This window comes from Macaca mulatta, chromosome 13 (assembly GCF_049350105.2).
Source record: "Macaca mulatta isolate MMU2019108-1 chromosome 13, T2T-MMU8v2.0, whole genome shotgun sequence".
Lineage (NCBI taxonomy): Eukaryota > Metazoa > Chordata > Mammalia > Primates > Cercopithecidae > Macaca > Macaca mulatta.
This window is the reverse complement of record NC_133418.1, coordinates 54144146-54288324: the sequence shown is the minus strand read 5'-3', so window position 1 is coordinate 54288324 and position 144179 is coordinate 54144146. Positions and strand designations below refer to the sequence as shown.

The 144179-nt window shown below is 43.6% G+C and overlaps 1 protein-coding gene and 1 long non-coding RNA gene across 3 annotated transcripts; both read right to left on the bottom strand.

Moving 5' to 3' along the window:
• Window positions 1–35188: 35188 nt before the first annotated feature.
• TGFA (transforming growth factor alpha) lies at window positions 35189–142941 on the bottom strand. 2 transcript variants are annotated; one of them, XM_015112609.3, is made up of 6 exons: window positions 142843–142941; window positions 104343–104396; window positions 53407–53527; window positions 44256–44405; window positions 41163–41272; window positions 35189–38787 (listed from the first exon to the last, which is right to left on the bottom strand). In XM_015112609.3, exons 1-6 carry the CDS (start codon window positions 142880–142882, stop codon window positions 38780–38782), a joined length of 483 nt encoding a protein of 160 aa, XP_014968095.1. In that variant the 5' UTR covers window positions 142883–142941; the 3' UTR covers window positions 35189–38779. The 2 variants fall into 2 exon arrangements, with proteins under 2 accessions (XP_014968095.1, XP_002799317.1); XM_002799271.4 differs by having other exon boundaries at window positions 53407–53524.
• Window positions 54871–69079, bottom strand: LOC144333755 (uncharacterized). The gene is made up of 3 exons (XR_013402724.1): window positions 69024–69079; window positions 55865–55988; window positions 54871–55186 (listed from the first exon to the last, which is right to left on the bottom strand). It is a non-coding gene; the product is annotated as an uncharacterized LOC144333755 (long non-coding RNA).
• Window positions 142942–144179: the final 1238 nt, after the last annotated feature.

Here is a 144179-nt window from a genome sequence, read left to right as displayed (position 1 = left end):
CTTAAATGTAAGACCTGAACTATAAAACTCCTATAAGAAAACATAGGAGAGATTCCAAGATGGCTGAATAGCAACAGCTCCAGACTACTGCTCCCAGCATGAGCGACTCAGAAGAAAAAAGCAAACAACCCCATCAAAAAGTGGGCAAAGGATATAAACAGACACTTCTCAAAAGAAGACATTTATGCAGTCAACAGACACAGGAAAAAATGCTCATCATCACTCGCCATCAGAGAAATGCAAATCAAAACCACAATGAGATACCATCTCACACCAGTTAAAATGGCAATCATTAAAAAGTCAGGAAACAACAGATGCTGGAGGGCATCTGGAGAAATAGGAATACTTTTACACTGTTGGTGGGACTGTAAACTAGTTCAACCATTGTGGAAGACAGTGTGGCAATTCCTCAAGGATCTAGAACTAGAAATGCCATTTGACCCAGCCATCCCATTACTGGGTATATACCCAAAGGATTATAAACCATGCTGCTATAAAGACACATACATGTGTATGTTTATTGTGGCACTATTCACAATAGCAAAGACTTGGAACCAACCCAAATGTCCATCAATGATAGACTGGATTAAGAAAATGTGGCACATATACACCATAGAATACTATGCAGCCAGCTGGAAACCAACATTCTCAGCAAACTATTGCAAGAACAGAAAACCAAACACCGCATGTTCTCATAGGTGGGAACTGAACAATGAGAACACTTGGACATAGGAAGGGGAACAGCACAAAATGGGGCCTGTCGTGGAGTGGGGGGAGGGGGGAGGGGGGAGGGATAGCATTAGGAGATATACCTAATGTAAATGATGAGTTAATGGGTGCAGCACACCAATATGGCAATGTATACATATGTAACAAACCTGCACCTTGTGCACATGTACCCTAGAACTTAAAGTATAATTTAAAAAAAAGATTAAATGGGAAAAAAAAAAAAAGAAAACATAGGATAAATCTTCATGCATTGGTCTGGATCATGATTTTCTGGATATACCCCAAAAGCACAGGCAACAAAGGCAAAAATATAACAATGGGACAGCCTTGAACTAAAATGCACATCAAAAGAAGCAATTAATAGAGTGAAAAGGCAGCCTATCAAATGGGAGAAAATGTTTGTAAACCACATATCAAATAAGGGGTTAATTTCCAAAATATATAAGGAAAACAGTTAATAACCAATTTCAAAATGGGCCAAATACTCGAATAGACATTTCTTCAAAGATGACACACAAATAGCCAACAGCTATATGAAAAGATGCTGAATGTCACTAGTTATCAGGGAAACAAATCAAAACCACACTGTTAGGATGGCTATTATGAAAAACACAAAAGATAACAAGTGTTGGAAAAGATGTGGAGAAATTGGAGTACTTGACACTGTTGGTGGGAATGCAAAACATTACAGCCTCTATGGAAAACAGTATGAAGATTCTCCCTAAAACTAAAAATAGAACCACCATATGATTCAGCAGTCCCATTTCTGGATATATATACACACAAAGGAATTCAAATTAGGATCTCAAAAATGTATTTGCACTCCCAACGTCACTGCAGCATTATTCACAATAACCAAGATGTGGAAACAACCTAAATGCCCAATGTTGAATAGAAAGGAAATATGGTTTATAGATACAATGGTATATTATTCAGCTTTAAAAAAGGAAATCTTTCAATTTTCAACAATGCAGAAGAACCCAGAGGACATTATGCTAAGTGAAATAAGCCAGGCACAGAAAGACAAATAGTGCATGATCTTACATATATATGGAATCTAAAATAGTCACGTTTATAGAATCAGAATTGTGGTTATCAGGAGGAAATGAGGAGTTGCTAATTGCAACAGGTATAGTCTTAATTACATAAGTTAAATAAGTTCTAGAGATCTGTACAACACTGTTCCTATAGTTAACAATACTGTATTGTACTCTGAAACATTTAACACAGTAGATCTGTTAAGTGCTTACAATTATGTGTGTGTATGTATATATGTATGTGTATATATATGTGTGTGTGTGTATATATATATGTATTTGGCTAGGACTTAATGCCACTAACCCTGAGATGGAGGTTAGTGGTACTAAGTCCTAGCCAAATACTTTCTCATGGTAAGTAACAAATACAATTAGGGTTGATGAAGGATCTTGGAGTTCAGCTAGCTGAGTGCTGACTAAAGTACCTGGGGATACCTCTCCTGATGAAGAGATAATTTAGGAAGGACATACAAGCTGTCTTTAAATGTTAAGAAGTATTATGTCAAAGAGGGATTAGTTTCATTCATTATCACTCTAAAGCTCTACTCTCCACTTTAAAAAAATTGTTCACCCATAACAGTAAAATATTTTCAGCACTCTTCCGGCAAGCATATAAGTTGCATGCACATTAATTGTTAGCAAAGTTGAAGTTCTTTTTTGTTTTTAAGATGGAATATAAACAGTCTTTGTATTTTCCCCCCAACTCTGGAGGGTGACTTGTGCTGCCCCTGGAATGTGCACACCCTCATATGGAGACCATGGTTTTGTGGGGACAGCTAGTGTCAGCAGGAGAATTTTAAGGAAGTTGATTCTGGCCTTACTGGATTGTCTTATCTAGAGCCCTCTCCTACGGTAGAGCCCCAGGAATTAATTTTTCAAAGAGCAGTTATTTCTGGGGTTGTGTGATCCCCTGACACCTGCTTAGACCAAGGTTGGTGCCCAGGCCAAAGCAAGCATGGATATAGAGGATGAACATAAAAGAAGCTGTTGCATATTAGGTGTGCGAGTTCGGGCCTTCAGGAAGCAGATGCCAAGATGGGATTAAAAGAGCAACAGATGGCCGGGCGCGGTGGCTCAAGCCTGTAATCCCAGCACTTTGGGAGGCCGAGACGGGTGGATCACGAGGTCAGGAGATCGAGACCATCCTGGCTAACACAGTGAAACCCCGTCTCTACTAAAAAATACAAAAAAACTAGCCGGGCGAGGTGGCGGGCGCCTGTAGTCCCAGCTACTCGGGAGGCTGAGGCAGGAGAATGGCCTGAACCTGGGAGGTGGAGCTTGCAGTGAGCTGAGATCCGGCCACTGCACTCCAGCAAGGGGGACAGAGTGAGACTCCGTCTCAAAAAAAAAAAAAAAAAAAAAAAAAAGAGCAACAGATGTATTGGGGAGAAATGTTTGGGAAGAATACAGGGGAGAGGAAGCAGGAGTAGACAGAAAGATCCTGTAGACCATGAAGCTCGTCTGACACCAGAGAAAGGAGAGAGGGAAAGGAGGATTGTGTAGGAAGAGCCTCAGGCTGCAGGGCGTCTGAGAAAAATCTCAGCCCAACCGATGGGGAGTCTTCAGATGAGGTTGCCTGCTGGAAGAGGTCTCTGTCAGGAAACAGCGCCCTATCTCTGCTTCCCTTGCTGTGTTCCGTGACTGAGTGGGAGCAGCTCATTTGGTGTGGGGCTTCTGAAGGCTGTGGTGGGTCCTGAGGTATAGCAACTAGAAGCTGTCCACTGACTACACCCTCCCAGCAGGGAAGCCTGGAAAGAGCATTTCCATGGGGTTCTGAGTTGCATGCTGACAAATTGACCCAACCAGATTTGCTCCCTTGGGAAGAACAAATGCCTGCTGCTAAGGATAGACAACTCACCCGGTCCTTGGGAAGGCTTACAGGTCCTCAGTGCCACTTGGCTTTTGTTTCAGTTCCCTGTGAGTGACCCCTGCCATCCAGGCACAGAGTCCTGTCTTGGAAGTCCTGCCTCCTCCCTTCTGCATGTGACCTTACCCTACTCCCTCATCACCTAGGTTCACCTGAGCACATGCCTTCCCAGGACCCAGAAGAGCCTCCCTGAAACACTGTTAACTCTAAGGAAGAACTTTCTAATGCCAACAGCTATGCAGCAGTGGAATGTGCCGGCCCCTTAGGGAGTACAGATTGTCCTATCACTACACTTGCTTTTGCTCAGGTGGCAGTTTACTGAAAATGTGGCATTAACTGGAAATTTGGACTAGACCAATGCTTCTCAAAGAGCGTGCCACCTGCAGCAGAATCAGGTATGTGTGGGAAGCGGGGTGGTGTGCGGGGAGGAGTGGTTAAAATACAGATCTCTGGGCCTTACCCAGACCTCTCAATCAGCATATCTTGGGGAAAGATTCGGGTATCAGCAAACTTATGTTGAAGTTGGCCGGGGAAAACATTCTCTGAGGTCCCTCCCCACTCAGAGAGTCTACGATTCAATTTCTAAAGCTGTTTATTAACTGGGACTGGCTGGAAGCCTTGGGAAATTTAGTTAACCTTTGGGCCTCAGTTGTCACCTTTGAAACAGAAGTTCAATTATAGTCTCTCTAACTCTGGAGTCCATGCCTCTTATCTACCTTGTCTCTCTTGATTTGAAGCTTTGCTTGTGCCTGGGTACAAGTGAGCATGTGGGGAAAAAACAAAACAAAACAAAACAAAAAAAACTGTTGCAATGAAATAAAACAGTAAGTACTCAATAAATTTTTGTTGACTGATACCTTGGTTTAGGGTTAGTCAAAGGAGACCATTCAAAACAGGAGGAAAGCCACATCTTAAAAACTAGGAGCTTCCCAAACCTTGGCTCACTACAGAGTCTAACATGAAAGCCGTTATTTAAGTTGTGCTTCTGAAGTGGGCTGGAGGCCAAGGCAGTGGCTTACACATCACAGGACTGCTGCAGGCCAATACATGCTCTGCTAGCGATGCTCACTGCTTGAAAGAGGTTTCCCCTGTGTGGCTTTATCAAAGGTCACAGGCTGGCAGCCCGACACGCAGAACTGTTCCTGTGTGGATACAGAGGCTCTCTGTCAGGCTGTCCCTTGCAGGAACCACAGGATTGGTTTTCATCCCCTCTGTAGGGAGAAGGATGGAGGAGGAAGTGGGGGTGAGGAGGAGATCTGTGGGGTTTATCCAGATCCCAGAAGTAGCAGGCAAGACACGCAATTACATATAGGGATACAGAAGCCTCAGACTGGTGGCTTTGGTTGCAGTGTCTCCATCTACTTTTTTTTTTTTTTTTTTTTTTTTAAATAACTCAGATGGGGTCTTGCTATGTTGCCCAGGCTGGTCTCAAACTCCTAGGCTCAAGCAATCCTCCCTCCTCAGTCTCCCAAAGTGCTGGGATTACAGGCATGAGCCACTGCACCTGGCCACCGTCTGCTTTGGTTTTAGGAGAACACTTAGGAAAAAGGAGAGCTGTATTTCTGAGTCAAAGACGTTGGGTGCTGCTGGGAATCAGATAGGTGCCCCTGCCTGCATGGGGCCTGTATGGCTCCTGTCAGCTAAAGGTAGTTATTATTTGGGTCAGGCTGCCTGGGCTGGGGGAGCCTGGGCTCTCTCATCAGAGTCCTCTCCCCTCCTTTTCTGGAGAATCTGTCTTCAGAAACATCTGGGTGAGCCATTTCTGCTGACAGTCATCCCCATGTTTATGACCTTGTGAGATACCCAATGACTCTCATCTTTTGGTCCCCAGGCTCTGATCTAACACAAGCCTTGTCCAGCCTCATCTTGAGTTTTCAGGTAAGACCCCTTGGTTTAGTCCCTTACTTGTTCTTCCCTAATTCTCCTGCCTATAGAGATAAACCTCCGAGATTCCCCAGAGAGCTGAGGACTGGATGACATTCCCAGTGTTTTTTTCTATACATGTTCCCCTGAGGGAAGAGAATTTGCAGTAATTCAGACCCACTGTGTGTGAAGCACCCCCTATGTGTCTTACACGAATGCTAAGGTGGACCGTGAGATCCCCAAGGATGACCCACTGGGGAGCACAAAGAACATGCCAGTATTCCTAATCATATTTATTTTCCATCCAAGACACAAGAAAGAGATGAAGTTTACTCACATTTAATGGAAGCTAGCACCTTCATGCCTGGCATGTAAGGTATCTTTAGGGCAGAATGAGGGTTCCAACCACACAGAAGGCTAACAGTGGCATTCTTGGGCTTTTATTTTTTTAGCATACTGAGAAACTGCAAAGAGCATTAGATTTATAAATTATAAAATAATACTCACAAAGTGGACAAGTGGCTTATAAAGAAGGCATGGGTTGAAAATCATACTAAAACATAAATCCAGGCAAATCTCACACACACATACACAGAGAAAAAGTAGGGGACATTTCTATTCCCACAGTGAGCTGTGTCAGGCTCATTGTCTTACAAAGCAAAAACAATGACAATCCAATCAGATCTGAGAAGTTGAAGAAAGCTGGTAAAGAAGGAAATTTGGGATGTGGATTTAAATCCACAATCTTTAAGGTGAGCTTCCTCTAAGTTTATATCATGCTTCAGGAGACTAAAAATGGTGATATAAAACCATCACATTGGCTGGGCATGGTGGCTCACGCCCATAATCCTCACACTTTGGGAGGCTGAGGCAGGTGAATCATGAGGTCAGGAGATTGAGACCGGTCTGGCAAACATAGTGAAACCCTGTCTCTACTAAAAATACAAAAAATTAGCCAGGTGTGGTGGTGTGCACCTGTAATCCCAGCTACTCGTGAGGCTGAGGCAAGAGAATTGCATGAACCCAGAAGGTGGAGGTTGCAGTGAGCCAAGATCGCGCCATTACACTCCAGCCCAGGCAACAGTGCAAGACACTGTCTCAAAACAAACAAACAACAAAAAACCCCATCACACTTAGCAGCGTGTTTAAAAACTAAGCAACCAAAACATGAAGACATGTCTCTACAGCAATATTTAAATATTTAAATATTCAGCAATATTATATTCAGCAATATTTAAAGTCAGGAAAAAAAATCTTGTTAGAAAATTTTATTAAACACAGATGGTTCCATGGTGAGCACTCTGGACTCTGAATCCAGAAAATTTTATTAAACATAATAATATATGTTTAAAGTGTCTTTTTTTTTTGGAGACAGGATTTCTCTTGTCCCCCAGGCTAGACTGCGTTGGTGCGATCATAGCTCACTGAATGCAGCCTGTGTTACCTTCCCAGGCCCAATCAATCCTCCCACCTCAGCCTCCTGAGAAGCATGGAATTCAGGCACACACCACTATGACTGGCTAATTTTTAGTTTTTTTTTTTTTTTTTTTTGTAGAGATGGGAGTCTTATTATGTTACCCAGCCTGGTCTTGAACTCCTGAGCTCAAATGACCCTCCCTCCGTGCCCTCCCAAAATGTTGGGATTACAGGTGTGAGCCATCGCTCCCAGCTTAAAGTCTCTTTAGAGGTTTCTTAGGCGATGGCAAAAAGTTGTACACTGCTACAGGAATACTTCCTGATGCTGGAAAACACTCCAAGTTCCTGGCTGAAATACATAGAACGCACTATGGCAAAAAAACTATGACGCATTCATTTGTTAGAAAAACAACACTGGAAATTGTTGAATAATGCTTAGAAAACAGTGCTTAAAATTTGGAGCAAGAAGTATTAAAATGGATTGCTCAGCATGAGAAGTGTTTTATATTATACTGTTGGATGGAAGTATAGGTGTGTCAGCTTATGGTCATTCTAAAATTCTATTTCAATAAAGAAATACCACAAAAAATTCCTTTTTAAAAAAAAAATAATAAAGTCACACAAGCTCCTTGCATCCACCGTAGATAATGAGAAAAAGCTGGCTAAAGATAAGTCATTAAATGTTTTTCAGCTCATTAGAGAGCTGAGGTCTCAAATCAACCAGGTTAACTAAATTCCAGGGGGTGAGGCCCTTGAGATAAGATAGAGCACATGAACAATTTCACCTTTGCCAAAACAAACATGTAAGAAGAAATTTTAATGAATTCTTAAGGGCCAAGTATGCCTCTAGTATCTCCATTTAGAATCTCTAGAAACCCCAGACCCAGGGGGAACCCACGCTTACTTGCCAGCTCTTTTGTATGAGCCGCCACCAGGTACTCATGAAGAAGATTGGGGGTGAGACAGGAGACCTGAGAGAGCTCTTCCCTCCATGGTGCACGGGCATGGACCCTACTTACTTTCCAGATACTACTTTCATATGAAAAGCCATACACTTTAGAGGGAGACTGAAGGGAAGGAAACTCTCTCATCCCCTGTCCTAGACAAAGAGCTACGATCTCTGGGCTAGGGGTAGAAGTAAAAGCCAGCTGCTGCTGGGGGAGGAGAAGGAAACCTGCTTGTGTGTGGGTGTGTTATAATATACGTAGAAGTAAAATGTATAACAACAATAGCCCCAGAGGATGGGAGTGAGGATGTGGAAGTGTGCTGTTGTAAGGTTTTGTCAGTGTACTTGAAGAGGTATTATATTGACTATGTATTATAAACACTAGAGCAATCACTAAAAAGTAGAACAAAGAGGTGTAATTATTAAGCCAGTAGTAGAGATAAATAATTATTTAAAAACTCTGTTAATCCAAAAAAGGCAGGAAGAGAGAGAAAAAGAACAAAGAACAGATAGGACAAGTTGTCAGGTGGTAGATTTAGTCCAACCATATTTATATTAAATGCAAATATCTAAATATTCCAAATAAAAAACAGAGGTGGTCAGATTGGGGAAAAAAAGCAAGACTGATTGTATGCTGTCCACAAAAAACCTACTTTAAATATAAAAACATATGTGAAAAATACCATGCAAGTAATAATTTAATAAGAGTGGCTATATCAATATCAAAGTAGACTTCAGAACAAGGGGGACATTACATATGTTAAAGGGGTCAATGCATTAAGAGGACATAACAATCATAAATATCTATGTACCCAATAAAAAGCTTCAAAAAACAAAACAAATACTGATGGAATGAGGACTAGACAAATACATAATTATAGCAGGAAACAAGAACCTGAAAGACAATTTTTTAGTTACTAAAGGAATATCATACAAAGTATATTTTTTCAACAGTGAGTGGTTTTGTAATACACTTAATTTTAGGAAAAACTGTGTAAATGTAATCATTAATGGAATGTTTGCTTTGAACGACATACAAAAGAGGATTCAGAAGTAAGGTTATAAAGGTAACACCTTAGATGAAATTAATTCACTAGATTGTTAAAAATCAAGCTTTCCAATAATGCAGTTGAAGCCATATGTACCCTAGGGGCTAGATCATCAATTTGGTAATAATGAAAAAAACAAGACTATAAAAATATAGTGGAATCTTAATATTCTGAATGAGATGGGTAGTGACTACAAGCATCTTTTATACCACATAGAGATTAGCTGATTATCTTGTGGCAGGATGCTTAAAAACAAGTCAAGAAATTTCCTTTTATAAAGAGAAGGGCTATGAATATGCTGCTCATTTATCAGTGATGACTAGTGACCCTTAGAAGTGTGCTTTCTAAAAGCTATTTTTAAAACAATAAACACAGGTATTTTGTTCTTTTGAGGTAATGGTGACCCTCTAGCAATGAGGGAGAAAATAGTTGCTTTGCAATCATGGGAACTTGTGCTATGGAGAGAGAATTGAGGATGAGTATTTGGTAATGTAGTCATATAATTTTATAGTAAAAAGTGAAGTCAGTGGGCCTCCAAAAATAATGCCCAGATCTGCCTTCTTAAAAAACTTAGGAACATGCTTTTCTCACTATTTACAAATTTTTAAATGAAGAGTTTCAGTGAGTTTTGAACCTACTTGTTAACGTAAAAATGTGACACCTTCCAATTAGTTTGTGGAACAATTGGCGTCAGGAATATATAAATTCACCAGCTGCATTTCAACAAAAGCCTTTGTATAATTGGTGTCAGTTTGAACAGTGAGTATCACAATTCATTTCTCCCATTTGGATGTACTGCAGGTGTCTTTGGGAAGTATCTTTTCCAGTAATGATAGCCAATCAATACGAGTATTGAAAAAAGCTCACTTTAGAACAGATCTTGGAAATGCTGCATCAAAATGAATTAAACAAGATTTCAAACTGTAACAAAGCATACCCAAGCACATTTCTCATTAAAAACATTAATAGAATTTTTTAGTGAAAGCCCAAATAATTTTTTTATGTAGCTTAGTAAATAAAAAAAAGTTAAAGCTTGGTTCAACTTACTAGAAGTGTGGTAACTCATCACTTCTTTCACACACAGCATGCTTTCTCCCCCCACCCCAGCCTGGTTTTCAGCACAGCAACGATTTTCCTAAAGGAGCTCAAGTGGTAGAGGCGCTGTTCAAATGGAGTTCCTCTAACCCAAGCAGGACACACCCACACCCAAGGCCCTTCGACCCTCCTCTCTGTCCACCCCTTAAATTTAGAAGAATGGTTGGAAATGAATTAAGGATGCTGTTTATATTAGCCCGTTCTTGCATTGCTATGAAGCACTGCCTGAGACTAGGTAATTTGTAAGAAAAGAGGTTGGACTCACAGTTTACAGGTTGTACAGGAAGCATGGCTGCGGAGGCCTCAGGAAACTTAAGATCATGGCGGAAAGTGAAGGCGAGGCACGCACATCCTCGCATAGCAAAGCAGGCGAGAGAGCGTGAAGGGGGAAGGGCTACACACTTTTAAACCACCAGATCTCGCGAGAACTTACTCACTGTCACCAGAACTGCAAGGAGGAAGTCCGTCCCCATGATCCAATCATCTCCCACCAGGCCCCTCCTCCAGCATAGTGGATTACAATTTGACTTGAGATTTGGGTGGGGACACAGAGTCAAACCATATCACTGGTCATTGTGGTGTCTCTAAAAGGCCAGGAACCAGTGTGAGGCCCACCCACTGGGAGGAGAGCTCTGAACCAACACCTGTGAATAATGATTATCGCCTTTGCCGATGCTGTACACATGCGTAGTGCTTTCCCACACCTGGGTCCTTTCAACCTAGTTAACCTAGGCAATAATTATTATTTTCATCTTACAGTTGAGGAAACGGAGGCTCAAATGCTCAAGTCAATTTCCCAGGGACATAGGCTGGTAAGTAGCAAAGCTTGGAGTTGGACCCAGTTGATCCAACCTCTACTTATTTTTGAGGGGTGAGAGATATGTGTAAGGGGGTAATAGATTTCATATGTGTATGGGCCCCTTAGGGGGCCTGTGTGAAGAGCCCAGGGAAGGCCAAGGTGGGTGACTAGACCAGTTCTGCTAAGGAGAGCCAGAGTTTCAAAGAAGGGGAAATGTTTTAGATGCCTCTAAAACATGTTTGTAAATTCAGCCACCCATCAGCATCATCCAGAGAGGTTAAACGAAAAAAAAAAAAAAAAAAAAAAAGAAAAAAAGAAAAGAGGCTAGTTCCTGGGCTCCTCCTCAAACCCTATCAAATTAGTATTGTGAGGAAAACAGAATCCACCTGAATTTTTTCCAACAGCTTTCCTGAAACCAGATGGAGACTTCTAGAGGGCGGGTGGGATAGGTCTGGGAGCTAGGGACAGCCCCAGGTGGTGTCTTTGCACTTCTATTTCCTAGGAAAGCAGGGTTTGAGGCCTTCTGGATGGAAGGCAAGGGTTCTGCCAGCTACTCTGAGCGCCTAGCTGGGTGTCTTTGCACCTCTATTCCCTAGGGAAGGGGGGGTTTGAGGCCTTCTGGATGGAAGGCAAGGGTTCTGCCTGCTACTCTGGGCACCTAGCTGGGTGTCTTTGCACCTCTATCCCCTAAGGAAGGGGGTTTGAGGCCTTCTGGATGGAAGGCAAGCATTCTGCCAGCTACTCTGGGCACCTAGCTGGGTCCAGAGACCAGACTGGCATTGACAGAGCAAGAGCCTCCCAGTAATATGATGTGAGCCACACCGTCTTGTTTACTGCCATCTGCCTGAAGACTGTGCTTAAGGAACAATTTCTTTGTCAAAACACACAGGACAGAGAGCCTGCTTTGGCCCCAGGCTTCTGTTTCATAACTCTTTTTTATTGGAGCAGAAAGAAGCAGCACATTATTGTTCTTTTGCTCCCCGTTTTCTCATGGATCAAGAAAGCAACAAGCACTTTGTGCAAATAGAAAAGCCTGCTTTGTTGTCTGAAGACAGGGAGGTGAGGTTGCAAGAAGAAGGGCTTTCACAGATCATAAAAGGGACACTCCACACAAAGCAGGCTTGAGGCCGACTGGCAGGAGGGCCTGGGAATGAGTGCAAATAAATCGTTTGCACTTATTCACTGGCTTCATCAACGTTTTACATGTTTCACTAGTAAAAGCAATCTTAGAAGGTGTGTGTCAAAGGCTCTCTGGCAGAGCTGTTTCTCCTAGAAGGATCATTCTAGGCTGACGTTATGCAATAATGGTGTTTCTGAAAAATGGAGTCAGTTGATCATGTTGTTGAGAGCACTGTTTTAAGAAACCTTGGTACTAAGAACATGACAATTAGCAGTGAGATTTCCTGTGTGTCACCTCCTCCACGTGACCTCTGAGGAGACAAGGTACTGTTGCTATCCTCAGTCACAGACGATGCAACCACAGCTCAGGGACCATGAACTCCCTTCCCTCAGCTCACACAGCAGACCCAGGTTCAATTCCTGATGTGTGTGTGTTCATTTTCCTTTATTCTGGTGATGTCATAAATCATTCAGTAATATAAGTATCTCCCTCAAACGCTGGAGGTTTTGAAGGTTGGATTTTCCTCGAGCAGAGTGCAGAAGTCAGTTCTTCTGATAAGAAGTCAGTTCAGGGATGGATGCCCCATTCTCCGTGATTATTACATATTGCATGTCTGTATCAAAGCATCTTATGTGGGGAGGGTGGGGGGATGGTGGGAAGAGCATTAGGGAAAAGAGCTAATACATGCTGGGCTTAACACCTAGGTGATGGATTGATGGGTGCAGCAAACCACCATGGCACACATTTACCTATGTAACAAACCTGCACATCCTGCACATGTACCCTGGAACTTAAAAAATAATAAAATAAAAACACAAACTCAGGCATCCCATAAATATATACATCTACCATGCACCCACAAAAAATTAAAAAAGAATTTAAAAGCCAATTTAATTGATAAGTTGCCACAACCTAATAAGATGTGTACATGACTTTGAGAAACAGCCCTCATTCAAAGAGTTAACTTTTTTCCAACAGTATAAAAGGGAATAAACAATTAGAAATATTCTTGTAAGCTACATGTCTTCTCTCCCCACCTTTAGATAAATGCTTTTTCTAGAACAGTGATTCTCAAATTTTTAGTGAGCATTGGGACCACCTGGAGGGCTTGTTAAAACAGATTGCTGGGCCCCACCCCTAGGGATTCTGATTCTACAGGTCTAGGGTGGAGCCGGAAAATTTGCATTTCTAATACATTTCCAGGTGATGCTGATGTTGCTGGTATAGGAACCTCAGTTAAGAAGCCAGTTCTGTAGTGTTCTTTGTGTGCCTACACAGACGTGTATGTCTCTCTATCTCTACATGTATACACAACAGATTATTAAAAATGAACCCATGCTTTACTAATAATTTTGAAATGTTTATTTTCATTTAACAAAATAACCTAGACAACATTTCTCTGCTGTTCTCCTACATTGTATCCTAGATTAGGGATTTCTATCATTCTTTTTAATGGCTGCATAGCATTCCATTGTATTTTTGCACCATTTATTTAACCAGTCTCTATTGTTGGAAGTTTAGATTGTTTCCATTTTCTCCCCATTACAAACAATGCTGCAACCCTTTTGCTTATATCTTACACACTTGTGCTAATATTTCTGCAGGACAAATCACAAAAATGGAATAGATGGGTGATAATGTATATGTCTTAAAATTGTATAGAACTATCAAGTTCTCCCCACCCCCATGAAGTTTGTTCCAATATTCCTACCAATAGTTTGAAAAACCCCTAACTATCACTGGACATTAAGAATCTTTTTTTAAATCTATGCTTATCTGGTGGGTGAAAAATATTATATTGTTATTTTAATTTGGATGTCTTTAATTATTAGTGAAGTTGAGTATATGTTATTGACCACTTATAATAATATTTATTCTTAGGTGATATGCCTGCTCATATCCTCTGCCTGTTTTTAGAGAAAAGGAGTCCAAAATGGCAGAAAGATGCACGGCAATGTCCTCATTGTGTCAGGCATGGCTTGGGTCCCTGTACTCCACTGAAGAAATTAGGAGGTGCCACAGAAGAGAACCCAAAACGAGCCACAGAAATGTGTCAAAGTAATTAAAGGTGAGGGTATAGGAAAGCGAAATGAATAAAGATTGTTTAGGCCAGAGAATAGAAGACTAAGGGGGAGGGGAGAGAAGGGAAACCTTACAATTCTGAATGATTGGTGTCATGGTTTGTGTGGCTATAACAGAATGCCATGGACTGGGTGATTTATTAATATAATAAAGAGAAATTTATTGGCTCATAGTTCGGGAGGCTAGAAAGTCCAAGGTCAAGATGCTGGCAGGTTTGGTGTGTGGTGAGGGCTTGGTCTCTACTTCTAAGATGGCGCCTTGAATGCTGCATCCTCTGGAGGGGAGGAGCACTGTTCCTCATATGACAGATGAATGGAAGAGCAAAGAGAAGGCAAGAGAGAGTCAGGGGCTGAACTCACCCTTTCATAAGGAGCCCACTCCTGAGCTAACAAACCCACTCCCACAATAATGTCATTAATTCATTCATGAGGCAGAGCCCTCAGGACCTAATAATCTCTTATTAGGCCCACTTCCCAACATGGATGCACTGGGGATTAAGTTTCCAACAAATGAATTTTGGGGAACACATTCAAACCATAGCATTGAGTCTTTTGAGAAGGACAGCTGATGTGTGCTCTTTCTGCCAGGAACATGGACCAACTCAAATTCCCATAGTGGGCTTTATTCAAAGTAAGTTCCAGTTATGATCTACATTTCCATTCTTAGAGATATTTCAACTCAATTGGAGATAATTTTGGTGCGGACTCCTGCACTTTAAATCATGGAGCACAATCTTCCAAATACCTTTGTGTTCCTTTTTTAGGCTAGAGAATTTTAAAATACAGTGAATGGTCAAATCAGATTAATTTCATTTAATTAAATATTGGGGCTCTTTCCAATGATTTTGGGCTGCAGTGTTTGGAACTGCCCCAATTCTTCCCCAAGTAGCATGAGACTCAGTGCTCTGTGGTGCTCATTTATGGAGGTTTGTCCTGTGCTTGGATGTTGACTCTGGCACTAGAGTTAATATGACAGCAGCCTAGCCCAGCATTTGAGAGGTCCCCTGTCTCTTTGGGACCTGATCAAGTGTCTTGCATTTAGGGAGTTCCCAATTATAGGACATAACTGAAATATCAGCTCTTTTGGCATGCACTCTCTTCCCCTACAACAATCCTGACTCCAGGCTGATCACTGGGCCCCTTTTACCCCAAAAGTATCTTCTCATACCTGAGGCATTAGTTAGCAATGCCATAAGAAGAAGGTACTGCCAAGCTCCCTGGACCCTGCAGCTTTCTTATTCTATGAATAGAATTACAGAATCTAGGCCAGAGAACCATGGCATTTTCAACTCCTCCCAAACCCTCCCCACCCCCACATCCCAGTAGTAGGCTAGATAGATCTTACCAAATATCTCTGAAATATTATCCGTTTTTATCTTCATTATCACTGCTTCAATCTATCCTTTTCCCTTTTCTTGAATGAATGCATTGGCCTGCTGGCTTCCTCCAGTCAAGTCCTTTTCCAGTCCATTTTATCATATAACTATTTGTTCATTCATTCATTAATTCTTTCATCCATCCATTCATTCTATGAGAATTGACTTTATCTTTGTGCCAAACACACTCAAGAAATGCCACAAGACTGTGGGCTATTAATTATAAGAAGATACCCAGGAAGTCGGCCCTCTTGGTTGAAAGGAATTGGAGGAATCCAAGGTGGAGTTCCAAAGAAAGATGAACTTAAGGTGAGCCTTGAAGTGTGCGTAGATAATATGGAAAATGCTGTGAGTCAGCCATCCAGCTGTCATTCCCCACTGTCTTGCTCAGTGATGATATTGTTCACCCTCTCATATGCTCGGGGAAGTAGCTTACAACTCCAGCCGGAGGGGGTCAATCCCGATTGAGTCGAACAAATTAAGACTATTCTCCTTGCAGTGATTAGCTTAGGCAACAAAATCTTAAAGGGAATGACTGTTGGGAGACAGAAAAAGAATGGCCCCTCTAAAAGGTATGGTTGTGTAGACTGTTAGTTGCCATGTGGGATTCCTGGAGCACTATGACAGGTCTTCTGATTTTTCATGAAAAGCTTGAAGTCTGATTAAAAGTATTTTTTTGATAAATCCCTTTGCTTGCTGAGCATGTGCTGGTCACTGGGATACACATCTGGAAGCAGAATCCAGGGACAGAGGCATTTGGGCTTAGAGGTGCAGAGTGGGTGAATGAAAATGCAAGGAGATAGAGATGGGAGCTGGCTTTTGATGGACAGGTATGGAATTCTGGTCTGGGTGACAAACAGGATAATGACATTAATGAGCACACTTTAAGGAAAATGCAGAAAAATGCCGGGCACGGTGGCTCCCGCCTGTAATCCCAGCACTTTGGGAGGCTGAGACGGGCAGATCGCTTGAGGTCAGGAGCTCGAGACCAGCCTGGCCAACATGGGGAAACTCCGTCTCTACTAAAAACTATAAATATTAGCCAGGTGTGGTGGTGGGTGCCTGTAATTCCAGCTACTTGGGAGGTGGAGGCAGGAGAATTGCTTGAACCCGGGAGGCGGAGGTTGCAGTAAGCTGAGATCGCACCACTGCACTCCAGCCTGGGTGATGGAGTGAGACTCTGTCTCAAAAAAAAAAAAAAAAAAAAAAAAAAAAAAAAAAAAAAAACCAAAAACAAACAAACAGAAAAAACACGAAGAAAATGAAAGCCATTCCCAATCCTGCTATACAGAAAAAGCACTGTTTTTAAATATTTTCCCATATAGTTTTTTTTTTCCTCTCCTGATGTTAGATTGTGAACATTTTCTTCTCATCATTAAAAGGCTCTCTGAAAACTTACTTTTGAATGGTGATATCTAAGTCCAATACAAAGGCCATGTCTCATTTAATTCTAAATATTCTAATTCTGTTGGAATACTCCTTCTTGAATCTTGGCTGGTTGTTCTGTTTGATGCATGTATGTTAAGGTGAAATGTCACCTGTGGTAAAATGCCAGTATTCCATTCTGAGGGTGGGGTAGGGGGTGATAAGAAAATATAAACCCAGTGGAGAGAAAAATCTAGGGAGAAGAACAAGGCCAAACCAATAATGCAGATCTTTAAGTGGAACTTAAGCCATCAGTCCAGCCGTGCCCTTAGTCTGATTCCTCTTAGGAAAGCGTAATTAAATGTGTTGAGCCCTTCCTAGGTGTAAACCATGCAAGCTCTGGGGAGTCTTACAGGGTCTGGGAGTGAGTAGGAAGCTTCTTCACTCTCCTGCTGCTAATTTCACTCTCAGGTGGCCCGGCTAGGCATGGAAGAAGGATCCAGGCAAATGCAAGTCCAACCTGTGTGGTTGGTTCAAAATGCCAGCTGAGCAGCAATTTCCAATGGCTCATCGGTCGGCACTCCTGAAGCCTTCTAGCTGGCTGCAATAGGGGCCAGCAGGAAGGGGTGTGAGGAGGGCCTGCTGGAGTCCCTCAGGAGTAAGGTTGTCATACTGCCTTCTGAGCCCCATTTTTGTGTTTGTCACCTCTCACTGCCCTTTGGTTTGGGGGTGGGGGACCCTGGCAAACACACTATACCTGCTTTGTGACTAGGTGCGTCTCCCTGAGGGTGTGTTCCTGTGCCTTGTGCAATGACTGCCGAGTCGCTGGGCACAGATCTGAAATGTGTTTCTCAGGCAGCTGGCATGATGAAACCTGGCTGGCCCAGCTCCCCTGCAAACATTTGGCTCCCCTTGTCTCTACTGTATTCCCTTAACAGACACTCAACATGGTAGTGGGAACTGGCTTCAAAGATCTTTCACAACACACCTGTGTTGAGTGAGATCTTGCTTTGTGTATACGTAACATGATTCCCAGGTTATCAATGAGGCTGAAACCAACAAAGCAAACAGACGAATAATTCAGGTGGTTTGTATTGTTAATAACAGTTAATGCAATAGCTATTTATTGAGCATTTGCTATGTGCCGGTCTTTGGGCTGAGAGCATTAACTCATGTAAGTCTCACAAAACCTCTTTGCATTACATATGATTAATACCCTCATTTCACCATGAGGAAACGGGCCCAGAGAAGTTAAGTAACCTTCCCAAGGTCCATGGTGGTAGAGTGAGGACTTAATCACAGCCTATGCACGTGACCACGACTTGTTATATCTGTGATGTGTTTTTTATCTGCCCCTCATCCTTGTAGTTCTGGGATAAGCCCTGTTGGTTGTAATGCCTTTTCTATAATACACTTCAAATTAAAAACCTAAAATTTTATTTAGGATTTTAAAAATCTCCATTTATCAATGAGATTGAACTGTATAGTTCCCCCCTCCCAATGTTTAGACATCTAGTCATATTTGCTTCAAATTTGAAATGAGTAGCTTTATGAGCTCTGGAATAATTTTTAGTTCGTTAGGGGACGAGGAGAATATTTTCTTAAGCAAGACAGGAAACCCAGAACCGATTAAAAAAATAGACAAAATTGACTGCATATGTAACAAAAAATTCCATAAATGAAGTCAAAAGACAGCAAGATTGGCATTAGAAAGAATGAATAAAACCTAGCATTTGGTAGCACAACAAGGTGACAATAGTCAATAATAATTGTACATTTAAAAATAACTAAAAGAGTATAATTAGATTGTTTGTAACACAAAGGATAAATGCTTGAGGGGATGGATACCCCATTTTCCATGATGTGATTATTATGCATTGCATGTCTGTTTCAAAACATCCCAAGTATCCCATAAATATATACACCTAATATATACCCACAAAATTAAAAAATTATTTATACGTATCTATGACAACAAGATTGGGAATACAAATGACAGATGAATAGTTAATATCACACAAAAAGATTCTACAAGTTATAAGGAAAAGAAAAATAAGCCAATTAAAAATAAATAAAGAATATGAATAGCAGCAATTCAGAGAAGAGGAAATCCAAATGGCTAATTATTATATTACAAGATTCTCAACCTCATTAATTGTCAGGAAAATACAAATTAAAACAACTTTGATATACTTTTAACATATCAGACCAGTAAAAATAAAGAAGGTTTATTATATCTAGGGTAGACAAGGATTCAAAAAATGGCTACTATCTCTGTGGTAGAAATGTGAATTACCACAATTGATTTAAGCCAACTTGACAATTTCCAGTTACTAAATTTTCCGGGCCCCCTTGCAACTATCAGCGGTCATATAACCCAGTTAGTTCTGGTCAATGAAATGTAAGGGGCCAGGCATGGTGGCTCACATGTGTAATCCTGGCAGTTTGGGAGGCTGAGGTGGTGAATTGCTTGAGCTCAGGAGTTTGAGACCGGCCTGGACAACATGGCAAAACCCTGTCTCTACAAAAAATACAAAATTAGCCAGATGTGGTGGTGTGCACCTGTAGTCCCATCTCCTGGGGAGGCTGAAGTGGGAGGATCGCTTGAGCTTGGGAGGTCAAGCCTGCAGTCTGCGGAGTCAGCTGAGATCATCACTGCACTTTAGCCTGGGTGACAGAGAGAGACCTTGTGTCAAAAAAAAAAAAAAAAAAAAGACAAATGTAAGGGAAAGATTGCTGTTGCAGGATCTCTAGGAAGGCCTTTGCTTTGCTGATGTAAGGTAAAAATGAGGCTGTTGCTACTTTTCAACTTTACCTTGAATTTGAACACGATTGATGCCTGCAGCTGCAGCAGCCATGTAACCATGAGGAAACAAGCATGAGAACAACATGCTAGTATAACAGAGCAGAAAAAATATAAGGGCCTGGGTGTCCTAAGAAATGAAAGTACAAGTATGTAAACATTTATGTACAATTTATGTATAACATTGATTTTGGAAACAAAGAACTCAAATAGCCATATGGTGAAATAAAATGTCATATATTCATACAATAAAACATTATATAGTTATTAAAAAGAATGATTTAGACTGATATCTATTGACCTGGAGGGATGCTCATGATGTATTATTATGTGAAAAAAACAGAAATCTGAGTAGTTAACACTTATAGTTAATCCCTTATTTGTGGAAAAATCTTTTTTTTTTGTTTCGTTTTGTTTTAGTTTAGACAGGGTCTCACTCATTGCACAGGCTGGAGTGCAATGGCACGATTTCGGCTCACTGCAACCTCTACCTCCTGGGTTCAAGCGATTCTCCTGCCTCAGCCTCCAGAGTAACTGAGACTACAGGCATGTGCCACCATGTCCTCGGCTAATTTTGTGTTTTTAGTAGAGATAGGGTTTCACCATGTTGGCCAGGCTGGTCTTGAAATCCTGACCTCAGGTGATCCACTGGCCTCGGCCTCCCAAAGTGCTGGGATTACAGGTGTGAGCCACTGCACCCGGCTGGAAAAATCTTTATATGTGTATAGATGTTTGTATATGTCTCCACCAGCATAGAAAAAAGGGTCAAAATGCCTGCAGGGGTGAGGGAAGTAACGTAACTGAGTGAAACAAGCCTGGTAGGAAAGATAAGCTGTTCTAAGTATTGTAAAACTTTATTTTTATTAGACTATTAAGAGAAGCATCCAATATGATATAAATATGCATGATATTGTTGATTATATTTTCAATATGGAGTTGAGTAAAAGAAAAATTGTACAATAATATGTTTTTGCTTTCTCATAATTTTTTGTTACATCTTTGTAGAACATGGATTCCATTATTCTGTTTGTACTGACAATTCAAAGACAGGTCTTATTTTCCTTTTTAATGATGCAAAGGCGGAATTCAGCCTTGAATCCTTTACTTGGAGGTAATGCTTGGTTTTCAAATAAAAATGTCTAATTAAAAGTGTGGCACTTCTAAACAGGTATAGTGTTTTCACGGTGTTTTTACAAATATATATAATTATGGTAACCATCACAGGAACATTTACAGGATTCTGGTACACCCATGTCTTTTTGTTTAGTTTTCAGTACTGGGTTTTAAAAACTCTTCATAGTTCTTCATCCACATCACTAATATATTAATTGGGAAAGACAACTGAGCTACATTAATTCATTTTTATAACTTTAATAACAGGGACCCATTTATGGAATTCAGCCTTCACCTCCTCAATTTAAGAATAAACTTCAGAGCGTCACTTTCATTACTAGAAAACTGATTTGTGTGCAGGAAAGTCAACCAGGTTACTTCTTGCCAAATAAGTTTCCCAAAGACACAATTTCTCTAGAATGAACAAATGAAAACATATGTTTGAGGAACTATGTGTGAATGCCCTTCAAAGGGATTTTGGAGGTGTTGTCTTGACAAAGAAAAGTACCAAGAATCGATCCAATTTTATTTGGTGAGCTGAGAGGTGGGGACTTTTCCTCAGATGACATGAATGATGCAATTTTCCTATCCATAGTTGAAAAATTTCTTTTGTATGAGGACACTAGTTAGCCAAATAACCTCTGTGCATTGCAGCAGATTGCCATACTGTGTAGACAATTCATTGTGCATTGAACTGTCTGGGTCAAGCCAGAGTGGGAATCTTGTGTACAGAGTTAATTACTACAGTCATCATGCATTATCTTTTTAATGTTTTACCGACAAAGAGATTCCTGGTGAATGACACAATGAATTTAAATCCTATTTTCTTGCTGGATGATGCCACCATGGAAAAGTTTCATAAGAGGTCCCATGTTAGCACCAACATCACAGCAGCACTGTTTATATTTATATTGACTAATTTTGACCTGTCTACATTTAACTTCTCAAGAATGTTCTCTATGCAAAATAATTTATTCCCTAATGTTGTGTCTGACATGGGCACATGTACAAAAGTTCTTTGCTCATGTTAAAAAAACCAAAAAACCAAAACCAACAACACATATTGGGTTCCATGAATAAGTATAGTAGCTGCATGATATTATTTATATCAATGGTCTCATCAGTGATAAGAAAAAAATCACAATCGCCTAATGATTTCCTACTTTGTCCTGTATATTTTGAATCCTGTCTTCATCATGCTGAACAACTGCATTTCCAGCAAATACATACCCATGTTGAGACAAAAACAATGAAAATTTCAGTCCATTTCTTCAGTTCAGTGATAGTTTCATTTTCATTTAACTGATTATTTTTCCTTTTTTCCATAATGGGATCTATAGTTGTCTTTTTTTGTGTGTTAGGAATAGTTTTATTGAGATACATTTTACATACCAAAAAATTCATTCTTTATGCAATTCTTTAAGCATACAATTCTTTAAGTATACATTCAGGCATTTTTAGTTAACTCAAAATGTTGCATAACCATCACTACTACTTAATTTTCGAACATGTTCAACATCTTCAAAAGAAACTCTACTCATTAGCAGATTCCTGCTGTCCTTCTCCCCCAGCTCCTAGCAACAAATAATCTATAGATTTGCCTATTTTAGATAACTCATATAAATAGTCATACAACATGTGGTCTATTGTGATTGGCTTCTTTCACATAGTATAATGTTTTCCAGATTCATCCACATTGTAGAACGTAACAGTATTTCATTTTTTTGGCCAAATAATATTGCACAGTCTGTGCCACATTTAAAAAATCATTCAATTGATAGACATGTAGATTGTTTCTATTTTTTCGCTATTATAAATAATGCTCCTGTGAACATTTATGTGCAAGTTTTTGTGTAGACATATATTTTCTTTTTTTGTGTGTGTGTATATATATACCCAGGAGTAGAATTTCTGAGTCATATGGTAACTCTATGTTTAATCATTTGAGGAACCACTAAACTATTTCCAAAGTGGTGGCATCATTTGACATTCCCACCGGCAATGAATGAGGATTCTAATATTCCTCCACATCCTTGTCAATATTTGCTATTATCTGACTTTTTGATTCTAGCCACCCTAGTGGGTGTAAAGTGGTATCTCATTGTGGTTTTGATTTGCTTTTCCCTGTTAACTAATGATGCTGAACATGCTTGCTGACTATTCGTATATCTTTGGACAGATGTTTATTCAAATCCTTTGTCCATTTTTAAATTGGGTTATTTGCCTTTTTATTGTTAAGTTATGAATTCTTTATTTATTTTAGATACTTATCTCTTGGATACATAATTTGAAAATATTTTCTCCCATTCTGTAGATTGTCTTTTCACTTTCTTGATGGTATTCCTTGGAGCACAAAATAATTTCAATGAAATTCAACTTATCTATTTTTCTTTGGTGTTGTATTTAAGAACCATTGCTTAACCCAATGTCATGAAGATTTATGCCTGTTTTCTTCTAAGATTTTTATATTTTTACCTTTTATATTTAGGTATATTATCCATTTTGAGTTGTCTATGATTTGATACAGGGGTCCAACTTTATTCTTTTACATGTTATTATCTAGTTATCTCAGCACCATTTGTTGGGAAAGAATATTCCTTCCCCATTGGCTTGTCTTGGTACCTTTGTCAAAGATTGGTTAGCCACAGAGGTATGGTTTTATTTCCAGACATTCTATTCTATTCTGTTGATCTATTTTTTAGGTCCGTTTTGTCTGTTCTTGCACCAATTTCACACTGCTTTGATTCTCATTGTTTTATTGTAGTTTTGAAGTCAGGAACTGTGAGTCCTCCTACTTTTTCTTTTTTTAATATTTGGCTATTCTGGATTCCTGGCAATTCCATATGAATTTTAGAATCACCTTGTTAGTTTCTGCAAAGAAGTCAGCTGAGATTCAGATAGGGATTGCCTGAGTTTGTAGATCAATTTGGGGAGTATTGCCATCTTAACAATGTTAAGTCTTCCAATCCATGAACACGGAGTATAATTTCATTCATTTACATCTTCCTTAGTTTTTTTCAAAAGTTTTTTGTAGTTTTCTGAGGATAAGTTTTGCACTTCTTTTGTTAAGTTTATTTCTAAGTATTTTATTTGCTGCTGTTGTGAGTTGTTTTCTTAATTTTATGTGTGGGTTGTTCATTGCAAGTATATAGAAATATGGTTTTTTAAAAGTATTAAACTTGTATCCTGTTACTTTGCTGAACTCATTTATTAGTTCTGATATATATATTTAGGTAGATTCTTTAGGGTTTCCTCTATATAAGATCTGTAATCTATTATATGAATAAAGATCCTTTCCAATATGGATTCTTTTTATTTATTTTTTCTTTCTTAATTGCGCTGGTTAGAACCTCCAGTACAATGTTGAATAGAAGTGGTGAGGGTGGATATGTACCATATATCTCTCCTGGTCAAAATTATTTATGTCTTTGCTTAATAAAAACATTGAGTTGCTATTGTTATTGTTGCAGCTAGCTAAATTCATATTATTAACTTCTAGTTTCAGCATATTGTCTTTAGAGAATGTAAATTGTACACTTTTGGTGGGTCACCTTTAGAGTTTTCTCTGTTTCAATGTGCATGGTTTTGTGAAAAAAAGGTTGCATCCAAAGTTTGATATATGCCTTTTATCCTATGTCAATATCTGAAATAGTCATTCAAGGAAACATATCAGTTACAGATTAAATGCTTTTGAGGGTGTTTATGACCTCTCAAAACTCAACTCAAAAACCATAGCATTGAAATTGGGGGTTTAATATGCCTTTGCCAGAGTTACATCATTTGTAATTTCTTTCCCAGAATGGAAATAACCTGGTATCCATATGAATATATACTGAAGGAATAAGGCTTGGATGTAGCCATAATTAAGCCCCATATAGAGCCGCCAGTCATTTTCAGCTGAGAGGTCTTTACTGTATATTCATAGATCCTTAGGTGGGTGGAAGAAGGTCGCAGAATGTTTGGAATGTATTTCTGATCCTGCTGAAGACAACATTAGATCAAAATGTAAAAGATGAAGGGGATAAAAAATGATAGACAACCCTCTGTGCTAGATAGTGTTCTAAGCTTTACAAAATGTGCACGTTTAATCTCCACCACCATTCTTTAAGGTATCCTCATTTTACAGTGGAGGAAACTGAGGTGCATAGACATTAAATAGCTTGCCCAAGTTCACACAGCTAACAAGTGACAGAGCTGGGATTTGAGCCTAGACAGACTGACTTCTAAGCTGTGCTCTGACCGCTAAGCTACAGTGCAGTGAAGATCAATGGCAGAGGAGTGGTCAGGAGACTACTGGCTTTGGGGGCTTCACAGAGAAGTTATTTGGTATTCCTGACTTTCTTACACAGATTATCAAGAAGGAAACAGGGAGATTTCAGGCTGCATTTGGGAAGAGGGCTGGGAAAATATCTGGGTTAGATTTGTCATAGGGTCTTTAACATGTTCTTTTGCTTCAAAGGCTAGAAGAAAAGCCATGGAAGCTCCATTCACTTATTGTAAATACTAATACTTTCTCTGAGCATAGTACACTTCTGTCTACTTTCAGGGTGTGCCCAAGAAGTTGGTTCCCCTTATCTTTCTTCCAATTTTGTCCCTGGAAATTAAACGTCCATGGGTATACGTGTTTTTCTGCTTTCTAAACAGTACCTTACCTGTTAGGGAGACTCCAAACTCTGTTCATTTCTGCTATATATTTTTTGAATACCTTATGCTATTAGGTACACACATACAGATTTTTATGTATTTTTATATCTTCCTGGTGAATTTAACCTTTTATCATGAAATGTCGTAAAGTCTATCTTATGTGAGTATAGCTACACTCGATTTCTTTTACTTGGCATTTTTATAGTCTATTTTTTCTACCTTTTTACCTTTAATTTTTCTGGGTCCATATTTTTTCAGGTGCATTTCTTACAAGCAGTACATAGTTAGGTTTTTTTTAAAACCCAGTGTTTGAATTTTAATTGGAATGTTTAGTGTATTTACATTTAATATAGTTACCAATTTAGTTGGGTCAAAATCTCTCATTTGTCCCATTTTTTAAATGTTTCTTTTTCTCTTCTTTTGTGCTTTATTTTGGTTCAGTTAAGTTCTTTTTATTTTCCCTTTCCCCCCTCCTTTTAGATTATTGGTTATACATTATTTTACTTTTTTTTTTTTTTTGAGATGGAGTCTGGCTCTATCGCCCGGGCTGGAGTGCAGTGGCCGGATCTCAGCTCACTGCAAGCTCCGCCCCCCGGGTTTATGCCATTCTCCTGCCTCAGCCTCCCGAGTAGCTGGGACTACAGGCACCCGCCGCCTCGCCCGGCTAGTTTTTTGTATTTTTTTAGTAGAGACGGGGTTTCACCGTGTCGCCAGGATGGTCTCGATCTCCTGACCTCGTGATCCGCCCGTCTCGGCCTCCCAAAGTGCTGGGATTACAGGCTTGAGCCACCGCGCCCGGCCCATTATTTTACTTTTATTTTAATGGTTACTTTAGAGATTACAACATGCATTCTTGAGTTATTAAGGTCTAATAAAAATTAATAGACTTACCACTTTCTAAGCAATGGAAGAGGTCTTTGAACACTTTACCTCTATTTGCGCATGCCCGTTCCCTAGTATATATGTTATTGCTGTTGGGTATTTTAGTTCTTTAAACATTTTTATACCCACAAGACATCAATATAAAATATAAAGACAAAAATATAAAGTTTTTCCTGATTTATATTCATTTGTGGTTATTCTTTTTTTTTTTTTTTGGAGATGGAGTCTCACTCTGTTGCCCAGGCTGGAGTCCAGTGGTGTGATCTTGGCTCACTGCAACCTCTGCCTCCCAGGTGCAAGCAATTCTCCTGTTTTAGCCTCCCAAGTAGCTGGGACTACAGGCGCTGGCCACCAGGCCCAGCTAATTTTTGTATTTTTAGTAGAGATGGGATTTCACCACAACAGTTAGGCTGGTCTTGAACTCCTGACTTCAGGTGATCCACCTGCCTCGGCCTCCCAAAGTGCTGGGATTACAGGCGTGAGCCACTGCACCCAGCCCATTTATGGTTATTCTTTCTGACACTGTTTATTCCTTTGTTATTCCATGTGAGATCATGTTCCTGCCTGAAGAGTACCATTTAGTATAACTTGTGGTGTGTAGTTTTTTCTGCTGAATTATTTCCCCTTTTGTTTGGCTGCACAATGTCTTTATTCTGTATTAATTTAGGATATTTTCAGTGGACATAGAATTTAGGTGCAAAAGTCCTTAAGAAAATACTAGTGAGTAGAATCCTACGATATTTCTAAATAATGATAAACTCTCTGGTAAATTTATCCATCCAATTTATCCAGGAATTTAGATGTCCATCCATCTGTCCATCCATCCATCCATCCATCCATCCATCCATCCATCCATCCAATTTGATCGTCTACTATGTGTCAAGTATTGAGCTTGATGTCAAATATTTAGTGGTGAAGAAGACAGATATAATTCCTACCCTCCTGGAGCTTACTATCTAGTGGAGGAGACAGATATTAACCTAGTAAAAAATATGATATAAAATGTGGTAAGTTCTATGAGGGAAATGAACATAATACTGGATGGAGAATAACTAGAGTGGAAGGGGTAGTCAGGGTAGGTGGAGTGGACTTACATGTAGGAGTCTCTTGAGGTGACATTTAACTGAGACCTAAAGGAAAAGGAGCCAGTCATAGAAGGGCTCGGGTGGGATGTGAGAAAGAATTTTCCAGAAAAGCAAGGTTTAATGTTAATACAATTTAATTTTGATATAATTTAATATTGATATAAAGTGTTGCCTTATAAATAATACTGGGGAGCCCATATGATTACCTTAAGAGATACCGAAGAGGCATTTGTTCTAGTCCAGGCTCTTTTGGTTTTAGGAAATAAAAATGCATTCAAGCTGGCTCAGGTGAAAAGAGGATATCTTGTTTGTTTTTTGAGATGTAGTCTTGCTCTGTCACCCAGGCTGGAGTGCAGTGGCATGGTCTCGGCTCATTGCAACCTCCACCTCCCCGGTTCAGGCAATTCTCATGCCTCAGCCTCCTGAGTAGCCTGGATTACAGGTATGCGCCACTGTGCCTGGCTAAGTTTTATATTTTTAGTAGAGATGGGGTTTCGCTACATTGGCCAGGCTGTTCTTGAACTCCTGACCTCAAGTGGTCTGCCTTCCTTGGCCTCCCAAAGTGCTGGGATTACAGGCATGAGCCACTGTGCTGGACTGAAAAGAGGATTCTTGTAAAGGCTCAGGGATCAATAGAGCAGAGGTTGCTGTGAGCCAGGTATCACAAGAACAAGAATGGAAAAGTGCTTGGGAATGGGTGTGACTTTCTCTCTTCCTATTAGATGTGCTCTTTCTTTTTCTCTGTGAATCTGCCTCATTGCTTCCTTTTGCAAAATGGCTTCCTCAGCTTAGCCACCTGATTGCTCATGGCCCACCACTGATGGCCCCATTCCCTCAGCCCCATTTTTTCTGTCACAGACTTTCTCCTTCAAAGGAATTCATGGACTAACCAGAGACCTAAGACTTGTGTGACCAATGCATTGACCCCTCAGGGTCCGCAGGGCCTGCCACAGTCCAGTAACTGGGTCTGGAACAAAGGGACAGGGTATCTTGGAAGAAGCGGGAGTCTCTGGCCGACATCTTGGAAGGTGTTAGAGGCACACAGAATCCACATTTGGCAGAATGCCCAATGGCCATTGCTTGAATCAGTATTCTACGAAATCGGAATATCTGCATATTCAAAAGAACTTTTGGTTATGAGAAAAGAATCCAAATTTCATGAAAAAAGGGATTATTATAATTTTATTGTTAAAAAGTAATAATTGTAGCAGATGCTATTTTTGCCACATCATATACCCTCAGACCACCTAATTTCAGTTGCAGCTTTGGAAAAGCTTCCTGTGCTCAGTATCAGTGTCACATATCAGGCCCCTAAGATCTGTGCTGTGTGTGCGTGTGTGTGCGTGTGCGTGTGTGTGTGTGTGTGTGTTGGGGGTGGAGGATTAATGACTCTATGGCAACTCTCACCATTGGGTGCATTGGGTGATGGAAGTCAATCGTTAATGCCCAGCCTTCTGATCTGCAGAGGCTCAGTTCAGAGGTGGCATTCTACATATCTCCTTAGTGGGTGTCCAGTAGGATTGAGCCCCAGTTTTACATATTGGTAGTCAGCTCACTGCTAATTTCCTATTGCTGGCTTTTCCTCATTCTCTGTCTCACTCTTCTTACTCTCTCACTCCTGCTTCCTGAAATTGCCTCTAAAATAAAATATCTGTCCCCAAATTATTATCTGAGGCCCTGCCTTTGTGGGAACCCAGATTTAAAAATTTTGTATTATAGAGGAAGGACAGAATTTTGTAGCAAAGTCAGTTGCTGGGTCACTCTTAGACTCATTGTTCTGCCTATTCCTAACACTAAATAGATGTTCTGTTTCGGCTGATAGAGATTATATTCACATCATTGCCTGTTTGGATCAGAGGCCTCTCAAGGGAGCAGATTAGACTTCGAAGAAACCAACCACAAGAAGGAAATCTTGTAGACGAAAGCTTTCTGAGAAACCCCCTCCCATCTTTCTCCTCTCCTTTGTCTTCATGTGCAACTTCCTCCTCTCCAGTGTGAGCTCAGGGCTCAGGCCAGGTTTCCTCCTGTTGGAAGGTTGCTGGGGTGTAGACTGTCAGTCAGCAAATAAAAAGAGCTATGAAATCGTGACCATTCTCCAAAGAGTTAACTCTTCTGTGTGAGACTAACGCAGAGGGTAGAATGGATGTGATTAAAAATTTTTGTCAAATCCACCTAGGCTGTGACAGAATTCTTGGTCAGTCATGGGTCAGAACATACAATGTATTTTTGCCTAGAAGCAAAGCTCCTCATGGTACATAGGGAACCAGGGAGGGTCGCAAAGACCTATTTGACCTTCAAGCGGTCTGATTATAGCAGCCAACACAACATACCAATAATGCAGCCCCACAAGACCCAGGGATCCCATACGACATTGCTCTCTTGCCTCCAGAGACATACAGTGGTCCACCCAAAGCCTCATATCTCTAACGATTTTTTTCCACAGAATGTTACCATGTTACCTACCATGCCTCAGGCATTGCGCTAAATGCCCGGGCTACAAAGATGCACAGAGATTCCTTACCTTGAAGATTCAAGACCTGGGGCACAGAATGGCCAGAGGCGCAAGACAGCTCACGGAGAAGGAACGAAAAGTCCAGCACCTGAGATGAGTATTCAAACGCAAGTATGCAAGGGGCCTTGGGGTGGGGGCATTATCTTTTCATGCTCCGGAAAGGCTCCAGAAGAAAGTGAGGTGTGTGTGAGCTTGTTCTTGAAGGAACAGAAGTTTGCTCAGGCAAAGATGTAGAAAAAGCTTTCCCAGCAAAGGGAACTACGAAGGTAGAGAGGCGTGAGGGGCCTGGCAGAGCCAGAGACAAGCAGACAGCTTGAGAGTGGCGGCTGCTAGCGAATGGTGGCCTGCTGACAGATTGTGCTGGGGCCACAGAGCGGTTCTAAACTGGAACCACACTTAGGAATGGAGATATTTTTATGAAAAGGTCCAGATGTTCTGTTTCTCTTGAAAAAAAAAAAAATAGCGAAACTGACCTCCTGCTGGAGATCCACTTTAGACTGGAACTGAGAAGTGACTTCCCCCTTCAGCAGGGGTCAGTGCCTGCCAGTACATCACCGTGTCCACCGCAACCCTGGATTCAGACTCACTTGTGGTCATTCATGCTTTCATCAAGCAGCTGCACTAATTCAGATGACCCACTTCACTCTAGGAGGTGTTTGACTTTTCAACCTCTGGGTAAGCATCATTGGATACTAAAGAGAGAGGAGGGGGAAGACTGGCAGAGTTCTACTGGCAACTGTGGGAAGGCATTACCACCCCAGTACTGAAGGGGCAAGTGGAGGACGTGGTGTCCTGAAGCCCAGTGGGAGCGGGCCTGGGGAGTAGGGGCCCAGGGAGCCTAGCCTTGGGGACACAGTTGCTGCTAGGGAGGCAGCATTGGAGCAGGGAGGGAGCAAGGATGACAAACCCCCATGTCTCTCCTCCTACTCCCACTCCGATCTCCTGCCAGTGCCTCCCACTGGCTGAACTGGAAGCAAGAAGACAAGAGAGCCCCAGGGAGGCAGCCCACAGGGGTCAGCTTCTGGGCACAGGGTAGAAATGGGGAGAATGGAACTGGGAGTGGCAAATGACCGGCACACGTAGGCACCTAAGGAGTGGAAAGCGCCAGAGAAAGCCCTCTCCTGATGAGAGTCACTGGGGATGTGGTCCCTGTGTGGGGACCATCCTTAGGATGGCTCTGATGTTAGGAGATGGGAGGTAAGGGGATTGAGCAGGGCCTGAGATCCCCCTCGATCACTGGGAAGCCCTGGGAGGACAGAGGCTCAAGTCTGGGCTCACAAAGATTATTCCAGAAGGGTGCAGTGGGAGGTGGAGGCTTGGAGCTAAATAGGGGTAACCCATGGACTCATAGGTAGGAGACCATGGTCAGATGCCCCAGGTCTTCTGGCTCATGCTCTAGTTCACCAGGAGACCCTCTGGGCCCTGGTTGGCACCCACCTCTGTGTGATTACTTTGGAGTTAGGAAGCACATTTGCCCGGAGGACAGCCAGAGCCAGCAGGCAGCTCCGACAGTGAAACAGAAGCTTCTACTGAAACAAAATTAACCTGTCTCCTGGACTTGCCCCTTGAGGTCAGACCAAACCTCCTTATGTCTGAAGACAGTTGTCCTCACTCCTCTGGGTCATTAACCACTTGTAAAGGTGATGTCCTGAGATCATCAACCCCTGGGTTTGGTCCCATTTGATACTGGATCTATGAAAATATTTCTCATGAGCACCTCCCACCTCCCAGCTTCTTTTACCTTGAAGGTCAGTGGGGCACATGGGGAGGGGGGCCTCCCTTGAGCTGGACAACATATTGATAGCATTTAGGATCACACCAGATTTTTTTTATTCCAAGAATCAGGCTGTGCTTACGAGATTTATTTCACAACCCTGGGCTAAATCAGTGGAAATTAAACAGAGAGGCACAGGAGGCTCAGAAGGAAACAGTAACATCCCAGGGTGACACAGTCAGCAAGAAGTAGGCTGTAGTGAAACCCACTACAGCCTTTGCCTCCAAGCCTCCTCCCACCACAGGGGCTCTGGACCTCTGCACTCTGGTTAGGGGGCTCCTTGCACAAGGGCTGGTGGGAGAGTCATGCTGCAGTGGAGGGGCGTGGCTGTTTGCTCTGATCTGGTAGGACACGGTTTAAGTGATGCTGGCTCCTCACAGCCCAGTTCTCCTGGGATGTCACATGTCCAGAATCCCTTTCTGCAGTGTACAGGACCAGCAGCTGAACGCCCAGCCCCAGGTTGGTGGAGATGTCCTCTTGCCCAGCACTCAACTTCACCTACCTCCCACAGGGCTTCCCCTGCAGGTCTTGGGATGGAGGTCCTTGTGGACTCTGGGTCCCAGGCACCTGTGCAGATGCACAAGCCTGAGGCTTCCATTGGAGCAGATGGTCCTGGACAGTGGTTTCCCCTTCCTACTTTCTCTCTTTCCCTTTCAGCATAAATGCCCAACTTTCTTTTATTCCCAAGTGTAAAATTTGGCTCCTAAAAAGCCACTGCCTTGAGAGGCCAAGGCGAGTGGATCACTTGAGGTCAGGAGTTAGAGACCAGCCTGGCCAACATGATGAAACTCCATCTCTACTAAAAATACAAAAGTTAGCCAGGCGTGGTGGCTGGCGCCTATAATCCCAGCTACTTGGGAGGCTGAGGCAGGAGATTTGCTTGAACCTGGGAGGCAGAGGTTGCAGTGAGCTGAGATCATGCCACTGTGCTCCAGCCTGGGTGACAGAGTGAGACCCTGACTTGAAAAAAAAAAAAAAAGCCACTGCCCACTTGTGCCTGACCTATGACCTCAAGCACCAGCCACAAGGCACTCCTTACAGGAGTACCCACAGGAGATTTCTCACTTCTCTGCCTTAGGCGATCCCACTTGAGAGGAGGCCCAAGCTTCTGTCTCCCCAGAGGTGAACATCTGCTGGATATTAAGGAATCTCCTTGAGGATGGGTGCGCTGGGTGAGCACCAGGTACTCTTAGCTCCAGGCATCACTTCTTCCATGCCACCTGCCCCCTGGGGCCTGGTGTATTCGAAAGGGGAGTAGGGTATGGATTAGAATCACCTGGAGAGATTTTTAAAGTGCTGCTTAAGGTCCATCCCCATGTATTCAGATTCCTTATTGATCTTGGGTGACAGACACCACCCTATGAAACAGGCATCGCTAGACACAGCTTCTGTGACTGCAAGCAATTCACTCCTGACTTCTGGAGGTGAAAGGCTGTGGCAGAAACCTCAGAGCCTGCTGGAAGTAGCAAGTCCTGCAGAAGGCAGTTGTGGAAGAGGAATTTCAGGAGTCAGGGGGAAAAAGTGCTGGTAGTGAAGCTCTGAGCTAGAGAGGAAGCAAGGCAAGGGTTTTATACTCAAATGTCCCCAAACAGAGCCAGGCATCAGTCAAGGCAACCAGAAAAAATAGGGGTCTGAAGTTTGGGCCAACAGGATCCAAAAAGCCTGGACCCAAAGCATCCAGAACATGGCTTTCAAATTGTCAACTGCAAGTTACCTGGATGAGGAAAGGTCTGGCTTGATTCAAAGTTGATGGGTGCTTTTTCCTGGGATGGCTCCTTCTCACCCCAGACAGTCCAGTGCACCTGACCAGGACAAGGGACAGTCACCGGACCTTGGTTCTGGCAGGCAGGCAGCCTTGGCAGGTAGATGGCTTAGAAATTGGGAAAGAGGAGAAAAAATGGGGACTAGTGAAAAATCCCACTGGTTAGGAAGAAGGCCTGGAGATGTCTCTGAAGACTAAATGGGGTCATGAGGAGGAAGACCAGGTTTGGGTAGGAAGTCTCCCCACTCTCTTTCAAGAGGTAGGGAAAGAGTTTATTGAGGGCCAGATGCCAGGCCAGGGAGCTTGGGAGGAAGAATTGCTTGAGTTTCCATCTTTCTGCAAGTTTGGCTGATCCTAAGACCTCTGGGGTCTGGACAGCAAGCTCCACATGCTCGTCCCTCTCTACAAAGAGCAGAACTTTCTTTGGGGCCCAGGATTTTATACTATGCAGCAACGATTTCACTCTCCACTTTTCCGTGAGCGCTTCTTATGTTGCACATGTGGATCCCACCCATGGGTTAGAAGTACAGAGGCCCGGCCGGGCGCGGTGGCTCACGCCTGTAATCCCAGCACTTTGGGAGGGTGAGGCAGGCAGATCACAAGGTCAAGAGATTGAGACCATCCTGGGCAACATGGTGAAACGCCGTCTCTACTAAAAATACAAAAATTAGCTGGGTGTGGTGGCACACACTTGTAGTTCCAGCTACTCCGGAGGCTGAGGCAGGAGAATTTCCTGAACCCGGGAGGCGGAGGTTGTAGCAAGCCGAGATTACACCACTGCACTCCTGTCCGGGTGATGGAACAAGATACCATCTCAAAAAAAAAAAAAAAAAAAAAAAAAAAAAAAAAAAAAAAAGGGCAGAGGCCTTACTATGGGTTTGTAAGATCCGGTTGACTGTTTTAGAACAATTCCTTATAATTACAGACTGGGTGGTGGGGAACAGGGGCGGGTGAGCCCGGTGGTGGTTGGGGGTATGGTGGGAGATGGACAGATCTATTTTTTTCCTTCAACTAGGCTGAGCGGAGAAGATCCTTCATTCAAGGCTACGCTTTCTGATGGCTATTACATTTGAACTCCAAGAGGTAAATTGTGTTTCACTTCTTCTGCAAAGCCTCTTCAAAGCTTTTCCATAAAACTGTAGCTCAACACTAAGTTGTCCTTTCACTGAGTCCCGTAGCATAGTAGTTCTTAAATTTGAGCATCAGCCAAGCGCAGTGGCCCACGCCTATAATCCCAGAACTCTGAGGTCAAGGTGGAGGATCGCTTGAGTCCAGGAGTTTGAAACCAGCCTGGAAAACACAGGGAGACCCTGTCTCTCTACAAAATTAAAAAATATTTAAAAATTTTGAGTATGTATTAGAATCACTCAGAGGGCAGAAAGAGTGTGGAGCACCCTCACAGTATAGTAGGTCTGGGCTGGAGCCCAAAGAATTGCATTCCTAACAAGTTCACAGGTTATACCAATGCTGCAGGTCTGGAACCATGCTTTGAGAACCACCACTGTTAACATATATTCTCTACCTTATAATTTCATGGCTTATTTGTATTGTCTAGAAATAGTCCGGAATTATTCTCAGCATATCTGTCTGTCTTCTCCACCAGATTTCAATTCCTGCAGTGGCAGAGATTGTATATTTTCCACCACATCAATTAGCATTATTGGACACATAGTCTACTAAGTACTTATATACTGGGAAGAGCTTCAGAGAACTTGAATTCTTCAAGAAGACAGGGATCAACTGTGGTTAATTATAGGATTTCTACATTTTGTAACAGATCATCTAATTTTTCCACATCAATCACATTTGCAGAGAAAAGTCTTCATTTTCTTGAGCAGTATCCTAATCTCATTAAAGAAACACTCCAGTCTTGACTTAGGAAAAAAAATTTATTCCTTCATCCTTCCAAATAAGGTACAGTACAACTGAATAACAATGCACATTACTGAAAAACACAATTGCATCTTATATTGCTCACTACTCTTGAAGTATAATTCAGATATTAAGGAAAAGAACTGCTAATCACATGAACACATTACAGAAATCAAAATTAACTTACCACACAAAATAAATTAAAACATTAAATATTAACCTTTTCAGTGCAACATATACAGATGTCAGAGTAAGGAGTTCTAAAAAAAAAAAGCATCAGGTTTATTATAATAAAGATAATGAAAAGTTGACCATTTTAGTAAATTATTAAGACTAGGAAGAGGAGTTGCTTTTTCAGTACTCTCTCTCTCTGCGTGTGAACCATTAGACCTTTCAGAAAGCCTGGTAAATCAATGGCTAGGGAGAACAGGTCTTATGTTAGAACACTTAAAAATATACACATGCTTGTCTTACTTCTGCAACGTCCTCTTGGTTTTGGGCATTTGAGTCATTCCTCCCTCCGTGACTGGGCAGGTAGGAAGAGATCAAAGCCCAGAACCAACTAGAGGGCAGAGGTCTCCTGAGCAGTGTTAGAGCCTCATTAGTCCATCCCGGCCAAACTGACTGAAAAAGCAACTGATGACCCATGTGCCCTGGAAAACCTGGCTTGAAGACAACAGACAGTTTTCTGTACTCGCAAAACACAATTCCTTGAGAAGCTCCAGAAGCACAAATTCTCCTCCCTTACCAGTGTGGGTGGGTGAGTGTCAATCCCACCTTTTCCTCCTTTCTCAGGAAAAAGGACTCCAGGGCCATTCTGCCCATCTCTCCCGCAGGGACACAATGGCCAGCGCATCCCTGGCTGGGTTCCATGTGTGTCCAGCTGGGGCCCTGTCTTCCAGATCAGGGTTGGCTGCTGTCTATCTTTCCATGTAGAAGAAAACATTTCCTGCCAGGATGCTTAAACAAAGTTACAGCCTGTAGAGCAGTGGGAAAATCCAGGCTCCATAAGAGTATTGGAGGCCTTTTAAAAAATGTTTGTTATTTTTTTAAATGGGGGCTTTTCATTGTCTCCTGAGCCATTGGAAACAGCGACGCTCCCCACTGCCAGGTGTGTGGGAGCTTACCAGGTCAGGATGTTAAATGATTCTCTAATTGTAGTGAACAATTCATTTTCTAAAGGGCAAGGAAACACAGGGAGCGTGCAGAGATGGATTAGAAGGTGCATTTTTAACCTGAAATGGAGTATTTTTACAGCTAACCAAAGACTACCATTGCCATTAAATGGCAGAGGGATCCAATGCTTATCAGTTATTTGATTTCTAGAAGAAAAATCTGCAAATAAGCCAGGCTGTTCTATCCTGAGGCATGGACAGTGGTCTAACCAGGCTTGCCTTGATGCAGCCTCTTTTTCAGACCTGCTGGTTTCCAAAGAACTGACTTAGAAGGCACTTCTAGGGAGGTGTATATTTGAGGCCTCTCACTGTGTGTGTGTTATGGGCATAAGGATGAGGGCACTGGCAGGTGTGACTTGCTGGACCTAGGAACCAGAGCATTCACAGACACTAAATCTCAAGTCTTTGCAGAGAACCTCTGCTTCTGCCATCTGTCCAGCCTCATCTTCCCATGCCTCTGCAAAGTCTCTTGGATGCTAACTACTGATCAATAGAGGTCTAAAAACCAGTGTCCATTGATTGGTCTCTAAGCAGGATGCTACAGTCAAGCCTCAACCCACATATCCGGCCCAAGGGATGTAAACTTGAACTTATTTTAATAATTTAAAAACCTGGAGCTGTGTCAACTATGTTGCTGGGAGGTCAGCTCTGAACAGATCTGAGGTCTGCATTTAGTGCTTCCAGTGTGGCATTGTTAAATAAGAGTGCCCAAAGTGAAGACATGGGTCAGAATTGTCTGAATTATATATATAAAAAAGAGAAAATTCATAGAAATCGTTCTTCCAGACCAAGGAAGAAGAATTAGGGGGAAGACAAAATTCTCTGAAAAGTTCAAGCCAATTTGACATATTTTAAATGTACCTTTCATGATGTAGTAAGCTAGGTGCACTTAAGAGTTAGTAGGGAGAAATCTTTCACTTTTCAAATATTAGTAGCATTTCCTCACATAAGGCGTTTATATATTATTTCTTCGTTACTCTGTCTCCAAATTTCAATGAAAATTCCTAGGGATGAGCTATCCACTCTGTATTTGAAGGGGCCCACTGCTTCTCACAGGCAGGCCCCACAGGTCAGATGGACCCAGGTGCTCAGGGGAACAATTGCTCCTTCTCTTGCGGGGAAAGGAAGACCCACATAGTGGAGGTGACTTATTAGAGTTTTTATTAATAAAACCAGCATCCTGAATGGAAATGAAGAAAAAAAAAATAATTGAATAGTTTTCCTAGTGCTCGAAAATAAATAGCAAAGTTAAACTTCTCCTTTTAAAAATAAAGCAACAAACCAACCAAGCAACAAAATGAAAAATAAACGACTGGTCCCCCTTTCATGGATTTGGCCTGAAATGCCCATGGCTCGTGGCTAATGCTCTATTTCTAAACATACTCACGAAGGGCTCACGAGGAAGTGAGCCCATTTAATCACTGAGCAGTACAGCATGTATTGGGTTTATCCTGTGTAGACACACACATTCTTCCTCTCTCCTCAACAGAGGGGACAGATTCCTGCTGATGGATTTGCTAAGTTTTCTCCCAGAATGTATTGAGGCATTTACTGGCTTTGTGGCTTCAATGGCACCACTTCTGAACTCCTACCTTTGTTCCTACCAGTAACCCAGCCTCTGGTTCCATCTCCACACCCCAGAAGACTTTTCCCAAGCCTTAGCTGTCTTGAAGAGGCCAGACATTTCTAATCAGTACAGCTTTTCAGTCAGCAACACATACATCATGAATGTAGAAGTCTGAAGGGGTTTTATGCTTTTTACATTGACTTAAGAGATTAAAAATGAAACCATTATCCATCTAATAAATAAGACATTATCTCCAAGGGTGGCAATAGCTTAGGACAGTCTTCAATGTCATGTGTCCATGGAAGATGTTGGGCTGGTCGAGGGTCTCGTGGTTAGAGGATACAGCTTCTCTTAAAGCTGGGGTCTTCATGTGACATTAAACAGTTTCCCCTCCTTCACTTTCTTCCCCAGTAGGCGGATGATAGAAAACAATAACTACAGAAATCTCCTGTGTTGGGCAGAATTCCGTTGTGGGGAGGTGGCCCATTAAAAAGAAATATGTAGCCCGGAATCCATGGCTGGCAGAAGACAACTGCACACATCTGGACTCAGACACCAACTGATGCACACGCCTCACCTAGGTGAACAGGAGTCCGTCTCTTTGCAGTTCTTTTTTAACCAGTCTTGAAATCGTGGTCCACTGATTTATTCTCTAGGTCACACTGAATAACCCCAAGCAGACAGAGTTCTCGACAGAGTTTTGAAGGCCCACAAAAGGCTGCACAGGTGATTGTAGGCCAAGTAGGAAGGTCTGTGGCACGTCCAGGCATCTCTGGCAGTGCTGTCCTGAAGAAGCCTTTCTTTATCGATCTGCCACAGTCCACGTGGCCAAACTCCTCTGGACTCGTCAGACCACTGGCAGGAAGGAAAAACGGGTTAGGTACTGTGGGCCACACCCTGGCCATGTTGGGAAAATAAGCTTAGGAAAGAGACTTGGAGATGGCACAGCCAATTGTCACCAAGTTCTCTCGGGGAGTTAGGCCTGAGTCCAAATTCTGCTGGTTCAGTCTTGGGGACCGCAACCTCTGACATTGTGCTTTCAGTGCCAAAGGAAGCTAGAGAGACTGATTGAAAGTGAGTGAGTGAGTGAGTGAGTGGTAGCAGAAGGAAGGCATACGTGGGGGAGCAGGGGGATGCCCCCTGTTGTGAGGGTATCATTTTAATCTGGCCTGCAGCCAGCTTCTGTAAGGGGTGACTTGGTGGGCAGCCCTGGTCCAGGGCTCTGGTGGCAGAAAGGCTTCCCCTGAGGCCATACAAGAATGGACCCATTTATTTTTCAATGGCTGGGCCCTGAGGGTATCCTCTGTATCTGTTGTGGTGAGGCAGCATGGACCATCCTCAGTTCTTGAGTTCAACTTAGTCTGGACATCTTTCTAGGTCCTTGCCATGGTTCCTCTGGAGGTGCTCACAGGTGAGTACCCCTGGTTCACCCATCCTTTAGGCCCAGCAGGCCTGGCAGGTGCTACATGAGGTGGTGATATGCACCATCTGAGGGAAAGGGACTTCAGCCCAGGTGGCCATCTCTAAAGGCCAGACCCATCCCCAGGCTTAGAGCTAACTTCTTAAATGTGGGTAGAGAAGAAGTGACATTAACGAGAAACTTACTCCACCCCAAATGACTCTGTTAGGTTCAGACGAATGCTACAGAATCTATTACAAATTTTCTTAAAAGATTAAAAACATGTTTCTATTGGTGCTAAAAGAAAAAATAAAAAGATTTACCTTCATTAGCTCAATGGATTAGCCCAAGGTGATTGAAAGGAGATGTGGAGAGGGGTCTTTAGAGGCCCTAGTTCTCATCCTCACTCCCCCACTGACTCCCAGTGGGACCCAAGCAGGCTGTCAGCAGACTCAGTTTACCCATATCACTCATGAACCATCCTCTTCCTAAGGCCACTGTAAGGCTGAATGGATTTGCATCCTCAAGAGCTATGGCTCCTAATCTCAAGTGCTGCTCCTGCACAGTCTGTGTGTGCTCACTTACTGCACACAGTGACTATGGTGATTGAAATAAAGAACAAATGCATGTGTTCTTGAGCCTTCAGCTCCCTCCAGATGACCACGAGCTCTAATGAACACACGTGTGTCCAGACTCCCAGCAGCCTTCCTCCCTACCCTCTCCATGGACCCTGGAACTTCTGAACACCAACTGTTTACTAGGGAAGGACACTTCTGGGTGGATTCGCTTTAATGACTGTCTCCTGACCCACTATGTCCTCAAGAAGAACTTTACGATGGGCTCTCTCGGTCAAAACCGCATCCCCGAAAAGCTGGCCGGTGTGAGACTTTTCCTTCCCTGTTTGGATGAAGGACTCTTCACCTCCATGAGCCCAGAGCCACTGATGCTCCGAGGAGGCTCCTGAGGTGCAAGCTGGGCCCCACATCCTGATGTCCAATCTTCTTTATGGATATTGGCGAAAATGTCCAGGAAAAAAGGTTCACTTAATGCAGATCATAGGAAGGGTTTTAAAGTCCTTAGAGACCTTCCATAGGCCAAATGCCTCCTTTTACAGATGAAAAAGGGGAAGTGACTCGCTCAAGGGAAAGAGAATGAACATCTCTTGAGTGCCTACAATTTGGGTGATACACTATACTAGGTATTTTATATCAGTACTCATGCAATTTGCACAACATCTTTTTAAGAATAAGAAAACCAAGGCTAAGCCGGCCACAATGGCTCACGCCTGTAATCCCAGCCCTTTGGGAGGCTGAGGTGGGCAGATCACTTGAGGTCAGGAGTTCGAGACCAGCCTGACCCCGGCGAAACCCTGTCTCTACTAAAAATACAAAAATTATCTAGGCGTGGTGGAGGGCAGCCTGTAATCCCAGCTACTCGAGAGGCTGAGGCAGGAGAATCACTTGAAACCGGGAGTTGGAGGTTGCAGTGAGTCCAGATCGTACCATTGCACTCCAGCCTGGGTGACAGAGTAAGACTCCATCTCAAAAAACAGAAACAAAACAAAACAAAACAAAACAAAACAAAACAACTCGAGGCTCTGAGAGGTTGAGTAACTTGTCAAAGGTCCCACAGCCACCAGCCAGGATATAAGGGGTCCCTCCTAAGTAAAAGGCACCTATGAATAAGCTAAACCTGACTTGGTAGAATGAGACAGTCTCTTCCTTTTCTCCCCTCTTCCTGCTTCATACTACAGGAACCTCTGCCCTGACTTGGAGAAAGTGGTCGTTTTCTCCACCCAATAGTGTCTCCCACCAGAGAAGAGGCTCGTTACCTGTTTCTGAGTGGCAGCAAGCGGTTCTTCCCTTTAGGAGGGCGCTGGGCTTCTCGTGCCGGCAGATGAGGGCCCGGCACCACTCACAGTGTTTTCGGACCTGGCAGCAGCTGCAAAGACACAGGGGACCCAGTCTGGGCAGGAGCCTGGCAGGAGGGCCGGGGTGGCACAGCATCTGCCCAAGGGCCCTGCTGGGCAGCTCCAGCTCTAAACTAGCTCCCCATGGGGGCTTCTAGAGGGACACGCACCATAGCGGGGTGAGGGCTTGATAGGGCAGTGGTTTTTTGGGGCAGATGCTGGCCAACAACAGAAGCATCTGTTGGCTGCCCTCAAGTATTTGCTCCATTTCTGCAAGCCAACCTGGCTCCAGCTTCCCCAGCCGTCAGAGGGAACTGGTCCTCCACCTGGCTTTCTTGATAAAGAACCAGGTGGGTAACTCCACAAGTGTAATGGCCTCAGAATTGGGACAAAGGACTGGGATAAAGTGGCCACCTCCAGCTGGCATGGCTGTGGGGGTTTAGGAAGAGGTTATTCATCTGGTATTGCCAGTAGCAGAACAGGGAACTTGGATGGCTGAATTGACCCATGGGAAAAAAAATGGAAGAATGAGTTATGGATCTCAATGGCTTTGAATCCTGCTCTCAGGACTAAACTTCTCTAGTTTTGGAACATCTACCCTCTCTGTAAACCTTTGTGACCCGGAGTCCTCCCTCTGTGGGCAGGAATGGAGAGTTTTCAGAGTTTGCAAGAAAAAAAAAAAAGCCCCAAAAGAAGAAGAGAAAAGAAAGCACTGAGTGAGAGAGGAGTTACCCACAGATGCTGCCAGCCGTTTCCCTTGGGATATCGTGGAGAACTTCATTTCCACTCATTCTAACCTTAATGTATATATAATTTATGTGTTCCTGGGCTAGGGCTGGAGTTAGGAGAAATTTCCTAAGATGAGCCAGGTGGCAGAGATGAAGAAATAAGACTGTTGCTGGGCTTCTCTCTTGGTATCCAGTGGGCATTTCATGATTCCCATCCCAATCCCTGTCTTGGCACTGTCCTGCAGTGAGAAGCTGGACAGGTTACTGGAGCCCCTGAATCTTTGGACAGGAGGGCTAGGAGGAGGCTCTGAGACCTTCCCGCCCAACCTGCTTATGTCACAGGTGAAAACTGAGAGCCCAGAGCAGTGTGCCTGGGCATGAGGCCCTCCTGAGTTGCAGAGTCTGGACTGGAAACAGCACATCCCATGCCAGGGGGCTCTAAAGGCCTTGGTTCCAGAGCCATCAATGACTACTTTCTCACAGTCAGCCAGCCAGGTGGGCTTGTCTTTGTCACTTCCCAGACTGGAGCATCCCAGGGCAATGGGATCAAGGCCTCTAGATCCCTCCAGCATGGGACAAGCTGGTCCCAACTTGGACCCTGCAACTCAGGAGGGCCCTAAGCCCAGGAAGCCAGCAGCCTGGCAGGAGTGAGAGCTTAGTCTCTGGCTCATGAATTCTGAACTTGGTCTCTGGCAGGGAGACCAAGGCTGGGAAGAGACACAGGAGTTGGGACTGGCTGCCTCCCTGGAAATGAAAGATGCTGTCTAGGCATCTAGATCATTCCTGTTTCCAGACAATCTGCCAAAATTAGCTCTTAGGTCCCTCTGGGGAGGCCCACATGGGCCCCCAGTCTTATTCCTAAGTCCCTGTGACCCTCCTGGCCACAGAAACAGGACAATGGAAGGATGGGGCAGCACACACAGCTACTGGCCATGAGAGGTAAGGCTGGCAGCCCACTAGCTTGCTCCTGCTCCTTGAGGAGGGTCCTTCTGAGTGGTCCAGCCTGGGCTCTGGCCCAGTCTGAACCAGAGCTGCTTGTCTTCTTCCAGCAAACATGTTTTTCCAAGGCCTCTGGAGGCAGAATGGATACTTCCTGGAGGGGACGGAAAGGGCAACCCAGCTCAGACCCCATCCCTCACCACTCAGTGCTGCCTTGGTCCAGGAGAAGGATGTGAGCAAGCTGTGGCTACTGTCAACAAGCTGGGACTCTAAGGGGTGCCCCACTGTTACCAGAACCAGGGGCATGTGTTTCAGATGTCTCAAGAGCCACAAACCAAAGGGACAGTTTGTTTATCTGTCCAAACCTTAGGCAACCTTGGAGGGTATAAGTTTGGCTTCCTGCATCGACATGTAGCTACTGACCACAACCTTGCCAGAGGGGCCCACCTACTGATCGTCTCCACCATGAGTTAACCTACACTGAATTGAGTGGCAGCCTTTAACTGTTCTGAGACTTCCTTGTGCATATCCAATCAGGTATATTAGGTTGGTGCAAAAGTAATTGTGGTTTTGGTCTTAAAAAGTAATAGTGAAAACCGCAGTTACTTTTGCACAAACCTAACAAATCCCCTAAGATTCAGACTTCAGATATTTCCAGGGAATAAATCTGGCATAGTTCCAAATGCTAGGAATATTGCACTGTATTCCCAGGGTCTCTGACGCTGCAGAGCAGTCCAGTCAGGAGATATGGGCAAGCAAATGGGGCCAAGACACACCTGAAAAGGTCTCTCCTGGTCTGGGCCCCAGGGAGGCTTCGTGGAAGATACAACACAGTAACTGAGTTTTGGAGGATGAGGAGGGGCAGAGAAGTGGACAAAGAGGAAGAGCTGTACAGAGTGATGGTCATCAGCCTGTAACAGCAACAATGGCCCTCGACATGGTTTAGTATTTGCAAAATGACTTCTGTAGAGAGAAAGCACTTTTGCTGCTGCTGGAAGGAGGCTAGGAGCTGTCTCCAGTCCTCTCTGGAGGACCTGCCCACTTCATCACTATTCTGAAGACTCCAACACAACCGTGGAAAGAACCAGCATGCCTTTGGTTCTGCACTGGCCTCCACGGTGCATGAACCCCCTAGTTGGGGATCCACCCAGCATGTACGAGGCCTTCATGCAGCTTGGCTGCCATGCCATGCCAACAGTCATCAAAGTAGCATTTAGCTTTGCTGACACCACTCAGACATCGCAGCAATAAGCTGTGCTGAGGTGGCCCTGTTATCTGGATGTACTGCAGATGTCCCTGGCAGGGGAGGCAGGCAGGGGACCTGGCCTTAGGAGCAGCAAGTACTCACTGTATCAGCACACATGTGATGATAAGGACAGCCAGGGCCACGATGGAGACCACCACCAAGGCGGTGATGGCCTGCTTCTTCTGACTGGCGGCCACCACAGCCAGGAGGTCCGCATGCTCACAGCGTGCACCAACGTACCCAGAATGGCAGCTGGGGAAGAAACGAACGTCAGTGCACTCTCCTGACAAAAGGTCTTGTTACCCTAGCTCTCCACGGAGGGCTTGCCTGGAGGGACCCAGAGCCTGCAGGTAAAGCCCAAAGGGGCCCTGCCAGCTTTTGCAACTGGAGGGAAAGGTGTCAGCAAAATGCCTCCTGCATCCCTGCTGCAGGCAGCACCGCTTATGTGGAGAAGGAGGGGGAATCGAATCATCCTTGTCATCTGAGGATGCAAGCTACGCCTGAAGCAATCCATGACTATTGTGACTGTGCCACATCCTGGAGGAATAAAGGCAGTAAATGTGTTCATGACACAGGCTTCATTTTGGCAGTTCATAAAAAATCCAGGTTATTTTTAAACCAAATGTGTATTTTCAGAATTTCTGGTGATGAGAAAGAAAACATCTGAACCCAGTGGAGACATAGGCTGTGGTTTGCCTTTTTATCTTCATCAAGTTTAATTAGTTCTTCAAGTATCTACCAGATTACCCAGCACTACTACCTGGTCACTGTAGGACTGTAGATGTCACTACTCTCCTGTGAACCCTGGTGTCCTCCTGTCCATCAATACCTGGTCTACCTCCATACCAGGCTTAGTAAAGGCATAAGCAAGGTCATGTTTGAATGTGCGTGTAGCCTGTACAGTGTGGTGCCAACACCAGGTGATGTAATTCCTGGTATTGCTACCATTCAGAGGTTCTTTGGCATTAATCTTTTAATCACAGCCCCCTGCTATGCACGAGTGGGTCTCAAAAGTGCTTCAGGATGTGCCCTGGCCATAAGGATGGGATGGTCATTTTCTTCTACAGGCATCCCCTCACCCTGAGCCACTAATCCCCCAAGCATGTGATTCTTCTCAATAAAAGATACTTAGCTTAGACACTGGTCCCTTTGTATGGAGTAACATTCTTATTGTCAATAGAAATGTAAGATCACCACCTCCTTTGCCAGGGGGGACTTCTTTTTTTTTTTGAGATGGAGTCTCGCTCTTGTCACCCAGCCTGGAGTACAGTGGCGGGATCTCAGCTCATTGCAACCTCCGTCTCCTGAGTTCAAGCGATTCTCCTGCCTTGGCCTCCTGAGTAGCAGGGATTACAGGCACATGCCACCACGCCTGGCTAATGTTTGTATTTTTAGTAGCGATGGGGTTTCACCATGTTGGCCAGGCTGGTCTCCAGCTCTTGACCTCAGGTGATCCGCCCGCCTCGGCCTCCCAAAGTGCTGGGATCACAGGCGTGAGCCACCGCGCCCGGCCTGCCGGTGGGGACTTCAGCAGAGTGGCCCCATATCCTATGCTAGATTTAAAGTTTTGTTTTGTTTTGTTTCTCCCCTAGACATGGCAATGATAGCTAAACTTTTTAAAAGAGTTTATCTTTTGATTAATTAGCCTCTAACCTTCACTTTTAGATTAAAAGGCCTTTGAAGACCAGGCACACTGAGAGGGGATCACAGAACTCTGAATAAGAACAGTGACTTTCAATGGCTCAGGGGGCTATGGGACAGGGACAGGGTTTTATTGTTTGTTTGCTTGCTTTGATTTTAATAACAAAATTACATAAAGGCAAAGGTCAAGAAACAGCTCTCCCCGCAGGCACCAGCCCTTTCCTATGAGGTGGAGGCGGAGAGTGGATTAGACTCCAGGCTGAGAGGTGATAAGCAACAGTCTTAGGCAGTGCATAAATCTAAGCCGTCCATATCTCAAGAAAATCCTGCAAAGGGTCCCTCCCTCTAGCTCCTCAAGTTTTCACGCTGCACCCAGATGGCTCTCCGACCTTCCAGATGAGGTCCCTGAGTTGTGCGCTTCCTCTGTGATAGCTAGCCCTCTCTCCCACAGGGCCCTAATCCACGCCTCTACTTTATCTCCCACCCACCTAGGTTCCAGCCAATCCAAGTTGTTGCCAATCCACGCACTGCACCTAGCACAGTTCCCAGCATGTGGGGACTCAGGACACACCTGCAGAATGAATGAACAACTACCCTCCACTGTGAATCTCAACTCTGGCTACCTTCTCCACCTGCAATATCATTCTATCATTCCTCATCCTCCTCCTCAGGCTCCATTCCAAGGATCACATTCTCCAGAAGAATGTAATTTACAGACTCATTCACATTCCTTTTTGTCACCCATCCATCCATTCTTCCATAGCTCACTTTGATCTCCCTAACCTCTCCTCCTTGAACCCCCCAGGACTATGCCCACCTTTCTGACTGCTCTTCTCCAACCAGCTTCACTTCTGGCCCCAGCCTTCTTGCTCTTGCAGGGCAGGGCCAGGCTTAGCTCTACAGAAACCTCTGGTGAACCACTGAAGGGAATGGGGCCGGGGAGCCTGGGCTTTGGAGTGGATTATCAGATTTGTAACCAGGAGTTGTAGACAAGCCAGTGAGACTTCTCTGCAAAAGGTTAGGGTTAGGGTTAGTGCTTCTTTCTCCTGGCGAAGGGTACCATAATGAGGATTTGCAGAGTCTTTTGTGAAAGTCTCAGGGTATAGGAAGGTGAACAACCCATGACAATTTCACACAACTTGAAACGTTTCTACTCTAACCAGCAGGCCCTGGGAAAGAGGGATTCTAGCACCTCGCCTATTATTCAGCTCTAAAAATGCTATGACTTAACACATCAATACTGGAGACCCCAGTAAATTTCATTTAAATAAAATAGTGGCAGCCAACTGCTAATTACAACATGTAACATTTACTGCAAGCAGTAGGCTAAACTCCTACATGAATCATCTCTTTTAATCCCAACAATCGCAACTGACCTGTGAGGTTGCAGCTATTACTTACCTTGTTTGACAGATGAAGAAACAAAAGCTTCTAGAGGTTTGGGAACTAACAGTCTCACCCAATAAGGCTACCTTTCTGGGTTAATGCAAATTGGATTGGAAGATACCCCGGGCTAGTGATTTAGTGACAAACACAAACCTGATCAGACACAAGAGATGGGCTACTGATTGTCCTGTAGCGAGGTCTCCTTGCTGTCAGTGTGGCAAGGTGCAAATGTGCCCTCAGACAGTGCCATCTTAACACACCAAGGGAGACAACTCCCTGGGCTGGGACACACCTTGCTGACTTTCCATGCTTTTTCTCCCAGAGGAACATTTGCCATTCATGCATGCTGGCCCCTGCAAATCAGCTCTGCTTTAAAACCACCCCAGCAGGAGGCCCAGCCCCTTAGGAAAGTCTTCATGCCAACAAGAGTGCCTATCACTCTAGTGTAATAGCTGCAAACACTCAACTCCCAGTCCCACAGAGTGAGGGAGCCCAACATGCTTCTGAGCGAACACTTCCCCAAGGTGGGAGGCACGGGAGGCACCTGGGGAACTGCCTCATCGTTGGGACTCCAGGTCCTGACCTAGAAGAGCTCCAAGAACGCTGTGTCATAGCCCCAAGCAGCCCAGTGGGTCTCACCTACAGCTGGGACCTCCCAGATCAAAATCTCTCTGCAAGTGGGGCCAGGGCATTTTAAAGAAAGGACCAAAAGGTAATTCTGACACAGCCAGAGTTGAGAGCCACCATGAAGTTTTTAATAGTGAAACCAATGTTTCTCAACCTTGGCTGCTCATTGAAATTGCCTGCAGAGCTTTCAAAAATCCTGATGTCCAGGCCACACCTTTAGATCAATTAAATCAGAATCTCTAGGAGTCAGTCCTGAGCATCAAGATTTTTAAAGCTCCCAGCTGATTCTAGTGGGCAGGGGAGGGTGATCTTTTCTCTTCCTAGTTGTAATATTGGGAGTACTTCTCAGTTGCTCTTTATGACGGAAAAGGAAAAAGGTTTAGTGACATACTTAAAAAAAAAAAAACTTCCCAAGCTTCTACTAATATTAAACTTAATTATGCTGATTAGTTTAGGCACAAGTCACAGAAGGAATGGGAAGAGTCACCTCACCTGGCTGCAAATCAATCATCACACTTGACCCAGCTGCTGTTCTCTCCTTGGCCTCAGGTAGGTGCTGGTTCCCACCTGGCTGCACATTCCACAGGGCTATGAGGCAGTGGGTGCACTAGGACCAAGGGCACGTGTATTGGACTCACGCATTCTCAGCCTTTTAAGAACCAGATTCACCAAGTCCTACAACCTCTGTGCTCTGGGGGCTGGGTAGGAAAGGGCTGGAGTATGGTCAGCCCTACTTACATACTCCTTCCAGCAGGACCTCACAACATCCCTTGGCTGCGGTGATGATGCCAACAGCGGCCACAATAGCAAACACTTGAGCTCATATGCTGTGCTGGGAACTGGGCTTGAATGTTCTCCGGTGCTGTCTAATAGAACTTTCCATGATCATGACAGAGTCTGTAGCTGGGCAGATGAATACAATAGCCACTAGCTACCCTGAGGTATTACATCCTTAAAATGTGGCTAGTGAGACTGAGAAACTAAATTTTAATCAATTAATTTAAGTAGTCCCATTACTTATGAGTCCAGTGGCTCTTGTCATAGGCAGCAATTGCTCTATATACATTATCATCACTGGGTCCCCATTACAATCCTATGAAGTATTAGTATCCTCATTTTGTGCACAAAGAAACAGAGGCTTAAAGGGGCCAAGTCATTTGTATGGGAGACTCAGCTGGACTTTACCTCTGTCTACCTGACCTCCAGTCCATGCCTTTAACTGCGGTGTCCTCCTGCCTGGTGTGTGATCCCCACTCTGGGAGGACCTGCACTTTCTCCAGACCTGTGGATGGGAGTGATGCCATCCTTCTTAACCCTACCCTCACCACCTGCTGATAGATCTATGTAAGGGGGCTCGAGTACCAACAAGAAAACTGCCCCAATCCTAATCTCTGGGGAGGCGCCACCTTGGTTACACAGGCAGCTGGCTATGAACTGATGGCAGTCAGGTCTCTTTGGGTGTTTGACTCTGTTCAGATTCCACTGGAATGTTCTGTGGCCAGGGCCAGGTGGAGTGTTTCCCTTGGCTGACAGGAATTTGCTTTCATACTTTGCTGTGGGAAACTTGTCAGGGAGTTGGGTCACCAAGGAGCATTTGGGACAGGTGAGAAACTTCAAACTGGTTGCCAGGGGTAAACTTGTCACCTGGGTGGCTTCCTTCAACGGCTTTCCTTTGTTTGAAGGCTTCTGCAGGCAGCAGACCAATGGTGTGAGGAATCTGCCTCGGGGAAAAAGTGATGAGAGTCCTAACCTTGCATTTCTATAGCTTTACTGTCTTTGCAAATTCTCTTCCCATTAGTTTTCTGCTGTGGTTGGGAGCTAGGGGATTTATTAAAGGGAGCTGTAAAATACCATCGAGGGTTCACCTGAAGCATAAATATCTAAGGCTAGTTTTCACCACCTTTGGCAGTCTGTGACTAGTTATTTGTTTAAACTTTTTTTCTTTCCCTCATTTTATAGTGTGAGATGCCATTTTAGGTTCTCTGGAAACCTAAAGACTGTTGTTCTTATGGAAGACGGAGTTTATTAGAAAGGGCTCCCTCTGGAGACTAGAATCCTGGCTCCCTGTGGGTTTGCTTGATGAGGCCATGACAGATGGGGCCTGACCTCAGGGTTTGCAGGTTTATTGACCAGGATGTGTGTGTCAGCTTCCCAAGGCTGGGCAAGTCACAGGAGCAGGGACAGAATGTTCTGCTTTCTCTACATGCACTCAAGTGTTTCTGGTCTAGAGGGAATTCATTAATTAGAACATTCTTTTGGGTACTATAAATACAAAAAGGGATAAGGTATGGTTCTGTCTTCCCAGAGCTCACAAGCCATCAGGGGGGTAAGGAGTGCTGCAGAGGGGCCTGTCCCAGGGCTGAACACATGCAAGCCCCAAGGGGTCCCGTGGATGGCAAAGTGAGCCAAGTGGGCTGGTGTAAGCAGAGCAGCAGGGCAATAGGGGATCAGGGACCAATGTTCCATGTTGCTGTCGGGAATTTTGGGGAGAGGTGGGGAATGAAGGGCTGGAGAGGGCGAGCCCTATCTGGGGCGGCACACCTGAGTGAGTCCCAGCTGAGGAGTTGCGTTTGGAAGTTCAGGCCCGGTGTTGCCATTCTGCTTATTCAAGAGGACACGGACGTCTGCATGGAAATGTGAAATCTGACTTCTAAAATGCTGACAACTGATTAAAGTCACCTAAGAACAGTGTGGCTCATTATCTGTTGCCACATAAAGCATTTCTGTAGACTGAATACCATCCCTGGGCCATTAAGATCCAGAGGGGAAAATGAGGCAAAGAGGTGTAATTGCTTGCATGGCTGTGGCTCCCCCAAGATGGTCAGCTTTTCCAAATGCAAGTATGTCTCAGCTGTCTCTGTAGCCCTGCACTTGGCCCATAGGAAAAACCTGTTAAGAGTCTGTGGTCAGGGGACTGGGCTTGGGGATGACCCTGACCTTTCTAAGGAGGAGGGTTAATTTGCAGGGGGAAGATGCCTGGAAACAAAAGAGCTGAGTGGTTTGAGGTGAATTTTGCCAAGCGGAGGCACAGCACCCTCTGGGCAGCAGCTGGGAGTATGGGTTCTGGCGCTGGAATGATGAGACTGAACCCCACCTCTGCCAGTTACTAGCTCTGGGACTCTGGGCAAGTTGCTCAACTTCTCTGAACCCCAGATTTCTCACTTATACAACAAGGGTAATAATCCCTGCTTGAGAGGGGAGTTGTGAGGGATCCATGGTTACGGTAGGCAGAGTGCTGGGTACCATGCCTGCCACCAACTAAGCTTTTATTGAGCACTTACTATTATTACTAATAGTAATGTATATGATGTGAATGTGGAGAGATGGCCGATCACCCTGATTAGCAAAGTGTAAGGGTGTGTGAATGTGATGGACAGTTATATTTCCCTTGGGCCAAGAGCAGGGCTTGGGACTGAGGGGAGTGGGAGAGCAGTCACCCACCCCAGCGTTCAGGAGGCTTCCAACACTGAAGGGGGGACTTCTCTGCCACACAGGTGGCTGTGGCTTGACTTGCCTAGCTGCCAGCTCTTGGAAAGTTTACACCAGCCCTGATCTGGTGGGGAGGGCACCTGAGGAGAAAAACTGAGCTTCTGACTCACTTTGGGTCAGAACTTGGTAAAGACCTGCCTTTTTCTCCAAAGAGGACTCTCTAAACTCATAGCCCAGTGCACAAGAGGCCTGTATACTTGATTCTGGGCCGAGCCCTGGACGTGGCTGGTGGGAGAGTACCTTCTGCCTGTTGCACAGGGAAGCTTTCTGGTATCTGGGTCACCAGGGCAAACTTCCTTCAGGGCCAGTGTTTTTCCACAATGACCAGGGCACCAATGAAAACAGCCCCATCAGTCCCCCAGGGGCCCCTAGTATGTTAATTATTAATAAGAATGATAATCATGAATAATGACAGTGTCTATCATCATCATCGTGCTTTGTATTAACAGGGTGTGGAGGCCTGTCATCTGGAGGAGTTTCTTAGCCCTGCGGTGTTCCGAGGAGGAGGGTGGCCAGTGTGCTTCTCCTTCTTCCTCTCCAGGTGAGGCTCAGAGGCACCCTGAGGGGCCTGCTCAGGCTCACACAGCTGCACCTCAGGCAGAGGAAAGCCCTGCCCACACCGCCTACTGCAGCAGGCTCTCCTGGTCCCCAGGCTTCTGGGCTGATGCATCTGATGGCCTTAAGCATCATAGCTAAGAACTCGGCTTCAGGAGCCAGAGAGGCTGGTTCGAGTCCAGGCCCTGCTATGTGAGCTGGGTATAGCCTCTCTTTCTTCTTCATGGGGTCAGTATGATTAAATGAGTTAGCACATGGATTGTACTTCAAACAGTACTTGACATGAAGCCAAAACCTTAATAGGTGCCAGTTTTTATTAACGATGAGTATGAAATTGCTGATCCTCAACCATATTTGACCTACAAAAACGGCAATTTCATATGGATCCGTGACTCTTAACTTGGGGTCAGTTTTGCCCTGCAGAGGACATTTGACAATGTCTGGAGATATTTTTGATTGGCACAGCCAGGGATAGTGGTGCTACTGGCATCTAGTAGATAGAGGCCAGGGATACTGCTGACACCCTTCAGTATACAGGTCAGTTTCCACAACAGAACTACCCAGCTCCAAATGTCATAGTGCCAAGGTTCAATATAGGTCCCCCAATAGTATTCTATTATAGACAGACTGATGGTCTTTAAATATGTCTTTCTGAAACTCACATGACTTCCATTGCCTAAAGAATAAAGACAGCTTTCAACAGGCTCTGGCCGCCAATTTGTCTCTAAGCTGGTCTCCTCTCTGTCTCCCTGGTGTAGCCACGCTGATCTGCAGTAGCAGGTCCCCCGAGCATGTGAGGCCTGGAACAACCTCTCTACTCTCTCCAGCTGGTCTAACCCTAACACCTGCTCTGGGGAGCTTTCTTCGAGTGACTTTCTTCCCCAACCTGGCTGACTGTGGCAATCACCGTGGCTCTGAACTAATGTGATTCCCAGCTCCCACTCCTTGAGATTCTGATTCCGTAGGTCAGAGCAGGGTTCAGTAATACTTCGAGAAGCCCCCCAAGGAGGATGATGATCAGCCAGGTGTGGAGACCACCATGCATGTCCTGCATCTTTATTTCTAAATTGCTCCTGGTTCTGTTACCATTTATGTACACTAGCCCTTCACCTGTGCTTCTGGCTTGTTTTATGACCTGGACTGTGAGGATGCTGGAGGCCAGAGACCACATCTTAGAGACTTTGGCCACTCAAAGGTATCCATCCCAGTGTCTTGTGCTCCAGAAATTCTAAGTTATGAATTAAATTTGAATCCAAGATTTTTCAGACTTTACTGGACCCATGAGTGACCTGAGATTCTTGTTAAAAATGCAGAGCCCCAGGCTTGAACTTCCGGGGGTTCTACCTCAGTGGCTGTGGGCTGGGTGCCCTGGAACCTGGATTTTTACCCAGCTGGTTTTGAAAAAGGTGTCCCTCAGTTCACTGTTCCAATCCTCTGACACATCTGGTTCCAAGGGTCTCTGGGCCTCTGGCAAGTCTTGTGGAGGTAAATGCTCTTCTAATTGGATGTCAGACTGAACCCGCCCCAGAACTCCAGGAGAACAGAGGATACTTACACACATGCTGGCTTGTCCTCCTGCACCAAAAACCTGCAGGTTCCATGGAAACAGAACTGAGTGTGGGAATCTGGGCAGTCATTAAAATGGGACACCACTGCTGCAGCCACGGGCGGGTCTGCTGGGGAGAGGAAAGATGCGGGGCTCAGATCCAGGAACAGCTGACATGCACACCCCACGCCTCCCACCCTACCAGTCAAGAAGGTGGAGCCCCCGATGGCTGGGACTTTGGGTTGTCACCTGGGGCACCCCCTCCTCGGCTCTCACTTACTTCCTAAAGCCTAGGACAGGCCTAGAGCTCCTGTATAGCATGCTTTCCAGCTTTTCGTTTTTGTAGACAGCAAAACAATTTTCCCCCCAAACTAAGGTAATTCAAAGATAACAGAGCAATTTTACTATTTCAACCCAAGAGCCACCTAATTTCACTTTTGCAAAGTGACAGTGATTTTTTTTTAGATAGCTTTCATAAGAATCTGTTTTGAAAGCAAGAGAAGAGAAAGGTACAAAAGAATATTCTGTAACCATTAAATTGATGCAGAAGCGGAAGAGTTAATGATACAAAAGTGCTTATGATATACAGTAAGTGAAGTAAATGGGTTTCCAGTAAGGTCTGTATAGGATGATCCTCCTTAAAAGCAAAACAAAACAACACAAATAGAAATTAGACATGAAGGAGTCTGGGAAGGACATGCACGAAAATGGTAGCAGGGCTTCTCTTGGTAAGATTAGGAGTGATAAGGCTATAAAGATTACTTAAAGCCCCATTACTAGGTATATACCCAAAGGAATATAAATCATTCTATTATAAATATACACGCATGCGTATGTTCATGGCAGGCCTATTCACAATAGTAAAGACATGGAACCAACCCAAATGCCCATCAATGATAGACTGAATAAAGAAAATGTGATACATATACACCATGGAATACCATGCAGCCATAAAAAGGAATGAGATCATGTCCTTTGCAGGGACATGGATGAAACAGGAAGCCATTATCCTCAGCAAACTAAAGCAGGAAGAGAAAACCAAACACTGCATGTTCTCACTTATAAGTGGGAGCTGAACAAAGAGAACACGTGGACACATGGAGGGGAACAATAACACTCACTGGGGCCTTTTGGGGGAGGGCAAGTGGGGAGAACATTAGGGGAAAGAGCTAATGCATGCTGGGCTTAATATTTAGGTGATGGATTGTTATGTGCAGCAAACCACCATGGCACACATTTACCTATGTGACGAACCTGCACATCCTGCACATGTACCTTGGAACTTAAAAAAATTAAATAATTTAAAAAAAGATTACTTAAAGCAAGAAACCCATGTGAGAGCAGCACAGTCAGTGTTGGGAAATTCTTTTCTCTTTCCCATAATGGGGAGAGAGAAAAAAGAGCAGAGTAGGGCCTGAGACGGTCCTACTCAGAGCCCTAGTACCATGACTCTCACGAGATTGGGGTGGTCGCCAAACCTCTCAGGGTTTTCCATCCTTGGCTTTCAGACAGGAATAAAAATAGCCAGCCAATTCAGGAGCACCATCATGCACAACAGACCTGCTGACCAGGCAGCACTTTGGGCTTATTTTATTCCACTCCCATTTTGTCCAAAGTAAATTTGAGGCATGGTATGTCGCTATTTCAGGACAGCTCCATCGATACAGTCTCCATCGCTCCTTTCAACAGGTCCTCTTATGCTTGTATTTTGGGTATTTCAGGAGTGGGTCTTTCCCACTTAGTTTTTTTTTGAGGAAAAAAAAAACCATGTTCCTGGAGCTCTTGCTCTCTGAGAAATGACAGAACATTTCATATCTTGGGAGATTTTAGACCATCTCTAAATATTAAACTCCTGTTGCTATCTTTCTATTCATCGGCTGCTTCTAGAAGTCTCATCATTTTAGAAATCCCATAATTCCAGGGGGGAAAAGCAGAGGCTAAAAATACAATAGAATCCTTGACATTGAAGGAGACACATTGTGTAGTGGTTAAAAGCATGGGCTTTGGAGTCAGAGACACGGGTTTGAATCCTGCCTCTGCCACCTGAAGCAGCTGGCCTCTCCTAGCCTGCCTCTGTAGTTACAAGACAGCGGGTCCCCCTGCCTCCTTGGTGCCTCTGCGGTTGAATGAGGTAATGCTTGTTAAGTTCTGTACTCAAGAGATTGTCTGGTATGACACTCAGCTGTTAGCTCTCCTATTGTCAACACTGACAATCCCAAGATATGAATGAATATCCACATGTGGTAAAACCACTACAGTATGTAATCCCCCCATACATTCAGTGAGGTGTAACTAAAAGACCAAGTGTCCCCTTTATCCCTTAATGACAGTTATTGTCTTTCACACCTGAGGACAAGCAGAGAAGCCCAAAGCCAGGTGGAGATATCGACTGGGGGCTGCCGGACTCTCCTCTGAGCAGGAGTCTGCAGGACTGCTGGGTCCAGTTGCCTGGACGGGTTACAGTCACCTGCATGTGCTTGGTCTGAGTGGTTGATGAACGGGCCCAGTTACTGGCTAACAGTAGATGCTGGATGTTGAATTGAGACAGGAAGGGTCTGCTGTAGTTTGCATAACTGGCTTCTCTGTGCTCACTGAATGTGTCAAGGAGCAAACACAGAGAGATGAAGGGGCTAGACCCCGGAGGCCTGATGCAAGCCGGCAAGGCAGCAAAGCTTCATCTGTACTTACAGCCACTTCCCATTGCTCACATTACCACCTGAGCTCCGCCTCCTGTCAGTTTAGCAGGGGCATTAGATCCTCATAGGAGCGGGAACCCTATTGTGAACTGTGCATGTGAGGGATCTATGTGTGCTCCTTATGAGAATCTAATACCTGATGATCTGTCACTGTCTCCCATCACCCCCAAATGGGACTGTCTAGTTGCAGAGAAACAAGCCCAGGGCTCCTCCTGATTCTACATTATGGTGAGTTGTATAATTATTTCATTAAATATCATAATGTAATAATAATAGAAATAAAGTACACAATAAATGTAACATGCTGGAATCATCCTGAAACCAGCACCCCTCCCAAGTCTGTGGAAAAATCGTGTTCCATGCAACTGGTCCCTGGTGCCAAAAATGTTGGGGACTGCTGGGCTAGTGGATCTCATTTGATGTACATGTTCAAAAAGGCTTTTGACAGGCTCCACAAAAGGCTGTTTAAACCACCACCTCCAAGCGGCTAGAGGAAATCCCTTGTCAGGGCTTTGAGCTGGGTTCCTCCAAGTGTGATCTGCGGACAGACAGCTTCACATTCCCCTGAGTCTGTCTGCCACCCCTACCCAGCCCATACCTTCTGAATCAGGATCTCTGGGGTGGGGCCCGGAAATCTGTGGGACAAGCTTGCCAGGTGATTTTTTAAAGTCAGGCCTATTGAAATAGAATTGCTATACTGTAACGTTTGCCCTGCAGGTGATTTATTTATTTATTTTTGAGACAGGGTCTCACTTTGTCATCCAGGTTGGAGTGCAGTGGCACGTTCATGTCTCACTGCAGCCTTGACCTCCTAGGCTCAAGCCATCCTCCCACCTCAGCCTCCGGCGTAGCTGGGATTAACAGGTACATGCCACTGCACCCAGCTAATTTTTGTATCTTAGTAGAGACGGAGTGTCACCACATTGCCCAGGCTGGTCTCAAACTCCTGGGCTCAGGTGATCCGCCTGCCTCGGCCTCCCAAAGTACTGAGATTATAGGTGCGAGCCGCCATGTCTGGCCCCCTGCAGGTGATTCTGATGCACACTAATGTTTGAGATGCAGGCTTGTGTTACACAGAAGCAAAGGATAAATGGGCTCTTGGAAAAGTAGAAAGGCCAGGGTCCTTTTTGGAGTTGATTATCTTCCAGCTCTTCAAACTCCTGTGTGATTCTAAAGCCTTAAATCCGCTGAAGTTCTTCGTAGTAAAGTATTAGGTCAGTAGAAATACACTCAAAGACAGAGAAAACTTGGGATCTGTTTTGGATTACTCTCCTTCAAAACTGATGGGTGAATGGTGGACTCTGCTATGGTCTCATTTAACCCCTACTGATGGATACCTTTGCCTCTTCTTATAAATGACATGAGGAGGTGTTATAAAAATAGGTACCATAAAAAGGCAACGCAAACGAGAAAGAAGTGTGTGTGGGAGAAAGAGAAGGAGAGAGACGGGGGACAGGGATATAAAAGGGAAGAAGGAGGGAAGGAGACAGGAAGGGAGACAGAGTATAGAGACATGGGGGGTGGGTTATGAGAGCGATGAGAGAGAGAAGGAAGAGAAGGAGAAGAGGGGAGGGAGGGAAACAGGAAAAACAGACAAGCAGGCAGTGAGAGAGGGAAGGAGAGATTGGGACAAAGGAAAGTAAAGGTAAGGAGTAGCAATGAGCAAAACAGGCACCAGGTTAATACACAAAGATGGGTATTAGAAAATCACACGCATGTACCGAAGCTGAGGGACAAATCTAACTCTATGCCTCCTGGCGGTCTTAGCAAGGATGTATAAGGTTCATTAGATAGGAATATATATACCTGTTCTGCACAAGCTGGACAGGCTCAGCTTTCCCTAAGTCTATGGTTGGAGAGCAATGGTCAGAGAGCAACTTCTCTTCTTTTGCGGGTGTTTTTGAAGGGGGCTTCATGTGCTATGATGGATGACATCCTGAACAATTTCCCAAGGAAGCATCTGCCAGTGTAAACCATCAGTTCCTTCACTTCACACAGCTCACTAAGAAGCCAGAAGAGTCCAAGCTGTGAAGAAACTCCATGCAACAGTAACAGTGATGGCAGATGACACGTGGTGGTCTCGCTCTGTGTATTCAGAGACCAGCGTGGAAACAAACCTGAGGCTTAGGGTGCAAGCTCCTGGTCCTCCGTAATTCCACCTGTCTGCCTCAGCCCAAAGGTCAGAGAGGATGAAGGGAGCTTGATGCTAGTGGACTATCATCAAAAGGTTATTAAAAAAAAAGAAAACCCTTTACCTAACTACAACCATGATACATTCACTCTTGAAACTTTTTCAAGTTTCAAAACATTTTCTCATTACAAAAGTGATACATTTTAGGAAATTAAAATAAATCAATATATAATAAATACCATATTAGAGAATAAAACCCATCTGTAATCCACCATGTAGAGAGAACCATGTAAGTACACGCTGCACGTGAACACGCACCTAAGCTCACTCTTTCTATTCTCTTATGTGCATTCTCCCCCCGCTGCCTTGCCCCCCCCATATAACCAAACATCTTAAAAACAAGCATTTAATTCAAGTTCGAGGCTCTTTGCACAGGGTGCTGTCCTGCCCCCGCCACCCAGAGGAGTTCAATGTGCACCATGTGCAGGATGGGTTCCGCTTCCACCAGCATATTCGGCAGCTTTGGAGCTTGTCACAGGTTTTCTAATAGGGGATGTGATTCAAACTTGAGACGTAAGTGGACAGGGAGGAGTGGGTCAAACCACAGTCCCAAGGGCAAGCCACACTGTGGCCACTCTGCTCTTCCTGTGCACCCTTCGGGTGAGCCAGCTGCAGGAGGGCGGCACTGGGGCTTGTGTGTCCCTAGGGTGCCTTGTGAGCTGATGTGCTTTACTAAAACCACCTGCAACAAGTGAGGGCGAGTCACTGTTCCCATTTGGGGGCCTTTAAAGGTGTTTGTCTTAGATCCTCCCAGACTCAGCAAAGAACACCCCCAATACCGCAGCAGGGTCGGCCCAGGCAGACAAGGCTATTCCTATGAAAGACACTTTGGGGAAGGTGGGGGAGGGCAGGGACAGGGGTGTCACTTACTGAGTGCTGGCTAAGTGCCAGGGGCTTTCCTTACATCATCCCCCAAGTCGAGGCAGGGTAGGCGGCCTGCTTTAACCTAAATAGTCTCCATTTTTTAGATAAGAAAACTAAACTGAAGCTTAGATAACCTTGTCAATGGGCAACGGTTTGCTCAGTAACTTAGAGCACAATCTCCTCCTTGGGGGGCAAAACTGCCTCTAGTTATTTTATAAAAATGAGCATTACAAGGAAACTCCCAAATTCCTTGTATCTTTCCTAAGAATGATTCTCTCAGCCTCTCTCTCAGTCTCTGAGTCTGCCTCTTTCTTTTCTTCCTGCTTTTCTCTCTCTTCCTATTTTTTCTCTACCTCCCTTCACTCTCCCTTTCCCACTCTATTTTTTTTTTCCTGAAAATTCAGGAAAATAGTGAGTGAGGGAAGGAAAGGCCTAGAGACTTAAAATTTTTAAAAAAGAATCACTTAGAAAAGGAAGGTGGCAAAGGCCAGCAGGGAATGTCCAAAGAAAGTCTCCTCAAGATGTGCCAGCTGAGGGCAGAGAAGGACTGGCGCTGGCCCCCAGGACTCTGGCTCATCTCCTCCAGACACCAGGTCTGAGTAGCACTCAGGGCGGATGATAGGAAAAGCAAATGTTCCAGTTTTCGGAACAGACCTCATATCGAGCCCACCAGCAGCTGGAGTTTCAAAGCCACTCAGTTCCTGTTGCCATGAAATTTATGAGAGGCCCCTCCAGCATGTTAACCAAACGCACATCTTGCAGACACCACCGCTCTCTGGGGAAGCTGTGAAAGCTTTGCCCAGAGACCACAGACCCACTAATAGGGCCTGGAGCCCAACCCCACTTACAGGAAGAGGGTCTGGAATAGCAATTGAGGGGCAGGGAAATCCCCCATCCAATTCACAGGAGGGGTCTCCGCAGTTCAGAGCAGCCAGGGAGACAGCCATCTGGACAGCTCCTTCCAACAGCCCTGCTCCCGTGGGAGCAGCGTCCACACCACTGAGCACAATCACCCCCTTTAAAAGCAGCCCTAATTGGACTTCATGCTGTGCTGGTCAGTGGGAGCCGGCTGAGCCCGTGGCTCTTAACTCTCTTCCCCAGATGTCAAAAGTTGTGAACACGTTTGCCCATTGCAGAACTTACATCATTTATAGCCATTTCATAACTTCCTCAAATATCATAGCTAACTTTCTAACAATTTAATCATGACGTCTGGCTTTTTAGTAGGAATTTTCAGCTAAAGTTTCTGACCTGGGACTAAATATTTTGTCTTCAGATACTACAATGGCAAAGCCAACTAATACTTTTTGGATGTCTAGGAGAAAAGGCAGTAGATTAATTTAGTAAAGATGGGAGTCAGCAGTAGCTACTGGGGAAGCTGAGGGGGTGTAAGTCTGATACTCCCAGGTATCAAGGCCTCCATTGCACCCCGAGGCCAGGCTGGAGTCACCCAAGGCTCTGGACTCAGCTCTGGCATGGGAGGCTGGCTTCAGGGCAGCAGCAGGCCCAGTTTACAAGGGTGGCACTCCAAGCTCGGGAGGTGATGCGTGAACCTGCAAAGGCAGCTATGGAGTGAAGGAGAGGCTGGTGCAGAGGCTTACACTCGGGTGGCAGAACTGCTAAGCCAGAGCTTAGAGAAGTAAATGGTCTAGAACCCAGTGCCTGTCCAGAGAGACTTGGTGAGCGGGGGCCCTGCTCCCCTGGGCATGTGGGTGGGGGCAGGTGAGAATGATTCTTACTTTTGTGAATGATCCTGAAGAGGAAGAGCACTGTTAGCATCTGGTGTGGCATTGCCACTGACCTTTGCAGAGGGAGCAACGCCCCATCGCCCCATCGAGGAAACTGATTGATAGGGGTATTTCCTGGGGTGGTGTGTGCGGGCAGAAGAACAAGAGAGTTTTCAAATGAGTGGGGATGTCAGCAGGATTACGGAAAAGGAATCCCCGTCACATTAACAGTAGGAAATTGATCTCAAGTGTTACCAACTAATGAGGGGAATTCAATGTTGCTGTCTTAGAGGGGGGAGTGTGGGATGGTGGAGATGAGATAAATATAATTATGCAACTCATTCATTATTAAACCCAAGAACACTGAATATCTTTTAAATGATGGATATAAAACCATTTGAAAACAGAGTTTAGCTTTGCAGTACCATCGTTTAAGAGAGAAGGGGCCTTCATTGTAGTTCAGCAGTGAAAGAGAGAAAGGTAACTACAGTGCTACAGTTCTCTAGCTGTTCCGCTTGTTCAGCTGGGTGGGGTGCGGCAGGGCCATTTTTGTCTCTACCATCCCCCAACCCCAGATTCTCAATTTACTGAGAGAATTTCTATGCTTAAAAGAGAACATATTTTTCCTATAACATAATCCCTGGAAAATCTACTAGCTCTTCAGTGATCTTTTCCAATATTGAAGAAATTTGACTCTATTTGCGTTTTAACTTTCCCTGATCATACACTGACTTTAGATCCTACCCACCCCTCCATCCCCACTGAAGGGCAGGGACTCCATATTATCTCACTAAACATCAAAACCACCCCGTGGGGTTAGCACTATTAGTCTCTATTTTTAAGATAAGAAAACAAAACTGAAGCTTAGATAACCCTGTCAATGGATATGTACCTGGAATGTAGTAGAACTGAAATTTGGTCCCGGTTTTCTCTGACATTGAGAGACTGAAGAGCTATAGAAAATTAGGATGCTATTCAAGTCCAGAAACACAAATGCTGAGAAGGCACATGATCCCAACCCACAGATCACACTGCAGTGAGGAAGGGGAACACTTCACTTGTGAACATCTTCTAGGAATCAGAAAGGGGCACTTTCAGGAGAAACAAGAGGAAGTTATTTGGGGGAGGAGTGGGGAACTATACATATGGAACTTATTATTCACACAAGGGAGCAGTGGTTGAAAATACAGATGCAAAAGAGATTTCTACATGTCCAGGGATGATGGTTAATTGAGGAGCTGCTGGAAGTAGGGTGGTGGCTGGAACATGAGATGCTCTCAGGCCTTCCACTAAGGGCAGGAACCTCTGGGCTACAAAGTGCTCTTATCCAGGAGCTCAGAGCAGGCCTAAGATGGACTTCTGAATTGCTTTTGCAGCTTCAAACAAGATGCTGTAGGGGAAACCTAAGGGAATATCTGAGCCATTTTAATTCCCTCTGACCATTTCTCCCTTTGGGAAAAACTCAAGGGGCATCAGATGTGATGGAACCAAATTCAAACAAAGGTATTGGTAAAGAAGCAGACAATTTAGTTTCTACTTTCCTACAAAGATACTGGTTATTGATAACTCAGCAGCCGTGTGTGTGTGTGTACACGCGCGCGCGCGTGTGTGTGTGTGTGTGTACTGGGAAAACAGATATAGTCAGAGAAGCCCAGTGGGGTTCATCACACTTACTTTGAAGGCAAAAGCAGAGTTTGCATCATTTTGGTACCTTTTTCTTTTCCAACAGGGAGAAGAAAATCAGATAATATGAACACAGAAGTATTTTGCCAGCTTTCAATTCCATCTAAAGTACCTGGTCTTAGAGTTTTTAACCCAATGTAGAATTTTCTGAGGTTGGACTGTGATGATGATGATGATATTATTAGTAGCAGCTACTATTAGATTGTTCACTTACTGCAAGTGCTATGCCCAGCATTTTATAGAGAGAATTCTATTTAATTCCCACAAAAATCTTGCAAGGGGATCCTCACTATCTCATCTTACAGATGAGGAAAGTGGAGCTCAGGGGGTTTAAGGTTGTTCAATGCTGTGAAGTCAGCAAATGGCAGAGCTGAAACCAGAATGCATGGTTGGTTTCCTCTAAAGCTCTCGCCCTTTCTAATACAGCACACTGACACTTCAGAGGGCATGTGTGTGTGTGAGAGAGTTGAGAGTTAAGAAGTCCTTGTGGGCATCTTCCACACACTCAAGATTACTCTCATTTGGAAAATAAACAAATCAGGAATTAACAGGAAAATTTAGGGGTATTTTGGAATTAAAAGGGCTAAGAGTCCCAAGGCAAAGGGCTTTAATTAGCAAATAGGCTCTGGGAAATGAAAATAAAACCTCAATGGAATCATGTTAAGTGAAGGCTAAAACCAGAGATTGTATCCATCTAAAGATGCACGACATACATATTTCAACTTGGCCTCTTACCTGTACCCCAACTCCCCTTGGGAACATCACTACCTCCCCCAAAAGGCATAAGGAGGAGAGAGGCAGGTGTGAGACTCCACAAGCAGCTTGCCAATCACCATTTTACATTCATTATGGATTAAAATGCAACGGAAATAGATGGGAAATATGCTGGACGAAGATCACACTCTCTCCCACTAAGCTCCTCTTCCTCCTCATGACCCCGTTCTCCAGCTCCCAGGCGGCTTCTTCTATCCCTACCTTGGTCTTAGTAATTTTAAGAAAAAAAAAAGAAAATTACAGGTCATGATTTTGATTTGCGGACTGGAAGCTAAGCCTCCCCCTTTTCTTTTAATATGTGATAATTTGATTTCAAAGAGACAAATCATTTCCTTCTTTCATATCTTCAAACCAGAAAGCCCCTTACTGTAATTACATCCTCTTGGTGTCAACCAGCATTTGGAAAATACTTTACTTCCAAGTTCCATTCACAAAGTAAACAAGGAGGTCTATGTTTGGCTCTCATCAGCTGGCTTTGAATGAGATTGTGAATGGCTCTGGGAACTGGAGGCCAGTCCTGCTGGATGGGGAATTCTGTTCTGGCTTTGTTGGAGGAGCAGCCCCGTTACAGCCCAGGGCTACCTGCCTTTGCAGTCTCTATGTGCCTCTATTCTCCTTATAAGTATCAAAATTGTTAGGTAAAGTGGTTGGCAGGAAATTCTCAATCCACCCTTAGGAAAAAATGCTTCCTCTTGTTGAGTCTTTGAACCATAATCCCTTTAAACCCTCTACACTGAGCACATATAAGCACTATTGGGATGATTGTTTTTCTAGAACATTTTATGTCCTCAGAACTTTTGACAGGTGCCTTTTTCATCTGTAGTTTGCAGATGCAGTGTGGGTGGAAGAAGGATACTCCTCATTTTAAGTGAGAAAACTGAAGAATACAGAGGTAAATTTAAGGCAAAGCTCAACAGTCTTAAAAACATAGAAGTGAATTTGTAGTTGGGACTATGTCCCATGACAAAAATGTGACTCTCTTTCCTATTCCCTCTGAGTTTTGTACAGATGATTTTGGTTGTCCTTAGATAAAAGCCCTTCAATCAAGATTATATTCAAGAGGAAAGAGCTGAGATGTAAGAGAGTGGTCGAATTATGCACAATTACTTTCTTTTATAAATTTTCAAATTTCATGAAGTGAGCATTTTAGAGTTTGAACACAACCATTTAAAATTAAAACCCCACAACATTATAAACACAGTTAAAGCTTAACCAATTTTTATTTTTAGTGTTTTATTCACAGACAGAATTGTAGTGTTATAGAAGACTGGCCTTCAGGAATCTAGACTTAATCTGTGCAAGAAAAATCATGTTACTGTCTCACGTTTTATCATTAAAAAGGAATAAGGAGGAAGGAGACAAAATAATCATTTAGAGAAGTCAGAAGATGCTCAGAAGAAAGATGTTTGGTAAGAGATGACCTCAGGCTTGGTCTCTGTGGACAGAAACCTCACACACTCCCACCGTAAACAACAACAAAACCCCAAAAGAGTACAGCCTATTTGATCCATTCCATTTCCAACCACTATACTTATGTAACTTTTTTTCTTTTAATTGAAAGAGTTCAGCTGGGAAACTTCTTTCTTAAGGGGGCAGGAAATATGCAAAAGATAAAGTGTGGGCCAGAGACTCCCAGGATTTCCCGTAAATCTGGAGTCCTTTTTCTTCTCAGAATACAGACTACATTTCCCAGCTTCCCTTGCAGTTAGGTGTGACCATGTGACCAGGATATGGCCAATGGATCTGAGCAGAGGTAACATGCTCCACTTCCAGGCTTGGTCCATAAGAACCTCCCTATGTGATCTCCCTTTGTCTTTTCCCAGCTGCTGTCTGAATAGAGAGGCTCCCGCAGGACATGGAGGAGGGAGGAGCCACAGGATGGAAGGAGCCTGGGTCCTTGAATAAATACATGGAAAGAAGTCTGCAGGGCCAGGAAAACCTGCAGAGCCTTTGACATGAGCAGGAAATAAACAACATTCAGGGTTTATCTGTTACAATAGGAGTGTTACTCTAATGCCAAGTGTTAACTCTGAACGGTGTTCGGGGATTGGTTAGAGAATTTCTGATGTGGGACAAATCCTCACAATAAATCATATCATTTTTCTCTCTTTCTCTCACTGTCTCTTCTGGGAGCCTCACCCAAACACCAACATGCCCTGCACTTACAATCTGAAGTCAATCTGTCCCTGATTGGGAGACTCGACCTTGAAACCCTGGTCCCCAGCTTAAGGTCTGTTCTGGCCGTTCTCCATCCTGGAAGGATCAGGTCGACCTTCACAAACCTCTCCAGGGGTAGTGACAGTCTTTTGGGGTGAGGAGTGAGATTAGCTGTGAATTGAACAAAGTGTGGATGGGGCAAAGGCTGCTTCTGCAACTCTATAAAACAAAATATAAAGTGGTGCAGCCACAATTGACAGCAGGCAGGGCACAGCTGTTTTGATGGAAATGATATACAGCTAATGTAAATTTACTGTATTCTCAAAACCCTTTGGGCAGAAATTGCCAAGGCAGGATAGCATGGAAACTACTATAATATCAATCTTCTCGACATAGAAGATGGGTGCTCTACAGTTCTCCAAATGGCCATGATCATGTATCTCACCAGCTGCAAAATCTTAAATCGTTACCACTGGAAAAAAAAAAAAAAAGCACGACCATCCTAGCCCAGAATATCCTGATCATATCTTATTGTAACTGGGAACTTCTCATCCATCCATTCTTTAGTTTTACTGGTAATGTGTTACACATCAAATAACATTTTATAACAGCCCCCACAAGGGATTTTATAATTTGTTATTTAAAATGTTACGCATCTTCATTGTATAATTTTGGAAATACAAATATCCTAAGCAAACGACTTGCCGTCTTATCACTGAGAAGAAATAACCTGTGTTTAGAAAACATTTTACAAATGCTTATTATTTTTAGTAGGTTGCCTTTTTTGTCTTTTGTATAAAAGATCATGTTTCTTTGACTTCTTTCCTCTTTTGTGGTGATTTAGAATACAAATACCCTTTTTATTGTTTAAATTTTTAAAAAATTTAGTTTATTTTCTCAATTATCAATGTTAAAAATGAAATCTGATGTGTCATTAGATTAAAAAAAATAGCATACTTACTTCCTCCTTCTTTTTCTTCCCAGTTACCAGTTTTTATTTCTGTCATCTGATTTCATATCCTCATTATTTTATATATCACTTCTATTTCAATAATTTTGACATCTGTACCAGTATAACTAAACTGACAACAGTTGCTTGAACATATTATCACTGGCTTTGAAAAAATTATATCCTCCCCACTTGGGGGTTTTTAATCTTGATATAGCTGTTATCTAGCTGAAGAGGCTCTTTGGACATTTTTTCCAGGAAGGGCATGTGGGAGGTATGTCCATGTAATGAAATATTATATGTCTGAGAACATCTGTGTTTCATTCATGTACATGACTATACATATGAATAACAACTTGGGTCATGAGCTTTGGACCCCATAGGCCTCCCACCACTGACTTCTGTCTTGTTGACGAAAAAAACTGAAGCTAGATTTACTATATTCCTTTGTAACCTGTTTTTATTTTCACCTCAGTGCTTATAAGACCTTTTCATTGCAATGAGAACTGGTTAAATTACCCTGAAGTTAATGCTTTCAATCTTAAGGACAAGTCTTTTTCAGCTTAAGAAAGCTCTCTTTAATGATCTTTGATGATTGTGTCAGCCTTGGTTTTCTTTTTTCCTTTTGGAATTACCTGTATATTGGATCACCTGGGTCTTTTTCCCTTTTTTTCTCATTATTTTTGTTTTTGAGTCCTGAGTTCTGGGAGAAATTTCCCAGCCATTTAAACAAATTACTGACTTTACTGTGATGTCTAATCTTCTGCTCATTAGTGTACTATGGATTTAAAATTGGTCACCATATTCTGTCATCTCTTTGCAGCCGTTTCTTACTTATTTCATAGATGCAATGTCAGCTTCAGTTTTGAAGACATAAATTAGATTATTCAATATCTTTACTCATTTCTTAGGAATAGAGCCATTTGTTTATATTCCTCAAAAAATCTTCTCATATGATAAAATCCTTTCTTGTGGCCAGCGATTTCTTGCATCATCATCTTTACAGAGAAAGATCTGCTTTCGTGTAGCATGATGGGGAGTTACGGTGGGCTCCATCAGAGACAATGGCCCTATTCAATATTTTGGGCCCAGATAAAGACAGAAAAGGGGAAGTTTAATTATAATGCCTTCAAATATCTAAGAAATCTATTTGGTAGAAGCAGGAGACAACAGGTACACACTAAAGAGTTTTCTCTTTTCCCCTGTGTTTTCCAGACATTCATGCCATGCCAGTAGTGAGAGCTGACTGAGTTTGTCACTTATTGTGGCCTTGACTGTGTCCTTTCTTGAGGCACTGATAGGATCCAGTGGCCTGCCCTCACCTTCATACCTTGGCCTTCCAAGGTTGGGCTGTTTGGGTGATTCTGCTCCTGACAATCCTGTCTTCCAGAGTAGTGGTTGTTGGACTAGGGTAGGAGGACTGCCACCTGCACTGGCATAAAGTCTTCAGAGCTTCCAGTACTGATATACATTTAGAAACAGTTTCATATTTCACTGATCATTTCAGGATCAGGCTAAGGGAGGAGTAAACATGGTATGCTCTAGTGTTAATGTCCCTGGAAACCCTTTGCTTATGGATGTTTTCTACATTATATGCCCACATGGTGACCAATATAGCAGTGCCTCGCCACCCCCATCAACAACTTAAAAAGTTTCCCCAGGCATCTATTTTAAAAATGAGTGCATTCTCAGTTCTCTCTATGGGAATCCCCAGCAAAGCATCAGCTAGTATTTTTGCATACTCAAAGAGTAGACCGATTTCCATTGATGGATATCTGAGCCTTCCCCGGACAATATCTCCCAGAGCTGCAACCCCCCTCCCTCTCTCCAAGGTGTGCCAGGATTCCCCGTGAGGAAAACTCAATGCCAACATTCCTGCCTCTTCCATGATCTAAAGGCTCTGCCTCATAAAAAAGTTGGGAATTCCTGGTTTAAATCCCCTGGGCTAAGTGTAAACCAAACAACTTGGAGCTCTGCTCTTAAAAGGAGAAATGTTAAGGGATTCCAGAAACACCAGGGTCATTTTACCTCTTAATAGTTTCTCTAAGCCATACTGGTTCAGAAGCAAAGATCTCATAGTTCCATGAAAAATTTGTTTTTCCTCAAAAGTAAAAGAAATGAAGCCCTAAGGGTCTCCTTTCACAAAATTCTCCCCAATCCAGAAGTGAAATATCAAAGAGTCAGAGGTACTCACAGCTATCTTTCTACCCAGTCAGGGTTCTGCATATGGTGTCCCTGGGAGAGGGTACCCAACCTGTGCTCTACTCTTCCAGTACTCAGGGGCTCAGTCTCTAAGGCAGTACTAAGTACTACTGCCCCAAATAGAATGAGCTGCCTTAGTACTGGCATTCTGTTTGGGCAGATCATTGTTAGGAGGTTCTTCCTTAAACCACACTAACATCTGCCTTCCAGAAACCTGTGTGTATTGTTTTGAATTCCATCCTTGGAAGCCACACAGAATAAGTCTCCCTCTTCTATACAGCAGTCCTTTCCATTTCTATAGTCAGCCACCAAACCTCTGGGTCTTTGTGGTCCTAAACTCCCCTTGTCATCCAGCCTCCAAGATAGCTCCCAATGATCCCTACCTCCTGGTATCCATAGCCTTGTGAAATGCCCTCCCATACTGTCTCAGGGTTGGTCTGTGTGACCAATAGAATATGAATGGAATGTGACTTCAGAGACTAGGTCATAAGAAGCACTGTAACTTCTGCCTTGTTCTCACTCTCTCTCTCTCTCTCTCTCTTGTATTGGTCACTCTGCGGGAAGCTAGTTGCTAAGTCATTGGGACACACAATGGAGAGGTCCATATGGAAAGACAGAGGCCTCCCACCAACAGCTTGTAAGTAAGTGAGCCATTCTTCAGCCCCACTCAAGCCTTCAGATGACAGTGCACCCCAGTTGCCATCTTGACAGCAACCACAATGAGAGACCCTGACCCAGAACTTCCCAGCAAAGCCACTTCTGAATTCCTCTCAGACCCCATGTGGGAAAATAAATGTTTATTGCTTTAAGCTGCTGAATTTTAATTTATCATATAGCAATAAATAACATACACTTCAAGTTTCTGTAAGTATTCTTTAAGGAAGAAAGTCTGCAAACCTCTTGCCTCCGGAAAAATTCTTATTTATTTATTTAATTTTTAGTACCTTTCTTAAAATAATCTACTATAGAGTAATGGTGACAACAACAACAACAAAACACATTTACCAAATATGTTGGATGTTGGTCTTTGTGCTAAGAGTTTTATACCTACTATCTAATTCTTATAAAAGCCCTGTGATATAGGTTCTATTATTCTATCCATTTTACAGATGAGGAATACAGGTTTAGAGAGGTTAAAAGCCTTGCCTAAAGATGTAGAACTAGGAAGAGGCAGAAGGGAAATCCAAAAATAGGCAGTGTGACCTCAGAGTCCTAGCTCTAAAGCTCTGGGTTACAGGAACAGAGTACAGTAGGAAAACCATCTCCCATGACCTGATTTCTACATTGATAGAACTTAATTCTTCATCAATTTTGCCAGCAGTCCTGGAATGCTATTGGATTATATAAGCTTGTGGTCAACTAAGGCCTCTGGCTGTTTCTCCACTTAAACTACTGTCAAATTTGGCCTCATATCTTCCTAATTAAATCATTACTCTTAACCCAAATACTAACTGTTATTATAAATGTGTCACTGTTCAATTTAACTTGGTTAGTTGGCTGTGATCCATTGTTCTGGCTTAAAACTTTTTTTTTCCTGAGTCTTTATTCTATCATCCAATACTTCAGTTATCATTCTGGGCACGGTGTCGTCTCTAAATCTGATAAACTTTGCCTTACATATCTTCCTTCAATTTGCTCATAAAATTCTCAACAGGAAAGAAGGATAAAGCCTGCTGGCACACCGAGGAGGCCCTCTTCTAGGTCAATATGAATACATCAACAAATGTTTTCTGAAGATGACCTAGTTAAAAATGTCCTGCCCTTCCCAAAAGCTCCTAGGTGAACCCATGGCGGGTATGTTTGGGGATCTCTTCATTTAAAGAGGTCACTGGCATTGTTCCTTCTTACCAACTAGTCAACTGTGAACTCTTGTAACTCATATTTCTCCATTTTGTCCAACTGAATACTTTGATTTTGTCATGTGCCCTGCTGAACTCAACTTGTATTCTTTTATACAGCCTTATGCTGGTGGCATTTCCCTCATCAGTCTTACAACACTAAAAAAGAAGTAAAGTTAATCTGCTATGACTCATTTTGATGGATTTACTCAAGGGCCTAGGTTTTCATTCTTTATTTGCTGTAATAAATTGATCTCATGTTTTCCTGGGAGTGTCAAGTTTTATCATCTACATTCTAAACAATCTTCAGGCATTTTTATGTCGTTAAAGTCAGAAATGTATTTGTCTTTTTTCATTCTCTGAGCAATTTTTACATTTGCTGCTATTTCTTAAAAATCACCAACAGGGATGGGTGATTTTTGCTACGTTTCTCAGTACATTGAGGTGAAATTCATCTGTACCCTTGAAGAGTACCTCCGTGGTATTAGGGGTCTTTTACTAGGATACTCACTCAACCTTCTATTTCATATTTACTGTGTTTGTTTCATTCTTTTTGACAGAAAATATAAAAACAAAATTATGTCAATAATAGTCTTTTCCTGGTACTGCACTAACCTTTTCTACCTTCCTTTTCTTACCGGTCTGTTCCCAAAGATAGCTTTAGAAAACCATTGGTTTTGTTTGTGGCCAGTAGCCATGTGGACAACTCTAGTTCTTTCTGTCCTTCAGTTTTCCTGGCATTTTCATAAACACCTGCCACCTAGGAGGCACCAACATGCTTGCTCACTCAACAAAGTGCCCTTCCATTCTATTCTTTGTCACCTCTTGGGACACATCCTTCTTTTGATGTTTTTGCATAACTTAGTAGATGATGTATCAGAGAATTCCTTCTGCAGTCACATTTGGGTTCCTTACAGTCTCTCTCCCCTTCACTTTCTCATGCACCCTCTGACTACGAACTCAGAACTCTATAAGCCTCTCAACTGGCCCAGCCATATTCCCTTTTAGAATCATGCTTGTGGGATCACATCTGGTTTTCCCCCAAATTTTTGGACACTCTGATTGCCTGAAATTGAACTCTACCTAGTGTTTCCTTCTCTCACTGCTGTAGCACATATAGATACCAATTTGTTATCCTTTCTGATCAAGACTGCATTCACAGAAGCAGGTGTCCCTGTTGTCTTCTTTATCTTCTGAGTAATACATAACCAACAGGTATGTAAAGAATTCTTCAGGTGTTCAATTTGTGGCATGCTGAGATTTCCAGAAAATGTACCCATCTGAAGTTTGCTGTCGAACCACATTCTATCCTTATGACTACTTTGTCATCAAGATCCAGACAATATTAATTTCTTAGATCATCTATCCACAGAATTGATCTATGATGATATAACTTTTGATATCCTCTTTTTTTCTTCTTGAAGCAACTGTCCATGTCATTATTGAGCCCGTTTATTTATTTGGGACTGCCTGGCAAACATTTCTTTACTTCCTAATAGCACTCGGGTTTCTTTTAGGGAATTACCTCTTCCCCTACAGGTTTACACGGCTTATCACCATGATCAGATGTGCTACCCACCCTTCTATCCTCTCTACCTAAAATATGAATCTTGATAAGAAAGACAAAAAGATAATGTTGTGGAATTCATACATTATAACTGCGGCACTTTGAGCACAGTTTCTCTTCTGAGATAGAACCTGCCATTCCCGATTCCTGGCTTCCTGGAGTCATCTAGGTTACTGTTCTGTTCTGTTAAGGGTGGTTCTCCAGCTTTCCCACAGATTCTGTGTGCTCCCAACAGCCTTCCAACAAGGTTGCTTTTGTTCAAGTTAGTTGGAATTGATTGCTGCAACCAAAGAACCCTAGCTGATGTATTCGGAACAAGGTCTGTTCTTCCACTGACCTTTTATTATGCTGTTCCTTGTCACCAACTCTCCAGTGCCCACAGGATCATGGAATCACCCATTCAACTCATTGCAACCATTGATTTACTTCAGTTTTCCAAAAACATTTCCTCAACAAGCCCACAGGCAGAAACTGAATTAAAATGTCAAGTTTCACCTATTCACTGCCCCCAAAGTGAGCTGTAAGTCTGTAGTTACCCAAGGTAGTAAGTCTTGTTTATAGCAATACCGTGTTCTGTAGCCTTACTACTCTTCCTTCTTCACTCAAGCTCACCCATCCTAAATTGATGCACCTACCTTCATAGTCCCCCCACCCCGCCACTTTTTTTTTTCTGAGACAGAGTTTTGCTCTGTCACTCAGGCTAGAGTGCAGTGGCGTGATCTTGGCTCACTGCAACCTCCGCCTCCTGGGTTCAAGCTATTCTTCTGCCTTAGCCTCCTGAGTAGCTGGGATTACAGATGCCCACCACATTTTTGTATTTTTAATAGAGATGGGGTTTCACCATCTTGGCCAGGCTGGTCTTGAAATCCTGACCTCATGATCCACCTGCCTCGGCCTCCCAAAGTGCTGGCACAGTCCCTTTTAATGTTTTATGAAATTAAAAAATAAATCCAGTATCACCTCTGAGGACTGAGAATCAATCCAAAGGAACCGAGCACTGCTTAGTTTTCAAACCACCCCTGCTACCCTTCCCACAGCATCTGGCTTGATCATTTTGAGTCTTTTTTCTCTCCCCGCAATTTCAGCTTAGGGACACACTGATCAGCCTAGTGGCTCTTTTGCCAAACATGTACTTACTTATTTCCATGTCTTTGTATGCTACAAAGACATTATAGCTGAAATTATATTCATATATTGCATTTATGCAGGCAAACACTCCACTCTGGTGGCTGGCTGTATTGGCCCTTCTCCATCAAGTCTCAGATGAACAGTCAAGAGAAACCAGATACTTACTAATTTGCTACATCAGGGACAACACTGTATCCTGCAGCAGGAAGTCACAATTCACAATCATATTGCCTCCTCCTGGAACTGAGGACTCTTCTATACTCCCAAGTGCCAAGCTGATGGTATTTGAAAGGCAAAAGCTCACGAAGTATATATCTTAATTACAGTGCTCTGAACATATTTTTCCTAGCCTGCTACATCAGGAAGTCATTGCTTTCTACTGCCCACTGGAGTGGACTTTTCCCTCACCTACCCACTTATGACACTCTTCTTGCAGATGGAGGTCTATATTTTGCCTCCAGCCAATGTGGTAAAAATGACCTCTGTAGACTTAGATGGTGAAACAATGAATATTCTGACCTATTCCACAGTGGCCCTTAAGGGATGAAGGGTACAGGGAACAAAGGCAGGGTATTTTGCCTCCTTCCATCCATGTCTGAATACCTCTAAGGTATACTCTTGGTTGTACAAGAGCCCAACCACAAACACCTAAGCTGTCTCTCAAAAACATCTAAACAAATTCCAACAAGATCCTTACAATTGCACCCCCTGCCTTTATTCATTTCTTGTGTTTTTTGTTTGTTTGTTGTTGTTGTTTGTCTTTTTTTTTTTTTTGAGACAGGGTCTCACTTTGTTGCCCAGGCTGGAGTGCAGTGAGGCAAACACAGCCTCCCGCCTCTGCCTCCCAAGTAGCTGGGGCTACAGGTGCACGCTACCACATCAGGCTAATTTTTGTGGTTTTTTTAGAGACGAGGTTTTGTATGTTGCCCAGACTGGTATCAAACTCTTGAACTCAAGATATCTGCCTGCCATGGCCCCCTGAAGTACTGGAATTACAGGCATAAGCCACCATGCCTGCCTATTTCTTGTTTTTAATCATTTTTGAAATTGCAAAAGCAATACACATTTAAGAGAGAAAACTTGAGATAACAGAAAAGTACAAAAAAGGATAAACTCAAAGCATACAAAAGTCATTCACAGATAACCACTATTAAAACTTTGGAATATAAACATTGTCTTTATTTTGTGTTCTCCTGCGTGCCCAACAGGGAATAAAATGATACTACTCATTACTCATGAACATTTCCCCAACTCAATTAAGTATTATGCTACAGGTTGAGTATTCTTCTTCTTCTTCTTCTTTTTTTTTTTTTTTTTTGAGATGGAGTCTCGCTTTGTTGCCCAGGCTGGAGTGCAGTGGCACAATCTCGTTTTGCTGCAAGCTCCGCCTCCTGAGTTCCCGCTATTCTCCTGCCTCAGCCTTCTGAGTAGCTGGGACTACAGGCACCTACTACCACGCCTGGCTTTTTTTTTTTTTTTGTATTTTTAGTAGAGACAGGGTTTCACTGTGTTAGCCAGGATGGTCTCCATCTCCTGACCTCGTGATCCACCCGCCTTGGCCTCCCAAAGTGCTGGGATTACAGGCGTGAGCCACCGCGACCAGCCCAGATTGAGTATTCTTGATTCAAAGTGCCTGGGATTGGAAGTGTTTTGGATTTTGGATTTTTTCAAATTTTGAATATTTGCATATACATATATGAGATATGAGATATCTTGGGGATCGGACCCAACTCTAAACATAAAATTCATTTGTTTCATATATACCTCATACACATATCTTGAAGGTAATTTTATACAACATTGTAGATAACTTTGTGCATGAAACAAAAGTTTTAACTGCATTCTGACTGTGACCACATGAGGTCAGGTGTAGAATTTTCCATTTGTGGTGTCATGTGGGTGCTCAAAGAGGTTCAGATTTTGGAGCATTTTAGATTTCAGCTTTTGGGATTAGGGATGCTCAGTCTGGACGTGGTAATCTTTGATGGCTGAAGTTTTCATCTAATATATACTATTTAGCCAATCTCCTCTTATTGGGCATTGTGATAGCTTCCCAATATCTCATATAATATTATGAAGTATTATATGAAACCAAATATCCTTCCACATAGATCTTTGTTCATGCACATTTATGATTATTTTTCTGAGAGTAGAATTAGTGTGGCAAACAGACACATTGTCAAGCTGCATTCCAGGAAATTTGTAACAATTTACACTCCCCTGAGGAGGAGATGAGTGTTTCTTCATAACTGTTCCAATACTAGATATTTTTCATTTCCCTTTTTGTCAATTTCATGGAGATGTATAAGAATCTCATGTTAATTGCATTTTCTTAATTTCTTGATGTAGATTTTTTTTATATGATTATTAACATTTGTATTTCAACTTTGGTTAATTAGCTGTTTATATCTATTGCCTACTTTTCTAGGGATACATTCTTTCTTATCTATTTGAAAGTGCTCTTTAAAATATTAATAACTCTGTATCCTGTTATATATGTTACAAATAATTTGTGGTTTGTGTCTTCCTTTTGTTTATGCAGAATTCACCCTGACATTATTAGAGGCCTTCCCTTCCTTAAGATTATACAAATATTTACCTATGCTTCCTTCCATTATTTTATTGTTTATATTTTATTTAATTCTAAACTATATATATTTTAGTGCATAAGATGTATTTCATTATTTTCTTTCTTTTTTTTTTTTTTTTTTTTTTTTTTTTGAGACGGAGTCTCGCTCTGTCACCCAGGTTGGAGTGCAGCGGCCGGATCTCAGCTCACTGCAAGCTCCGCCTCCCAGGTTCACACCATTCTCCTGCCTCAGACTCCTGAGTAGCTGGGACTACAGGCGCCCGCCACCTCGCCCGGCTAGTTTTTTGTATTTTTTTAGTAGAGACGGGGTTTCACCGTGTTAGCCAGGATGGTCTAGATCTCCTGACCTCGTGATCCACCTGGCTCGGCCTCCCAAAGTGCTGGGATTACAGGCTTGAGCCAACGCGCCCGGCCAATATTTCATTATTTTCTAAACAGCCAACTAATTAACCTAACTTCATTTGTTGAACAGTTTGTCATCTCCTTATTGATTTGAAATGTTACCTTTATCATAGGCTAAGAACTCTCTTTGTCTTTCTACTTAGTTCCACTGAGATTCTACTTCTGCACCAGCACCAAAGCATTTACTGTAACCTTGTAATATGTTTAATATCTGGCAGTACAAATTTGTCATCTTCCTTGTCCCTACCCCTCATTTTTTTGAAAACACTTTGAATATTCTCCCCCGTTTGTTTTTCCAGATGACCGTTAGAATCATTTGTAAGTTCTCTTCCCCATATCCAAACTTTTACGGGACTGACATTATAATTATACATTAAGTTAGAGATAACTGACCCATTTACAACAAGGAGTTTTCCTAGTCACCAATGTGCTACGCTTCTCCATTTATTCACATTTCTGTGGTGCACCCTGCAGTAAAGTTCCATGGAAGTTCTGCATACAACCACCACTGCTGGATTTATTATTTCTCTGTAACACCCTTAGCTTACTTTTAACCGTCCCTGACAGAAAAAGAAAAGGCCTCCAGCCACCAAGCCCTGCTATAATACTTTGGAGACTGGAAGGGTGTGCCAGGGCTGGAAAGATGGCACAAAAGATTCCGAGTCAGTAGCACGGGCCCCAGTAGTAGCTCTGTCACACTCACTCTAGATGACTTTGGCCAAGTCCTTCCCATCCCTGGGTCTCAGTTTCCTCCTCTGTAAAACAAAGGATTTGGTTTACACAGCCAAGATTCCTTTTAGATTAAAATTCTGATTCTATCAAAAAAGAGACAGAGGATGGGAGAGTCCTTGAGGAGCCCTATGGGAATTAAATGTTACATCCATTGTTAATGGAATGATTAGGTGCTAAAGGAATAAAGGTTGATTGTTGAAATGCAGCCAGTTTAATGTGAGAAAACTTGGAGACAGTGAGTTTGAATGTGGGATCTGGAAAGGCACAGCAAATATATGGAGTCAGTTTTCCAGTGTAGAACGTGTGCGCAGAGATGCAGAGGCAGGGTGGTGGGGGCGTTGGGGTGGTAGATGAGATCCAATGTGACTGGAAAGTAGGAATCAAAGTAGTTTTTTTTTTTTTATTTAGATGGAGTCTCGCTCTGTGATCCAGGCTGGAGTGCAGTGGCGTGATCTCGGCTCACTGCAAGCTCTGCCTCCCGGGTTCATGCCATTGTCCTGCCTCAGCCTCCTGAGTAGCTGGGATGGTTTTTGTACTTTTCTTGGAGATGGGGTGTCACCATGTCGGTCAGGCTGGTCTAGAACTCCTGACCTAGTGATCCGCCTGCCTCAGCCTCCCAAAGTGCTGGGATTACAGGCGTGAGCCACCACACGCAGCCAAGGTACACTCTTGACTACAGAGTAGCAATGTAGGAAAATGGAGCTTGAGTAAGTTTTTATGCTTCTTTGAGCGCCTTCTGGGGTGGCAGTTCTACAGAGTCCATCCACTCGAAACACAGAGGGCCTAGTCCTAAGATTTTCTTGGTTCAAAGGATGATCAAAGTCTCCAGTTAAATTGACTCAGGGATCTTGGCCTTGACTTAGACCCTCCCAGGATCTGAGAAGTCTTGGGAGGTACAGAGTAAGATGATCTTTCCTGGTACATGGAAGGAGACTTTTAGTGAAGGGCTGGGTGTGAGAGGCATGGGCAGGAGCTGCTCCCTTGTTCTAGGCCCCAGAGTGAGGCTCAGACAGACCATGTACCCACAGCCACACCAGGGAGGCAGGGCCTCTGTAGGCACTTGTGGGCACAGGCATCCTGGTGCCCTGTGCTGCCTGTCTGCTCCTGGGGAGAGGGTGCCTGGCTCTGTGCCACAGGCAGAGGCTCCCTGGGCAGGTGAGCGCCTTCTCCCACCAGCTGTTAGAGAAAGGTGGGCGTTGGAATGCTGCTCAGAGGTACCCTGGCTTCGCTCAACCTGGCGTTTCACACACCCATTCCTTAGCCTCATTCTCTCCCTATTTCATTCCTCTTCCCACGCAGTGTTTACTAAAATCTCTCCTCAACACCAGACGAAGCACGAGACCAGGATGTTCTGGGCTGCTTGGAGAATGTTCCCACAACGGTGAGCTGCTTGGCAGAGAATCACACGGTTGCCACCCATTCAAGGCGGGGGCACCCCAGTCTCCAACTCAGGGGTCACTGATGTGCTCAGGGACAAGAAAACCATCAGACAATGTCGGAGAGAGGGGCTTTTTCCTTCGGTGCTTACAAATAAACAAAAGTCCTCACAGGAAAAGGAGGATAAAGGCTGTGGTGCTTTGCTGTTTGTTTACAAAGCAGTCAAGGGACAAGTGAGAACCTGTGTGGCATTTTATATTCACTGTGTCTACAATCTAGGGTCTAGCTATATGTTCTCTTTTATAGTCTAGGATCTTGCTGCTCAAAGTGTGGTCCACAGACGAGTGGCACTGGTGCTACCTGGGAACTTGTTAGAAATGCAGAGTGTAGATGTCACCCCTGAGCCGCTGAATCTGAATTTGCATTTTAACCAGGCCCCCAGGAGAGTCTTCCACACATTGTAGGCTGAGATATGTGGCTCTGGTTTACTGCCTGTCAATCTTCCACGTGCATTGCAATCACTTTGGAAAAGTACCCATGCCAGGGCCCACCCCCGCACCCAGAGATAATGATTTAATTGTGATGGGGTGCAGCCAGGACAATGGGGTTTTTAAAAACTCTTCAGGTGATTCTAATATATAGCAAAGTTTGAGAACCACTGGTCTAGTATACATATAAATAGATTAAAAGAAAGAATGAGAAATCCCTTCCTGGACTATAAATAGAATCATAGAAAGTTTATAAACAACTATAGCAAAATTTATTGAAAATAAATTGAACATATAACCACCAATCTGATGTCTTTACCATATAGTGTCAATAAATGATGTACTTGAGAAAAACAATGAATTGCACTGTTCAGAGAAGGTAAAAGGTAACATATTCTCTCCCCCATCTTCTTTCCACCTTGTGACTAATTAAAACAAAACCTCCTCATACAGTAATTTTCAAATTATGGCAAATGGGAATATTTTTATGCTTCAGCCTTAGCACAATTTTCCTTTAGCACTGGAAATTTCAGTCTGATAATGCGCTTTGCACTACAGTTACATAAGCACAGTGGAAGTTCTTGTGTTCACTTGTAGAATACAGAGTTTCCTTTTACTCACACACTCCTTTAATGCAGTTGGACATCAATCTTTCCCGCTTAGAAAGGAGGTTTTGTTTCACTGCCAGGGGATAGAACTTCCAAAAAACACAAATGTCTTTCAGCATCATGTTGAGTAAATAATCAAGGGGGTATGAATTGGTCTCTCTCTAACTTCCTGCCTTATTTTGCTTTCAACTCATAGGTGAGTTATGAAAAGACATCTGCCCTAACGTTCCAGTCACCTAGGCAGGATGTCAGCTCCAAAGACAAGTCTCAGCTTATGGTGCTTCCCGTGTCTTTTTTTGTTTATCTGGTCCTGGAGTCCACTTACAAAACATGAAATGTAGATATGTGTGTGGACCAATTAGTGCCTTTCCATTCAATTCAAGCCATTCATAAAATTTACTCAGGAAAATAGAAAATGGCTCTTGGTTCAGGTTTCCCCAATCAGATCAGGTTTTATATAGGATATGACATGTTGGGTTAACATGTCATAACTACGACCCTTTTACATGTTTCTTAATCACCAATTGTGCTTAATCACCAATTGTGGGGGAACTGACCACAGAAAAACTGACAGCATTCTGTAGTCCAAGCCCAGAGGCAGCACAGAGTTCACCCACCCACCTACCCATCCACTTGTAATTGAACTCCTATTACGAAGGCACTGTAAGCTCCTACGGCCCCACCAGAAACCCAGCAAGTTTGCTGAGATTGGGTCTGAGGACAATGAGTGGAGGTTCGGGATGGTGCTTCCTTCAGGTTATTCAGCAGCCAGGTATGTAGTGTCAGGGATGGGGATGGAATGGGGTCTCCCAGGACAAACCCATGTTGAGGCAGGGCAACAATAAGGTGTGGGGAGGTTGGCCAGGACCAGTGGCTTTCAGTTCAGTAAAGCGTGGGGGACACAAAACCTTCCCAGCCCAAACCAAAGTTTTCAGCTTGGTATGATTCAGAAGTCATCCATACCACACCAGGCCAGGAAAGCCCACTCCACTCAAGACGGTGCCACCAAAGCCCACCTGTGCTTCCATGAATCTCTGGATTGTGAACTGGCCTATACGAAACTTGGTTTTTAAAAATGTTCATTCCCTTTATCTTCTAGAAAATTCAAAAAGGACAAAAGTGTATAACGTCAAGTCTCCCTCTTACCCTGTCCCCAGCCAGCCATGCCCCTTTCCCGGAGACAGTGGCATAACAGGGTCCTATGCACATGACTGTTGGCACTGCCTTTATTCTTGAAAGGGCTCTTCCATTATGAGCAAAGGATACTTTTTGCTGTCCTCCGGCCCCCTAAGGAAAGGTTCACATATGGCTTCCCTGCCCTGTGCAAGATTCCATGGCTCTGTCAGTCTCCTGCCCTCATCCCTTGGGAAGTCCCAGGCCAGCACTGCACACATCACGGAGTAAGAGTGCATAAAACCCAGTAAATGAGCTGCACAATGGCACATCTCCAGCTTCTTGTAGGTGAGAACTTCAATTCTACATTTTTTTATCTTACCAAATATTAACTTAGCTCTTTCCTTGTGGAGGAATACTTGGCTAGATGCTGCAGAAAAGAAAAACCATGAGCAAATCATGCCTTATGTTCACAGGATCTTAAACCTGCGTGAGGTTGGTACCCACACTCCAATTTATGGTGATACAGGGAGAGGAAAAAGTATCAAGAAGGGAAGAAATGGAGGAAGGCAAGAATACAGACAAAATTTTGGGGCCTGACACAGCCAGGGGTTGGGAAGGGAAGGAGAGACAGCAAGCTTGTCTTATGTTGTTGGAAGCTATCCCATAGCCTATAATGGCACCTTAACAAATACTTGAATGTGCCATTTCCTTCTCCACACCTGGTGAAGGTGGAGCCCAGAGGAGAGGACTCTAGAGCAGGAATTAATGGGCTCTGGCTTGGATCATGGACAATCGAGCATGACCCTGGCATCTTCTCAGCTGGACTGTGGTCCCTTGAGGTCCAGCTTGGACAAGATGAGTAGCTGTATGCCCCATTTCTCACCATCGCCAGGCAAACAAGCATTATTTTCCCATTTCATAGACAAGGAAACAGAAACAAGAGGTTAGGTGACTTGTCTAAGGATGTTCTGCTGGTTGGCACCAGGGCCATGCCAGCGCCCCAGGACTGTCTGGTGATTCAAGCCCAGGCTTTTGTTTTCTTCACTCACTGTATGAGGCTTTGTTCACCTTGATGTTTCTGGACATCCCTTTTGATTACTGAACTGAATTTGTGTAAAGTAGGGGTTTTCCATATTCTCATCTTTAACTTCAAAATCCAGGTTCCATTTCACAACCTTTCCAAATGCTGGGTTAACATGTCATAACTACGACCCTTTTACATGTTTCTTAATCACCAATTGTGCTTCAAATGTGCTCTGAAAAACAGAGGTGCCTTTCATGTTACTCCCTGATAAAAAAATAACTGCATTTAGTTAGAATGCTAAATTCTATAGCAATTTGTATCCAATGCTTATAAGATTAATTCATTCTGATTTTAAAACTCATTCTCACTTAAAAATTTTAAAATGTAGCCCTCATTCCCTATAGGCACATATACAAATATGAACACCACATGTATATATTTATCTTTCATATATTCAATCTCAAATGGTAATGAATATTGATTATGGTTCCTGTACTTACATATAGATGAAAGAATGTACATGATAAAACCCAAATGCTCCACGTACCGAATTATTAAACATGCCATATACCCTGTAGTATCAAGCAGTAACTCTCAGCATTCACATTTCAGTTTCCTTTAGTAGCACTGACTGTGGCTTTCTGTGGGCCAGAGAGCATGTGAGGAGACTCAGGAGGCTCACCTTCCCTTCAGGACAAGTGACCGGGGAAACCTGGGCTGTTCCTCTGCATGGCCTTGACATGACACTATAGCTTCAAACTTCTCATTCTGTATGTGCAAACTTTTGCAGTGATTTTAGCATAGGAGTCTGGGTAGGAGGAATCTTTTAGGACCTCTTTGCAGAAGGACCTAGGACCACTATGGAAGACTCTGTGAGGCCTCCACCTGCCAATTTGTTTTGGTTCTGATGGCTTCTAACCTCTGTGTTTGCCTCCACAATACCCTCTGAAATGTTTCAGAATCCCCCATATGAGAACACACTACTCACCCAAGCACCCACCCCAAAAAGGAAAATGCTAACAACAGTGTAACCAGCTTTCAAAACAAAGAAACTAAAATCTACTCAGCAGCCTCACCCATACTTACCAGGGCCATAACAATGACATATCTAATGATGGTAAACAAATGCTTAAGGAGGAACAGAACTTCAGAGCAAGAAGGGAACCTTAGTGATGAAGAAAAGGAGCTCTAAAGAAGTGACTTCCGGCTGGGGGTGGTGGCTCACTCGTCTAATTCCAGCACTTTGGGAGGCTGAGGCGGGCGGATCACGAGGTCAGGAGATCGAGACCATCCTGACTAACACAGTGAAACCCTGTCTCTACTAAAAATACAAAAAAATTATCCGGGTGTGGTGGCAGGTGCCTGTAGTTCCAGCTACTCGGGAGGCTGAGGCAGGAGAGTGGCGTGAACCCGGGAGGCGGAGCTTGCAGTGAGCCCAGATCGCACCACTGCACTCCAGCCTGGGCGACAGGGCGAGACTCCGTCTCAAAAGGAAAAAAAAAAAAAAAAAAAGAGGTGACTTCCTAAGGTTGGGACTAGAATGTAGGCCTCTGAACTTCCCACTCAGGACCAACTTGTGTATACGCTCTATATTAGTACAAATTTGATTTTTCCTCCTTTTCCAAATGCATTAGTTTCCCATCGCTGCTATAACAGGTTACCACAAATTTAGTGACTTAAAATCACCCACGTTATCTCATAGTTCTGGATGTCAGAAGTCTGAAATGAGTCTTATGGGGCTAAACTCAAGGTGTCATCACCATGAGGGCTGGTTCCCTCTGGAGACTGTAGGGGAGAATCTGTTTCATCTTTTCCACCTTCTAGAATCTGCTTGAATCCTCTGGTTTGAGGCTGCATCACTCCAACCTCTGCTTCCCTCATCATATCTTTTCTTCTGTTTGTGACCCTCTTCCCACCCTCTTATAAAGATCCTGTGGTTACACTGGGCCCACCCAGATAATCCAAGATACTCGTCCCATTTGAAGGTCCTTAACCCCACCTGCAAAGTCCCTTTTGTCATGTAAAGTAACACAGTCAGAGTTTCTGGACAATATGAGTTGGACATCTTTGGGGGACCACAATTCAGCCTTCCGCACCAAATGAAAATTATTTCCTTCTGTTTGTTCAATCATCTGTTTGTTGTCTGTAGAAAAAATACTTTTCCAGTTTGATGTCCCTTCTAAAATGCAAAACAAGTTAGAGCAGTAGGAAGAGGAAATCTATACTTTTTGTTCATATAATTATAAGCCAAGGGCCAACACAAGTCAGAAATTCAAGCAAATGTCTATATCCACACAAACCTAAGTAGGTGTGCAATGGCAAAACTGTCAATGAGAAATTTGACCCAAAATCCAAAGTAACTTGAAAGATACAAACTTGAAAAACTTCCATCAAAATGGGGAGAAAAAACACCCCAAACAATAGACCACCAAATGCATCATGGCCAATTACATGTATGCCTCATTCAACCCCCTGCCAATGACTTGAGTACGAGATGTTCTCTGTGGCCCAAGAACATCGACATAGGCCCTGTTCATCCATTCCAAAGCAATGCTAACCCTTCCCCAGCATCTCTTACCATCTCAGTGCTTGGAGTTTTCCTGATAAGCATCTGGCTGCAATGAACACTAAGCTAAGTGTTGGCACAAATCCACCCATGCTTATTTCCTTAGGATAAATTTTTGGAAGTGTTATTTCTGGGCCAACAGATAAGCAGGGCTTATTTTTCAGCCTTATGATAAGTATTACCAAATGGCTGTCATAAATGTTGTACAATTTATACACCCAACAAGTCTCTGACCTTATCTGCTTTGTATGCCAGCACTTATTTTTATCTTCACTAATTTGACCAATGAAAATGATATCTCATTCATTTGCATCTCTTTGATGACTAGTAAGGCTGGACATCTTTTCTTTGTTTATTGGCCGTATGTAGTTTTTCTTCTGTGACTTGTCTATTGCAATAATTGACTTATTCTCTTACTGATGTGTTAAAATTTTTATTGGTGTGCAAGTGTACTTTACATATTAAGGATATAAATCCTCTTTAGGATTCAAACATTAGCAAATATGGATTTTATTTATAGTGGTTTTCAGGAGATGTTCAGAAAATTATAATTTTTATGTGTCTATTTTCCTTTATGTTTTCTGTTTTCAATACTCTGATTAGTCCTCCTTTTGTGTAAGCTATATAAATATCCACTTATTTCCCTGGAGAAATTTTATGCTTCTATTTAAAAAGTATTTCAATCACCTAGAACTTATTTTAGAATGTCATTATGTTTTTAGATCTAGATTCTTTTTAAATGTTTAACCTACCATCTCAGAATCATTTGTGACATGATCTGCTCATTTCCTATGGATATGAAATGCCACTACTGTCACATGTCAACTTATGCATAAGTGGGTTTCTTTTGGAGCTTGCCATGCTGGCTCATGAATGTGTCTATTCTTGTCCCACTGTCGCAATGTTTTAATTATTTCAGTGTTTTAATGTTTATTAATATTTGGAGGTACAAATCCCTCCATATTTTACATCAGCACTTTCTTGTGCCTTAAAGGTGAACTTCAGAATCATGAGGTTAAGTTCCCCCTTATTCATCCTAATCCTGTGGAAAGAGTAACTAGAACTGTCTTGGATTTCTAAAGTAATAATGAGAAGAAGAGTTCTATAACCTTTTGCCTTCCCAGGGGCACAGGTCTCTCTATTAGTCAAATAAATTACCTTAAAAGGCAATTTTATGGTATTCTTCAAATAGATTCTGACACAACTTTTAAAGATTATTTCTACTTGGTAGAAATAATTACTCTATTACTTACTCTATTTTTTACAACTATTTTGAAGGTGATTCTCTCCAGTATATTTATTGTTACTATGATTATTGTCATTTGAGGGGGATTCTTTTCTTTTTTGAGATGGAGTCTTGCTCTGTCGCCCAAGCTAGAGCACAGTGGTGTGATCTCGGCTCACTGCAAGCTCCACCTCCCTGGTTCACGCCATTCTCCTGCCTCAGCCTTTCAAGTAGCATGGACTACAGCGGCCCGCCACCACACCCAGCTAATTTTTTTGTATTTTTAGTAGAGACGGGGTTTCACCGTGTTAGCCAGGATGGTCTCGATCTCCTGACCTCATGATCCGCCCGCCTCAGCCTCCCAAACTGCTGGGATTACAGGCGTGAGCCACTGCGCCTGGCCTTGAGGGAGTTTCTTTTAAGTGCATAATATCATTAACTATAAGCACAATGTTGTACAGAAGATCAATAAACTTTTTCATCTCGCATAGCTGGAACGTTCTACCCTTTGAACAGTATAATAATTCCCCATTTTCCCCTCCTGCTCAGTATAATTTTTAATTGGTTATTGATGTTTTATAGGAAAACTACTGACTGTTTTCTTACTTGCACCCTACTGGCTACTTTTAAGATTTCTAATAGGCATTTGTGGTGGTTTGTGTGTGTTTCCTTGATATATACTTATATAATTTGTAGAAATAGTGATTTGTCTCTTTTCCAACCAGAGGCTCCTGAGCACTGGGGAGCCTGGCTGCCATGGAGATCTCAGCTGAACACTGCGAAGCTGCTGCTGCACCCATGTTATGTGAACCTGAAGGCCCCGAGACTGGGGGAAGGAGGTGGTGTTACCAGAGCATTGTCACTGTTATCTGAAGCTTGGGCACTGCTTTCCAGTTGCCACCATAAATTATTTTTATTATTTTCTAAAAATGAGACTTTAAGACACATATTGCTTCTCAAATAAGAGTCATTCATAATGTTCACTCTCAAGCAGATCTCCACAGTTCCCTCCAAGATATGCTCCTACCAGAATGCTTTCTTGTTACCACCAAGTTCTTTTGCAGAAAATAGCAGGAAAGGATCTATTTCAAAGGCCATGGACAAAACATTTTGAGCCATAGGAAAAAACAGAATACTTTCTGCTATTATACCTATGAAGACACAGAAAGAGGCAAAAACTTAATATTGAACCATAACCTCAGACCTGACTCTGGCACAAACCTTTGTAGGCAGACAAATCTGAGATCAAATCTTGGTTCTTTGTGACTGACTAATTCTGACCTTGGGCAAGTCACTGAAACTCTCTGGGGCTCAGTTTCCCCATGAATCAATAGGGAATGTTATAAAGACGAAATGGGTGATATAAAGCACTTGGTATGGTGCATAGTGTTCCTTCCTTCTTTACTTCCTTCATTCATTTACTCACTCAACAAAATATCAAGTGTCTTGTATGTGTCATGCACTGTGCTGGGCACTGGGGATCCATTAATTAACTAGACAGACAAGGTCCCTGCCCTCAAGGAACTTAAGTCTAATGGGGGAGGCAGGCAAATAAGTAAATAAACAAATCATTATAGACAGCACTGGGTGCTACTCAGGAAATGCACAGAGACGTGATGAAGAGCTACTGCCAGAATCACCATGCAGGGAAAACTTCTCTGAAATGGTGAAGCACATCTGAGACCCAAAGACATGAATGAGTCAGCCACTGGAAAAACTGGGGAAAAAGCATTCCAGGCAGAAGGAGGAGCAAGTGCAAAGCCTAGAAGTTAGAGAAGGACCTGATACATCTGGGGAAAAGAAAGGAGTCCAGGGAGCTGGAGCATAGAAAGTAAGGAGGAATAGGTATGAGCTACAGATGGGGAGGGAATGGGTGTTACACCTGGCAGGGCCCTGCAGGGCAAGGGAGAGCTTGGACTTTACTCCAAGAGTATGTTACTATGTATGTTCTCGTAGCTGTTGATATGACAGATGCAGTATTGGGTTTGCCATTTAAACCAGAAGCTTACACACATTTTTAACTATTTCCTTTGCAACAAAGTATATGACATAGATCTTAACTTAGGAGGCTCATTTTAAGACTGCTAAGCATTTCTGTTCAATTCAGAGAATCTCCAAGGTCCACAAGCAGAACTAGCACCATGCATAAAATAATGAAAAGCACTTTCTGCACCTACTATATGAGAGGCACTGAAATAAGAAAAGCCTGCACCAGTGGTCAGTGCCTATAAGGAGCTGAGCTCCTTGAGCATCTTCTCCGTTGGGCACATTGCATCCCAGCCCTGCTAACTTCTGATTAAGAACCAACTGTAGAAAGGAGGGTCAGGCTGGTGGGTAGGACAAGAGAAAGTGGCCTCCAGCTTTTGAAAAGGTGGTGGTGACCTGTGATCTGCTGCTTCACATCAAACTTCCACTACCAAGAACCTCGGCCATGTCAGCCTGACCAGTAAGAATCATTGTACAGAACCTATATCACAGCTATCCAGGCTGAGCAATTCTTTCCATCATTTTTTAAAGTTAATTCATATAAAATGCACAAATCTGTATTTTTCACAAAAGGTGTTACAGTTATTTACTTGAGGTACTCTTGCATTGTTCTGCCTTGAAAATTGTTAGACACAAGAGAAAAAATAACCAAAAACAGCTTATTCCAGCATTAACTCTTAGCTCTGCCAATGGAAGAAAGCCAATGTGGGATTTTTATGACCAAAGAAAACTGACTGTCTGTACAATTTCCAGTTTACATAACAGTAGCATTCCAAGAGCTTGTTTGCAAATCATTTGGTGAGATCTCAGAATCCACAGGAAACAGAATGTTATAAAAAGTGGGTGACAGAGCTGGAGCAGCTCACAAAAGCTGGTCTTATCTATTGCATACCTCACCTCTCAGAGTGCTGCTGAATCTGCCATTCTTAACAATACCACCAGGGACAATGTTGGGCACAGATTTTCTGAGAATATGGATTCCTTATGCTGTTCAAGCCATCAGCCAGCAGGCATGGGGCTCCCCCAGGCCCTGCCTTTCCTGGCATGGGACTAGGTGGCAGGTGGGAAATAGGCTGCAGGAAGAGGAGGGGATGAGGTTGCAGAGGACCAGAGGTTTGAGGCACCAGTTTCAGGTTAACAGGGAGTAAGGGGAACGGGGCTTGGGCTAAGGGTTTTGGAACAGGCTAGAGAGAAAAAAATCAAGACAAGGAATGAGTTTTTTCTTCTCTTTGTCTCCTTTATCATCAAGATAAGTGGAGGGGAGGGGAGGTAGAAGGGACCACCCATTTACTGACTATAAAAGGTGGCAGGTGCAAAGGTGTGGTGGATGCTGCCCCTCCTCTCCTGGTTTTATGTGTGGCAGTGAGATCATGTCATACATATATGACAGCTTGCACAGATCTAGTTTGCATAAAAGTCCACACCTGCCAGTGTATAATGGCCACTATTTGTTCTATATTATAGTTGACAAATGCTTTCACATTTGTTTGATCTTTACTGCCATCAACAGACACGCAAAACCAGATTCGGTCTGTGTTAAGAGTCAGGATTCCAGAGTCCTTCCCTCTTTTTCCCCTACACTTGTGGTTTTCAACCCTGGCTGCATACTAGAATCCCTGGGGGAGGTTTTAAAAATTACTGATGCCTAGATGCCATCCCCATGCCCTGTAAATTAGAATGTCTGGGGTGGGGCCAGGACACTAGTATTTTTAAAACTCCCCAGGTAATGCTAATGTGTAGCCATAGTTGAGAACTCTTGTTCTACTCAATGGTCCTCAAACTTACAGTGAATATGAATCGCCAGGGAAGTTAAAAATGCAGATCCCCAGACCCTCCCTCTGAGATTTGCATTTGGCCTGTGAAGCAGACATTCCCATTGCTTACCAATATACACTCACCTCTACTTCTAGGTATGCAGAGGCCTTCCCCATCTCCTTGGAGCTAGGTATGGCCATATGAGTTGTTTCAGAGAATGAAATGTGAGTACTGACAAGTAACGCATATCTAGGCGGGAGCACCCAGCCTGCCGGTGGATCCCACTTGCTGATATGGAGCTCTAACCTGAATTATCAGTTTTCCTGGGGAGTATCCCAGGGCCCAGAGTAGACACCGAGTGACCGAGAGTTAAACCTGCTGTTAAGCCAGTGAAATTTTGTCTCTGCAGCATAATCTAACATCTTCTGACTGAACCTTTTAGTCTGGAGTAAATCCTAATTTTTACAAGCATTCTGGGTGATTCTTATGCCAACAGCCTGTGGTCCGCACTTTTAGAAGTAACCTCAATGCCATATTAACTTTCTGTACTTCATTTCTTTATAAAGAAATTGTGAGTTACAGAGAGCTAGTATTCATTTATTTGCTCAACTTTTATTTTGTATCTATTGTGTCAGACATTGCACTAGGGGTTCATCCCTATGCAGAGCATTTTCACAAGTACAGGGGGGACATGAGAAAGCACTCAACATCTGGCTGCAGCACAATATTGGGGTGAGACTGAGGAAAGATGACGCTGGGACTGGCATTTGGGGAGACACCCAGGATTGAAGGAAAGGATGTGAGTGAAAACAAATGTGTTACAAGGTTCTGAAACTGTGAAATAAATGTAAGCCACATAAGTAACTTTATATATTCTAGTAGCCACCTTCAGGATAAAAAGGTGAAATTGATTTGAATAATGTATTTAGTTTAACCAAATAAGGTCAAAATAGTGTGACTTCAATAAACAAACAATATAAACTTTTATTGATAAGATATTCAGTTTTAATGTACTAAGTCGTCAAAATATGGTATATGGTATCTATTTTTCAACACATCTCCTTTGGAACTAGCCATGTGTCAGGCGCTCCGCAGCTGCATGCGGCTGCCATATTGGAGGATGCAGTTCTAGACAGAGCTGCCAGAGGCTTCTGGGGGCATCCTCTTCAAGGAGGTACCACATGCAAGTGGCCTGGGCCTCAGGAACTCTTTTACTTAAAAACAAAAATATTAACTGAGAATCCTCCCTGGGCTAGATTTTTTTTTTTTTTTGAGACGGAGTCTGGCTCTGTCTCCCAGGCTGAAGTGCAGTGGCACAATCTCGGCTCACTGCAAGCTCCACCTCCTGGGTTCACGCCATTCTCCTGCCTCAGCCTTCCAAGTAGCTGGGATTACAGGCGCCCGCCACCATGTCCGGCTTATTTATTTATTTATTTTAGTAGAGACGGGGTTTCACCGTGTTAGCCAGGACAGATTTTTAGTAGTATCAGCCTTTGAACACCAATAAAAATACACTGATATTTTAAAATATTGGTATCATCAAAGCTCTCTCCCCACACATCCTGGTTCAGGGGCTACATTCACTCACAAAGTTATACTACTTAGGCATAGTTTAAAAAGAAAAGTTAACTTGTCGTCTTAATGGCAAAATGTACTTTTGGAGAATTCTTGTGGCTAAATGAGTCAGTACTATTTTTTTCCAAGAGCAACTATTTGAATAGCCCTGTAGTACCAACACTCTTTACCAAGGTTGATCATTTTAATTCAAAACGTGACCAGTAGGGAGGAAGAACTGCTCAACTCAGCTCCTTGCCCCAGTGCAGTAAAACAGACTGTCTGGTGCTGCCTCCACTGTATCCTAAGTCGAAGGCACTCTCTCTCCTAGAAGAGCTGGCCCTGGTCACCCTTGCTCTGAGCCATTTGAGTTCTTTAGATAGGAACTCCCTGTGTAGGCATATAAGCCCCCTTATCAGATGTACGGTTTGCAAATATTTTCTCCCATTCCATAGGTTGTCTCTTCACACTGTTGATTGTTTTCTTAGCTGTGCAGAAGCATTTTAATTGGGTGTAATCCTTTTCTCTATTTTGTTTTTGTTGCCTGTGCTTTTAAGGCAGTCTCCAAAAAAAAAAAAAAAAAAAAAAAATTGCAGAGACTGATGTTATGGAGCTCTTTCCCTGTTTTCTTCTAGTAGTTTCACAGTTTCAGATTTTACTTTTAAGTCTTCATCCATTTTGAGTTGATTTTTGTATTTGTTATGTGATGAGGGTCTTAAGTACGTGAACTCATGCATATGTTAATTAGCTTGATTTAGCCATGCCCCAATGTATTCATATATTGGAACAAGTACACCACACATGTTTTTTTGTCCAAAAAATTTTTAAAGAAAAAAATTTTAAAGTGCTCTTTTTTTTCTCCTCCAGGGAAACTTCTTCAGTGCCCTCAAGAGAGGACAGCCTGCATCCTTCCTAACACCATTTTGTTCACAAGTCTGGCAGGCAGTCATTTAATTCAGGCAATGGTTTGCAGTTCTATTTGTCACCTTCACCACTGAGAAGAACCCAAGGGCAATGACTGTCCTTGGTTCATCTCTGATGCCCAGTACAACCCTCTGCAGTAAGCCCTCCTGCTCACTCACAAAAATAGCTTAAACAAGAAAGAAAGTCACCTTAAATTGGGCCAAAGAGCCCTTCAGTATAATAATACCGTCTTTTTCCAGGGTACTGAAGAACTTTTTCTTTTTTTGAGCAGGTATGATTTTCTTCCATGTTGTCCCCCAGATGGTAAAGAATTTAATCCCAAACAGCTCTAGTTCCCCAATTAGGTATACTCTCCATTTAAGGATCTAATTATTTTCCATCTTTATACATTTCTAACCTGTACTCCCACTTCAATTCTTACAGCATTAACATCAAAAAGGAAATTAGGCACTAACTTTTCCCACATAAAGTGCTATGAATAGTCTCCACCTGTGATCATCACCGCTCCCTGAACCTTTCACACCAAAGGAGAGCAACCTGTTTGTATTGTAAAGAACAGCGTGAAAAGGGCTTCCATGGAGTGAGCGAGCAAGTGAGAACATGACTTCCTCAAGCAAATGGTCCTGCCGTTTTCACCTCTGTGCTTGTGTGGCAGGTGCTGGGCACTTGCAGGGAGCTGAAACCTTCCTTCACCTTCCTCTTCTGCTCTCCCATGCCTCTGCTTCTCTGACCTTCAGCCTTTCCACACAGCAGCCCTGCTGGTTCCCTCCAATTTCTCGATGTTCCTCCTGAATCTTGTTGCTGGAATAGTGCAAAACATTCCACATCTCCCATAAGTAAAGGAAACCACCGAAGGGGTGTGTTTTCTCTGCTTTGGGTGCCATAATTCTAAAAGTAAAGCTCAGTGTTTTGGCAAATACTGGAATAGCGGGTTCCATGACCCCGCTTCCCAACAGCCAAAGTGTGGCTTCCTTTGATCTGTTTTTGTTTTTGTTTTCGAGATGGAGTCTCACTCTGTCACCCAGGCTGGAGTGCAATGGCGTGATCTGGGCTGACTGCAACCTTCACTTCCCGAGTTCAAGTGGTTCTCATGCTTCAGCCTCCCGAGTAGCTGGGATTACAGGTGCGAACCACCATGCCTGGCTAAGACGGGATTTTACCATGTTGGCCAGGCTGGTCTTGAACTCCTGACCTCAAGTGATCCGCCCCCTCAGCCTCCCAAAGTGCTGGGATTACAGGCGTGAGCCACCACGCCCAGCTGATCTGTTCTTTAAGTGTCGAAAATAACTCCTTAGTGTTGAGTCATGCGATTGATCCTGTCATGGCCCTTATGACTTTAAGCTCAAATCATGTCTCTGCCATCAATTGGCTTAGGCTATCTTGGTATTTCAGATGCCATTTCTTACTTGTATGTTATTGCTTTCTGTCTCTGTAAACCTAAATGAAAATAATTATAACAGATACTTACATAGGACTTAACCTGTGTCCTACGTAAGCCTGGCCCTGTTCTAAGTGCTCTAGGTATATTCTCTCATTTCGTTCTCACGGAGACCCTGTGGGGTAGGTTCTGCTGTTATCTCCATGTTACAGATGGGGGACTGAGGCACAGAGTGGTTAAGAAACTTGCCTAAGGTCATAGTCCCCAGGGGACACAGTTAAGATTAGCTAGGTCATCTGGCTCCTGACTTGAACCACTGTGCTATCAAATACTTACAGTTTTTATTTTTAGGCAACTTTTCATAAAGCCAAATTTAAATAATAAAAAGGCATGATTTCCTCACATGTTAATGAGAAGCGGAAATCAAACGATGCATTTGCTGTGACCTAAAGGCCTCGTCTTTGGGCATACACCCAAGGTGGCTAGCAGATGGCGAGCTCTGTGCACAGAATCAAGCTAATGAGAGGGAAGACTGTCTTTTCATCCCCACTGACTCTGTGACTTTCGAGTCTGACACGTTCAATCCCCTGTGCTTCATAAGCCTACTGACACAGTCATCTTCAGTCAATTCATGAAAAGACTCTTTTAGGAAACATCTATTTGTGACCAGATTTGTGCAAAAACATTACAATAATAAGAACCTAGACACCACAGAACGAAGTCCATTGCAGGAAACAAGTCAGTGTTTGTTGAGTGGAGGAAAATATATACAGGCTGGGCACAGGGACTCATGCCTGTAATCCCAACACTGGGAGGCCGAGGCAGGTGGATCACTTGAGCTCAGGAGTTCGAGATGAGCCTGGGCAAAATGGCAAAAACTCACCTCTACCAAAAACACAAAAATTAGCCTGTGTGGTGGCATGTGCCTGTAGTTCCAGCTACTTGGGAGGCTGAATTGGGAGGATTACTTGAGCCCAGGAGGCGGAAGTTGCAGTGAGCTGAGATAGCGTCACTGCACTCCAGCCTGGGCAACAGAGCAAGACTCTGTATCAAAACCAAAACCAAACATATACACACACACAGAAAAGATTCCATAGTTTTGTGATAAGATAAAAATAAAAGCTTAGATATACATACATGCATATACTCACATGTGCATTTGTATATATGTATACATGTACACACTCACACACATAGTTATACACACACATACCTGGCTTTAAGCTGTATGTCTAAATTTTAATGAAATGAAGGGTTAAAAACCCAAGAAAGTGGTTTCCAATCTGTCTTGGAGAAGGGAAAGAAAGAGAGTCACACAGTTATTTAATGCAAAGTGTTTGTAAATCTCCCCTCAAATAACATCTGTGGTCTGAGTGAGATGTACGTGTATCTGTGTGTGTGTACGTTTTTGAAACGTAGTGGTGAAGTGCTTAGAATTCTGCAACCAGTTACCTGGGTTTAAATCCCAGCTCTGCCACTTTCTAACTAGGTGACCTTGGGCAAGTTACTTAACTTCTCTGTGCCTCATTTTGCCAACTGTAAAATGGAGCTAATAGTAGTACCTTCTTTTTAGAGTTGTAGAAATAAATAAAGCTAAATGGAGCAGCACCCAGCATATGGGGAGTACTCTGTAAGTGTTAATTCATATTATTATATAAATTCTATTGTGATTGATAAAATACAAATTCATTGTAAAGTGTCACTGAGTTCTCATAGCAGCTTTTGACCATGTTTATTAATTTATTTACTATAATTTAGGTTAATAGTAAAGGCACAACTACTCTCTGTGGGGTCTCACACAGTTTTGATGTTAAAAATGGATCTCTATTCTGAAAAAGGTTGGGAAGCATTGATCAAGGGCTGAAACCTTGAGAAATTGCCCACAATGGCAACTGCAATCTGGTTATCATTTGTTCAGGTGTGGATCTAGGTTTCTAGAGCCTTTCACTGTGCTGGGCTGTTTATTTAACAGGATATCAGGTAGAAAGCCTGCTAGAAACTGAGTTTTATAGAGGCTCCCATGGACTGTTAGGTGATTAATTATATTTCTATTTTTCATACCTAAGAACACCAGGAAGATTCACTTGTGGCAGATTTCATAGCAATGCCTGACATGTTTCACTTTCAAGATCTTAAAAATACCTTTCTGGACCTACTGTGCAAGGCAGGGAGAGATGTTCATTAAATCCAAGCCCCTAAAAGTCAAAATGAAAAAAGACCCAAAAAGAGGGACTCCTCCTGAAGCTGCTAAGTAACAACTAGGAAGGAAAAAAAAAAACAAACAAAAAACAAACATTCCCTTTTTGAGCCCCAGGCTACATTGTGAATAGAACTGAGGCCCTCCATTCTACTTCATCTAATCCATTTTCTCCTGTGTTTTGGTATTTAAGAAACATTTTAGTCCATGCAGCCTGGTGATAAAAAGGCCAGATGTGTGAAATCACTTTCCATTACACATTCTGATAAGGTAATTGGGCCGTAACTTTCAAGACAGGAAACGAGGAAGGGAGATTCTGAACAAATCCATAAAGCAAACAGTGGGAGAGCCTGCTTGTGGGGACATCTGAGCCTCGCTGGATTAAAATAGCTGCAGGTCTCTTCATCTGTAAATAATCAGATGCTCCAGGTCAATCTCTGAACTCAGAAGCCAGGAGTTTAGGTTTGCACAGCCAGAAAACAGAGCTGATGTTTACCAGAAAGCCACCGTGTTCATCATTTCATCACAGTAAGGCCAATGAGAGAGAAGAGGTTTGAGGTTTGAGGTGGCCCAAGTTCTGAGGTTTTTGGCTTTTCTTTACCAAAGTCCTGGGTGAATACTAGAAAGTCAGTCCTGGGTCACACACATTTCACAGACTCCCAGCGACCAGCACTGCCTGGCTGAGGTAAAGCAAGAACTTGGGGGACGGGGAAGTGCTGTCACCTTCTGGCGAGAGCATCTCAGCCTACAAGGACAGTACATTCAGTCTCATCTTCCCATCGAACTCTAACAAAATGTGGTTGATGACTAAAAATGCAGATTTCTGGATGGCATGTTGTGAGGGCCTAGGAATCTGCATTTCAACAGAATCAGCAGGATGACTGTTATGCACACTGAAATGTAAGACCACTACAGGAGGACTTACCTCCAGGTGGCAAAAAGTAACCATAAAGGTACAGCTTTGCTTCACACTATCTGCATCACCAGTAATGACAGTAAGGGTAGTAATAGCAGCAGTAGCTAACACTTAGAGTAGCTGCCGGGTATACAAACAGTTGCAAATGCTTTATAGTCAACTCTTAATTGTCACATCAACCCTATGATAGGTACTATTATTATTCCCATTCTACAGACAAGGAAGCCAGGCACAGAGAGGTTAAGTATCTTGCCCAAGGTCTCACAGCTAGTAAGTGGCAGAAGTGGAATTTGAACTTGGACCGTCTGGTTTCAGAGTCTTCACATTTGAGAGACTGACCATAGACCTGGGTGCCCAGAAAGGCCCAACCTCTCTGTTGAAACCTAGAAGTGCTAAGTACTTGAAATTTCTGCAAAGTGGATCAGTATTTAGGAGTCACAGGCACTGAAGAAGAGTTTGGATGAACATTCCCAGATTTCTGAGGCCAAGTGGCAAATGTTGGGGCCAACTCATCCAGACAGCAAAGGTCCTGTGAGGGCTGCTGTGCAGAGGAATGAGGCCTGGGAGCCAAGCTACAAAAATGGGTGTCCCTCATGCAAGGCACCACTGTTTCCCCATGCTCTAGAGACAGCCGTACTGCCTGAGCCTCGGAGACAGCTGCACACACTGGATTGCAAGGCCGAGGTAGCCTGCACTCAGTGCACACTGACCAACAGACCTGCAGGGCAGCCACTGCCTCTTCTTTCTTTTTAGACACTGAAAAAACAGGAAAGCACAATGCAAATGAAATTCATGTATAGTCTCATTAACCAGAGATCATTAATGTGAACAACTATATGCCCTGTATTTTTGCATCTCTGTGTGTAGTTTATAAATTTGAGTTACATCATCCAATTTTATATACTCCTTTTTCTATGTATATATCATGTGCATTTTCTCAATCTTTAAATATTCCTCATCAACATGCTTTTAAAGGGCTATATAGTAGCCTGTCTGTCTACCTGTTCCATTACTATTTCCCTCTTGTTGACATTGGCTGCTTTTCACTCTACTGGATAATAACTTAACATCTGATTGTTCTGTAAAACAGATCCCTAAGTGCAACAGTTGGGTCACAGGGCATATACAATTTTTAAGTTTTCACTTACTAATACTAAGGAATTCAGTTCACTATTACTGTTAAGCTGTTTCTCAGGCAGCTATGTCCATATCCACATTCATTAGTTTTGTCATTTGCCTTGCCTCTTTCAAAGATGGTAGATGCTCTATTAACTGAGTTCTGCTTAAATCAAGCCCCTGACTTGCCCAACCCCACACTCTCCATTTCTTTGCTAAAGCGTCTGCACCAATGCCCTCAGCATGCAAAAACTCAGTTGGTTACTCGTTTATCAGCCTATTTCTGTTTTCAACAGTTAGGCTATATATTTACCAAGAGGCCATTTGCATTTGTTACCAAACCTGTTTATGTCAGCTGTACTCATTATTGTACTTATGTAAGTTAATTACATATTATGTAAATTAATGAAATATCTGTGCATAAGAAAAGAGCTGTTGTTTCTATAAGTAGAGAGTTTTGGAAAAATGAAGATGAACTGCTGTCAAGTTAGGGGTGGATAAGACAACTATAAAAGACTAGGAGGGCCGGGCGTGGTGGCTCACGCCTGTAAACCCAGCAATTTGGGACGCTGAGGTGGGTGGATCATTTGAGGTCAGGAGTTTGAGACCAGTCTGGCCTACATGGCAAAACCCTGTTTCCTCTAAAAATACAAAAATTAGCTGGGCATGGTGGTGGGTGCCTGTAATGCCAGCTCCTGGGGAGGCTGAGGCAGAAGAATCACTTGAACCTGGGAGGCGGAAGTTGCAGTGAGCCAAGATTGTGCCATTGCACTCCAGCCTGGGTGACAAGAGCGATACTCCATCTCAAAAACAAACAAACAAAAAAACTAGGGAGATGAAGGGGCGAATGTTATAGGTCTAGAAAGATTCGTGGCACTTACTCTGCAAGTGTCTAAGCTCTTATTTATGAATAAATCAAGTCTGGAAATTATAGAAGCGATATGGATGTAATTCATGCAAGTAAAGTGAGGCAGAATGCCAATATATGAATCTATTAATTAATAAAACAAGAGTCATGAAACGGTACCTGTCCTTCCTACATGTAATGTACTCTGAAATTCTCTATTCTAAACTATTCAGTTCCACTTTTAAAAATGTTGGTTATAATCCGTAAAGTGATTCTGTAACTCAGTTTGAAAAGACATTGACTTCATTCCACTCCTTCATTTTATTGATGGCAGAACTGAGGTTCAAGAAGATTTAAGAGCTCTATTAAGGTGTTGCAGCCAGTGAGTCAGAATTACGATTCTGAATTGCATATCCTGTGTTCTGTCTACTACCCTGAGCAGCCTTTGCTCAAAAGGCACTGACCCAGCACAATTTTCTTTGCAAAAAGTAGAAGGTGAAATGAGAAGGTGAAAAGAGAATGTGGGCAACAAAGATAAATCTTGGAGAGGAAAGGAAGAATCCCTCATTCCCTCCTAACGCTCTTCTAAGCATTCTTTAAAGTAAGCACAAATAGGAATATGTGGTTTTATCCCCAAACTAAGACATACCAACTGTCTTGTGTTATAGACACATATTTGGAGCAGGTGAGCAATGTAGTACCTGGGAAGAACACATGAGCCTTCTAATTTTAGAATGACTTCAGCTGCACGTGGGAAAACTCTAGACAATGGAACGGGGAAGCAGTTCGCAGTTCTGAAAAGCTTTTGTTAGGCGAGATGAGCAATAACCAGATCGCTTGCTTGCTGGCTGACACACGTTCTACCTGTTTTCCAAACAAGTAAAGCCTTCAAAGGCTTTTCCCTATAATCTCATCTGCCTTCCCTCTGTGCAACCCCAGCTCAAACTTGCCACCTCAACGTATTTAAGCCCAGGGTCACCACTGAGATCTGATCACCATCTCCGTAAGCCAGCTGCTAATGGTGACATTCCCCATGAATAACCGCACTGTAAATTTCCATGTTCTTTCATCCTCACCTCTCAGAAGTCTCCCAGACACTACATTAAGCACGCCTTCAAACATGCCTTGATTCCAGGTGGGTGTCCCTAGACACAGGCCAGAGGAAGGAGCAGAAGTTCAGAGGTTTAAAGTGCAGCCCTGAGTACCCAGCTCATGCAAGAAAGATAGCAGATAGAAGCCTGGAGGCTGGCTCCCAGGCGCCTGAGTAATGCCCTCACCACACCCCCTTGGTCATTAGAGTGAGTCTCATGAAAATTTGAGAACCAGATGGGCAGCCTGGGAACTGTGCAACATTTCTCAGGGTTAAGCAAGTAGCCACCCAACGACTTCTTAACCAGGGTGCATTCTGTCCCTTTTAAGGGACATTTAAAAGTGTCTTTTGAAGATAGGTCATAACTCCTTCCTGGAGAGGGTGTGACAGGTGTTCTAAGCTATAGGCGCTGCCACCCTTGTCCTGCCTCCAGCTAATGTTTCTCTGCATGCTTTACAAATTGACAACCAACCTGGTAAAAATACTCTGTCCCCAGCCATACTACTGATTTCACTCCCATGGCAACTATTTTCTAAATCACGCATTAAGCAGTCAGCCAAGGATGCCCACATCATTGTGACACGTTCCGCCATGGGTTCCCATGCTGTCTTTTCTCACCTGCATGGGAGGCTCCTTGAGGGGAAGGCAGAGAAAGCCTGCTCCTTTGTTTAGTTCCAGCAACTAGAATCTTTGAACCTGAATGTAAAAAAGCGTCTGGTTCCAAGAAAATCAAATACGTGTCAGTGACACTACCACTTCCCTACCTTGGGCCTGTGACAATTGGCATCACCAATGGATCAGTGCAGTACTTCCTAAAAACCTGCAGTCAGCCTTATAACCCTCCCCACCCCGGCTCTCCAAGTCATCTCTACCAATCCATCAGTGTGTGGTCATGTGAAAAATCTCACAGGCCACTTTTGATTCGAGTCCAATAGATGAGGAAACAAATCCAAACAGGAACCAGAAAATTAACTTGCCCAGCGACTGGGCAAAAAAACTAAAAACAAACAAACAAACAACAAGTTAGAAAACTCAGAAAAAACTGAGACCAAATGACCCCAAACCCATGATTTCTCATCTCCAGCCTCAGGCACCACATCCCTCTGCTGTCCCACTCAAATTGTCTGAGAAGCATTTATTAATGACAATGCCAGTTTCCTGTAACTCTGGCATCATCTTCCCTCCATATTTGGGGATCTTAGAGAAAGGAAGAAACCAATGAAATGTCAAGAAGAAAGGCCAAGAGCAATGATCAAGTAATAAGAATACAGAACTTTTTTTTTTTTCCCCAAAATGCACAAGAAAGGCCAGGCGTGGTGGCTCATGCCTATAATCCCAGCACATTGGGAGGCCAAAGTGGGAGGACTGCTGGAGCCCAGGAATTTGAGACCAGTCTGGGCAACATAGCAAGATTTCATTTCTGAAAAGAAAAGAAAAAAAAATGCACAAGAAAGCCCCATGTTCTTTTGAGCCCATTTGACACCTTTGATTAGCACACGGAGTTGACAGTTTTCTCTCCGTAATGTTCCATTAAAGTGTGAGGGCTTCACCCTGAGTATTCCTGTTGCCCTATGCTCTAGTGCTGTCACTCAGGAATGTATCAAAACCTATCTTACATCCATTGTTATTTCTCATTCCCGTCAACTCTTAGAGTGAGAAGGCCTGCAAATTTACATCATGGGCAAAGTCCTTATAGCTTTTGCTCTAAAATTACCCATTTTCACACCTAACTGTGGGGATGGTTTCACACCATCTACATTTTTCTGGGTGGTTTGTTTCTGGATTGATTCTGGGACTGAGTAAAGGAGCCCACCAGCATCCAGAGCATTGGGAGTTAGGGGCATTCAGACGTGAAAGTCACCCAGCAGAGACAGGAATACGTTTTATGAAAACAGTGTTCACCTGAAAAGAAATATAAGTAGAATGCAAGATACAAAAACATGAAAGTAAACGCAAATTAAAACGAAGTAGTACAAAATTAAATATAGCATCATCTACCTTCCATATCTGAGCATCTAACAAAAAGGAATCATCATTGCCTTTGCTGGTACAGTCATGGAATTGCGGTAACGTTTTAAAAGCCTTTATCTGTTAGGTATACATATTGAAGTGTTACGAGTGAAGTGGGCTTTGCTTTAAAATGCCCCAGCAAAGGGAAAAATTGGAAAGATAGGGAGAATAGATCAGAGAAAAATGACAGAATGATGCTAATTGTCAAAGCTGGGTGATGGGTATACAGGAACTGATTTCACTCTCTCTTCTTCTGTGGATGAAGATTTCTCTAATACAATGTTAACAGGGAGTTTTACTTATTAGTCATGAGTACACACACACACACACACACACACTTGCTACAATGATGGGCAGTGAGTGTGGCTGGTGGGAGTTGGTCCCCAGTTTGAGCTGTGCCCACCACAGGATCTCAGCCCTGTGTGGTGACAAGAGAGTGGGTGGGATGGGGTGGGAAGGCCTACCAGGGCCTGAGCAGTCCTCTAGGAGACAGGAAGGTCACCCTAAAGGAAAGAAAGTTAAGCATAAGCCTGATCTAGTCATAAAGCCCCAGCCTTTGGAGGTGTGACTATAACACAGTCATCACCACTTGGACTTTTCTCCTGGCCCAGCCCTCTCTGGATTCATGTCTGGGTCTCACTGGGCAGGGCCAAGAGTAAATAACTCTGGAAAGAGTAATTTCATTAAATCTCTAAGCCCTGGGGCACAAGTTCTGTAGCTCAGTGACCCATCAAACAGGGAGCAACAGAGAGGGCAGACGGGCAGCCACTTCCCTTCTCTGCAGACTGCCGGCCAACCCGGGGGGCTTGAGGCTCTCTGGACTTTAGAAGGTGTGGCACTGCCTCTGCTGTCACAGACCACCTCAGGCCCCAGAGTGGCATCGAGCCAGTTACAGGGTAATATGCAACACAGCAGGGGTTCACCTGCTGTTTTCTGACCACACATCACAATGAGGGGAAGTAAACCTCAGAGATGTTCTCATAGAAAGAAGTTCAGGAAGAAAAGATGGAACAGAGGTTGTTCATGACTGCAAAAGAATAGTCCCATTCTGGACAAATGTATCAGGTCTGCCCACATCTGCCCAGCAGGGCCTGGGGAACCCCAAAAGGCCTAGGCAGGAGCTATGCCAGGCTCCTGGGGAACAGGCTCAAGGGTGACATCCCTTAGGCCTTTCTTGTCTGTCTGAATGGATGGAGACTTGGAGGGGGCTGTCAAATAACCAACGGGACCCCCTTCTCTATGCATGGCAGTGTCAGCGCTCGCCATCATTGCAACTTGTCACCTGACTCAATAGAGGACCTGGCTCTTGGCCTACCAGGTCTTAGAGTGAGAATCAGGAGGAGCGGGAGGAAGGCTCCACCAGAGATCGGGGAAACTAGGGGTAGAGGCCTGGGGCACAGGACTCCATCACCCCCTTCTGGCTTAATCTCAAGGCCTTTATACCCCAGTTCCACCCAACTCGACTTAGAAGAGAGCAGGGAGGGTGAGGAAAACACAGGAGGCTTCTCAGCCCATGGAGATACCTGGAGATAACAGTGACAAGTATCAAATGAGTGGTAACCCCCAACTGGCTCAGTGTCCAGGTTCTCTCAAATGATACCCAGTGTGTAAGTGTTGCTGGAGTACCAGTACTTTCTAGTGTTTGGGCAGGTCACCAGAGGTCTATCTGTAGGAGGGACAGAAGGTGAAGCTTGGGGCAAGTGCATTCTAGAAAGGGGGTTCGGGCAATTCTGAGAATGGCATGGTGGAGTTACTAAGCTATCCTCTTCTTCCTCCCTATGTGTTCATATCTGAGTCCTTTGTGGATGGGAGGTAATTTAAAAGTGAAAGTACTGCTTTATGGAAACCCTAGTAGACCCTGGACTCCAGAAGCACTGTTTTGGGGTGGACACACTCACACCCTTCCACCTCCAGCCCCAACAAAGCATCACACAGAGTGGGAGAGGCATTTTCTCCTGTGTCATCATGGACCAGCAAGTGGCTTAGGCACCTTAAGAGTCCAAGCACATCAAGGATAACAGTAGCAAGGGGGGCTGGTGGGGCTGCGGCAGCAGTGGTACCCAGTGGGACTGACAGTGTCACCTTCAGTGGGTTTGGAGGGAAAGGCCTGGAGGAGAACAGCAAGGTACCAGGGACACCAGTGTGGTTGGCTACAGAATTTATGAATAGATAAGAAACCTGCCCCTCCCACTGGAACCTCCCTGAAATAACTATGGAGACACAGCAGGAGTTTAGTGCAGTAACAGATGGGAGCAGAAGTTAGTGAAACACACTCCATGCTAACCAGGGAGTCGTGGGACTGGTGCACTCACACACTGCTGGAAAAATCAGCACCATTCACTCGGAAAGCTATCTGGCAGTTTGTACCAAGGGTCATAAATCTGTATTTATTCCTGTTTCCGGAGATGCTTTCTGAGGAAAGAATCCAAAAGGAGCAAAAAGCTTGTAGGCATGAATAGGTAACATCATAACTTAAGAAACTAGAGGCACCATAAATATCCAGTGGGGAATGTTTCCTTAAATCACACATGTTCACTTTAATGGGACAGCATGACATTTTAAGAGAAGAGATTTCAAGACTTTCAAGCAACATGGAACAATACACAGTCCCAACATTTGAGCTTAAAAAGCAGGAATCCACATTGTTTCCTCACCAGGACTAATTGTATAAAAATATTAACACACATGGAGAAAGAGCAAAAGCAACATGCAAATCAAACAGAGGTTTCTCCCCTGCAGTGCTGTGACCACCGGTGGTTCACCTCGCACATGTCCCAAGCTCTCTACTATTTTGATTTGGGATCTTTAAAATATATATATATACAGTGATTTTTTTTTTACTACAAGTATTAAAATGTAAACCGAAAATAACTAAACAAAGGTCACCAGGCAGAAGCAGATGGGGGTTCAGAAATCTGGGTTCTACTTCAGGTGGACTATTACGAGAGTGGGGAAAACATGGCTGGCCCCGGGCTCTGGGGTCCTGCAGGCCCTGTTTCACACACTTGCCCACAGGAATTGTTTGAACAGCAGAAGAGAGACAGGGAGGGGAGGCCCCTGAGGGGGCCAGGAGCAGCCCCCACTTGGGCCTGCAGTTAAGGCCTTCCAGTGAGCGCCACCTCGCCCCTGAGGAGGAGCAGAGAGGCCTCTGGGATAGGCGTGTGCTTGGTGGGCAGGAGGCCAGGGACGGAGCTCTTGAGGTTCCACACAGCAGCAGGCCCGCTCTCTTCCCACACACCATCCACACACCCACGGCAGCTGCACTCACCGCTCAGCAGGGACGTGCTGTTCTCCAAGGCCTGGCACGCTGCCAACACAATACCTGTTGGGTGGAGGGGAAGAGGGAAAAGGTCAGAGTCTGCTTGGCAAACGATGTCCTTAGACGCTTAGAGGGCAGACCCTTTGACAGGCAAATGCTTGGTGGTTTTACAGAGTGGCCGGTAGACAGGCTCAGCTACATAATTTGTGGATATCAGTGCAAAATGAGCACATGGAGCCCCTTGTTGAAAAAGCAGGAAGAAAGTGCCCATGAAAAGCACTGAAATCGAGAGCCTTCCACTTCTTCCCAGTATCTCCATCTGTCAGGGTGGTTTTGGCTTTTGTTTTTTCTTAACGCCATATATATATATATATTTTATGGTGGGAAAATACACATAACATAAAATTTACCATTTTAACCATTTTAATTGTACATTTCAGTGACATTAAGTACCTTCACCCTGTTGTTCATGTCATCATGTTTGTTTGCTATTCACGTCATTGTTGTCCTTTGGGTATGAGGATACCCGCAGGTTGAGTGCAGCCCCTCACAGGTGCACCCCAGGGACAGAGTGTGTAAGGGAGCAAAGGTTCCACTGCCTCTGGGGTTTCCTTCCAGCTGGCAGCCGGACCAATGTGCTGTGACCCAGCTGGGGGTTGAGGGGTCTAGTCAGGTATCTCTTCTTTCCAGGAAATTGCTGTCCCAACCCAAGATGGATGGGTGACCCCTTAAGGATACTGCCTCCTCCCTGTCAGGATGTACTAGGTACCTGGATTGGGGGAGTCAAGCAGCTCACCTCTCTCTAGTTGCCCACTGAGGATGCCATGGAGCTGCCAGTCCAGAATGGGGACAGCTGCCACCATGCCAGACCCTGAGATGCCATGCACTTACCCCCAACCCTTTTTGTGTCCAGGCCCCGCCAGGGACAGAGCATGGCAAGGAGCAAGAAAACCTAGGGGAGGCAGGGAGATAGTAATAGGCAGGACCATGGGAACCAAGGCTCTAAGCCCCCAGTGCATACTGTATTGTCCCACTGGGCTTCACCTACAAGACACAAATTCAAAGATAAAACTACAAGATTTTCAAGACTGCAACTACAGAGTGTTAAACCTCAAGCTTAGGGCCCTTGTGAGCATGGGGTCCTGTGGGACCTACACAGGTTGCATGCCCATAAAGCCTGCCTTGCCAATCGATGACCTTTATGTGCCTTCAGATCATAGTACTTGAGGTTTCTGGAAACAGCAGCAACCTTCCAATGAAGAAGGAACTCTTCTGAGTTATGCAACCAGCATGAGCCACATCAGAATGACTTCCCAAAACTGAAATGCAAAAAAATACCACGGTTGCCATGCCGAGGGGCTGGGCCTCTGACAGGTTAGCCCAGAAGGCAGATGAATCAAGTCAGCACAGGAAACAAGCAAAGTTCTGTCTGTTACAGGATCGATGCGGCCCCCTACTCTGCAGGCTGTGAGGGTTTCTTGCCCCTTTTCACTTAGGGTGTAGACACAGAAGTCCTGACTCTCAAAGAAAAAAAAAAGCACTCGGAATAGATAAAGCAAGCATGCTCCCAATGTTCTTTCAACCTCTGAAATGAGAAACATAAGAACTTAAGGCTGCTTTTACTGGAGGTCTGGTATGGACCTCCCAAAGACTTTTACAGAATCCTAAGCCAGATGTTTGGGTTGGAGTTGGAGGCAGGGCAGGGGGACAGGGAGAGAAAATCAGTAAAATCATGCATGTCTTCCCTGTGCAATTCTTTCTTGCTCTCCAATAGATGCTAATTTTGGAAGCAAGGCTCCCAGGGCCCCTCTGTCACCCACACGCCAGTGTTAAAACAAGGCATCCCCATCCAAGCCGGGAAAAGTCAGCGGTTGCCCACTTGAAGCTGGGGAACAGTGACGTTCTGACTTCGCTGGCGCTGCCACAAACCACCCTTGGCTAAAGTCAGCCAGTGACCCATAATAGCGTCCAAGGATGACACTGGGGATGCTTTGCATACTCTGAGGGGAAGCGTGACTTGCCTGTCACAACTGCCCCTGAACTAATGAATTATTTTCACGCCCTGTTCCTGCTCCATATCCTGTCGGTCAGGGCGAACCCAGTCAGCATGGTTCCTGGGCTCCATGTTAGCCTCTGCTTAAGCAAAACCCAGACAAGAAAGCAAACACTGTGCAGCTGAATCCAGGACAAGGCACTGATGAGCACCACTGCTCCAGGAAGATGAGGGTGTGCGATGGGGGCCTGCTCCCCAGCCTTGGGGCAACTTACTTCACCTTCTGTTCCTCACCTGTGAGCTCGCAGCTGCCAAACTCACAGAGGTGTTTTGGGAATGAATTGAAGTTTGCAAAACCACGATGTTCCACAGATGAAAGACACTGGCTTTTTATTCATAATTTGAGCAACACAAGAAGAATAGGTCCTTTCTATACCCTCACGCTCCCATGGAAAACGACTTCTTGGTGCCCTGGGTTTCACTCTGCAATCTTGATCCATGCCCAGCATCAGCTGAGGCCCTGTGATGAGCGGCAAGGCCTCTGCTTTGTCTTCATTACATGGTGAGCCTAAGAGGACCCTGGAGCAGGAGGACAGGGCTCAGGTCTCTCACTGTGCAGGTGGATATGCACTGGACCTAGTCCCAGGCCCACTGCTAAGGTTCTGCATGTGTTCTCTTACTTAGTCCTCATAACAACTCATGACATAGGTGCCTCCCAACCTTCTGGTCCAGCTGGTAGAAATGCCCAATCATAGAGATGAAGAAACTGAAGCTTGGAGAGGTTGAGAAATTTGCCCAAGTTCCTGCAGCCACATTCAAACTTAAGTGTGTCCAACTCCCATGCACAAGACAGTGTCTAATTACCAGACCACACCACAGTCCTTCTGACCATAGCCAACTGTGACACAGGTGTGTATTCAGCAGTCACAAACCCCAGGTGAGTCCAAACAACAGACTCTGCAGGCCCAGTGGCTGAGCCTTGATCTCTCTCTCCCTGAGAGCCACGCATTGCCTCTTGGGGATTCTCCCACTGCCTCCAATCTCCCTGCCATGAACAAGGTCTACTGAGGGGCAAAGGTATGAGCATCCAGGCTCACCAGCTGCCCAGCCCTCTGGCCACACGACTGTGCTTAGAAAGCCAGGCTGTGTGGGGGCCTTCCAGAAACACATGACCTTGGCAGGCTCCAAGGGTCATCCCAAACAAAGGAAGGATGGGGAGAGGACAGCCACAGGGACCGCGGCAACATACAGTGGCTCAGGGAGACACGCAGTGCACAGGCCTGGTGGCCCACAGCCACAGGCTCCTCCTGCCTAAGTTTCAAAGCTGGCCCTTGCCTGCCACAGGCCCTCGGGACAGGAAGGCTTCTAGGAATCCCTTCTAGGCCACTCCTGCTGGCATCCTATTTCTGTTTAAATAGCTCCAAAGAGGGGAATCCCAAGACTGCAGACTTCAAAAAGAAAAAGGAAAAGAAGCGGGTGGTGTCAAGGGGAAAACCACATGCAACGGAAGAAAACCCTTATGAAAGGCTGATCCTGTGCCCCCCAAAATAGAGTGGGAACCTAGTCTGCCCTTAGGAAGGACAAGTGTTGCTATGCTTGTAGTTCAGCTGTTTGGTACTCAGGTAAATATTCCCAACAGAAACAAGGTAAAAAGGAGCCTCACCTATTTAGCTCATGAGTCCCCAGAAGGGAAGCCATCCCGAAACCTATGTGCTGATGTGTCAATGGGAAATGCTCTTGAGAGAGGCTGGACACCCCTCTCCCCTGGGCCCCAGAGCAGGACACCCCTACTCCAACCCCTCACTCAGGCACGGGACTAGCAATTCTGCACAGATACCCAGGCTGTGCCTTCAGCGTCCAACACCCTTCATCCTCAACCACCCATTGGCCTGGTGACCACCTCTTCTGTGGACACTCAGCCACAGTGCCTGGAGCTGGGAGGAGTATCCTCCGGCCCCTGGCCACCTCAGCAGAGTGGACCATGTCCTGCTCTGGCCTCTGCTGGAGCTGGTGTTTGCTTTCAGGCCCCTACCTACTCCACGGCATGGAGCAGTTGCTCCCTCTAGAATATCAAGAGCTCTACCTTTCACCTGCTTGGGATCCTCTCAGCCAGACTTCCTGCATGAAGGGGCGAAGGGTGAGTTTTTGTTTTCGGGGGGATGTGGGAGGATGAAGAGGCTGCAGCAGGTCCTTTTGGATGAAGGATGCTCCGGATTCAGAAGAGGTGATGAGGAAAGGTCTTTGGATGAAGAACACACTCAGGGCAGGAGGATAGGAATTGTGCTAGAGGGCAGGGCAGAAGGGAGTGTAGGTATTCAGAGGGCAGCAGGTTTTCCCCTTCCTCCCCTACCATTCTTAGACCTGGCAGGTCCTAAGGAACAGGAAGTAGTCAGTGGTACATAGAGGGTGGGAATCCCGCTGCTCAGGGAGAGGTCTGCAGAGGTTCCCATGTGGGCACAAACTTATAAAGAAATGGGCCACAAAGAACCCAGGGCCAGTCAGTACAGGTTCATGGCATCTTCCTGTGTGAATTATATCTCAACATTTAAATTTTATTTGCAAGGATGACAGGATTTTAACTGCATAGCAAAAATCACTAAATTGTATGATTTCATCAATATTTTTAAATCCAAGAGGTTGACAGCCAGGTGAGGATGCTGGCTTCAGGGTAAGAACTGATTAAGAAGGAAAAAGGGAAGGCCTTGCAGAGGAGGACTACGAGCAAGGCTGGTAGGATGAGCGTATCATGGACTATCCACAAACTGATTAGGATATTAAGGCCAAAAGCAGCCACGTGGCATCTCCATTGGACAGCAGCAAGTTCCAACTTGATAAATCTGGGGAAATACTTCATGACTATGATATCACAGGAAATGATCCAGCATTAGCTGAAAGCTCATAGGAATTTTCCATATCCATCTAAACATATCTGATAATAGCAAAAAACAAAGTATTCAGAATGAACCTTCAGGATCAGGGAGGCAAGAGAGATGGGCAAACGGCTGCCTGCACCACAACCCCCTACCACTTCCTAGCCTGTCACAGCACAGCAGAAAGGGGCTTTGCCATCAGGCCTGGGTGCAAATCCTGGCTCTGCCACTTCTTCACTGTGAGACCTTGTCTGTATTATGTACCCTCGCTGAGGTTTGGTGTGCTCATCCATAAAACAAGGATAACAGCTCTTCATGGGACTTGCAAGGATTAAGTGAAACAAAATGAAATAGAGCACATGAGGTCCAGAAGTCACGTGAGCACCCACTGAACACAGCAGTTGATGGCGCTTCATGTTGCTCCTGTTTCATCATAACTTCCAGGAAGTTCAGGATGACGAGGAGGTGGTCATGACCCTCCTCCCTTTGGAAGTCACTAAGGCAACTTCAACAAAGGGTTTTATTTGAGGCCCGGGGTCACTTAGCTGCAGGCTACTGATGTTCCATGGACTGATCTTGAAATAGCATGCCCTTTATGCCTTTTGAGGGTTTAAATAGTCAACATGGCGAAACCCGGACTACTAAAAATACAAAAATCAGCTGGGTGTGGTGGTGGTGGGTATCTGTAATCTCAGCTACTTGGGAGGCAGAGGCAGGAGAATTGTTTGAACCTGGGAAGCGGAGGTTGCAGTGAGCCAAGATTGCACCACTGCACTCCAGCCTGGGTGACAGAGCGAGACTCCCACTCAAAAAAAAAATTGTTATTTACTTATGTTAACTAATCAAATATTTATTGAGCACCTACCTACTGTGAGCAAATTAAGTAAAAAAAGAGAAATCTGAGACCTGTGACTTTCCCTTAAAATGTCCAAGTCACATGGGACAGCAACTACCAGAGAAAATGGAATCTTCCACACTTCAACAAAGGCAGACAAGTGTAGGCTGTTGAAGTTATCACTACAGCCCACCGAGGCACTGGACTGACCCTATATTCCCATAGATGCTTCCCCTGCTTCCATGCCCAAACACTATCTCCAACCTCCACCACTCTCCCCAAGGCCTGTACCCCAGATCATGTGTTCAAAATTAAACTCACGTCCTCCACCTCTTACTTGGTTCTGGGTGGGACTGATAACTAGGCAGTCATTGTCAGTACCTCCCTCTCCTTCACCAGTATCCAAGCCAAGCCCTCCTACACACCCAGCCTCCACATGGTCCATCCTCTCCATCCCCCTGCATCCCTGCTGTTACTGCCCCAATTCAGGCCCTATCGTCTCTCCCTGCACTATCACAATAGTTGTTAGAGTGGTTTTCTTGCCAACAGCTTAAAAAAAAAAATCTTTGCTCCTACTACTAGACTGACCTTGCTGAATGAAATCACTTCTTTCCTCTAAACTCTCCATGGGCTCCATATCACTCACAGAACCCAGCACAGAGACAGAACCCAGCCCCAAGTGCTGAGTGGAGATTTAGCATGCATAACCTGGTCCCAGACCCCGTTTCCACCTAAACTCCGCCCATTCCCTCCTGTTAGGTCCTCTGACCCCAGCAGCCCAGCACTGCCCCTTTTCCCTGCACAAAAATTGGCACTCCTAGCTTGGTGCCTTGGGCTCATGCTACTAGGATCCTCACCCAACTTCTTACGGCTGCTGACTTTAGTTTAGCTGCCTGAGCCTCAGTTTCCTTCACTGGAAAAGCAGATAAAGATATCCAACTCCTACACAGGGTTGTTTAGAGATTAAACAAGGGACACATGAGAAAAATGTGGTATATTGAGTGACACACAATAAACATGAAACAAATGGTAGCTGCTACTTTTGATAGTTTTTTTTTTTTTCCTTGAGACAGAGTTTCGCTCTGTCTCCCAGGCTAGAGTACAGTGGCATGATCTCAGCTCACTGCAACCTCTGCCTCCCGGGTTCAAGCGATTCTCCTGCCTCAGCCTTCCGAGTAGCTGGGACTACAGGCACGCACCTGTAGAGATAGGGTTTCACCATATTGGCCAGGCTGGCCTTGAACTCCTGACCTCATGATTCACCTGCCTTGGCCTCCCAAAGTGCTGGGATTACAGGTGTGAGCCACTGTACCTAGCCTATTGACAGTTTTCATTCATATCATGCTGATCTCTCAAGTCGGCATATCCCGTCCTCTACCCATGGGAATCAAATTGGCCTCTCAAAGCCTTGCTCAAATGTCAGAAATAATAATTTCTGGCCGGGCGCGGTGGCTCAAGCCTGTAATCCCAGCACTTTGGGAGGCCGAGACGGGCGGATCACGAGGTTAGGAGATCGAGACCATCCTGGCTAACACGGTGAAACCCCGTCTCTACTAAAAAATACAAAAAACTAGCCGGGCGCGGTGGCGGGCGCCTGTAGTCCCAACTACTCGGGAGGCTGAGGCAGGAGAATGGCATGAACCCGGGAGGCGGAGCTTGCAGTGAGCTGAGATCCGGCCACTGCACTCCAGCCTGGGCGGCAGAGCAAGACTCCGTCTCAAAAAAAAAAAAAAAAAAAAAAAAGAAATAATAATTTCTTCCTCAGAGGAATCCTTACTTTATTCTGCCTTGCAGTTCAGAAGTTTTTACATCTTATCTGTTTCTCCTCTCTAGCGTGGTCAGGAGCTGTGGCTAAATCATCTCTATCCTTACACCTGCCGAATGCACCTACATAGGACTTTAATATATATATGTTGAACTGAATTTCTCTAAGAGGTCACCAGCTTGAAAACAGAGTTAAAGTCTTATCAAAGACGTGGACTAGGGGCTGGGTAGTGAGTACTGAGGGTGTGCAGATGGGGAATGGGAAAACCCACAGATCCTCGGGAATTCCTTTCTTCTCTTCTAGATCCCTGCCGCTACAGCTCTAGGTCTTGGTTCTTACTCTGATTTCAGTGGCGATGGGGAGCACTTGAATTTTTATTTCTAACATTTATTTATTTATTTATTTGTTTATTTTTGAGATGGAGTCTCACTCTGTTGCTCAGGCTGGAATGCAGTGGCACGACCTCAGCTCACTGCAACCTCCACCTCCCAGGTTCAAGCAATTCTCCTGCCTCAGCCTCCTGAGTAGCTAGGATACAGGTGTGTGCCACCACACCCGGCTAATTTTTTATATTTTTGGTAGAGACGAGGTTTCACCATGTTGGCCAGGCTGGTCTTGAACTCCTGACCTTAAGTGATCTGCCTGCCAAAGTGCAGGGATTACAGCCACCTTTTATTTTATTTTCAGTTCAGGGGTACACGTGCAGGATTGTAGACGTTTGCCATGGTGGTTTGCTGCACAGAGCACTTGAATCCTGACATTCATCCATTCAACAAGTGCTCACTAAGCACCTGCTGCACCATTAGCGGGACATTGTTCTAGGTGCTGGGCAGAGAGCAATGAATGAAAAGTCCCTTCCTATGAGAAAGAATCCTTCCAATTCTCAAAAACCATTGAACTCCGTTATAAATGGCTGTACCATTGTTCAGTTGGGTGGTAAGTTAAATCTGTGTTTTTCTATTTTCTGTTTCTATTAATAACGATATTAAATAGTCCCACTAGAATACTGAAAAATCCATGAGGAATGAAGGAACTGTCATCCTTATCCAAAGCCTGGAGTTAAGTCTGCTAAAGAGGCCTGTCAAGTTGATCCTGAGTTGTTCAGTCACCCGATGAGAGGACCCCTGCAACATTTTATTTTCCACCCTTAACTTAAAAGTTGGCTTTTCCTGAAACTTTTATGAGAACACAAAGACTTCCATCCAGTGACCCCAAAGAGGCCTGGCTTAGCCTCCCAGGGAGGCTAAGACAGAGAGAGTGAACGCTTACTGTGAATGTTCATTGTGAACGCTGTGTTCCGGAGCTCTTCAAGCAAAGGCAAGACTTGCCCCAAGGAGTTTACAATCCAGATGATCAAAGCAAACACACTCAGTGGTGTTCCTGTATCTCTGATGCTCCCTATTTCAGCCCTTTCTTCCACCCAAATGTGTTTACCTAGTACAGGTCTGTTACAAACACTTAATTCCCTCTCTTCTGAGTAGAAAAGCCTCCTCACTGCCTGATGTCATTTCTACCTGGCCTTCCAGGTCCAGCTAGATCCCCAGGTCCTCCACGATGCCCCCTGACCACTCTGGCAGGCAGGGCTCTCTGCCTGCACCTCCTAACACCCACCAGCACTGGGCTGGGTGTAAGATCAGGTCACTCACATGGACCAGTACCTCCTGCCCCTCCTTCTCTCAGCCCAGACCTCATTTCCTACCATTACTGATTTAGGAGAGCTGGTTACTATCTTTCCCAGCTTCAAGAGACAAATGAGAATATTGGCAAAATGCTTTGAACTCTTTAGAGTCAATGCCCTAACAAGTGCCCAGAACCGACACCTTAGAAGTAACATAGTTGTTACATAACCCTTTGCAGCTATGTTAACAGAGAAGTAACATAGCTGCAAAAGGAGGTGAAATGCTTTTCCCAACATGCATTTTGAAAAGCATGCAAAAAATAAACAACTAAATTAAAAAAAAGCACAGAGACCCTTGGAGGAGGAGCCAGGTGCTTCCTGTTGAGACATTTTTGTTTCTAAGGCCCGGCCACTGTGATGTAACACCTCACACTGCCACACAGACATCTTCCTGTATTCTCCCCAACATGTTACCCACTTCAAAGCCTTATAGGATAAGGCTGCCCACTGATCTGGTGGTCCAAGAGAACCCTCTCTCATAAAGCAAAGCAAATAGCAGACAGGTAAAACATCTTTAGCCAACAATGTTAACCAGGATGCAGCACGCACCTGGCTAGAGGTGAGGAAGGCCCTGTGCTTGCTCCCACCTGTGCAGATCTATGCCACACCCTTTCGTGCCAGGAGGAAGCAACTGTCTCTTCTGAAGAGTTAAAGCCTTATCAAAGACTGAGACCAGGGGCTGGGTACTGAGTCAGCCTTCCTCTTCCCCAGACCTGCTCACACACTGGCTGGCTGAGGGCCCCCATCCAAATTCCTGGAATTGCAAGGCAACAGGGCGAGTATCGCCGAGCCCTCTCGGGCTGGCTGGAGTTCCCCAGCTGCTGAATCACTAACAGGCTCTACCAGGGCCGAGTTCTGAGGTTGCAGAGAAGCCGTGCCAAGCTGAGGTACTCTGAAAACCTGTTCCAGCTGACTGGCATTGTGACGCGAGGCCTTGAGGTGTCTCTGGAAAGGGTGACACTTGATTTTCCCACAGTGCAGGAGCGAGGAAGAAGGGGATGGGGGTGGTGGGCTAGGGACAAGGCTGGGGATAAAGTGGCAGATGCCATAGCTATATCCACAGGGCCCCAGGCCCTCTGCATTGTGAACCAGCTGAGCAGAGGGCACCTGGCTGACAAGAAGTACAGGAACCAAACACCACCTCTGGAAGGATCCATGGGGATGTTATAAGTCCCTCCCTATCCGTGAAGGCCCATCGGCCCCATCTCAACTTCCCTGGCCTGTGACGTCTCAGAATTGCCATCCTCTGGGCCCAGGTGAGCAGTGGTTCTGCTGGTGTGCAACTCGGGCCAGTAAAGTTAGACTCTTGGTGACTGAAATCAAACCAAGTCCATCCCCTCAGCTCAGTCAAGGCCATGTGTGGGCATCATTCACACAAGTGGCTTGAAAGTAGGGTATGAGCAGGGAGGAGGTAAAAATAAGCAATCCTTGAACTCTGTCCCATTTCCTCCATGTGAATAGCTCGGTGATGACAAACTCATCCCTGCCCCCTGGTGCACGACACCCTGGACACCCCGGAACCACCCTGCAGAAGGCATTGTGAGGCTTTGGGTTTGGGCCAACATAAATACCAGTGTGACTTGGCAGAATCTCAGATCAATGCGGTATCAGCCTGGAAGTAGGGGATGGGGGAAGGGGACAATGCTGTTCCATTGCTAATCCCCACCGTCCACCTCGGGGGCTGGCCACAGGACACCCCTTAGGCATGCTCACTTGAGTCAATAAGGGTGGCTGATTAAGAAGCAAGTTCAATCAAGGAGGAAACAAATCCCCAGAACTACAGGTTTTCAAGAGTTAAGGGGTAAATACACTTACTTCTTGTAGCTCCACATTTCTCAACCCACATCACACTGCAAACTGGCAGAATCTCTAAGTTCTCCTCCTTGGGCCCCAGAAGCAAGGGGCAGGAGGAGGGAGAAGAAGCGAGTAGGGGAGAAAGGCCTGGGCAACAAGTGCAGGCTCCAGGTGCTGAAGAGGAGGAGTGGAGGGGGTGGTACTCAGATTCACTTCCTTTCACTGGGAGACCTTGACCAGACCACCCACTAGCCCAGGGGGTTCTCACTGCTGGTAGCAGATGCCCCTTAGGGAGCATCTGAGAACCTGTAGAGGGAGGTGCTTTCTGACCATCGCAAGGACTAGGGGTGCTACTGGTACTTAATGGTGGGGCCAGGGATGCTAAGTTTCTGATTTCTGTAATGCACAGAACCTTGTCTTGCTTAAGATATTGACAGTGCACTCTGTTGAGCAATTCTCAGCCCCGACAGAGAAAGTCCCTTCAACTGCAGGTCATTTAGTTTCCAACTGTATATGGGCAGATGTACCCAAAACTCAGGGGAAATGGAACAAGCTGGTAGTCACATGAGCAGACAGGGCCACTCATTAGGGCCTTGAAAATGGTCACAGAGGGACCATGGTGATCCAACCTGCCCCCATTTACCTCGAATGCTCTCTTTCCTGTCAGCTCTTCCCTCTATTCTCCAGGTCCTGTGCCTATCTTGTCTGGCTCTTCGTATTAACCCAAAGCATTCAGGTTACACAACATGAAGCTTATTTATAAAGTAACAAGACTGACAAGTCACAAAACCCACTCCAGGTGTTTTATAGTCGTGGGCTTCCAATGCGACTCAGGAGCCCTGAGAGGGAAGAAACACACGGGGGTGATGCATTTGACTCTCTCTTGGTCCACTGCCAGATTTTAGGGCCCCTAATGTATCTCCCTCAGGTCAATACATGTTCTTACCAGCCATGTGTAGCAAAGCTATTCAGTTAATGCCCCAAATGCACTTAGTTGTACGGGCAGAATCTCATTTACTGACTCGAGACAAACCAGTAAGCAACAAGGCATGCCATCCCCGGAGCTGTGGGGCAGAGAGCATCATGCACCTTTCAGCAGTGTCAATTTAAAGCATTTTAAAGGCAAACAAAAATCCCGGAGAACACGCAATAGCTCTTCTATGGGAAAATGGGTGTGGGATCTCCCCTGCCAACCCTGCTCTAGCCCATTTTCCCCTTTAACTTTTGTTGGGAAAAGGGCAGTGATGAGAAGCAAAAGGGAGGGAGAGGGAAAAGAGCAAGTTTCCTGCTAGGATGGTTTAGTTCTAGCAAGAACAGAGACCAGCAGGAAGACTACAGAAAGAAGAATGAAGGTGCCGGCATTTCACGTCTAAGTCCCATGTAAGAGGGCAGTGAGAAAAGGGTTTCAGGTTATTAATAGTTAGTGCATTTCTGAAGTATTTCCTGGAAAAATTAGACTCATCTAAATGAAAGTGGTTCAGGAGTCAAAACCAGTTGATGAAGTGGTCCAGACACTTCAGAAGATAGTTTTTCAGTTTCTTACAAAACTAAACATACTCTTATACAATCCAGCAATAGTGCTCCTTGGTATTTACCCAAATTAGTTGAAAACTTATCTTCAAAGAAAAATCTGCATATAGATGCTTATAGTAGCTTTAGTCATAACTGTGAAAACTTGGAAGCAACCAAAACGTCCTTCAGTAGGTAAATGGATAAACAAATTGTGGTACATTCATACAATGGGATATTATACAGCAATGAAAATAAATAAGCCATCAAGTCACATGGAGAAAGCTTAAATGCATATTGCTACGTGAAAGAAGCCAGTCTGAAAAGGCTGCATATTGTATGATTCTAACTATATGACAGTCTGAAAAAGGCAACACTGTAGAGATCGTAAAAAGATCAGTAGTTGCCGGGGCCTGGGAGAGGGAAGAAAGGGATGAACAGGTGTAGCACAGGCAATTTTTAGGACAGTGAAACGACTCTGTACAACACTATAATGGTGGTTATGTGTCATTATAAATCTGTCCAAACACATAGAATGTACAACTACAAGAATGAGCCCTAATGTAAATGAAAGACTTTAGTTTATATCTAACTTTAGTTAACTAATATTAACTTTAGTTAATAATGTACCAAAATTGACTCATCAATTGTAATAAACATATCACACCAATGCAGAATGTTAATAATAGGGGAAACTATGCAGTGGGGTAAAGCTCTCTGTGCTTCCTGCTCAATTTTTCTATAAATCTAAAGCTACTCTAAAAAAGCATTCTATTACCAGCTGATGACAGTTGCAGCACTGTGAAGTTGGATGACTTTACTCTGCACTCTGGATTGTCCAGTCATACTGTTTCCCTAGGTTCAACTACAACGTCCTTCTCCTAAGGAGGCCATGGCAGGGGCAGCTTGAGTCAGACATTTCTGGAAATGCAGAGGAGACACTGCTTAGTTGGGGACGAGCAGCCTTCTACGGAGCACTGTGGCTCTCAGCCTCATCTGCTGCCCTGTGGGCTTGGCTGATTGTAAAGACAGACAAAGTTCACTTCCAACCTTTGCCATCACAGTGAATTTTACCCTGCTGAAAACAGAGAGGGCAGGAGCACGCTTATTTCTCACTTATGGTGAAACCTGTCGAAGGGCTATGTTCAGTAACATCTAATTTTAGTCAACTAGTCTTAACTTTAGTTAATAATGTATCAATATTTTTGATACATTTTGAACAACTGCTCATTAACTGTAACAAACATACTACACCAATACCACATGTTAATAACAGGGGCATAGTAGCATGTATTCACAGTGGCTCCCAGGGAGAAGCAATTACCAGCTTCGATCAGTAGCTGATCTCACCGGGCTGGACTGCCCCATACCCCAAGCCTCTCTCACACTGGGAGCATGTCAGATGAGGGGAGGCCAAGAAAAACCATGATCCCTGTGGAAAGAGTCCTGGAAAAGGCAGGGGTGGAGGAAGTGGGGAGGGAAGGGTAGAAGGATGTGGGAGGGGGTCTTCCAGAGAAGTCATCTAGTAGAAAGGTTGACAGGCACACAGTCAGGAATCTGAGCAGCCTTTGAAACAACGAAGAAAAGCCAGTGTCCTGGTTTCAGCGCAACTGGCCTTGCTTGTGTGGTTTTCCACAAAAAGGACGATGCATCTTAGGTGTGCTGGCTCTCAGCTGGGGATAAGTAATCAATACAATTTTTAAAAATCTATTGTCAGTGATCTCTGTGACCAAGAGGGCAGAACCTAAGAGTTACTACAAGGGTGGTTTAATTCAACTTCTTGATCCTCCAGCTACATAAGGGAGGGCTCCCAAGTGGGTATAAGACACGGCCTTTATCATAAAATGAAGCTACAACGACAGAGAACTCTTCCAGCCTCCTCTTCCTGTTCCTTCTTATACTTCAGGAGAGAAAGAAACAAGAGAGCACTGGGTGGGATGAGGGGGGCTCTCAATTGTCCAGCATCCACCTCTGGTGAAAATGTGCAGCAAGCAGCTCACTTCCATCCCTGGCTTTATCTTTGTTCCCAGCACTGTCACAACCTGACATTTTATGGTATGTGTGTCTGTTTGTTTTCTGTCTCCTTGGGACCAAGTGAGGTGTGTGAGGTGGAGGGGAGTGTTTTTGGTTCACCATATTCTCATTGCCCAGAACAGTGCCTGACACACAGGCAAGCTCTTAACAAATACTTGCTGAATGAATTGTTTCTTTTCAAGCCAAACCTGCCAGGCAGTTCCACAGAGACATCCAGGGCACGTGAACTACAGATGACAACACTTGGACTCCTATTTGAGCAGCAGAACTTTGTAAGGACCTTGTGGAATTTAGGTAATTTCCATCTGGAGTAAGGAGACACTGTTCAAACCTTTCTGTGATGACAGTTCTCCAACAAATAACACAGACCCTGGAGCATTTTTCATCACGGGTGCATGTAAATAGATAAATAGTCATCATGGATGTCTTTTCTGAATAGGTGACATCTGACACAGGCCTGAGTGAAATGAGGGAGCCAGACCTGGAAATATCCAGAGGAAGAACACGTACAAATATCCGGAGGAAGAACACGTCCTGAGGCGTGAATCCCACTAGTCCCAGAAAAAAGCAGGCGGCTGCTGGGGCTGGGGGAGGGTATACTGGGAAATGAGGCTGCAGAGATGCGGGAGCAGACACCTCCAGTGGGGAATATTAGGGGCCTGGACTTTATTCCAAGCTGGGCAGCCCCTGGAAGACTTTGAGCAGAGGAGCAACAACATCTGATGCATGTGTCAGAAGAGACACTCAGGGTCCTGGGGACAGAAAAGGCCTTAAGGAGGCACAAGTGGGAACTGGAAGAATAGTGTGAGATCACTGTAGAAGTTCAGGTGAAGGTCACAGTGGGGTGGCCGCTAGGACATGAGAGTTGTCAGACATAGAACATAACAGAAACAGCCAGCAGAACTTCCTGAGGGACTGAACGTGGAGGTATACTTTGGCGTCATTCTTCCCTCTGCCTCCATCTGCCTCTATCCTTGATTTTTTGCCTCTTACTATTCCCTGCCTTCTCCTTCTACTTCCTAAGCCATGTTCAACCTCCAAGGCCAGTTCAAGTACCAGTGTCTTCAAGAACCTTTCCTGACCACCTCAGATGGGGGACTCTGTCTCCCTCAAAAAAATTTAAAAAGCAAACACCTGAATAAGTAGGAACACAGGCTTAGAGACATCCATTAGCAGGCTCAAATGCTATGAAGGTCAGACCTACATCAGTAAATATTATCTTGGTCTGGATAGTTTAAAACTTCTCTAAAGCACTTTCAAGTTCCCTTCCAGGGTCTGCCCACCATCCCTGAAATATTCATACTTCAGGATGCTGCCACCTGGAATGAAGGCTTTGTCTTTGGTCGTTCACAGGAAGATCCTAGGGATCTCCATCTAAGGTAGGGGTGTCCAATCTTTTGGCTTCCCCGGGCCACATTGGAAGAAGGAGAAGAAGAACTGTCTTGGGCCACACATAAAATATACTAACAATAGCTGATAAGCTAAACACAAAATCACAAAAAAAACTCATAATGTTTTAAGAAAGTTTATGAATTTGTGTTGGGCCACATTCAAAGCCCTCCTGGGCCACAGGTAGCCCGTGGGCCACAGGTTGGACAAGCTTGGTCTAAGGTAACTCCAGGTTTACTTATGAGAAACACATTAAACACCCAGGATAAATTAGCCTCCAGATGACAATGGCTATGCCCAAGGCTTTCTGGAAGCTCACATAGTGTCTTGTCCGGCTCAGCACAGACCTCAGCAATACCACCCGCAGACAGGTCTGACAGCAACCCAAGCTCGGAGGTGAAGGGTCCATGAGGAGCAAAGCAAACAGGCTCAGTGCCAACCTGGTACCAGAGCACGTGCAAGCTGCAAATGCCCAGCCCAAGACTGTGCTCTGCTCTAGGTTTCTATGCCCTCAATGTACCACCTCTGCAGCAATCCCTGAGGCCCCAGGTCTTAACTTTCCTTCATATCTCCACACGGTGCCTGTGGGAGAGAATGTAACAGAGATAGCCGCCCCCACTGAAGTGGGTGTGATGATGCTGAGCTGGCTGCTCGGGCAGGAGCACTCAGATATGCCCTATATCCTCCAGGGAAAGGAGTCCTCCCCTCTAACAAAAGGTAGAAGGCAGTGTTCCTTCTAACTAGGAGCCAGACAGAATACTCCTGTGATAACTTAACAAGGGCCCAAGGTTGACAGACCTGAACATCCACACAGAGTATGGTCAGTCACATTAGCTGTGATTTTTTGCCTCTTACTTTGAGGGGAGGCAAATACCCCAGTGTGTCCTGAAGGATGACAAACATACCAGTCCACACCCTCATGGGTTCTCTGCCTTGTTGGGAAGCCAATCCTGTCTAACAGGACTTAGTAGTGCTTCTCCATGGCTATGGTACTAGGTTTATGGAACACCTTTTAAAACCTCAAGTACTGTATTTAAAAAAATAAAAAGCCATGAGATATAAGCAACATAAGTGGGGACACCTTCAACTAATTCTTAGAAACACATATTTTCCTCATTCTTAAGGAAAAGAGTCACCATCTCAAGAAAGAATGCAAATACACTGTGCTTGTATCACCACCTCCATACAGAACCCACAGCAGACATTATTAATTGATCACAGCACTATTTCCTGCTGAATGCAGATGCAGCTTCCAAGTCCTTCTAAACAGTTAGTTCCAAGTGATCGCAATTGGCACAGAAGATGGAATATTTCCCACTTACGTTCAAACAATATCTGCTGCTATGTCAAGGATGTGGGCAGAAGGAAAAAAGAGGGAAGCGAAGAGAGACTCTTAAGGGTAAAGTATGTCATCAATGAAAACATTGGTCAACCCTTGAATGTCACTGCAGAGGCTGAACAGAAGGGCAAGAGGAAAGGTGAAATAAAAAGTCAGTGAAGTAGGAAATGAAACTTCTACTTGAAACACACCTACACTCTCACATACTCACACAAAATTATTGCCAATGGAGCAAGAGGTCCTCCAGAGACACTCGCTGGTATTGACTATAAAATGAAAGTGGATTCTTTACTCCCCAGTATAAGGGAGACAGTACACAAGAATATTAACAGCTATTCATACCAATCTATCTACTTCCTTAAAGCAAATGGTTTTTATATAAACAAAGCTCCAGAGTTTTGGAAAGTTTCTGCCTGTGAAGCCTCTGAAAATAACTGATCAGGTGATAAATAGCCCAGTTGAAAGCAACAGAATCATTTATGGAAGAAGCTAAAATAGAGAAAACCCAAACCAGCAAATAGCTAGGGAGTTTAGAACAATCCAGATTTCGTTCTTGTTTTCTAATTATCTTACTGGGAAACTAAACACGAGTTTTCCCAAAGTTAATGACGTTATCTTCAAGGCCAAGCAGGGAGGCCATTCATCTACTTTTGCTCTGCCCCCAGTGGAGACAGATGACATCACAGCCCCCAGAGGGCAGGCACAGCCTTGGCTCGGGAAAGAGGAGCATGCACACAAAGATAGGGATTCCCTTTCCGACGCAATCCTCTTCCTCATTCACAAGGATGGCTGGTGCCTGCCTTGTTAAAAGTGTGTTCAAGGGAAGATGCATATCATATCTTATTTGCTGGGATAAAAACCATACCCTACCTCTTATGCCTGTGGTTCATTTCTCAAGGCTGGGAACTCAGATAAACTGCCCATCCTCTCTCAGCCAGTCCCCATCCGTGGCCTGTGAACAGTCACCGCTAGAGCAGACCCCTCTCCCTGCTTTAGGCAGTTCCTCCAACAGAGGAGCCAAAAACAGCCAGAAAGTGCTGTTCCCTGATTGTAGGTGAAGCACATCTCCGAATAATTGAGCAAGTTTATATTCTTTTTTTTTTTTTAAACAGGGCCTCACTCTGTTGCCCAGGCTGGAGTGCAGTGGCACAATCATGGCTCACTGCAGCCTTGACCTCCCTGGGCTCAGGTGACTCTCTCACCTCAGCCTCCCGAGGAGCTGGGGTGACAGATGCACACAACCACTCCCAGCTAATTTTTGTATTTTTTTTTTTTTTTCATAGAGACAGGGTTTCACCATATTGTTTGGTCTCAAACTCCTGGGCTCAAGTGATCCACCCACCTCAGCCTCCCAAAGTGCTGGGATTACAGGCGTAAGCTGCCACGCCCAGCAGTTTATTTTCTTTCCTGCTAGAAAACAGCGTCTTTTACGTGTTATCATTCACCAGCTCTGTGTAGTTTGGGCTCCTTGTGTTCTGAGGTACAAGCTGAAAAGATGAAGAAATTTCGACCCAAAGGGACTGCTCTGTTATAAAAGGTGAAACCTTTTCCCCCACCCCACCCCCCCAACGCCTGCTGAATGTTACAACGGAAGCACATCAAGCAGATGAGGAAGACAAATTTCAGATTGGGGGGCACAAAGATTAGCCGGCCCAGATGAAGATCAAGGAAGCCTAGAGTGCAATGTGAACAAAAACCGCAGGAAATACTACAAGGGCCTCTGCTCTGAGCAGCAGAATTTTTTAAAAGAAGCTGATGTCTGTGTGTTTAAATCTCAGGAGATAGTTTAGTTTCCTGGCTTCTGAAAACATCAACTCTTCCTCCTCCATAGACTAGCTGGATAGGCTTTTACACAGTTAACAAGTAGTCAACTTTTGCCGGGGAGAAGGGGTGGGCACTGCAGTAGAGGTAATCTGCTTCAAGTAATCCAGAGATGTGAATGATTCGGAATTATAAGCAAATTAAGGGGAAACTCTCCTAATGGAAGACCATAAGGTCCTTTAAACAAGAGACAGATGTTTAAAATTTACATTTTTTTTTTTTTCCAGAAGCTCATTCATTACAAAGAATTCTGTCTCACTGGTTGTTTTGTGTGTTAGCAATACACTGTTTGCTAATGCGTACAACTCTCTTTATCTAAAAAAAAGAAAATACACCTTTAACAAACATTTGTAGACTGTACATACTGTGGCCCTGCTCTAACACCTGGGGATCCAGACCCGAACCAGATACTGAAGACTCCACTATTGGGAGGTACAAAGACCACTCAAAAATGCTGCCAGCTGAATGAAGTTCTTACATACAAGTAAAAGAGCAAATGCTATTTTTGTTCTCATCTGCTGTTCCTTCAAGTCAGTGGAAATGCCTATGCTTTTTGTAGGTACATGTCATTGCTAAAGTTGGTGGGGACAAGTCTGAAAGTAAGCCAGCTATTAGCAACTGTGCTCACACAGGTTCTATCTTTAGTTGGACTGTGAAGAACTAAAAGTGTTAAAGTAAAAGTGTTAAAGACTCGGTAACCATCATTCTCAGTAAACTATCGCAAGAACAGAAAACCAAACACCGCATGTTCTCACTCATAGGTGGGAACTGAACAACGAGATCACCTGGACACAGGAAGGGGAACATCACACACCGGGGCCTATTGTGGGGAGGGGGAAGGGAGGAGGGATGGCATTGGGAGTTATACCTGATGTAAACGATGAGTTGATGGGTGCTGACGAGTTGATGGGTGCAGCACACCAACATGGCACATGTATACATATGTAACAAACCTGCACATTGTGCACATGTACCCTAGAACTTAAGTATTTAAAAAAAAAAAGATTCGGCAGCCTTCTGCCACTGTTTGGGGGAAATGTTGACCGAGAGGTGTAGAGGGGGAAGAGGATGAGGTGAAGCCAGTGCCCCAGGGGCTACAGCTCACATGCTCCATGACTTCCAGGCATGTCACTCACTGGGGGACAGACTGCCTACACCAACAGATCACTCTTCAAATCAAACACCTTTTAAAAAAATTTATGGTAGGAAGGCAAACAAGCCCTGTTAATGAATTTGTTATTAGAGGTTCCTTGGTCATAATAAAATATGTCAAATAGCATGCCTCATGTGATCATCTGAACACCTGAACTGTTGACTGAAGGAGGGGGAAAAAAACACTCTACCATACTTGTTTTTTTATGATATTTCCTAGCACTGGGAAGGGCAGTATTTCTTTTTAACCAGTATGACAACCACTTGTGTAGGAATTACTCTCATCATGGTAAATATGTTGGAGAGTGGCTGTCTGAAAGTCTGGCTGCATTTAGCCCAAGTCTGTTACACGATGGTGCTCTCACACACAAACAACTCCAGGCACCTCAGCATCCACAGCCTTCCATGGCTGACATGGAGAGTCAGAATGGAAGAGGGGTGGCTAGGATGGCAGGCAAGGGTCCTGGGCTCAAATCCTCATTCTTCTACTTGCTGGCAGAGGGAACTTGGGCAAGCCACCTAACAATTTTGTGCCTCAGTTCGTTTTTTTTTTTTTTTTAATCTATAAAACAGAGATACCATATCTTTTAAGATTGCTAGGTGGGTTAAAGGAGTTTGTACAACATGTAAGGTACTTGAAGAACTATGAGTCAGACATCCTTCTAACTGTTGGCCATTATCTTTTAGAAGAAAGCACCCTTGCCCTGTCATACCAAGAAGGTGCCCAAAGTGTCCACTGTGTACCTCATGTCATATTGTAAAAAACTGTGTGTCTGCTCCTGCCACAATCTATAAGAAATTCAGGAGCTGCGGGCAAGGGCTAGGTCATGGTTCTCTTTGCATTAATAACACCAGACCCAGCAGAGTATCTAATATATAGTTAAATGTTTACTAAAGTGAACAATCCACAAAATAAATCACCAAAATAAATATGCAGATACATAGCATCTCCCACTTTGTGCTGATCTTAGTTTTGTTATTCATTCCATTGCCTCTATAAGCATTACGTAAAGAAAGTAGCTACCTCTGGTGAATTAAGCACCAAATGTTGCATTAGGGCCCAGCTCACAAAAATCACAACTACTGTTTGATCACTTAGATATATTCTACATGGGATGATAGCAGAGATATTCCACATGCCTCTGCTCTCACTATTAAAAGAAAAATGCCCTGCTTTTTATCCGAAATCCAAAACATCCATTTTAGTTGAAAGGACTGTTTTGTTTATTTTTCCCTCTGTTGCACAGTATGGGAAAGAGACACTTCACAAGAAAATAAGGTCATATTACATAGTGAGTTAATGTTGTTTTCCTAAGTGTAAATCCCTAACTTTCAAGTGGTTCACCAGTGCAACACCAGTCTGTTAGCCAAAATCTTGTATGTGCACCTAACAACAGTGTCAAAATCCATGAGGCAAAAACTAATAGAACAGTAAGGAGAAATAAGGAATCCACTATTATGGGTAGCGACTTCAATATCCCTCTAGCAGAAGTGGTTAGATCCAGCAGGCAGAAATCAATAAGGGACATAGTTAAGCTCTGGCAACAGCAGAATATACATTCTTCTTAAGCTCCTGTGGAACATTCACCAAGAGAGATCTCAGGGCCATAAAATATACCTTAACACATTTAAAGGAATAGAAATCATACAATGCATGCTCTCAGACCACAATGGAAATAAACTAGAAATCAATAACAGAAAGACAGCTGAAAAATCCCCCAATACTGGAGAGGAAACAACACACTTCTAGACAACACATGGGTCAAAAAGGAAACTCAAGAGCAGTTAAAAATATTTTGAACTAAATGAAAATAAAAATACAACTTGTGTGGGATGCAGCAAAAGCAGTGCTTAGAGGGAGATTTGTAGCACTTACTGAATATATTACAAAGAAGAGGCATCTAAAATCAATACTCTAAGCTTCCACTTTAGGAAACTAGAAAGAGAAGAGCAAATTAAGTGCAAAGTAAACAGAAGAAAGATTAAGTTATTCATTTTAGTTACTGTTTTGTGGTGTGCTGAGTATCTGAAAATTAGTCATCCACATGGGATAGCACAGGCATATTTCATTTTATAGAACTTCGCTTTATGGTGCCTCACAGATACTGTGGTTTTTTGTTTTGTTTTCTTTCTTTTTTCTTTCTTTCTTTTTTTTTTTTTTACACATTTAAAGCTTGCAGCATCTATCCAACAGGAAGCATTCACTTTGTGTCTCTGTATCACATTTTGGTTGGTAATTCTCACAATTCATTATTATTATAATATCTGTTATGGTGACCTGTGCTCAGTGATCTTTGATGTTACTATTGTAATTGTTTCGGGGTGCCATGAACCACACCCATAGAAGATGGCAAACTTAGCTGATCAATGGAGCAGTCAGAACACACAACATTTATTGGTCATTTCTCCATCTCTCTCCTCCTCAGACCTTCCTATTCCCTGGGACACAATAATGTTAAAACTAGGCCAATCAATAACCCCACAATGGCCTCTCAGTTTTGAAGTGAAAGGAAGAGTCGCATGTCTCTCTCTTTAAATCAAAAGCTAGAAATGATTGCACTTAGTGAAGTCTGCATGTTGTAAGCAGAGACAGGCCAAAAGCTAGGCCTCTTGCTCCAGACAATTAGCTAAGTTGTGAATGCAAAGGGAAAGTTCTTGGAGAAAATTAAAAGTGCCACTCCAGTGAACACACAAATGATAAGAGAGCAAAATAGCCTTATGGTTGATATGGAGAAAGTTTTAGTGATCTGGAAAGAAGATCAAACCAGCTAAAACTTGCCCTTAAACCAAAGCCTAATCCAGAGTAAGCCCCTAGTTCTTTGATTCTGAGAGAGATGAGGAAACTGCAGAAGAAAGTTGGAAGCTAGCAGAGATTGGTTCAAGAGGTTTAAGGAAAGATGCCCTCTCCATAACATGAAAAGTGCACAGCAAAGCAGCAAGTGCTGACATAGGAGCTGCAGCAAGTTATCCAGAAGATCTAGCTAAGACCATTGATAAAGGTGGCTACTCTGAACAACAAGTTTTCAGTGCAGATGAAATAGCCTTCAATTAGATGATGCCACCTGGGACGTTCGTAGCTAGGGAAACAATGCCTGGCTTAAAAGCTTCAAAGGACAGGCTGATTCTCTTGTTAGGAGCTAATGCAGCTGGTGACTTCAGGTTGAAGCCAATGTTCATTTACCATTCAAAAATTCCAAAGTCCTTATGCTAAATCTACTCTGCCTGTCCTCTGCAAATGGAAGAGTGAAGACTGATTACAGCATATCTGTTTACAGTATGGTTTACAGAATATTTTAAGCCCACTGTTGAGATCTACTGCTTGGGAAAAAATATATTTCTTTCAAAATGTTACTATTCATTGACAATGTACCTGGGTCACCCAAGAGCTCTGATGGAGCTATACAAGGAGATTAAAGTTGTTTTCATGACTGCGAACACAACATCCACTATGCAGCCCACGGATTAAAGAACAATTTCAAATTTCAAGTCTTAAGACCTACATTTTATAATGCTGTTGCTGCCACAGATTTGTGATTCCTCTGATAAGTCTGGGTAAAGTAAATTAAAAATCTTGTGGAAATGATTGGCCATTTTAGATGTCATTAAGAACATTTGTAATTCATGGGAGTAGGTCCAAATATCAACAGGAGTTTAGAAGAAGTTGATTCCAACCCTGATGACTGACTTTGAGGGGTTTAAGACTTCAGTGGGGGAAGCAACTACAGATGTGGTGGGAATAGCAAGAGAGAGAACTAGAATTAGAAGTAAAGCCCGAAGATGAGACTGAATTGCTGCAATGTCAATAATATTTGAATGGACGTAGAGTTATTTCTTTCGGATGAACAAAGAAAGTGGTTTCCTGAGATGGAATCTACTCCTGGTGAAGATGCTGTAAACATTGTGGAAATGACAAAACAGGACTTAGAGTATTCCATACACTTAGTTGGTAAGGCAGTGGCCGGGTTTGAGAGGACTGACTCCAATTTTGAAAGAAGTTCTACTATGAATAAAATGCTATCAAACAGAATCACATGCCACAGAGAAATCTTTCATGAAAGGAAGAGTCAATTAGCATGGCAAATTTCATCGTTGTCTTATTTTAAGAAATTGCTCCAGCTACCCTAACCTTCAGCAACCACCACCCTGATCAGTCGGCAGCCAACAACATCAAGGTGAGATCCTTCACCAGCAAAGATTATGATTTGCTGAAGTCTTAGATAATTGTTAGCATTTTTAACAATACACCATTTTTAATTAAGGCATGTAATTTGTTTAGACATAATGTTATTGCACACTTAATAGAACACAGTATAGTGTAAACATAACTTTTATATGCACTGGGAAACCAAAAAGTTCATGTGACTCACTTTATTGTAATATCTGCTTTTTGTGGTGCCCTGGAACTGGGCCTGCAATATCTCTGAGGTACACCTATACTTCTCAAACTTTTCCATCAAAACCCTCATAAAATGGAAAAGAGAGGGAACTCATACCTATCCCTCTAGTCTGGGAACACAGCCTGAAATAACCCAATGGAAGTAAAAAAAATCACAATTTACATAAAGTCTTATCTTTTATTCTAAAAATTAACTTTGATATTTTTGTTTGTTTGAGGTGGAGTCTCACTCTGTTGCCCAGGCTGGAGTGAAGTGGCACGATCTCAGTACACTGCAACCTTCGCCTCCCAGGTTCAAGTGAGTCTCCTGTCTTAGCCTCCCAAGTAGCTGAGATTACAGGCACCTGCCACTATGCCGACCTAATTTTTATATTTTTAGTAGAGTTGGGGTTTCACCATGTTGGCTAGGCTGGTCTTGAACTCCTGACCTCAAGTGATCTGCCCACCTCAGCCTCCCAAAGTGCTGGGATTATAGGTGTGAGACACCACACCCAGACAACTTTGATATTTCAATCTTGCATCCTATTCATTAACATATCTAAGTTTGTTTTAATATAGAAAACAATGTTATGACTTGCCAGTTAAGTTCTTTTTCATTCTCTAGTTGTTCCTGTGCCAGGTGTGGTCTGTGATTCCACATATGCCATGGCATACTCTATACTAGCACTCCCATTTGAGAAGGGGACATGAAAATATACAGTCTCAGTTCACCAGAATGTGGAGGATTGCAGGCCTGCCTCATGACCCAGCCCAATTCTTATAAAACACAAAGTTCCAGAAACAATAGGAGAGAGTATAAGCAGGTTCACCATGCCTTTCAGTACAGTGAGACCCAGTGCCCACCAGTCTCTGGCCAAGTGAGACAATGGCCAGAGACCAGGGAAAGAAACGTGGTAAGTAATCCTTGCCTTCAACACCACCTAGGTAGGAGGGAAGGCAAGGTCTCCTTATGAGGGTTAGAAGTGATGGGTATCCACTGTAATACACTTTATCTTCCTGGTTCTGAATATTTTCTGCCTTAATTTTCTAGTGCAATAACACATTCCAACTCATAAGAGTGGTTCATTGTAGCCATGATCCTCAGATCAATGGAACAGAACAGAAACCGACAGACAGACCCAAGTACTCCTAAGAATGTATCAAGTGACAAAGTGGGATTTGAGATCAGTGAGTGGAGAATAAACTTCAAAAAATGATGTTAGAATAACTGGATCATTATTTGACAAAAAGACAAGTTAGATGTTTATCCCACATCTTACACCAAAATACATACCCAAAGAATTAAAATTTAGATTTGAAGGTAACTACATAAAGGTGTGAGGGGAAATCAGAGATCGAAGAGTCACAGAAAATCCTTTCTACCCCAAGACTAAGCATTATACAAAAGTAGAAATCATAAAGGGATTATGAACAGATTTTTAGTCCCTAAAGGTTCAAAACAAAAATCACACTTTTAGTAAACCTAAATACAACTCACATAAATTTAAAAGACAAGATGACAAAATATTTTCAGTGTGTATTTTAAAAAACTGCTTACAAATCAATAATAAAATCACTAACCTACCCAAAACATGGCCTAAGGATACAAACAGGTAACTCACAAGAAAATAAATTGAAATACTCAACCATGAAGCAGCATTCAATCTTACTGAAAACCAAAGAAATACAAATTAAAATAATGAGATACCATTTTGCCAACAGAATTAGCAAAGTCTAGAGAATGACAACGTTCACAATGAGCAAATTTGGCAATAAATAGGCATTCACACATAGACAATAGAAGTATAAATGTGTACAGCTTTTCTGTTGTCAAAATATATTGAGACAAAAAAAAGTGTAAAACTTTTGACCTAGTGATCAATTTCTGATGATTCATCTATAGAAAATAATTTTAAAATGCTGATAATAACTCAGTAGCAAGAATTTTCATTTCAGGTTTGAATATTTAAAAGTTTAAAGCAATCTATATCTCCATCAATAAGGGATGGATTAATAAGTGATAGAGTTGTATAACAGAATATATCCTAGCCATTAAAAATTAATAGTTTATAGATATATTTATATATGTTTGCCACAGAAATATTTTCCCCACATACTGTAAGCAAAAAGCAGATTTTAAAACAGAATCTAGCAATGTTGTGAAGGGAAAAAAACGACTCTACAAATATCTGTATCCTTGCCCAGAAAGAAGGCTGGTAGGACACCTGGTAGTTAAACCTAGTAAGAGGATGTGTCTGGTGAGTCAGTCTGGGGGTGTTTTTACACCGTTTGCAGATTCTGATTTCTGCTTCATTTTGGGAAAACAATGTGCAGGATTGAACTGAGGCTGGTGGAAAAGGAGCCTGTCGTGAAGAGCTCACACAGGGAGATGGCAGCAGAGGATGCATGTGTTCTACGTGTTCTACGAATGAGAAGAGGCCAGCCCAGGGGTGTGCTTGTTTCGAGGGTTTTCTTTGTTGGGGGAGGAGAGTGCTTGATGAGATTCAGAGAGAGCCCAAATCCAGAAAGATTCTCCATCTGTGTGATCTATGAGTTTACCTCACATTCCTAAAAACTGCTCAGGCCCCAGGCTTGCTTTCACTCCAGTTCAGGGACCTATGATTCATCCCTGAAACCCTAATTATAACACCCGAGGTCTGCTATGTGCAAAAAACATCTGTCATTGTTGAAATCTGCTGGCAGGGAGTGCATACAGCACGCAGACCGGCCTGATGATGCGATCCTCCATTGCAAATTTAAAACCCAGAAACCATCCCAAGGTGAGAAGGGTTCCAGCCCAAAGTTTTCAGCTGCGCTCACTGACAAATAAGATGGACAGGTTATGCACACCATAATTCATGTTGCAATTCCTCAGGGCTGCTGCCGTGGCAGAAGTTACAGATCTTAAGCTCTGTCAATCAAAAAAAATATATATCATAAATTTGAGTTTTCCTTGTTAGTTGCTAAGAACTGGGAGAGGGAAGGGAGGAAAGTATGTAATTGCAAACCCCTTGTTTATCAGCTTCAGCCGCTTTTGTGTGACCACATTACCTGAACTATTTAGCCAGCTAATCTCCTCTGCCTCTTGGAAGTACAGTAATTACAAAGAGAATGCCTCAGACCTGGCGAGAGATGACGAAAAAGAGTAAAGGTACATCTATCCTCTCAGCGCCCAGGAGAATTGTTTACTGACCTCATTCAAAGTCAGAGTAAAACCCCTAAGGAACCCAAGCTGAAGATATGGTCTCATTGTAAGAATCTACTGTTTTAACCTAGAAGTACTGACTTTAAAAACAAGACAGAAAATAAACAAAAAAACAACCAACCAACAATAAATTCTCTCATATAAGCATTGGTTGTGCACCTAATGGACACGGTGGTAAATTTGGAGGTTTTAAAGGTGTATTTGGAGGTTTTTAAGCTTCTTAAAATTTAACAGAGCATCAAGATGCTGCTTAGCAGCCTCAGCTACAAATTACAATGTCATATACTCTCCAAATCAGAACCGGCATTGCTATAACAACTGTGGTATATGCATGTATGCAAACAAACTACAAATAACCTGAGCTTATGCGAACACTGTTACTTATGAAACTTTTCCTTCAATTTTATTTGAAAGAAGGGTATTTGCACTTTGGGAGGCCGAGGCGGGCAGATCATTTAAGGTCAGGAGTTCGAGACCAGCCTGGCCAACATGATGAAACCCTGTCTCTACTAAAAATACACAAATATGCTGGGCGTAGTGGCAGGTGCCCATAATCCCAGGTACTTGGGAGGCTGAAGCAGGAGAATCGCTTGAACCGGGAGGCGAGGTTGCAGTGAGCAGAGATCGCGCCATTGCACTCCAGCCTGGGTAACAAGAGTGAAACTCCGCCTAAAAAAAAATAAAAATAAAAACAAAAAATAAAAGAAAGGTTTTTCCCCCCCCTAAATATCATCAAGAAAAACAAACTTTAAAATATGTCTTATCTTGGGGGCCTTGATACTTACTTTATTTCACATTTGTTAAAGTCTTATTCACTAGGCTTGGTATGGTGGCTCATGCCTGTAATCCCAGCACTTCGGGAGGCCGAGGCAGGTGGATCTCTTAAGTCCGGGAGTTTGAGACCAGCCTGGCCAACACGGTGAAACCCCGTCTTTACTAACGAATACAAAAATTAGCTGGGCGTGCATAGTACACAGCTGTAATTCCAGCTACTTGGGAGGCTAAGCAGGAGAATTGCTTGAACCCAGGAGACAGAGGTTGCAGTAATCTGAGATCACGTCACTTCACTCTAGCCTGGGCAACAGAAAGAGACTCTGTCTCAAAAAAAAAAAAAAAAAAAAAAAATTACATTAACTGGGGCCACAGATACAAAAAAAAGTTTCTTTAATTAAAAGGAGTTCATTTATAAATCTATGCTAAAATTTTAGAAATTTGAGTTGAATAGACTGTGAAGAAAATATACAATTACCAAAACTGACTCAAAAAGTAGCAATTTGAACTGACCACTAAAAAGGAAGCAGGCCAGAAGCTTCATAGCAATTTCTTTGAAGCCTTCACAAAACTGTTGGTTTCCCTGATACTTCGACTGGCAGAACACAAAAAAAGATGAGATGCTTTAAAGTTTATTTTATAAAGCTGACATAATATTGATATCAAAATGTAAAAAAGAAAACAAAACCCTGAATACTTTATAATGGATCAGATCTAGCAGTATATACAGAGAATAATACCACACAGCCAAGAAGGGTTTGTTTCAAGAATTTAAAGGTGGCTTTAACATAATTGAGTCAATTGATGTCCTCAAAACATTTGGGGAAAAAACCCCACACATTATCACCTCCTGCTTTAAAAAACTAACAAAACAAAAATGCCGACTCTTTTAGTAAATTATGATGAGACATACATTTTAACATCATAAAGAATATATGTGTATATATACGTATATATAATCAAAAAGTCAGCTTCATGCTTAACTGTTAAATGCACAAACATTATCTGTAAAGCCATGAAAAATACAAGGAAATCTACTGCCTTTTAAGAAATCATGCTCTTAAAGTCCTAGTCTGCGCTACAAGAAGAGATTAAAATATTAATAATTTAATATTTAATACAAGATTAAAATAAGATATTTAATAAGAGATTAAAATATTAAAAGGAAGGAGGCAAAGTTATTATTATTCAAGCTTAAATGATCATCCACCTAGAAAACCTAAAGGGGATCAACTGAAGGACTATTAGAATTAACAAAACTCATTAAGATATAAATATGAATATAAATAAGATATAAATATGAATATAAATAAGATATAAATATGAAATTTATAGAATAAACGAGTGAACAAATTCACAGTAAGGGCAAAAATACAAAATAATAGAACCAAACTGATATTCCATAAACAGATTCCAATACTTAAGAATTTAGCATATGAAAATAAGCCAGGCGCAGAAAGATAAACTTCACATGTTCTCACTTATTCATGGCAGCTAAAAATGAAAACAGTGGAACTCATGGAGACAGAGTAGAATGATGGTTACCAGAGGCTGGACAGGGTAGTCGGTGGTGTGGGAGTAGAGGTAGTTAAAGGGTACAAAAAATAGAAAGAATAAGATCTAGTATTTGATAGCAGAACAGAGGACTATAGTCAATAATAATTTAATTTTATATTTTAAAATAGCTAAAAGACTATAACTGGATTGTTTGTATCACAAGGGATAAATGCTGGAGATCACAGATGCTCCATTTACCTTGATGTGTTTATTACGCATTGCATGTCTATATATCAAAATATCTCATGTGCCCTATGAATATATATACCTACTATGTATCTACAATAATTAAAAATTGTAAAAGTGTTGGAAGGAGACTTTAAAGAAGAAGAAGAAAGCATAGTGTGTCTCATTTGAAACTGCTAATAAGGCAGAACTGAGATTTGAATCCAGAGTCTGTGAGAGTCCAAGTCTTGTGTGCTTAGTTCCTATGTGACAGTATGCCCCATTTCTTATCATTTTACAGAGAAACGATTTTAGTTGTTTAAAAAAAAACCAGAATTTATCATATGAAGAAAATGGAATTTCAAACCACAGGGGGAAGAGTAGATTATTCCATAAATAGCATTTGAGACTACTAACTGGTCGACTGTTTAAAACAATGAAAATGAGTTACATCTCACAACATACTCTAGAAAAATTATAGATAAAATATTTCAACATATGAGACCACTAAAGAATTCTAAGAAAAAAAGAAAATATTGACTGTATCTTGGAATAAGAAAAGGTTTTTCTAAATATATAAGTAACAGTAGAAAGCTAATGGGGAAAGATGTATAGTTTCTGCTACATAAAAATAAAAACCTTAGGTATGTCAAAACACCATAAACAAAACAGTAGAAGATAAAAAATAAATGGGGGAAAATACTTGCAATATATGATTGAAAAGGGATTATTATTCTTTTCATATAAACTGTTATTATAAAACTCCTAGAAAAGGATGCTCAATCAATAAGGAAAACATTTTTAAAGGTTAAGATGCAAGTAGCAAAATGACAAACGTCCAACAAATTTACTGACCCTAACAAATACTAAATACGAAAACTGGGCTGAGTTCATTTTTCTCCAATCAACTTGGCAAATGTTAAATCTAACTTACAGTGTTATGGAAGAGTCAAGAAAGTGAGAGAAAAGGCCAATTTCTAGAAATTTATTCTAAATATTAAAAGCTGTGCCAAACATTTATGTACAAGAATGTCTGTTGTATTACTTATCTTCTTTGACTTTAGGCACTATAGATTTAATATATGCTTCTTATAAAAAATTAACCAATTCAGAGCAAGACACTCTACTATACATATAGTACTGGAACCTGCCCTTTAAATTTAGTGTATTGTGAAAACCCTTCATTACTTTATTTTATTTTTATTTTTAATGTCAGCTTTTATTTTTAGATTCAGGGGTACATGTGCAGGTTTGTTACATGGGTATATCGTGTAATTCTGTGATTTGGGGTATGATTCATTGTTACCCAGATAGTAAGCATGGTGCCGAATAGGTACCATGCTTTTCAACACTTGCTCCCTCCCTCCATCCCAATGAAAACCTTTTTTTTTTTTTTTTTTTTTTTTTTTTTGAGACAGGGCCAGGCTGGAGTGCAGTGGCTCAATCATGACTCACTGCAACCTTGACCTCCTGGGATCCGGTGATCCACCAGCCTCAGCCTCGCCAGTAAGTAGCTGGGACTACAGGCATGCGCTACCACACCCCGCTAATTTTTCTTTTTTCTTTTTTTTTTTTTTTGCAGAGATTGGGGGGAGTCTTTCACTGGGAGCTGCAGAGTGGAGCTGTTCCTATTCGGCCATCTTTGATCCAGCCACGGAGGGAGTCTTACTATGTTGCTCAGGCTGGTCTTGAACTCCTGGGCTCAAGTGATCTGCCTACCTCAGCCTCCCAGAAGGGCTGGGATTACAGGTGTGAGCCACCTTGCCTGGCCAGAAAACCTTTTAATAGCTAAATCTTTTAAATAGCTACCTAGTAAATCATTGCACTGACATAGAAAAATAAAGGATTTAAGAAATCTCCTTAAATAATTGTAGCAGTGTGGTACTAGCAACTTGTTCTTACAAACAATTCAACAGTCACCATCTTCTACATTTTTCTTTGCACATTTCAACATGTATTTATGTAGGATATATCAAAAAGTGAAATTGATGACTCAGAAGTTATGCCCACTTAAAATTTGTAGCTATTGCCACATTGACTTTTAAAAAAATGTTGTATCAGTTAATATTCCCACAACAATGTGTGGAATATTCATAATAGTGACAAATAGGAAAAATCTATATGGTCAAAGTGCTTCAAAATTCATTAAAATATATATAGTCAAGGGAATATTTCCCAGCCACTAGAAATATTATAGATGAATGTTTAATGACACAGAAAATGTTTGTTGGCTGGTGTGGTGGCTCACGCCTGTAATCCCAGCACTTTGGGAGGCCGAAGCAGGTGGATTGCCTGAGGTCAGGAGTTCAAGACCAGCCTGGCCAACATGCAGAAACCCTGTCTCTACTAAAAACTCAAAAATTAGCTGGAAATCACTTAAACCTGGGAGGCAGAGGTTGCAGTGAGCCTAGATTGTGCCACTGCACCCCAGCCTGGGCAACAGAGTGAGGCTCCATCTAAAAAAAAAAAAAAAAAAAAAAAACACAAAAAGCAACGACAAAAAACTATTATGAAAGATTAAGTTACAAAAACAAGTACATTAAACAGTGTGAACCCACTGGAATACATATACGCTTTTAAAGAATACTTGCCCTATCTATATAATAGTATAAGAATAGGATAAGAATAGATACTTATACTATCTATATAATAGATAATACAAGTATAATAGATATTATACTATCTATATAATAGATACCTATATCTATAAAAGATCAATAGTATACTATAAAGAATAGATCCATCAAGTTCTAAAACAAAAAATCAGTTATCTTTCAGTGGTGGAAATATAGGTCATTAAAACACTCTCTTTCACTTGTCTTAATTTTCCAAGTGTTCTAGAGAAAAAATATGTTTTTGCAATTGTGAAGACATTAAATTATAATCTATTTTTTAAAAACAATAAAACACCATCCTGAAGACTACAAGTATTAGTGATGCAAGACTTTATATGCAACCTCCCTTGATTGTCATAATAAAAAATTTTTCGGGATTAATATGAATACCACCAAGTGTTTGCCAACTGAATACCTCAGAGTATCCTGCACTGAGTCCCCAAGAGGTCATCAAATACTTATTGGTCCCTGCTGAGGCTCGGCCTGTGCTCAGAGGTGCCAAACACAGAGATGAGGAGGAAGAAGCCCTCAAACTGATAGAGAAGAGAGGTTAAGCACCAACCAACATTAATCCAAACCAGAACACAGTGGAGCCAGGGCTCTGCTACTGGGGTTCCCAGCCGGAAAAGTTAACACATTCTAAGATGAAAACTGGTGAAGCAATGGCAGCCTGCTTGTTACAAAAAGGGGTTCCGTCTTGAGGAAACCCTAACCAGCAAAAAACACTTCAAGGGTACAAACGCGAAGGTGAAGAAAACGGAAAGCCTTTCACAGTAAGGGAACAACAACAACAACAAAATTTAAAGCCAAAAGTGCTGGGCATAGAACTCACTTAACTAGGAGAGCAGCTCCATGTGAAACAAATTTCCTTCCTCTGACTTAGAGCACTAGCAAAACACATTACATTCCATCTCAATGAAACAAATTTGCTTCCTCTGACTTAGAGCACTAGCAAAATACGTTAAATTCCATCTCAATAAACTTCCAACTTTTTCTAAGCCCAGGTAGCAACTATTTATTTCTTAAGTCATACTCAGTACAACAAATGTGTAATCTTTAACAGAATTTACCATTTTACCCAGTTTTTACCTAGATTTTTAGTGTCATTCTAAAGGGAATGTGCCTTGAACTTGAAGAGCTCCTAAGAGATGGTCTAGATTTCTGGCTTTCTTGAGTCTATGAAAGATTTTTATACTTGACATTTCCTAAGGGGAAGAAAAGGCTAAACAAAACCAAAAGCCATCGTATAAGTCTCCCAATCTTCCTCTGTCTAGGTGCAATCTTAAACATATTAGCCCTTTAGCAGAGAACTATGTTCATATTTTTTAATTAGGTGATTAAAAATATTTGAAACAGCAGCAAAACAATGGTCAGCTTTTGGCACTCCAAAGGAAAAGGTGACATGATTAGTACTGGTAAGCTTAAGTTTAATAACTTAGGGTCGTTATATTTTCCATGGATAAAGAATAAGAACACCTAAAATTAAGAGGTCTCAGTGAGAGGGCTAACTCTGTCCTGGTCAGCAAGACAGGCCTTAGAATTGCCTTTAATAACAGCTTGTAAATTCACGGTGGCATTTACAAACGTCTGAACATACTTTAGGTAAGATGCAATTGGTTAAGCCAAACGTTTCCCTGACAGCAACTGACTGAAAAGCAGTGGTTCTCCAAGTGTCCCTTCTGCCCTCTCCCCATCAGCAACATAACTACACCTGGGAACTTGTTAGACAGGCGAAACTCCCACCCACAGAATCACAACTGCAGCAAAGAGGGCCTGGCAATCCACTTTAACCAGCCCTCCAGGTTATTCCAATGTAAGGCCTGCTGTAGAAGATACTACAGAGGTCTTGAGTATGACATCAAGCACAACATGCTTAATTCAGTGTGTACAAGCCATTTTCATTTCCGTTCACCGAACCTCCTCTTCCCGTTGCCCATCCCTTTTAGAGGGCAGTGCAAAGAGTAGGACTTTGTTCAAGACACACTTTGAAAAGGTCCTTAGATAGGCCTAATGGAAAAGTCATCTATTTTTCATGTTACCACAGTAACAGTAACAAGAAGCATCATTTATTCCTATAAGAAAAGTCCCCATTGCAGGGGACATTGAGTATTTACAGAAGGATCACTTTATCCTGAGGAACCCAAAATCTGGAAAAGCAAATATGGAAAACTCAGCCTCCAAGGCTTCCATATTCACCTTTACAGCCCATGTTCTAAGCGAACACTCCCTAATTACGGCTGCCCAATACGGAAAACATGTGTCCTAGGAAAACCTCCACTGTCTACTCTGAAAGACATCACGTCCAGTAACAGAGAAAACGAATGTCTTATTTCAGTTCCCATACTGGTCCCTCAGTCTTGACTTAAACAGGGAAGGTGATCTATTTCGCCTCTGCCCATCCTTAATGCTACTTCGTGTCCTATGACATCATTCTTTAGGTCCACATTCAGTCCTTACTTATGGGAGTTGCCATAAAAATAATAAAGCTTATCTCTGGATTATAAAACCCATTTTTGTATCATAAAATCAGTTGCATTTTGTGTGTAGTCCTTATTTTTTTTTCATAAATAGCTTCCATATTTACCATCTCATTTGAGTCTTACAACAGCTTATGAGGTGGGCACAGTTTTATTATTCCCACTTTACGGACGAGAAAACTGGAACTTAGTGCTAACCTCCATAAACAACTGATCGTTGAATATTAAAGAGGAGATACAAACGCTTTGCATAAAAAAATTAAAGAATTCATGATGTCTAAAAGAACCTCCAGATTTGCTTGAATTTGTCATCGGCCAAATAATATTCACCAGAAATTACCTAGGTAGGTTTTTAGGTTGGATGATATTTTTCTAAGAAATGGTAAAGAGCCTGGAGATGAGATAAATGAAAACCTACAAACTCTCCCAGTTATACAACTCATATAACCTGCAATGATGTCCGGAATTCTATGGGGTTCAAAGTAACAACAACGACGATGATGATGATGATGATGATGAGATTAAGTTCTTACTACATACCAGGTATATATATTTAATATATACATTAAATATATTCAACAACCCTGTTAATATCCCCATTTTGCAGGTGAGAAAAACAAGGCACAGAAAAGCTAAGTAACTTGCCCAAGATGACACATCTTGCTCTGTGAACACAGAGGAGGAAATGTAACTGGAAATGCCAAGCCCCTGTGCGGTCTGCCTGCCAGTGATGGAAACCTGACATGGGAGGGCAGCCACCACAGGAACCTGGATTATGTTTCCAGTGTTGCCATGTGGGCAACGGTCTTCACATTCTCTTACTCAAAACGTTAATCAATGCTCGGGTTCCAAGTAATCAAACATTAACTGAGACTCCTAACAGCCTGTTCCTTCTCAGACTAGGCCCACGAAGGTTTCCTAGATCTTGGGTAACGATGGAACACCGGTTGACTCTCCTGGAACTGCCTTCAACTATTTAAGAAAAATCAGAGGGGAAAGCAGCTTTGGAGGAAACGTGCAAAGTAAAGCTATATGTGGGAGGCAGCAGTTCTAGTAAATGCACAGAACTCACAGATCTGATTTTTCTTTTAAAGACATGTAAATAAAAAGGAGTCCTCACTGGTATAAATTACTCCTGCCTTTTTTTTTCTCCACTTTTTTCAACTGCTCACATTTTGAACTGTGTGAACCAGCTCTTACATATTGATCAATCTTTTAAAGTTTATACATCATTTTCTTAAGGAAGGAAACAAAGATCAAGCTGAAAAGAATATTCAGGCAAAGGAGAAAAATCACACGATGAATGAATGCAGTCTTCGTGGGCGAGTATTCTGGGATGGCAGCGTGGGGTATAGGGACAACTTTCAAACACTTACTCAAATGTGCTTAGCCTCATCATTTCCTGCCTCTAATTTTTACCGAATAACCACCTTGAGATCCCAGGAATTCAATAGGAAACTCAATTGAACAGCAAGTTCCAGGGTATTCCACATAATCTCTCTTTAAGGCAAAGTCCCAAAACTGAGAGATGAGACTATAATCACCACAAGTTAGGTGACTTTTCATATTCATATTCCTTCCACGTTCTTTGACAATCCTGGTCCAACTACTTACTAATTGTGGACCCTGTGTGCTTTACTTTCCTCTGCTATATAATGAGTATAATATTAATACCTTCTTTATCAGGTTGGTGTGAAAACTGCATGAATAAATGTAAAGCACTTGGACTGTGTCTGACAGAGTAAAATGCTCGAATAGTGTCAGCTGTTATTATTACTACTACTTACTACTATTATTTGCAAAAACACTACAAGGGATAATTATATCCAGGAAGCTTCCCTTGTATCGGTAATGTTTTATTGCTTTTTCTAAAATTTAAATCAGAGCAACAGTCAATACATGCACAAAAAAAGGCAATTATTCAAAAAAGTGGGGGAAAAGCCTCCCATACCCATGTCACCTGCTGGTGAGTCTCAGGTAAGGGTGTAGCTGGGAGCATCCGGTTCCAAGACTGCCTTGTATTTCTCTTAGAGGATGCCTCCCCTTCTGTTGCGGTTTTTAATCAGCGTTTCTAGGGCAGGGTTGCAGGCGGGGTCGCGAACCCCCTGGAGTTGAACAGGGAGCTGGGTGAGGCTGCGGCTCTGGGCATTTCTGGGGAGGGGTTCCACAGCTTTCCACAGACTCTAACGACCCTGTAGCGAGCCGCATGCTATACAGGGTTAAACTCGCGGCATATCGAACGAACAATTCACTTCACCGAAAACTGTAGCAATAACCGGGACATCTGCACTGTTAATCAGCTATCTCAACACCAGAGAGAACCACCAGCACAAGGGGCAAGAGCTGGCCAGGCGGCGCAAGGCGCTGCGCCCTCACTGCGTCCAGACAGACCTGTGAACTTCACCGCCAAAGAACTCACCGCTCCGCAGACCCGACCCGGGAGAGGGGTTCAACTTCCCCTCCCCTTCCCCATCCCTCCTTCATTGGCAAGGACATACTCAAAGGAAACTGGCAACGCTCCGTCTAGGGTTTCGCTCCTGCCCTCGGCTGACACCGAAACCACTTCTCCAAGGGAAGTTAATTAAAGGAACCATTAATCCGCACAAAAATCCAAAACCTACCCCCAAAGCTCAAGAGCCCTGAAAGGAGATTGAGGGCGCCTCTGCGGATCGTGAACATCTCTGCTTGTCGCTGGGGCTTAGGGGTGGGCAGGGGGTGCCAAAGGGGCGCAGGCAAGACCCGGCCAGAGCGTCAGACGCCGGCCCCCATTCCGAGGCGGCCCAGTCTACACGCCAGCGATGCCGGCTGAGCCGGGCTTGGAGGCGGCCAGGTAAGCAGGTAGGTGTAGGCATGTGTCTGAGCAGACACACAGCCGCGGCGGATTAAAGTTCAAGCCCGTTCACACTCCGCTTCCCCTTCTCAGGCGTTCTCAGGCACGGCCCAGGCAGCCACTTTCCCGGGGAAGCCTGGGCGCTCGACCGGACAGTCCCCTCTTTGTCATTCTTAATGACTCCCCTTGCCTCCCAGGCGCCAACCCGTTGAGACTATTCGCTTCTCTCCACTCTCCCAGGCGGGCGCAGAAACCCTCGGAAAGGGGAGCTCGGCGGGGACCTGGGGAAGCAGGGTGTCGCGGGGCGCAGGGGGCGCAGCAGCCAGAGTACGTACCCAGCGCGAACAGGGCGAGCTGTCCAGCCGAGGGGACCATTTTACGGGCGGGCGGGCAGCAGGCGCTCCAGCCTCCTGCCCTACCTGCGGTGCCCGAGTGGCGGAGCGGCGCCGCGGTGCGGGGGAATAAGGCGCAGACCAGGCCTGCCCCCGGCGCGGGCGGGCGGAGGGAGGACCGAGCGACTCTCTGCTGGCACTGGCCCCGCAGCGCTGCCCGCCGGGCGGAAATAGGCGGCTACCGTCACCTCCTCGCCACTCGGCGACCGGGGCACGGCTGACCCCCCCTCCCGCCCCGATGGGGGTGCCCCCCAGAGGGCACAGAGGGTGGGGGTTTGGGGTAAGGGGCGGGGACGCTGAGTGCACCGAGCAGGGCGCGGGCTGCTGGGCGGGGCGACCTGGGATCCCAGAGCCTGGCGGCGCGAGCTGGGCACCCGGGCCAAGGAAAAGGCAGGAAGCGCCTGACTTGAGACACCACCCCCGACTGCCAGCGCCGTGCGGCAGCAGACTCCAGCGTGCGGGGTCGGCGCGCGCCGCGCAGCCGGATTGTCCTGGGCCGCAGTGGCGGCTTCCAGGCTCTAGGCGGCGGAGCGGAGCCGCCTGGGCGCCCGTTACCTACATCGAGGGGCCGCTCCTGGGGCATCTCTGGGGCGGGGAAGGCTGGAGGCTGGGGACGCAGCCAGGAAAGGGACCTGCGAGTTTCGCCGGTCGCTTGCCAAGACTTGGCTCAAGGAGAGTGGTTCCCGAATCAATGAAGAATTTGTTAAACTAGGTTTCCCACCTGTGCCCCAGTCCCCATCAATTCTGCAACGCCTGCCGCCTTACCTCCCAGGCAGGCCACATCGTAATGATCAGTCTTCGTACTTCTGGCCTGGGGCTGATAAAAGATGGGTCTCTATGACGAATCTGGTTATACAGCACCACCAGCTGAGGCCAAGAGCCTGCTAGCCTGCCACCAAGTGTACCCCAAAAGAGGGGTGTGTGGGCCCGAGTCACCTGGGTGGTTCTTTCAGGATTTGTGACTCTGAGGTGGCCCCTGGTGCTGGAATTTGGGGATGTGGAGGGGATACAGGGAAAACATTCTGGGCGAAGAGTGGAAGATCCATAGGTTCCTTGGTGACCCTCTTGGGGACAGTACACCCGGGAGAGTCATGTTCTGCAGGTACCCAGAGCTCAAGGACTGACCCTCCTCTCCTGCCTCCTCTGGCCTAGGTGCTCCGAGTAGATCCAATTTCCTTGGAGGTGGGGGTGGGGGGTGTTGGGCCTGGGGAATCTATTGCTGCTTACTTGGGGAGGCTCAGGCTCTCACCGTTGACTTTTGCCCAGTTTGTTTCATGTAA

Coding starts and splice junctions, on each gene's coding strand:
- TGFA (XM_015112609.3), bottom strand. CDS start 142,882: ATGGTCCCCTCGGCTGGACAGCTCGCCCTGTTCGCGCTGG. Junction 44,406..53,406: donor GAGGACAAGCCAGCATGTGT/GTAAGTATCCTC, acceptor TTTCTTCCCCAG/CTGCCATTCTGGGTACGTTG. Junction 41,273..44,255: donor ATCACATGTGTGCTGATACA/GTGAGTACTTGC, acceptor GTGTCTTTGCAG/CTGCTGCCAGGTCCGAAAAC.